A 115,097-nucleotide genomic window follows, 5' to 3' on the forward strand; every position below is an offset into this window, starting at 1 on the left:
TCCTGAAAAGCAGATGCCTATATGAGCCCTGAAGAGCTACCGTTTTAAATATTTTCAATAAAATCAAAAATACTTACCTACGTAGTAACAATAGTATAATTTGGTGCGACCTAAACTGTCTGATTTATCTAAGAACACACAATTTCCAGAAAAACGATCATTATTGTTACTATCTTCCGTGTTAAATAAAATATACTCCATTTGACTTGTTGCCCATTTTACCATTTGACATTTGGGAGATGACACTGAATTAGATGTCAGCAAATAAAAAGGTTTGATAACAGGCAGATTAATGGAGTTATACCAGTTTCCATTTGTTTGACAACAATAATGAATAATAGTGTCTTTATCATAGGTGCCAAAAGGTAACTGTCCTCCCAGGTCATTTCTATTGTTTCTATCTTCATCATCCAATCTTACAAATCCAGAACTAAGACCATCAGGACAAGTGTTGCTCGACTTATAGAGACAATACAAACCTTTAAAAAAATTTAAAATGTATGTGAATTGATTGATATCTGTATGACGGAATTATTATAATTAGGATAACTGTAATTTAAGATGTTATAGAATTGATGGCTATGGTGATAGGTTTGTAATTAAATATATTTTTTCTGAAGATAGCCATAATATTTAGAGAGAAAGGTAGAGCAAACCATGAACAATAAATTCTTTCTCAGTTTTTGACAAATTTTATCACAAACGATCAAATGAACGAACAATTTATTTTTGAATTATGTCATATGGGAATTTTCATGATATGAATGGTCGCCCGTTATAAACAAAATACATGTGAAGTCCAGCTTTGTCTTTTAAGAAGTATGACAATATGCTCAATATGCACTTGTTCTTGCTGTCTTCATCCCTTCATAGATCAGAGACGAAGGCAAAACTATAAAAAATGACAAAAACCTTTGGGCCTCACTAACCTTTAGGCCAAGGTCTTGTTTCTTTGTTCATTTGATTCAACATACAAAATGTTCGATTGATATCAAATCTTTCATTTCTAATTGGAAAGGTAACAGCCATGTGATTTTTAGGTGACGCGATTGAACGTACTTCCTCATCTTCCATATCTTGGAACCTCCATCCCTCACGCCATCCACTTTTTGCATCACCAGGACATCCTGTTATAGCCTTCGGTATACCAAAGTTGCCAGTTGGCCATTTATTTTCTGTGAAAGAAAACAATTAAGATGAACTACATTTTTATATCCAGTTCTTAGCTTTATTTACCGAACAATGCCAGCTAATTCAGAGTTTATATGAGAGTTTTCCTTTTCAGCCCGTTTGTAATTTTAATAACTTGCTGAAATTTCATCAATTTATTGCAAAATTTTAACTTGACTTGCTGCATATTAACGTACGTGAAAACAATATCAATATAATTTGCAGGAATTCTTTAAAATGACGCCAAGGACAAATAAAATGTCTCTTCTTGTATCATCACAGAGTAGCTTTTGGCTCTTTTTGTGTCTGAAAGAATTTTAATTGTACACTGACTGATATATGAAATGGGTCATAGACTAAATAAAACATAAACTTTCGAATGAGCAGCATGCTGGGAGCTCTCTTGGATTAATTTCCTGCTAAACCAATTGGTATAGCATATACATTGTTTTGTATAAAACAAACCTTTAAACAAATAATGAGCAAAATACTGTGCTTGAAATCTAAACACATTTCTTGAATAAGATTCATTGCTACCAGAGTTACCCACAATCAACAAATAGTTTGTTGAAGAACGTATTTCCATTCCTGCAGTTGCATTTTCTCCACAATATTTACCAAGTAAAGGAGAGGTATCATTTGGACCATTGTAAATAATGAGAAATGTATGGTTGCATTGTGGGATATTTAATATCAAAATTTCAATGAGATGACAAATGTTTTTGCTACAGTAATCAGCCATGAACAATATTGAAAGTTTAGATCAGTTTCGTTTTGGGTTGTATCGTGTGAAGATATTGAGCCACTTTGAGCAGTGTATGTGCGAGTACAGCCTAAAGTAAATAAAAAACTTTACTAGTAAAAAATATCGGAAAATCAGTAGAAGAAACGCACTACAAAAGTTAAATAACTGCATATTCAGCGATTTGTAGAGTTAAATTAAGTACGAAATAACAAAGTAATATGATTATCATCATATATATATTCTTGATTCATTTGTAATGGCCTCGCAAATATTTCACAGTCAATAAATGTTTTATAACAACAAACCTAAAAGCTGAGCTTTGTAATATGCTTGAAAGGCAAACAGCTTTTGGATGTGACCCATAGCTACCAGAGTTGCTCACGATAAACAAATGGTTTGATGAAGAACGTATTTCCATTCCTGCAGTTGCATTTTCACCACAATATTTGCCATGTAGAGGGGAGGTATCATTTGGGCCATTGTAAATATTGAGAAATGTATCGTTGCACTGTGGGATATTTAGTATTGAGAATTTCAGGGAAATGACAAATGTTTTTGCTGTAGTAATAAGCCACGAACAATATTGAGAGTGTGGATCCATATCGTTTTTTGCTGTCTGATGCGATGAAATTCGACCACTGAGACCAGTGGTAGAAACCCGACAGTCTAAAGGAAAGAAAAGTTTCGTTCTTTCCAGCATATAAAGAGGTATTCTTGTTGAAAGTTAGAAATAAAATATTCTTAGCTGTATACAACCGATATTATAGCTATTTCGTCATCTTATGATTTATCGTAAGGAATAGTTCTAAATATATAGAACTTTATATTCATGTTTTCCACATGGGATTAAAGAAAATAGCGGCCGTTACCTTTGTAGTAACAATAGTAGAACTTTTGCGACCAGAACTATCAGAAGTATCAACAAAACATGATTTCCAGAAAGATTATCCCTATTATTGTCATCCTCCGTATCAAATAAAATATACTCCATTTGACTTTTGCCCACTTTACCATTTGACATTTGGGAGATAACAATGAGTTGGATGTCAACAAGTAAAAAGGTTTCATAACTGGCAATTCAATGGAATCATACCAGTTTCCATTTGTTCGACAGCAATAATTAATAGTAGTATCTCTATCATAAGTGCCACCAGGTAACTGTCCTCCTCGATCATTAACTCTTCTTGGCCAATCATCTTCATCGTCCCATTTCACAGAACCAGAACTCATACCATTTGGACAAACATTACTTGACTTGTAAACACAATATACACCTTTCAAAATAAACGTAGATATGCAGATTTACATTACAAATTTTAGTTGTCAGGATTCAGTTTGTCGTACATGTGTGTGCAAAATGCGATGAACAAATCTATGATGAGCAGGGCCATCAGCTGTTTTCGACAATTAATGAAACCACACGATCAGACCGACTTCTCTTTGAGAAAAGATCAGTTTCTCTAATACACGTTATCTATATTTCGTTTCTAATTAAGCTATGGTTGTTTTACTTTTTGGGACTTTTTAGAGGTATTAGTTATCCAATTCAGACTACGATTATCGCTTGGTAAATCCATCATATATGTAAATAGAAAGTAGCAAAGCTCACAGCTTTATAATTGAACACATGAGAAATGTGAAATATTCTGGCGTGAAAAGATTTTGTTTAAATGTTATTTAAGGACTTCAAGAAATATGTAGAATATGAAAATTTTAATGGCATTCTAATGGATAATGTTCTAATGAATCTAACACACAAAACAATGAAATATCATAAAAGTAGTCATTTCATTACATCTATATCTCGTGAAACCAAACTATAAACGCAGTCAATATGGAAAATAAACCAATACTAGGCCTTACCCGTGGCCAAGACTTCGAATTGTTGCTTATTTGGTCCAGCATACAAAATTTTCGTTCAATATCCATTTTTGATAGTTTAAACGTAACACCAAAGTGGTTCTTCAATGATGCCTTTGAACGTAGGTTATGATTTTATCATCATTCTCCATATCCTGCAACCTCCATCCCTCACGCCAACCACTATTTAAGCCACCAGGACATCCAGAGTATGTACTTGGCAAGCCAAAACTGCTGTTAGGCCATTGATCACCTGTAAAACACAAGCTTTATGCCATAGATAATAATAATCTCGTAAAACATAATATCTTATTTTGTTTTAATTTACAGGAGCAAACAACAACAACAAGAATAATAATAATGGCAAACACAACAACCACAGATGGAAATTTTGAAATAACACCTGCAACTGTTGACTCATCAGATGGAAATTTTGGTGACGGTAATGGTTCTACAAAAATAACGAAGTGTTACATTATTATGTCTTTATCGCATGTTAACCATAATTACGCTTATTCATTCACCAAGAAGATTAAAAAATACAAATTTACTTTACACCAATTTTTTTAATACTTTACTACTGTTTACTACTTCACACTGCTTTAAGAAAAAACTTTGTTTTATTTCCAATTCTAATTGGAAAACATTAGCGTACTTTTTACAAAATGTGAGATTTAAAATAAATCCTATTACTTATACACACCTGTTGGTATTCGTTGACTCCTGTACTCCAGAACAAAACCTGATTCACTTAAATTTGAAAACTTTTCATATTGTAATAAAATATAAATATTGTTGGTCGATGACAGCATTGTAATGTTGTTATAGACGTTTTTGCTGTGACGAAAAAATCTTCCCAGGACATGCGCACTGGAGTTCATTCCATCGTAAATAGTGAGAACGTCATTCCCAATATTTAAAGTAGTAATATTCAAAGCAATTATGTCATCCACATCAACAGTTATTAACCAAGAACAATTATAGCGACGAGGATAACCAACAGGACTATCAACTGGCGATTTTATGGTTCCAGAACTGGCAATGACGTCACGATGGCAGTCTATTATCAAAAATCGCAAAATTCACAGTTGTTAATTCTGCTGTTTTCCTATTTTGTTCAACATTTGAAAGAGTTTTTCTGGTTTATATTGTTTGCAAAATACGTTTATAAAAGGATCATGAGCAATGTGTAAAACCATAAATTAAAAATACAATAAAACCATAACAAAACAAACCTTCAAACAAACGTTGAGCACTGTATTGTCCACGAAAGGCAAACACACTTTTTGGATGTGACCCATAGCTACCAGAATTACCCACAATTAATAAATGGTTTGATGAAGAACGTATTTCCATTCCTGCAGTTGCATTTTCACCACAATATTTACCAAGTAAAGGAGAGGTATCATTTGGGCCATTGTAAATGTAGAGAAATGTATCGTTGCATTGTGGCATATTTAATATCGAGAATTTCAGGAAATGACAAATGTTTCTGCTACAGTAATAAGCCATGAACAATATTGAGAGTGCGGATCCATGTCGTTTTGTGCAATGTTGTGGGAAGATATAGAACCATTGGGACCACTAACTGAATCACGACAATCTAAATTATGAAAAAGAATGCAAGTAGGAATATGAAACAGAAATATTGATTTGGACCATTCCAATAAAATAGGACAATAGTATTATTTAGGGACATACGTATTTTGAAAAATTTAAGAAAGAGTAAGACTCTGAATTGCGTGCAAAGTACTAATGCAAGAAATTGTTAAATACATCAAAACTATAACCAAAAAAACTTCTTTTAGTATGAAGCCTAAATGCATTTCACACATAATAATATTATAAAATTTGTAAATATAGTAACTAAACGGCCTCCTGAAAAACAAGTGCCTATACGAGCCCCGAAGAGCTACCATTCTTAAGTATTTTCAATAAAATCAAAAATACTTACCTACGTAGTAACAATAGTATAATTTGGTGCGACCTAAACTGTCTGATTTATCTAAGAACACACAATTTCCAGAAAAACGATCATTATTGTTACTATCTTCCGTGTTAAATAAAATATACTCCATTTGACTTGTTGCCCATTTTACCATTTGACATTTGGGAGACGACACTGAATTAGATGTCAGCAAATAAAAAGGTTTGATAACAGGCAGATTAATGGAGTTATACCAGTTTCCATTTGTTTGACAACAATAATGAATAATAGTGTCTTTATCATAGGTGCCAAAAGGTAACTGTCCTCCCAGGTCATTTCTATTGTTTCTATCTTCATCATCCAATCTTACAAATCCAGAACTAAGACCATCAGGACAAGTGTTGCTCGACTTATAGAGACAATACAAACCTTTAAAAAAATGTAAAATGTATGTGAATTGATTGATATCTGTATGACGGAATTATTATAATTAGGAAACTGTAATTTAAGATGTTATAGAATTGATGGCTATGGTGATAGGTTTGTAATTAAATATATTTTTTCTGAAGATAGCCATAATATTTAGAGAGAAAGGTAGAGCAAACCATGAACAATAAATTCTTTCTCAGTTTTTGACAAATTTTATCACAAACGATCAAATGAACGAACAATTTATTTTTGAATTATGTCATATGGGAATTTTCATGATATGAATGGTCGCCCGTTATAAACAAAATACATGTGAAGTCCAGCTTTGTCTTTTAAGAAGTATGACAATATGCTCAATATGCACTTGTTCTTGCTGTCTTCACACCTTCATAGATCAGAGACGAAGGCAAAGCTATAAAAATGACAAAAATTCACTAACCTTTAGGCCAAGGTCTTGTTTCTTTGTTCATTTGATTCAACATACAAAATGTTCGATTGATATCAAATCTTTCATTTCTAATTGGAAAGGTAACAGCCATGTGATTTTTAGGTGACGCGATTGAACGTACTTCCTCATCTTCCATATCCTGGAACCTCCATCCCTCACGCCATCCACTTTTTGCATCACCAGGACATCCTGTTATAGCCTTCGGTATACCAAAGTTGCCAGTTGGCCATTTATTTTCTGTGAAAGAAAACAATTAAGATGAACTAAAATTTTTACATCCAGTTCTTAGCTTTATTTACCGAACAATGCCAGCTAATTCAGAGTTTATATGTGAGTTTTCCCTTTTCAGCCCGATTGTTATTTTAATAACTTGCAATAAAATTTCATCAATTTATTGCAAAATCAGGCTGGTTAACAACATTGACTTGCTGCATATTAACGGCATAAGTATGTGAAAACAATATTAATATTGTTTGCAGGAATTCTTTTAAAATGACGCCAAGGACAAATAAAATGTCTCTTCTTGTATCATCGCAGAGTAGCTTTTGGCTCTTTTTTGTGTCTGGGGAGAATTGCAATTGTGCACACTGGCTGATATATGAAATGGGTCATAGACTAAATAAAACATAAACTTTCGAATGAGCAGCATGCTGGGAGCTCTCTTGGTTAAGTTTCCTGCTAAAACAATTGGTATAGCATATACATTCGTTTTGTATAAAACAAACCTTTAAACAAATAATGAGCAAAATACTGTGCTTGAAATCTAAACACATTTCTTGAATAAGATTCATTGCTACCAGAGTTACCCACAATCAACAAATAGTTTGTTGAAGAACGTATTTCCATTCCTGCAGTTGCGTTTTCTCCACAATATTTACCAAGTAAAGGAGAGGTATCATTTGGACCATTGTAAATAATGAGAAATGTATGGTCGCACTGTGGGATATTTAATATCAAGAATTTCAATGAGATGACAAATGTTTTTGCTACAGTAATCAGCCATGAACAATATTGAAAGTTTAGATCAGTTTCGTTTTGGGTTGTATCGTGTGAAGATATTGAGCCACTTTGAGCAGTGTATGTGCGAGTACAGCCTAAAGTAAATAAAAAACTTTACTAGTAAAAAATATCGGAAAATCAGTAGAAGAAACGCACTACAAAAGTTAAATAACTGCATATTCAGCGATTTGTAGAGTTAAATTAAGTACGAAATAGCAAAGTAATATGATTATCATCATATATATATTCTTGATTCATTTGTAATGGCCTCGCAAATATTTCACAGTCAATAAATGTTTTATAACAACAAACCTAAAAGCTGAGCTTTGTAATATGCTTGAAAGGCAAACACGCTTTTCGGATGTGACCCATAGCTACCAGAGTTGCTCACGATAAACAAATGGTTTGATGAAGAACGTATTTCCATTCCTGCAGTTGCATTTTCACCACAATATTTGCCATGTAGAGGGGGAGGTATCATTTGGGCCATTGTAAATATTGAGAAATGTATCGTTGCACTGTGGGATATTTAGTATTGAGAATTTCAGGGAAATGACAAATGTTTTTGCTGTAGTAATAAGCCACGAACAATATTGAGAGTGTGGATCCATATCGTTTTTTTGCTGTCTGATGCGATGAAATTCGACCACTGAGACCAGTGGTAGAAACCCGACAGTCTAAAGGAAAGAAAAGTTTCGTTCTTTCCAGCATATAAAGAGGTATTCTTGTTGAAAGTTAGAAATAAAATATTCTTAGCTGTATACAACCGATATTATAGCTATTTCGTCATCTTATGATTTATCGTAAGGAATAGTTCTAAATATATAGAACTTTATATTCATGTTTTTCCACATGGGATTAAAGAAAAATAGCGGCCGTTACCTTTGTAGTAACAATAGTAGAACTTTTTGCGACCAGAACTATCAGAAGTATCAACAAAACATGATTTCCAGAAAGATTATCCCTATTATTGTCATCCTCCGTATCAAATAAAATATACTCCATTTGACTTTTTGCCCACTTTACCATTTGACATTTGGGAGATAACAATGAGTTGGATGTCAACAAGTAAAAAGGTTTCATAACTGGCAATTCAATGGAATCATACCAGTTTCCATTTGTTCGACAGCAATAATTAATAGTAGTATCTCTATCATAAGTGCCACCAGGTAACTGTCCTCCTCGATCATTAACTCTTCTTGGCCAATCATCTTCATCGTCCCATTTCACAGAACCAGAACTCATACCATTTGGACAAACATTACTTGACTTGTAAACACAATATACACCTTTCAAAATAAACGTAGATATGCAGATTTACATTACAAATTTTTGTTGTCAGGATTCAGTTTGTCGTACATGTGTGTGCAAAATGCGATGAACAAATCTATGATGAGCAGGGCCATCAGCTGTTTTTCGACAATTAATGAAACCACACGATCAGACCGACTTCTCTTTGAGAAAAGATCAGTTTCTCTAATACACGTTATCTATATTTCGTTTCTAATTAAGCTATGGTTGTTTTACTTTTTGGGACTTTTTAGAGGTATTAGTTATCCAATTCAGACTACGATTATCGCTTGGTAAATCCATCATATATGTAAATAGAAAGTAGCAAAGCTCACAGCTTTATAATTGAACACATGAGAAATGTGAAATATTCTGGCGTGTGAAAAGATTTTGTTTAAATGTTATTTAAGGACTTCAAGAAATATGTAGAATATGAAAATTTTAATGGCATTCTAATGGATAATGTTCTAATGAATCTAACACACAAAACAATGAAATATCATAAAAGTAGTCATTTCATTACATCTATATCTCGTGAAACCAAACTATAAACGCAGTCAATATGGAAAATAAACCAATACTAGGCCTTACCCGTGGCCAAGACTTCGAATTGTTGCTTATTTGGTCCAGCATACAAAATTTTCGTTCAATATCCATTTTTGATAGTTTAAACGTAACACCAAAGTGGTTCTTCAATGATGCCTTTGAACGTAGGTTATGATTTTTATCATCATTCTCCATATCCTGCAACCTCCATCCCTCACGCCAACCACTATTTAAGCCACCAGGACATCCAGAGTATGTACTTGGCAAGCCAAAACTGCTGTTAGGCCATTGATCACCTGTAAAACACAAGCTTTATGCCATAGATAATAATAATCTCGTAAAACATAATATCTTATTTTGTTTTAATTTACAGGAGCAAACAACAACAACAAGAATAATAATAATGGCAAACACAACAACCACAGATGGAAATTTTGAAATAACACCTGCAACTGTTGACTCATCAGATGGAAATTTTGGTGACGGTAATGGTTCTACAAAAATAACGAAGTGTTACATTATTATGTCTTTATCGCATGTTAACCATAATTACGCTTATTCATTCACCAAGAAGATTAAAAAATACAAATTTACTTTACACCAATTTTTTTAATACTTTACTACTGTTTACTACTTCACACTGCTTTAAGAAAAAACTTTGTTTTATTTCCAATTCTAATTGGAAAACATTAGCGTACTTTTTACAAAATGTGAGATTTAAAATAAATCCTATTACTTATACACACCTGTTGGTATTCGTTGACTCCTGTACTCCAGAACAAAACCTGATTCACTTAAATTTGAAAACTTTTCATATTGTAATAAAATATAAATATTGTTGGTCGATGACAGCATTGTAATGTTGTTATAGACGTTTTTGCTGTGACGAAAAAATCTTCCCAGGACATGCGCACTGGAGTTCATTCCATCGTAAATAGTGAGAACGTCATTCCCAATATTTAAAGTAGTAATATTCAAAGCAATTGTGTCATCCACATCAACAGTTATTAACCAAGAACAATTATAGCGACGAGGATAACCAACAGGACTATCAACTGGCGATTTTATGGTTCCAGAACTGGCAATGACGTCACGATGGCAGTCTATTATCAAAAATCGCAAAATTCACAGTTGTTAATTCTGCTGTTTTCCTATTTTTGTTCAACATTTGAAAGAGTTTTTCTGGTTTATATTGTTTGCAAAATACGTTTATAAAAAGGATCATGAGCAATGTGTAAAAACCATAAATTAAAAATACAATAAAACCATAACAAAAACAAACCTTCAAACAAACGTTGAGCACTGTATTGTCCACGAAAGGCAAACACACTTTTTGGATGTGACCCATAGCTACCAGAATTACCCACAATTAATAAATGGTTTGATGAAGAACGTATTTCCATTCCTGCAGTTGCATTTTCACCACAATATTTACCAAGTAAAGGAGAGGTATCATTTGGGCCATTGTAAATGTAGAGAAATGTATCGTTGCATTGTGGCATATTTAATATCGAGAATTTCAGGGAAATGACAAATGTTTCTGCTACAGTAATAAGCCATGAACAATATTGAGAGTGCGGATCCATGTCGTTTTGTGCAATGTTGTGGGAAGATATAGAACCATTGGGACCACTAACTGAATCACGACAATCTAAATTATGAAAAAGAATGCAAGTAGGAATATGAAACAGAAATATTGATTTGGACCATTCCAATAAAATAGGACAATAGTATTATTTAGGGACATACGTATTTTGAAAAATTTAAGAAAGAGTAAGACTCTGAATTGCGTGCAAAGTACTAATGCAAGAAATTGTTAAATACATCAAAACTATAACCAAAAAAACTTCTTTTAGTATGAAGCCTAAATGCATTTCACACATAATAATATTATAAAATTTGTAAATATAGTAACTAAACGGCCTCCTGAAAACAGGTGCCTATACGAGCCCCGAAGAGCTACCATTCTTAAGTATTTTCAATAAAATCAAAAATACTTACCTACGTAGTAACAATAGTATAATTTGGTGCGACCTAAACTGTCTGATTTATCTAAGAACACACAATTTCCAGAAAAACGATCATTATTGTTACTATCTTCCGTGTTAAATAAAATATACTCCATTTGACTTGTTGCCCATTTTACCATTTGACATTTGGGAGACGACACTGAATTAGATGTCAGCAAATAAAAAGGTTTGATAACAGGCAGATTAATGGAGTTATACCAGTTTCCATTTGTTTGACAACAATAATGAATAATAGTGTCTTTATCATAGGTGCCAAAAGGTAACTGTCCTCCCAGGTCATTTCTATTGTTTCTATCTTCATCATCCAATCTTACAAATCCAGAACTAAGACCATCAGGACAAGTGTTGCTCGACTTATAGAGACAATACAAACCTTTAAAAATGTAAAATGTATGTGAATTGATTGATATCTGTATGACGGAATTATTATAATTAGGAAACTGTAATTTAAGATGTTATAGAATTGATGGCTATGGTGATAGGTTTGTAATTAAATATATTTTTTCTGAAGATAGCCATAATATTTAGAGAGAAAGGTAGAGCAAACCATGAACAATAAATTCTTTCTCAGTTTTTGACAAATTTTATCACAAACGATCAAATGAACGAACAATTTATTTTTGAATTATGTCATATGGGAATTTTCATGATATGAATGGTCGCCCGTTATAAACAAAATACATGTGAAGTCCAGCTTTGTCTTTTAAGAAGTATGACAATATGCTCAATATGCACTTGTTCTTGCTGTCTTCACACCTTCATAGATCAGAGACGAAGGCAAAGCTATAAAAATAACAAAAATTCACTAACCTTTAGGCCAAGGTCTTGTTTCTTTGTTCATTTGATTCAACATACAAAATGTTCGATTGATATCAAATCTTTCATTTCTAATTGGAAAGGTAACAGCCATGTGATTTTTAGGTGACGCGATTGAACGTACTTCCTCATCTTCCATATCTTGGAACCTCCATCCCTCACGCCATCCACTTTTTGCATCACCAGGACATCCTGTTATAGCCTTCGGTATACCAAAGTTGCCAGTTGGCCATTTATTTTCTGTGAAAGAAAACAATTAAGATGAACTAGAATTTTTACATCCAGTTCTTAGCTTTATTTACCGAACAATGCCAGCTAATTCAGAGTTTATATGAGAGTTTTCCCTTTTCAGCCCGATTGTTATTTTAATAACTTGCAATAAAATTTCATCAATTTATTGCAAAATCAGGCTGGTTAACAACATTGACTTGCTGCATATTAACGGCATAAGTACGTGAAAACAATATTAATATTGTTTGCAGGAATTCTTTTAAAATGACGCCAAGGACAAATAAAATGTCTCTTCTTGTATCATCGCAGAGTAGCTTTTGGCTCTTTTTTGTGTCTGGGGAGAATTGCAATTGTGCACACTGGCTGATATATGAAATGGGTCATAGACTAAATAAAACATAAACTTTCGAATGAGCAGCATGCTGGGAGCTCTCTTGGATTAAGTTTCCTGCTAAAGCAATTGGTATAGCATATACATTCGTTTTGTATAAAAACAAACCTTTAAACAAATAATGAGCAAAATACTGTGCTTGAAATCTAAACACATTTCTTGAATAAGATTCATTGCTACCAGAGTTACCCACAATCAACAAATAGTTTGTTGAAGAACGTATTTCCATTCCTGCAGTTGCGTTTTCTCCACAATATTTACCAAGTAAAGGAGAGGTATCATTTGGACCATTGTAAATAATGAGAAATGTATGGTCGCACTGTGGGATATTTAATATCAAGAATTTCAATGAGATGACAAATGTTTTTGCTACAGTAATCAGCCATGAACAATATTGAAAGTTTAGATCAGTTTCGTTTTGGGTTGTATCGTGTGAAGATATTGAGCCACTTTGAGCAGTGTATGTGCGAGTACAGCCTAAAGTAAATAAAAAACTTTACTAGTAAAAAATATCGGAAAATCAGTAGAAGAAACGCACTACAAAAGTTAAATAACTGCATATTCAGCGATTTGTAGAGTTAAATTAAGTACGAAATAGCAAAGTAATATGATTATCATCATATATATATTCTTGATTCATTTGTAATGGCCTCGCAAATATTTCACAGTCAATAAATGTTTTATAACAACAAACCTAAAAGCTGAGCTTTGTAATATGCTTGAAAGGCAAACACGCTTTTCGGATGTGACCCATAGCTACCAGAGTTGCTCACGATAAACAAATGGTTTGATGAAGAACGTATTTCCATTCCTGCAGTTGCATTTTCACCACAATATTTGCCATGTAGAGGGGGAGGTATCATTTGGGCCATTGTAAATATTGAGAAATGTATCGTTGCACTGTGGGATATTTAGTATTGAGAATTTCAGGGAAATGACAAATGTTTTTGCTGTAGTAATAAGCCACGAACAATATTGAGAGTGTGGATCCATATCGTTTTTTTGCTGTCTGATGCGATGAAATTCGACCACTGAGACCAGTGGTAGAAACCCGACAGTCTAAAGGAAAGAAAAGTTTCGTTCTTTCCAGCATATAAAGAGGTATTCTTGTTGAAAGTTAGAAATAAAATATTCTTAGCTGTATACAACCGATATTATAGCTATTTCGTCATCTTATGATTTATCGTAAGGAATAGTTCTAAATATATAGAACTTTATATTCATGTTTTTCCACATGGGATTAAAGAAAAATAGCGGCCGTTACCTTTGTAGTAACAATAGTAGAACTTTTTGCGACCAGAACTATCAGAAGTATCAACAAAACATGATTTCCAGAAAGATTATCCCTATTATTGTCATCCTCCGTATCAAATAAAATATACTCCATTTGACTTTTTGCCCACTTTACCATTTGACATTTGGGAGATAACAATGAGTTGGATGTCAACAAGTAAAAAGGTTTCATAACTGGCAATTCAATGGAATCATACCAGTTTCCATTTGTTCGACAGCAATAATTAATAGTAGTATCTCTATCATAAGTGCCACCAGGTAACTGTCCTCCTCGATCATTAACTCTTCTTGGCCAATCATCTTCATCGTCCCATTTCACAGAACCAGAACTCATACCATTTGGACAAACATTACTTGACTTGTAAACACAATATACACCTTTCAAAATAAACGTAGATATGCAGATTTACATTACAAATTTTTGTTGTCAGGATTCAGTTTGTCGTACATGTGTGTGCAAAATGCGATGAACAAATCTATGATGAGCAGGGCCATCAGCTGTTTTTCGACAATTAATGAAACCACACGATCAGACCGACTTCTCTTTGAGAAAAGATCAGTTTCTCTAATACACGTTATCTATATTTCGTTTCTAATTAAGCTATGGTTGTTTTACTTTTTGGGACTTTTTAGAGGTATTAGTTATCCAATTCAGACTACGATTATCGCTTGGTAAATCCATCATATATGTAAATAGAAAGTAGCAAAGCTCACAGCTTTATAATTGAACACATGAGAAATGTGAAATATTCTGGCGTGTGAAAAGATTTTGTTTAAATGTTATTTAAGGACTTCAAGAAATATGTAGAATATGAAAATTTTAATGGCATTCTAATGGATAATGTTCTAATGAATCTAACACACAAAACAATGAAATATCATAAAAGTAGTCATTTCATTACATCTATATCTCGTGAAACCAAACTATAAACGCAGTCAATATGGAAAATAAACCAATACTAGGCCTTACCCGTGGCCAAGACTTCGAATTGTTGCTTATTTGGTCCAGCATACAAAATTTTCGTTCAATATCCATTTTGATAGTTTAAACGTAACACCAAAGTGGTTCTTCAATGATGCCTTTGAACGTAGGTTATGATTTTATCATCATTCTCCATATCCTGCAACCTCCATCCCTCACGCCAACCACTATTTAAGCCACCAGGACATCCAGAGTATGTACTTGGCAAGCCAAAACTGCTGTTAGGCCATTGATCACCTGTAAAACACAAGCTTTATGCCATAGATAATAATAATCTCGTAAAACATAATATCTTATTTTGTTTTAATTTACAGGAGCAAACAACAACAACAAGAATAATAATAATGGCAAACACAACAACCACAGATGGAAATTTTGAAATAACACCTGCAACTGTTGACTCATCAGATGGAAATTTTGGTGACGGTAATGGTTCTACAAAAATAACGAAGTGTTACATTATTATGTCTTTATCGCATGTTAACCATAATTACGCTTATTCATTCACCAAGAAGATTAAAAAATACAAATTTACTTTACACCAATTTTTTTAATACTTTACTACTGTTTACTACTTCACACTGCTTTAAGAAAAAACTTTGTTTTATTTCCAATTCTAATTGGAAAACATTAGCGTACTTTTTACAAAATGTGAGATTTAAAATAAATCCTATTACTTATACACACCTGTTGGTATTCGTTGACTCCTGTACTCCAGAACAAAACCTGATTCACTTAAATTTGAAAACTTTTCATATTGTAATAAAATATAAATATTGTTGGTCGATGACAGCATTGTAATGTTGTTATAGACGTTTTTGCTGTGACGAAAAAATCTTCCCAGGACATGCGCACTGGAGTTCATTCCATCGTAAATAGTGAGAACGTCATTCCCAATATTTAAAGTAGTAATATTCAAAGCAATTGTGTCATCCACATCAACAGTTATTAACCAAGAACAATTATAGCGACGAGGATAACCAACAGGACTATCAACTGGCGATTTTATGGTTCCAGAACTGGCAATGACGTCACGATGGCAGTCTATTATCAAAAATCGCAAAATTCACAGTTGTTAATTCTGCTGTTTTCCTATTTTTGTTCAACATTTGAAAGAGTTTTTCTGGTTTATATTGTTTGCAAAATACGTTTATAAAAGGATCATGAGCAATGTGTAAAACCATAAATTAAAAATACAATAAAACCATAACAAAACAAACCTTCAAACAAACGTTGAGCACTGTATTGTCCACGAAAGGCAAACACACTTTTTGGATGTGACCCATAGCTACCAGAATTACCCACAATTAATAAATGGTTTGATGAAGAACGTATTTCCATTCCTGCAGTTGCATTTTCACCACAATATTTACCAAGTAAAGGAGAGGTATCATTTGGGCCATTGTAAATGTAGAGAAATGTATCGTTGCATTGTGGCATATTTAATATCGAGAATTTCAGGAAATGACAAATGTTTCTGCTACAGTAATAAGCCATGAACAATATTGAGAGTGCGGATCCATGTCGTTTTGTGCAATGTTGTGGGAAGATATAGAACCATTGGGACCACTAACTGAATCACGACAATCTAAATTATGAAAAAGAATGCAAGTAGGAATATGAAACAGAAATATTGATTTGGACCATTCCAATAAAATAGGACAATAGTATTATTTAGGGACATACGTATTTTGAAAAATTTAAGAAAGAGTAAGACTCTGAATTGCGTGCAAAGTACTAATGCAAGAAATTGTTAAATACATCAAAACTATAACCAAAAACTTCTTTTAGTATGAAGCCTAAATGCATTTCACACATAATAATATTATAAAATTTGTAAATATAGTAACTAAACGGCCTCCTGAAAACAGGTGCCTATACGAGCCCTGAAGAGCTACCATTCTTAAGTATTTTTCAATAAAATCAAAAAATACTTACCTACGTAGTAACAATAGTATAATTTGGTGCGACCTAAACTGTCTGATTTATCTAAGAACACACAATTTCCAGAAAAACGATCATTATTGTTACTATCTTCCGTGTTAAATAAAATATACTCCATTTGACTTGTTGCCCATTTTACCATTTGACATTTGGGAGACGACACTGAATTAGATGTCAGCAAATAAAAAGGTTTGATAACAGGCAGATTAATGGAGTTATACCAGTTTCCATTTGTTTGACAACAATAATGAATAATAGTGTCTTTATCATAGGTGCCAAAAGGTAACTGTCCTCCCAGGTCATTTCTATTGTTTCTATCTTCATCATCCAATCTTACAAATCCAGAACTAAGACCATCAGGACAAGTGTTGCTCGACTTATAGAGACAATACAAACCTTTAAAAAAATGTAAAATTTATGTGAATTGATTGATATCTGTATGACGGAATTATTATAATTAGGATAACTGTAATTTAAGATGTTATAGAATTGATGGCTATGGTGATAGGTTTGTAATTAAATATATTTTTTCTGAAGATAGCCATAATATTTAGAGAGAAAGGTAGAGCAAACCATGAACAATAAATTCTTTCTTAGTTTTTGACAAATTTTATCACAAACGATCAAATGAACGAACAATTTATTTTTGAATTATGTCATATGGGAATTTTCATGATATGAATGGTCGCCCGTTATAAACAAAATACATGTGAAGTCCAGCTTTGTCTTTTAAGAAGTATGACAATATGCTCAATATGCACTTGTTCTTGCTGTCTTCACACCTTCATAGATCAGAGACGAAGGCAAAGCTGTAAAAAATAACAAAAAATTCACTAACCTTTAGGCCAAGGTCTTGTTTCTTTGTTCATTTGATTCAACATACAAAATGTTCGATTGATATCAAATCTTTCATTTCTAATTGGAAAGGTAACAGCCATGTGATTTTTAGGTGACGCGATTGAACGTACTTCCTCATCTTCCATATCTTGGAACCTCCATCCCTCACGCCATCCACTTTTTTGCATCACCAGGACATCCTGTTATAGCCTTCGGTATACCAAAGTTGCCAGTTGGCCATTTATTTTCTGTGAAAGAAAACAATTAAGATGAACTAAAATTTTACATCCAGTTCTTAGCTTTATTTACCGAACAATGCCAGCTAATTCAGAGTTTATATGAGAGTTTTCCTTTTCAGCCCGATTGTTATTTTAATAACTTGCAATAAAATTTCATCAATTTATTGCAAAATCAGGCTGGTTAACAACATTGACTTGCTGCATATTAACGGCATAAGTATGTGAAAACAATATTAATATTGTTTGCAGGAATTCTTTAAAATGACGCCAAGGACAAATAAAATGTCTCTTCTTGTATCATCGCAGAGTAGCTTTTGGCTCTTTTTGTGTCTGGGAGAATTGCAATTGTGCACACTGGCTGATATATGAAATGGGTCATAGACTAAATAAAACATAAACTTTCGAATGAGCAGCATGCTGGGAGCTCTCTTGGTTAAGTTTCCTGCTAAAACAATTGGTATAGCATATACATTCGTTTTGTATAAAACAAACCTTTAAACAAATAATGAGCAAAATACTGTGCTTGAAATCTAAACACATTTCTTGAATAAGATTCATTGCTACCAGAGTTACCCACAATCAACAAATAGTTTGTTGAAGAACGTATTTCCATTCCTGCAGTTGCGTTTTCTCCACAATATTTACCAAGTAAAGGAGAGGTATCATTTGGACCATTGTAAATAATGAGAAATGTATGGTCGCACTGTGGGATATTTAATATCAAGAATTTCAATGAGATGACAAATGTTTTTGCTACAGTAATCAGCCATGAACAATATTGAAAGTTTAGATCAGTTTCGTTTTGGGTTGTATCGTGTGAAGATATTGAGCCACTTTGAGCAGTGTATGTGCGAGTACAGCCTAAAGTAAATAAAAAAACTTTGCTAGTAAAAAATATCGGAAAATCAGTAGAAGAAACGCACTACAAAAGTTAAATAACTGCATATTCAGCGATTTTTAGAGTTAAATTAAGTACGAAATAACAAAGTAATATGATTATCATCATATATATATTCTTGATTCATTTGTAATGGCCTCGCAAATATTTCACAGTCAATAAATGTTTTATAACAACAAACCTAAAAGCTGAGCTTTGTAATATGCTTGAAAGGCAAACACGCTTTTCGGATGTGACCCATAGCTACCAGAGTTGCTCACGATAAACAAATGGTTTGATGAAGAACGTATTTCCATTCCTGCAGTTGCATTTTCACCACAATATTTGCCATGTAGAGGGGAGGTATCATTTGGGCCATTGTAAATATTGAGAAATGTATCGTTGCACTGTGGGATATTTAGTATTGAGAATTTCAGGGAAATGACAAATGTTTTTGCTGTAGTAATAAGCCACGAACAATATTGAGAGTGTGGATCCATATCGTTTTTTGCTGTCTGATGCGATGAAATTCGACCACTGAGACCAGTGGTAGAAACCCGACAGTCTAAAGGAAAGAAAAGTTTCGTTCTTTCCAGCATATAAAGAGGTATTCTTGTTGAAAGTTAGAAATAAAATATTCTTAGCTGTATACAACCGATATTATAGCTATTTCGTCATCTTATGATTTATCGTAAGGAATAGTTCTAAATATATAGAACTTTATATTCATGTTTTTCCACATGGGATTAAAGAAAAATAGCGGCCGTTACCTTTGTAGTAACAATAGTAGAACTTTTTGCGACCAGAACTATCAGAAGTATCAACAAAAACATGATTTCCAGAAAGATTATCCCTATTATTGTCATCCTCCGTATCAAATAAAATATACTCCATTTGACTTTTTGCCCACTTTACCATTTGACATTTGGGAGATAACAATGAGTTGGATGTCAACAAGTAAAAAGGTTTCATAACTGGCAATTCAATGGAATCATACCAGTTTCCATTTGTTCGACAGCAATAATTAATAGTAGTATCTCTATCATAAGTGCCACCAGGTAACTGTCCTCCTCGATCATTAACTCTTCTTGGCCAATCATCTTCATCGTCCCATTTCACAGAACCAGAACTCATACCATTTGGACAAACATTACTTGACTTGTAAACACAATATACACCTTTCAAAATAAACGTAGATATGCAGATTTACATTACAAATTTTTGTTGTCAGGATTCAGTTTGTCGTACATGTGTGTGCAAAATGCGATGAACAAATCTATGATGAGCAGGGCCATCAGCTGTTTTTCGACAATTAATGAAACCACACGATCAGACCGACTTCTCTTTGAGAAAAGATCAGTTTCTCTAATACACGTTATCTATATTTCGTTTCTAATTAAGCTATGGTTGTTTTACTTTTTGGGACTTTTTAGAGGTATTAGTTATCCAATTCAGACTACGATTATCGCTTGGTAAATCCATCATATATGTAAATAGAAAGTAGCAAAGCTCACAGCTTTATAATTGAACACATGAGAAATGTGAAATATTCTGGCGTGTGAAAAGATTTTGTTTAAATGTTATTTAAGGACTTCAAGAAATATGTAGAATATGAAAATTTTAATGGCATTCTAATGGATAATGTTCTAATGAATCTAACACACAAAACAATGAAATATCATAAAAGTAGTCATTTCATTACATCTATATCTCGTGAAACCAAACTATAAACGCAGTCAATATGGAAAATAAACCAATACTAGGCCTTACCCGTGGCCAAGACTTCGAATTGTTGCTTATTTGGTCCAGCATACAAAATTTTCGTTCAATATCCATTTTGATAGTTTAAACGTAACACCAAAGTGGTTCTTCAATGATGCCTTTGAACGTAGGTTATGATTTTATCATCATTCTCCATATCCTGCAACCTCCATCCCTCACGCCAACCACTATTTAAGCCACCAGGACATCCAGAGTATGTACTTGGCAAGCCAAAACTGCTGTTAGGCCATTGATCACCTGTAAAACACAAGCTTTATGCCATAGATAATAATAATCTCGTAAAACATAATATCTTATTTTGTTTTAATTTACAGGAGCAAACAACAACAACAAGAATAATAATAATGGCAAACACAACAACCACAGATGGAAATTTTGAAATAACACCTGCAACTGTTGACTCATCAGATGGAAATTTTGGTGACGGTAATGGTTCTACAAAAAAATAACGAAGTGTTACATTATTATGTCTTTATCGCATGTTAACCATAATTACGCTTATTCATTCACCAAGAAGATTAAAAAATACAAATTTACTTTACACCAATTTTTTTAATACTTTACTACTGTTTACTACTTCACACTGCTTTAAGAAAAAACTTTGTTTTATTTCCAATTCTAATTGGAAAACATTAGCGTACTTTTTACAAAATGTGAGATTTAAAATAAATCCTATTACTTATACACACCTGTTGGTATTCGTTGACTCCTGTACTCCAGAACAAAACCTGATTCACTTAAATTTGAAAACTTTTCATATTGTAATAAAATATAAATATTGTTGGTCGATGACAGCATTGTAATGTTGTTATAGACGTTTTTGCTGTGACGAAAAAATCTTCCCAGGACATGCGCACTGGAGTTCATTCCATCGTAAATAGTGAGAACGTCATTCCCAATATTTAAAGTAGTAATATTCAAAGCAATTGTGTCATCCACATCAACAGTTATTAACCAAGAACAATTATAGCGACGAGGATAACCAACAGGACTATCAACTGGCGATTTTATGGTTCCAGAACTGGCAATGACGTCACGATGGCAGTCTATTATCAAAAATCGCAAAATTCACAGTTGTTAATTCTGCTGTTTTCCTATTTTTGTTCAACATTTGAAAGAGTTTTTCTGGTTTATATTGTTTGCAAAATACGTTTATAAAAAGGATCATGAGCAATGTGTAAAAACCATAAATTAAAAATACAATAAAACCATAACAAAACAAACCTTCAAACAAACGTTGAGCACTGTATTGTCCACGAAAGGCAAACACACTTTTTGGATGTGACCCATAGCTACCAGAATTACCCACAATTAATAAATGGTTTGATGAAGAACGTATTTCCATTCCTGCAGTTGCATTTTCACCACAATATTTACCAAGTAAAGGAGAGGTATCATTTGGGCCATTGTAAATGTAGAGAAATGTATCGTTGCATTGTGGCATATTTAATATCGAGAATTTCAGGAAATGACAAATGTTTCTGCTACAGTAATAAGCCATGAACAATATTGAGAGTGCGGATCCATGTCGTTTTGTGCAATGTTGTGGGAAGATATAGAACCATTGGGACCACTAACTGAATCACGACAATCTAAATTATGAAAAAGAATGCAAGTAGGAATATGAAACAGAAATATTGATTTGGACCATTCCAATAAAATAGGACAATAGTATTATTTAGGGACATACGTATTTTGAAAAATTTAAGAAAGAGTAAGACTCTGAATTGCGTGCCAAGTACTAATGCAAGAAATTGTTAAATACATCAAAACTATAACCAAAAAAACTTCTTTTAGTATGAAGCCTAAATGCATTTCACACATAATAATATATTAAAATTTGTAAATATAGTAACTAAACGGCCTCCTGAAAAACAGGTGCCTATACGAGCCCCGAAGAGCTACTATTCTTAAGTATTTTTCAAAAAAATCAAAAAAATACTTACCTACGTAGTAACAATAGTATAATTTGGTGCGACCTAAGCTGTCTGATTTATCTAAGAACACACAATTTCCAGAAAAACGATCATTATTGTTACTATCTTCCGTGTTAAATAAAATATACTCCATTTGACTTGTTGCCCATTTTACCATTTGACATTTGGGAGACGACACTGAATTAGATGTCAGCAAATAAAAAGGTTTGATAACAGGCAGATTAATGGAGTTATACCAGTTTCCATTTGTTTGACAACAATAATGAATAATAGTGTCTTTATCATAGGTGCCAAAAGGTAACTGTCCTCCCAGGTCATTTCTATTGTTTCTATCTTCATCATCCAATCTTACAAATCCAGAACTAAGACCATCAGGACAAGTGTTGCTCGACTTATAGAGACAATACAAACCTTTAAAAATGTAAAATGTATGTGAATTGATTGATATCTGTATGACGGAATTATTATAATTAGGATAACTGTAATTTAAGATGTTATAGAATTGATGGCTATGGTGATAGGTTTGTAATTAAATATATTTTTCTGAAGATAGCCATAATATTTAGAGAGAAAGGTAGAGCAAACCATGAACAATAAATTCTTTCTCAGTTTTTGACAAATTTTATCACAAACGATCAAATGAACGAACAATTTATTTTTGAATTATGTCATATGGGAATTTTCATGATATGAATGGTCGCCCGTTATAAACAAAATACATGTGAAGTCCAGCTTTGTCTTTTAAGAAGTATGACAATATGCTCAATATGCACTTGTTCTTGCTGTCTTCACCCCTTCATAGATCAGAGACGAAGGCAAAGCTATAAAAAAAATTACAAAAAAATCACTAACCTTTAGGCCAAGGTTTTGTTTCTTTGTTCATTTGATTCAACATACAAAATGTTCGATTGATATCAAATCTTTCATTTCTAATTGGAAAGGTAACAGCCATGTGATTTTTAGGTGACGCGATTGAACGTACTTCCTCATCTTCCATATCTTGGAACCTCCATCCCTCACGCCATCCACTTTTCGCATCACCAGGACATCCTGTTATAGCCTTCGGTATACCAAAGTTGCCAGTTGGCCATTGATTTTCTGTGAAAGAAAACAATTAAGATGAACTACATTTTTTATATCCAGTTCTTAGCTTCATTTACCGACCAACGATTAACAATAACAGCTAATTGAGAGTTTCCCCTTTTCAGCCCGTTTGTAATTTTAACAGCACAGAATATTTCATGAATTTATTGCAAGTTGAAACTGGTTAAAAACATAGACTTGCTGAATATAAATCACTTAAGCACGTAAAAATAATATCAATACAGTTTTCAGGAATTCTATTACAATGACGCCAGGGACAAATAAAATAATTCTCAGTTTTGTATCATCACAGAGTAGCTTTTGGCTCTTTTTTGTGTTTGAAAAGAATTGTACTCGTGCACTCTCACTGATATATGAAATGGGTCATAGACTAAATAAAACATAAACTTTCGAATGAGCAGCATGCTGGGAGCTCTCTTGATTAAGTTTCCTGCTAAAGCAATTGGTATAGCATATACATTCGTTTTATATAAAAACAAACCTTTAAACAAATAATGGGCAAAATACTGTGCTTGAAATCTAAACACATTTCTCGAATAAGATTCATTGCTACCAGAGTTACCCATGATCAGCAAATAGTTTGTTGAAGAATGTATTTCCATTCCTGCAGTTGCGTTTTCTCCACAATATTTACCAAGTAAAGGAGAGGTATCATTTGGACCATTGTAAATATTGAGAAATGTATCGTTGCATTGTGGGATATTTAATATGGAGAATTTCAGGAAATGACAAATGTTTTGCTACAGTAATAAGCCATGAACAATATTGAAAGTTTAGATCAGTTTCGTTTTGGGTTGTATCGTGTGAAGATATTGAGCCCCTGTGACCAGTGTATGTGCGGCTACACCCTAAAGTAAAGAATAAACCTTCCTAGGAAAAAATATCGGAAAGGAAAAAATGTTGAAATAACGCACTATAAAGGTTAAATAACTGCATATTCAGCGATCTTTGTACAGTTAAATTATGTACTAAATAACAAAGGAACAGGATTATCATCATATAAATATGCTTGCTTCATTTGTAATGGCCTCTCAAATGTTTTACAGTCAATAAATGTTTTATAACGACAAACCTAAAAGCAGAGCTTTGTAATATGCACGAAAGGCAAACAGATTTTTTGGATGTGAGCCATAGCTACCAGAGTTACCAACAATAAACAAATGGTTTGATGAAGAACGTATTTCCATTCCTGCAGTTGCATTTTCTCCACAATACTTGCCAAGTAGAGGAGAGGTATCATTTGGGCCATTGTAAATATTGAGAAATGTATCGTTGCATTGTGGGATGTCTAATATTGAGAATGTCAGTGAGACGACAAATGTTTTTGCTGTAGTAATAAGCCACGAACAAAATTGAGAGTGTGGATCCATATCATTTTTGGCTGTCTGATGCGATGAAATTCGACCACTGAGACCAGTGATAGAAACCCGACAGTCTAAAGAAAAAAGTTTCGTTCTTGCCAGTAGACAAAGAGGCATCCTTGTTGAAAGTTAGAAATAAAATATTTTTAGCTGTATACAACCGATACCATAGCTATATGGTCATTTCACGATTTATCGTGACGAATAACAAACATGATTATAGAACTTTAAATTCATGTTTTCTACATGGAATTAAAGAAAATAGAGACCGTTACCTTTGTAGTAACAATAGTAGAACTTTTTGCGACCAGAACTATCAGAAGTATCAACAAAAACATGATTTCCAGAAAGATTATCACTATTGTTGTCATCCTCCGTATCAAATAAAATATACTCCATTTGACTTGTTGCCCACTTCACCATTTGACATTTGGGAGATGACAATGAATTGGACGTCAACAAGTAAAAAGGTTTCATAACTGGCAATTCAATGGAATCATACCAGTTTCCATTTGTTCGACAGCAATAATTAATAGCAGTGTCTCTATCATAAGTGCCGTCAGGTAACTGTCCTCCTCGATCATTAACTCTTCTTGGCCAATCATCTTCATCGTCCCATTTCACAGAACCAGAACTCATACCATTTGGACAAGCATTATTTGACTTGTAAACACAATATGTACCTTTCAAAGTAAACGTAAATAGGTAAGCTTAACATTACAAATTTTAGTGGTCAGGATTCAGTTTTTCCTACATGTGTGTGCAAATTGCAATCGACAAGTCTATAATGAACTGTGGCAAAGGCCGACTTGAATGATGAATAAGATTCGTGCGATGAAATCTTTCAGCAAAATGTTATTCATTGCATTAAAAGCTTAATTCTATTTAATAAGTGTTTGCAGTAGTTTTATAATAATTAGCATAAATGAATAAAATAGGATCATGTGATAATTGAGTATATAAAACAAAGAAATTGAAAATAAAAAAAGGGAGTTGTCTAAATCAAGCGGGGTCATACTATTAATCTTCTATAGTGTTCACTTTTTTTTCAGTAAATGAGCAAAAAAGGTTTCAGAGACTGTACTAGTAATACTTTTCCAGGATAGTTACGTATAAAAAATGAATATTCATTGCGCGAAACCTTTGCAAGGAAAGCAAATTCTGTTTTGTTCAACTGTTGCAAATGCTAAAACAAATATATTTGTCGTAAATCGTTACATTTCATGTCAGCCAAATGTCGCCTTATCATTTGCTTAAATGGAACTGTTGCATGCGTGCAAAAAATCAATATTATTATTGTGCAGGTGAACACTTAAGCTTTGTACAAATAATTAAAGGGATATCCGCTCAAAATCCACTTCATCATTAAGGCATACGTGCAAAATTTTAGAATGATTCTGATTGTATGAATAATTTTCAACGCGTTTTGATTCGTTGAAACCAGTCGCATGGTCGCAGGTGAAATTGGTTTGCCTTGATATTCAACATTCCTGAACGTCTAACCATATTTCCATTTGATCAACGTGAAAAAATCAGCTGTTTTTCGACGATTAAAGATTCCATTTGATCAGACCGACGTGCGTCTCTTTGACGAAAGATCAGTTTTGCTAAAACATATTACCTATATTTCGTTTCTATATTCAGCTATGATTCTCGTTGGGCCTTTCGAGGTATTAGTTATCCATTTCAGACTACGACTATCGCTTGGTCAACCATCATATATATAAATGGAAAGTAGCAAAGCCCACAACTTTAACCTAATTGCACGCATAAAAAAATGTGAAAATATTCTGGAAATAATCATTTCATTACATCTAAAACTTGTGAAACCAAACTATAAGCGCATTTATTATGGAAAATAAACCAACACTAGGCCTTACCGCGTGGCCAAGACTTCGAATTGTTGCTTATTTGGTCCAGCATACAAAATTTTCGTTCAATATCCATTTTTGATAGTCTAAACGTAACACCAAAGTGGTTCTTCAATGATGCTTTTGAACGAAGGTCATGATTTTTATCATCATTCTCCATATCCTGCAACCTCCATCCCTCACGCCAACCACTTTTCAAGTCACCAGGACATCCAGAATATGTACTTGGCAAGCCAAAACTGCTGTTAGGCCATTGAATACCTGTAAAACGCAAGATTTATGTCATATATTATTGTTTTGCCTTACTATATTGTGCAGGGGTCATATAATAATCGAGTTTATAATTAAATTTGTAATTATTTACGACGGTGAAATGTTACGTAACGCAAAACCTTAACTCAGCTTGTTGCTTACGTCTGCTTAGCATTAGTGATGGGCGATAACGCTAGTATCGATTCGATACGATACCGATTACTTTTTCTTAAAAGTATTGAGGTATCGATTACTAAAGCGATTACTTTCTCCAATTTCGAAAATAAACGTCTGAGTCACTTGATAAAGTCACTTATATACTTAAGCTATACGACGAAATGTTTATGTTTCTTGTATTAAATTACAAACTGTCATAACGTTATTAGGAGTAACGATAAATTTTCAGAAGCTGTATAAATTCGAATTGAAAAAATTGGTTACATGTTATTATTCTGAAGGCGAGATCTCAAAGTGTATTGATTACTAAAAGTGAATAAAATATTAAAATAATAAAACAGAAAAAAAAACATGTTTGTCAAAACAATTAATGAAAAAGAAGACAGATTTACATAATAATGAAATTTTAAAAGTAATCGAAGTCCTTTTTCGATACCACGCAGTATCGACTACGTCCGAATTTGGCCCGGTATCGGTCGGTATCGATACCAAGTAATCGGTAATCGCCCATCACTACTTAGCATAACGACTGCGCAAAGAAGTACACAGCCGAAACGTATGTTTCAGCTAGGTATTTGCGTGAATCAGGTTAGAACCTATCCTGAAATGTTATGTTAAGCAAACCGAAACGTATGTTTCAGCTAGGTATTTGCTTGAATCAGGTTAGGTTCTTTATGGTGCATGACTGAGCCGTAGTCATTAATTCAAAGCGACTGAAAATATGTATACTTGTTAGTAGACCTCGTTACCAACAATTTGACGAAAATTTCATACCCATCTTTGTGTTGATTAAATTTGTGGGCATTATGTAAAAGCTCTATTTATTTGCGCAAATCTTCCCTTTGTTCCGTGCAATTATAACGCTTCCATTCAATCCGTAACTTACACTTATACTAACACGTCGAATTTATATTAACCATAGTTGACCGACACATGCGCTCGAAGTCATCTATATCTTTTTGCGTACATATAAAATGTGTTTGAAATATCGCTTTCCTATTTTGATAGCTTTCCTCTTGTCGGGTCATTTGGATGAAATAAAGTGAGTTTATGGTGTTTGAACACATTTTCAAAATATTCAAATTCTGCACTTGTTGTCTCAAGAACAATACTAACTTGACCGTTGGCCTTTTTTTGAACCAAATTTTTCCCTTTAGGATTGTGTTAAAATATTGTTGAATTGAGAGGGACTCGTAGTTTTCCTGATTGGATAATCAAACACAAAAAAAATCTTAGTTGAAATTGTCACTGCTACGAGATATCATTAGTGACTTCATGGTCGACTGGCGAAATGTTAATATGAAATTATTTTACTTTAAATATAGTCGAATTTTAATGGTGCTGGTTGTCAATAAAACACCTGTATTGTTGAATCAAAATCAGAAATTGAAACTCCGTGCATTTCAGACAATGCTCAGTAAGATGGTTATACCAAGTTGATGTCTATGTTTTGGTGTACCATTTTACAATAATTTGTATTTTGGGCATTCGATTAGAAGCCATAGAAAATATTAAACAAATGAAGGACTCACCTGTTGAAACTGTAATGCACCATCCGAGAATCAAATAGGTAACAAGTAAAATGAACGCATTTGCCATTAGGAGATATTGTTGTTCGCACTTATCATAATTTAGTTTGGTGACAATGACCTGCTTACTTTCCAATTGCCATTTTTGAATAATTAATTCAAAACTGTTGCCGAATCGAAATCCGTCTAAAAATTTTACAGCGATGCTTGTCGTACCCGATTATGCACATACATTTTTGTGACATATGAAAATCATAATCACAATGTTTACACCATTCAAAACATTGTCGTGATACAAAGACGAGCATTGGATCGGATAGACAAGGTTTTCAACTAAACAGTAATAATGCCATTCACTATTTTTTACGGCATTGTCCGACGCACATCTCTCATGACGTCAATAAAAATGCAAACAATATTAAGGGCATTGAGAGATGTTTTTATGTACTCACGTAACGGAGCAATTGCAGCTACGAGCCTACGAAACAAGCGCTGTGTTTCAGGAACATGTAAATATGATTCCAGATATCCCAAAATGTTTAGAAAAAATGTGCAAAAAAGCTACAGTCTGCTATATCATGAGTTATGCACGTGGTATAGCCCTATTGAATGTAGATTTCACAAAATAGTGACAAGGAAGTTGCCAACGACATAAACAATGAAGCAGAAATGACAAAAACCATTGCAAAATATGCGACAAAACAAGTGAACTGTAAATTTTCGACTTTATTTCAAAGTCATCCTCAGACAGAATGATTTTTAAAACCATACATACACAATGAACATTGAAAAACTCATCTTAGATTGCTGCTACAAAACTGCCTTTTCTTTTAATAACACCATTTATACCCAAAAAGATGACGTTTCTATGGGTTCCTCATAAGGACCTGTCCTTGCTAATATAATTTTAACTGAATTTGAAAAATTAATAGTTTCCGATCTCATTATTGAACCACAATAAAATTCTACAACCGTTACGTTAATGACACGCTTGTTTTGATCAAACCCTCCAATATTTCCGCTGTCTTATCGAAATTTAATAGTTTTGATGCCAATCTCACATTCACAGTTGATACATTTCACGATGGCATAATTCATTTTCTAGATATAAAAATTTCGGTTGATGGAACTGACATTTACCGAAAAGACACCCACACTGGTCAGTATTCACATTTCTCTAGATTCGAACCTTTTCATCGAAAAATTGCATGGGTAAAATCTCTTTACCACCGTGCCTTCAAAATTTGTAGCAATATAACACTTTTCAACAATCAAATTGAAATAATCAAATCTTACATGTCTTGGAACGGTTATCCTAACAGCGTTAAAAACTTTTTCTTTAAAAAACTAAAATCCAAATACAATGATTATATTCCCATTGACAACCGCTCCTCAATAGATGATAATCTACCTAAAATCTGGGTTCGGATTCCTTATCTTGGCATGCGTGGCAATTTCCTCTTAAAGTCCCGTTTTAAGAAAATACAAAGACATTTTTATGAAAGAATGTTATATGCAGAGCGGTGTTGAAATTAAATGAAAATATGATCTTCGCATTTTGCTGGACAATTTAAGCAATTGTCTCATGAACCTGAAAAATTCAGGTGTCATGAAAACCGCAGAGGTCATGGGTTCGAATCCCGTTGAGTCACCTGAATTTTTCAGGTTCATGAAACAATTTCTTAAATTGTCCAGCAAAGAGCGAAGATCATATCTTCATTTAAAGACATCTTTCTCATCCGGTGAAATTTGTTACTATTTATGACACTAAACAACTCCTATTTTGTCTCTAACAAGCACAAACTTCCTTCACTTTCTTGCAGTAATCTTGTGTACGAAGTAACTTGCCCCGGCTGTGAAAAACCTACATCGGCATGACACTAAGATGCCTGTCTGTACGGCTCAAAGAACATGCACCAGGCTCTCTTCTTGTGCAGTTGGCCAGCATTTCTCTGACTGCGAAAACGCTCAATTCCTGGCTACTCTACAAAACCAGTTCTCACAACTCAATGATCTTCCTCCACCTCCTAGAACTCCCTCTCCGATAGAAAACCATGTATTCAACAACTATAAAATACTTCACTCAATCAAATCTAACAACTACCACATTCTTGCTTTTCTTAAAGCACTTCTCATCAAACACAACAAATCTTTTCTTAACACGGGACTTAAGGCTAGCAAAGAATTACAACTCTTCTCTTAAATTACAATACACTCATTCTACCAGTCCGGTCTGTAGTTTCCATTCATCCAATTGAAATACTACACCTCTTCCAACTCTGATTTTGTAAATATCACACTGTTTAATTTCTATTGCTTACTTCCGTTTATTTAATTCATGCGTTGTAAATATATATGTGTATGTATGGTTATAAATATCATTCTGTCTGAGGATGACTTTGAAATAAAATCGAAAATTTACAGTTCACTTCTCGTCTTGTTTTGATGCATATTTGCAATTTCAAGATGTCTTGCTTTTTCAGAAATGACAAATGAGCTAAGAATTGTAATAACGAGTTTGGCGATTTTGAGGAGCGAAACATTTACTTTTGCCTCAATTATTGACGATGTAACAGTTGAACAAGAGGAAATTTTGACTTGGTAAGCTTGCTCTCGCAGTAGTTTCGTTTTAATCGACATGCCTATGGGCCTCGTTCTATTAACCGTTTTCATTTAAAAGAGTTGACAACGAATCAACTGTGGAAAAGTCAAGATGCAAACGGAACCACTTTTTATTGGCAACGAGAATAAAATATGGAAACAAGGCGTTCTTGTTTAATATTGACAAGGTGCATTTTCGTGTAAACGTCCCTAATGAGTACATTGATAAGGGATATTTTGTCTATCAAACATGTTTATTTTTTTACGTTCATTAATGTCTTTTGCAATCTTTGGTAAACATAAATATATATGTACATACACAAGGAACTATTTGTTTCATAGATTGTCAAATAAATAAAACCTTTGTCCCATGCCCAGCATGACGTAAGGTTCTGTCCTGTCCAGGCGTATCCTTAAAAAATACAACGATTTTTTCTTTCGTTTCAAAAAAATTTAGCGTCCCGGTATTTGACTCGTTTCCTCCCGTCCACAAGTAAAACTGTGTGAATATTTATTCTTGAATTGCAGAATTATCTTAACAGAATTATTTGACAATGTCGCTCAACCACAACTGCTGGTGCCCATAATAGCATTGATTAAATATTTTTTTATAATTGAACCACCAGCATGGTGGCCGTGACGTAACATACGAACCATCTATTATAATGTTCCACAGCTCAACAAAATAAAGCATGGTTAGCTTGTACGAGTGGAAATGGTTCAGTCAAACGCTATAGCAGATCAAAGGTTAAGCAAAATAATTGTAACCTCTAATTTTAAATTTAAAATACCTATTTTACAATGCCATAATTTTTTCATTGCTTGTCAAGTTCCAACAAGTAAAATTTAACCAATCATTGGGCTGTAAATTATTTTGCGTATTCTTGACTTGCAATTCAGCCATGTTGGTATAAAAGAATATTTTCTCTGTGTTATTGTTGGCACCAGCCGACGTGAGCGTGTAACATTGTTTTTTAAATATTATGTTTGTTAAATATATCATAAGAATGGGTGCAAGTCAAGAATAGCTGGATCATTGCATGCAAGGGAAAATGTAAATTTGAATTGTTTATTTGGAGTAAAATAGCCAAGCCCTTTTGATTTGCCATTCTAGAATAGTCATCATTTATTCGACCAATTCATTAAATTCAGATGAACCAGCAAACAATCTTTGCAGAATTCAAGTTCCTTTTTTATACACTTCAATGCAGGATGAAGATACAATCCTATTATACATTTTTTTATTATTTGCACACTTGCAGAACGGAGCAGCTCAATGCTGAAGCATTCTTGTAGCTGATAATCCATAACGTAATAATTACGAAACAAAAAAGTATTTGCAATTTTATTTATACAAAAAAATAAAAATTTTGCTGTTTTTACCATTTCGCTCGGGCATCTTTTGAGTTCAGTTACCCAAAAAACCCCAAAATAGATCGAAAATCAAATTTTGTTACACAGAAGAACCCGCATTTCGCCAGTCTAATGTTTATCGACCACCTGCCTTTTCCGAATTTTTTTTTTACAGGAATCACCGATAATTTTTTGAAGCCAAATTTCCCACCCACCCACGCGAGATTACACCCAGGCACGCGTGTGTAGTTCAATCAATTTACAATCAGCGAGAGAATCTCGAAACACTAAACACGCGTGTCTGGGTGTAAGACTTGGCTTCAATTATTTGTTTTAGATAGCGTTCTATGTATTTTAGTTCATAGGTGGAAATACAAGTAAGTAAATTATCTCAAGGGATCTGCAAGGGAAAAAAGACCGTTAAACTGTTGTGTTTTTAGTTTTTACTTCAAGAAGCACAGACAGATGTTCTCGTAAAATAGATTATAGCTCTTCAATTTTAAGTTCAAAGTACTTCCAGAAAAACACAATTGGTTTTAAATTTCAAAAGATTGATTTTACCAATGGATTTGCCTTCAAGGTGCTTAGAAATGTAAATATATGCAAAATTTTCTGCAGTAATTTATTTTGAGGTACCCTAGATTCGTCACCGAGTTCCTTCAATTTCAAAAATTCAAGCTCTGAGCAATATACTCTCATATTTTCAGCACAGAAATTCTCTTAAATTCTATTGATAATCAAACGTTGACATGTCTTCTAATTTTTGTGCATCCAGGCAAATGTTACTTTGCTGTTAAAACACTTTCCGTGTTGTTTTACAATTATAATTAGACAAGCAACTTTTCTCTGACTGGGAGCTTTATAAGTCACAATTTGAGACCTGGGATAAATGCGAAATGTTGGATACAAAACATAGTCACAGAATATATGACTGAGTTACGTCTTTTAAAAAATAGGTACGAGTGCGTACAAGTGGGTATTTTAGATTAAAACTATACTAAAAAAAATACAAACTTTATTGGTGATGCTTCTTGACTAACAGTACATCGAGTGAAAACAATTCTATAGTATATCGAACAAAAAACGATACTTTATCACGCAACGTTTAATAAAATTTAATACACTTCACAACAACCCAACCTCCAAGAATGAACCAATAGTAATCAAAATTATATCAATTTGAAATACTTAATAAATGTTTCGAATACTTTGTTCTCATTTCGATGCAGTCCTAATTCAACTCAATCACACTTTATATACAAAATATGGAGGATCTTATTTTAATGATAAAAAAATTCGCTAAGATTATAAAGCGTACGCTACTGCGTGTAATTTTGTGCAAAAGTATTCCAAAATAGGTGGCAGAAGTCTATTTTGGAATACATCGACTTTTTGTAGAACTTCTTTGCTAAATAAGAGAGCGAGGGAACTCTCTAATTTAGTTAGAATATTCCAAATACTCATTGATGTGCACATTTTTGTGTTAGTGTGTTTAGATGTGATTTTGCTACAGATGTTTAAGCTTTTGGTTTAGTCAAATCTTCAATTGATCATCTGCAAACACCGATCAAAGAATTAAAGTCTACGTACGTTTCTATGATAGCATAATGTCTAAAAACGAGTAAAAATATTTGGCTACACTTACCGTAAGAAACGTTGATTGACCATGATGGGCTTCTTCGTTCTAAAAGAGACACAAGCAACAAGATCGTTAGATATGATGAATGATAGAAACACTTACAGCCCTGACTTCCACTTCTTAGATCTTCTTGTCCTCTGCATCTGAAAAATACTAAACGGGGAGTAGCGGTATGTCAATACAAACAAACAGACAAACAAACTAACAAACAAAAAAACAAGCGCATACCACAGTTTTAATCCGCAACTGTTGCCATGTAAGAATAACTGAAAGATTAATAGAAAAACATAATCATGACAAACTGTCAAAGACTAGGTATTTTTTACAACCAGTGCTTGCAGAAGATCTGTTAAAATTTTGGTTGAAACTCGTACTTTAGGATGATTAGCTGAAGACAGCTGTAAACTGCAAACATTTGCAGGAAAGACTTACTTCGATGTCAAAGAAAATATTTGCGTTCACAATGTTTCAATTGCTATTTTGACACTGTTATAACATCCCTCAATGTTATAGCAATGCCAAATATAGGTACAATAAATTCCCTGAATATTTAACCTCGACAGCTTGTTTGTTTAACAGTAATCAATTCAAATTCAAATAGATCAAACAAAGTTTGCAATACTCTGCCAGCGTAATGCAATTTCTTTTTTTAACTTTTTAGATCAATTTTATATCAAATCCTATTTTAATGTGACATGCATGCAAGATCCGAACATTTCAACATTCCCAAGAAACTTCTCCATATACAAATAGACACTGAAGTATGAAATGAGAGCATTATTTCATAGAGATATGGAAGAGATTATCTTCTGGACACTCGGGAAATATTGATATCGATGGAGAGGAAGGATGTTTTGTATCGCATGATAATCTATTTCGTCCATTTGCAACACCTTGACGAAGACTTTACAATCTAGAAAAATATAATAAATAAATCATGGGAATATCATCGTGTTAATAACTAAATATGTCCGTTATGTAAGCATCAACTGTCTATATTTTCCACAGATATTCTTGGTACTGTAATATGGCATTTTATCAAATATTTTAGCATGTATGTTCAACATCATAGTTTTTGTTTCTTTCAAATGATATTTTAAGAGTTGTTATGACATCACTCATTTTGCTGTTATCTTTCCTCTTTATCTTCTGTGATTCTCAACCGTTCATATTGTGATATTCACGTTCTAAATTATTTAGTTTAAAACTGAATTTCTGAGCTGATGGTTGTGTTTGAAAGCATGGCACCAAGAGTATAATTTTGATGTCTGTAGTGCATTTTTTGTGCACTGCCAAAGTTACACAAGAAAGTGATGCCTTCATTTGACCCGTCTTACAAGCACTCACAGTAATACTAAAGTAAAATATTTAAGTTCACAAAATGGAATAAGCACCAGCAAAGTGACGATGATTGAAGGATTAGCTTTGACATACTCATGATTAAAGCAAGACTAACTATTGATGAACAAAAGAAAATTCCGGGTTTTTTGTAAAAAAATTAAGGTTTTCACTCATGCTTGATGACCCCCTCAAACCAGACGAGGAATTGATGACTCCAGTTAATAACTATCGACTATTAGACATTAATTGCTTTACAAATACCTACTTTCACTAAAATGATTTAAATTTTCCCATTCGACTGCAACGTAAACCTTACCACGACATCTTCAGAGTCGTAATTTAGATATTACCACCAAGTACTCATGCTTTAACAATAAGATCTTGCAAACGATCCATCAAGTGTCACTATCCACGTTCCTTTGGGATTGACAAATGACTTCTCTTCTCCTCAGCCAAATTAAAACCATGGAATTAGTCTAGATAGACTGTACCATTTTTCCTATTTTCACTACCAATAACTTTCCCAAGCCTTTCGTCAACACAGCAAAAATCTTGACTTCTACAGCTAGACATCCTCACCAGACAACTATCAATCAGAAAACTGCATGCAGGCAAGTTGTTCAAAAATATTTATCTCCATCCACCTACAACATCCGAATATATGACTGGTTTGAAAAGCAATGAAAAACAATACACTACAATACTAATAAATCTAAAGAGCGAGAGGTATTGTTTTATAAACCTAATGTGAAAACACATTCATTAGTTGGTTTGGAACCATTCCCCTGAGAGTGAGAGAACAATTGAATGCTCGCCATGTTGGATTACATTTACATTTAGGTTAACTGAAGGGCGCAGGCCACCATCAAAGAATATATTGTATGGTTTTAATATAATGGCTAGCATGCACAGCAGCTACCAATCAAAATCATTTGTTATCCCGGGATGTGATGATTTGAATGGCATCCCTCATAAGCACCTTGCAGACGAACAAATTTTCTATGAAAAATACGCGCCAGCCCGTGTGTACAGGCAACAAACTTTTTACGATAAATTTTTAAGTAGCGAATTTTCTTTGGCCATCTGGACGTATCAACATATCACATTTGGTTAATTTGTCATATTATCTTTGTAGACCCTACAAACAAACAAAATCAGTCATGTGGCAAATTTTGTATGACATGCTAGATTTTGAATGGTGAATTTGTCAAAGAAAACTTGGCTAAAAGTCTCAGACGGTCAAATGACATTTGCCACATAAAAATTTGTCCAAAAATTTGGTCGTCTGTAAGCGGCTATATTGTTGTCTGTGAACAAGAAGCAGAGTTACCGTGCCCTTCCCCATTTAGACCCCTTGCTATGTTTGCGTTTAGCTGGCAGGCAGATCAATCCTAAGCAGATGCGTAACTAGAACGTTGATTGTGTGAACGTTCGAAAGTAATCAATATGGCACAGCGAAATATATGAATATGCACCCCACCCCCAACTAACATTCTAGTTACGCCTCTGATCCTAAGAGAGGTTGCCGGTTTTTGCCAGTGTTGTCTAAGAGCACTCAAAAAAAATCTGCCTGCCAGCAAAACTTAAACAAAGCAAGGGATCCATTTGTGTTGTTTTCTACAATGATGAGGTACTTTGTATATATGGCGACCGAACCTATCCTTTGGCTTTAGGTCTTCACAATTAAACCCTTTACTTCCCAAGTTTTTTGTCCCTTTGAGTTTTGGATGGTTTCCTTGATGTTGTCATACGGCAACGCTGGGAGACAAAGAGTTAAAAGGCCAATTAAAACCCACATCATATCACATGTAACACACGTGACAAAGTGCTGTCGTGCTTGCTTTCCTTTAATGCTAAAATGATAAATAAGCAATCGCAAACGTCGTAAGAAAAAAGAGATATATACGTACAATGACATTTCAGCTATAGAAGTATATTATTTATGCAATGATTTATAAATAATGTTAGTAAGTTTTGAATTATTCATCGTCAATTATTGTACAATTAAAAAAGTTGAACTAGTAATTTATTGCACGACAAAAATCCAATTCAAGACGTTTAGTTGTTTAAAACCAAAAAATCGTCAAGCGTCAGTTAAAAAGGCCTGACCATATCATGTAAACCTATGTACGAAAGTATCCAAACATACGCCTGTATTCTAAAAGCTTACTCACACTCACAGTCATTGAGTGGGGCTTTAAAATCGCCTCATAACTTACTCCACAAATTACTTTTCCATAAATCTTGCCATCGATGGAGAAATAAGTTTGCGATTGATTTGTGAAAGAAAGATCTCTATATGTCGCACTCAGTGAGTGTGAGTGAGCAAAAACGAGCACGCTATTTTACGTAGAATGTTTTTCTATAAGTGACGTTCATTAAATGATACGATTATACAAGATTTCGATTAAGACCTCTGAACAACCTGTGCTCTACGTCAAATTTCATCTGTTTGATAGAATTTCTCTATTGGACATTCATACATCGGGCTCAGTGTAAACAACCTCTTGATTCTGAGATGTATCGGGTTCGGCATACTCGTTAGAGCCCCCGGGGGAAACTCCTGCAGCATACAGCGGATTTTTACTATCTGCAGCTCTGTATTCATTTACGTATATAGAATGATCATCTGTGGAGGAATACAAAGCTGTCGACTCCCCATCATCAGCAGGATGATAGATAGGATTTCTCCCTTCCTTACATATTTTTGAACCGGAATTCCATATTTTCTCTTGAGGGGATGATGGAACAGCGTATCTACAATAAAAATATGTAAAATACTATTTTTTGGTTAAAAGTTGTGGAAGAAAGTTACTTTGATATTTTGAAGTGTGGAGTGAAGTTGCTCATCTGACAAAGGCTTTATGACTTAAAGGAGATATTCCAAAGTTAAAATTCTTGAGATGCAAGTCTCACTTAATCCTTTCATACAATATACTTCTCTGTTTAAATGAAAATATTTTCTTACTCGGTGGATTCGTCATTTTTGCTCTTTGTTCTGGTTTCCTTCCTAAAAAATTTTAAAAAACTGGATTTGAAAATCGCATTGCCATTTTCATGGCAGCTAAATATCTTTGATGAAATTTTGATGAAAAGTATATGCACTAGTTTTCTTACCTAAAACTATAGGATAGATTCGTGGCAAAGAACGTCTTGTTTGTTCCGATCCTTTTCTTTCTATAATCAAGAAGACCATATTATATATTATAGAAATAAAAAAGTTTTATATGTAAATACAAATATGACTGTCGATAAAAGTAAGACATAAGAAATAACACAGCTAAAAGTACATATACTCTCATATAAACACTTAAAGGCGTTTAATGAGAATAAATTCACCAACCTTATTAAGAAGATGATTACAATAACAACAATCACCAACACAAGCCCTGCAATAACAACAGCAACAATTATGTACGTTGTTCGTTGATTCTCTCTACTTTTTGCCCTTTTTTCATGGTCTTGTGTAGTAGAAGCAAAGGTGAAACTGCTGGGTAACGTTGTCGTCTTTCCTTCTTCTACAATAATATGGATAAAAGTGAGTAAAAATGAACAACTATTTTCCATTGCTACAGAGCAGTACATATTCAAACCAGGTGTACTATTACATAAGCACTACAATATCTTTAATTGTAAAACATGATTTTTCTAAGTTCCACGTTTATCCAATTGTGGAAATATGTCTTACAAAATAAATCAATATTTAACTTTTGTTTTTAGCTGATGTTGTAGCTAAGCTAACTTTATTTTTAGCCGTTTTACCATGAAACTACATGTTTATTTATCAGTCCGCCAATTTTACGTTTATAAAAAGTTGGGAAGAGTTTAGCACTACTACCACACGGTTCCGTCGCCCTATGAAATAAGCGATTGAGAAATTGGATTTGAATGAATGAGAAAAAAAATTAGCACTTCTAGTTTGCAATAACTCTGGATTACGCATAGCCAAATCCATTTTTTTCTGTTACTCGCAAAAAACTCAAATATACAAGCATGTTCATAATTTATCCCTTTTTGTCTAATGATTGGCGTAGCCAGCCTCAAAACTTGGAGGGTGGGCATCATTCATATATTGGTATCTGTAATAACCATTGATTTCGAAAGAAAATATTAAAGCAGAACATTCGTATGTAAACACGATTGAATGTAAAAAAATGGAGTTTAACTATCGGCGATCAATATTGCTATATTGTCATAGAAAATTCTGTTGCACTAGGTATCAACCATGCATACTTAAAATATACATATATGGTCTATCACGTTTTCATCGTTTTGAACAAGTTTTTGATTAACCTGTTGGTCTTGGTTGATTGTTGTACTCCAAAACAAAATCCGTTCTTTTATAATTAACAAACTTCAGTAAAATGTAGATACTGTTGGTTGATGACACCAGCGATGTGTTGTACTTGGAGTTTTCAAAATATCTTCTCAGGAGAGGTGCACTGGAATTTATTCCATCGTAAATTGTGAGGTCGTCATCACCGACATTTAACATTGAAAAATTCAACATAATTATGTTATCCACATCAACAGTTATCAACCACGAACAATTTGAGCGACGAGGATAACCAACAGGCGTGTCAATTATTGGTGATTTTAAGGTGCCAGAATTTTCAATGACGTCGCGATGACAGACTAACGTTAACAAAAATTTGAATTTTAAGATAATTTTATCTAATCATCCTGTTGTTGATAATATAAAACTAAACAGGTCCTAAAATTGAGGACCTTTGCAGTATAAAGAACAATGAACAAATCCCAAATCATTCGCCTTTAAAATCATAAATAAAATTGTACGATAATAGTTTTTGGAACTCTACTGAAAGTTTTTTATTACACCAGTAGGAATCTCTTTTTCTTTTAGTTGATAAAAATAATTGTGTGCACGGATACTTTGAGTAAACACAATGCTTCCTATGTTTAATAAAAAGTTTGAGAAAACATAATAGGTAGGAGATCAGTGCACCCTTAAATCATTCCCATCTTAGCATAAGTACATCCATATATGATGAAATATTTTTTACTTTAAGACTCTGTAAAATCTATTCATCTCTAAGACAAAAAGTGGAAACTTGACAAAGTAGCCTTAAGAAAATGATTGATCTGTAAACTCTCCTAACGTAAAACTCTACCATGTACTCTACCATGTACTCTACCATGTACTCTATCATGTATTCTACCATGTATTGTACCATGTACACTACCATGTATTCTACCATGTACTCTAGCATGTACTTTACCATGTACTCTACCATGTACTCTACATTGTACTCTACCATGTACTTTACCAAGTATTCTACCATGTAATCTACCATGTACTCTACCATTTACTCTACCATGTACTCTACCATGTTTTCTACCATGTACTCTACCATGTTTTCTACCATGTACTGTACAATGTAGCTAGCTTACCATTTACTCTACCATGTACTCTACTATGCACTCAACCATGTACTGTACAATGTAGCTACCTTACCATTTACTCTACCATGTACTTTATTATGCCTTCTACCATGTACTCTACCATATACAGATGTACTCTACCACAATTACAAACACAACTTGTACTTTTTGATCAAGCAAAGCATTAAATATATATTATTTTTCAAATACACAACGACAGTAGCGGATCTAGGGGTAGTCACAGCGAGCAGAAACGAGCAAAATAAATTAAAGCTGCTTAATTTTAAATTCAAAGTACTTTCAGAAAAACACTATTGGTTTTGAATTTCTAAAGAATATAATTTCACCAATTATATAAGAATATAATACCATCCTTGTCTCTGAGAGGCTTAGAAATGTAAATATATTCCAAAATGTGCAGCAGTAATTTATTTTGACTAACCCTAGATCCACCACTGCACACCGCACATTATTGTTTGACAATGTATACCTCCGAGCAATTCTAATAAATTTTTAATTAGCGCAATTAACGGGCGTTTCCCTAGATATTTCTTTCCCTTTTCCTGCGCACCCTATACTTAGACAACGCATATCGGTATAGTTTCCTTTAAATATTTATGTGTGATGTTTAGCAGTCAACTCATATTTAACTCGTTTGACTTTTTGTGGAAACAAGCATACATCATACGCACGTAGAGCATTTACAAAATTGAAAAAGAAACTTAAGACAAAAAATGCGCGCATATGTAGCTATCAGCACACGAGAGGTCATGTTTTGATATATTATAACATAACAAAACAAATAAGAACAAACCTTCTGCATGCTCGGAATTATAATCAGCATGAAAGTCAAACACACTTTTCAGACGTGAGCCATAGCTACCAGAGTTACCCACGATAAACAAATAGTTTGTTGAAGAACGTATTTCCATTCCTGCAGTTGCATTTTGTCCACAATATTTACCAAGTAGAGGCGAGGTATTATTAGGACCATTGTATATAAAAAGAAATGCATCGTTGCATTGTGGGATATTTAATATCGAGAATTTCAGGGAGATGACAAATGTTTCTGCTACAGTAATTAGCCATGAACAATATTGAGAATGTGGATCCATTTCGTTTTGTGCAATGTTGTATGAAGATATTGAACCACTGGGCCCAATCAATGAATCACGGCAGTCTAAAGTAAAGAAACAATTTCCAATTGGATGAATCTACGTAACAGAGTTTCACTCAGTGATTGAATCATTTCTCTTTATAATTCTAACATTTAAAATTTTCATAATTACTTCAGAAAATACTGTTACCTTTGTAATAACAATAATACAGCTTTGTACGGCTGTTATATGTAGCAGAAGTGTCCTCGAACACGTGATTTCCAGAAAAATAGTCTCTATTGTTATTATGCTCCGTATTAAATAAAATATACTCCATCTGACTTGTTGCCCACATTACCATTTGACATTTGGGAGATAACAATGAACTGGATGTCAACAAATAAAAAGGTTTGATAACTGGCAATTCAATGGAATCATACCAGTTACCATTTGTTTGACAGCAGTAATAAATTCTAGTGTCTCTATTATAGATGCCGTCAGGTAAGTATCCTCCTTTTTTATTTATATTGTACTTGTTTTCATCGTCCCACTTCACAAAGCCATGACTCATACCATTAGGACAGATTGTATTTCGTGACTTGTAAATACAATACGTACCTTTTATAAAATAACACAAAAAGTATCAAAATATCAGACATTTATTCCAAAAGATTGCTAGAGTTAAGGTGAGTTAGGATTGTCACAAACAATAATGTATGTTGTTACAAGTATTGAAACCATGGTGTGACGCAAAACGCGTCAGAAATTGTCACATGTTCAGAAGATGGCAACAACAGCGCAAACTATCCCGTAATTCCAAAACTTTGGCAAGTTCCAGAACAAAAATGAGTTTTATAATTATATATTGTATTATGTTCTCCCTTTTCCCGACCGTTTAAAACAGTTTCAAAACCGAGGAAAATTGAGTTTGGGAACTTGGAAAAGTTGACCATGTTCGCTTATTAGATGTGACCGTGTCTCGAGTCCTTTTAAAAGCTTGTTTTGACTGCTGTTCTTCTGCTTTAAAATGGACTTTAAAAGCTGAGAAGCTGATATCCTGCAGCTGCATTAATGAAACGTTGAATATAAAATATAAATTAATTGCTAATTTTATATTTAATCATTTAAAACAAAAGAATGCGTTAAAATACAATTGTTTAAAATCATCTGACAGAAAACCAATTAATTTGTTTTAATAAAAAGTCCACGAAATAAAAAATTAATCATCAAATTGATTAAATTATTTGTTTGAATCGACCATATATATTATGGTTGTTTGACAAAAAAAATAACCAATAAAATTTGCTCATTACGATCAATTAAAGTTTTGGTCAAAACGACCATATTAAACGGGTTCTCTCAGATACATAGAAACAACCAATTTTTTTCGTCATTTTGACCATTTTTTTAACCAATAAAAATTGGTCGTTTCAACCAATTCCATTTCTTTGGTCAAAACGATCATTTCAAACTGGTTCTCTAAGATGCATCCAAACGACATATTTTATGATGGTCATTTTGACCAATCTGTTTTACAGTATATGTGGCACCTTTTGATGTTCCCTCAAACAAAACCTTTCTCGGAGCGAATTACAAAAATCTATAGCTTGAAAAACAGGTACAAATCTCCCTTAATTCTCCCTTTGGTCCGCTTCTTGCTTCCTAGACTTCATTATAGTTGATTAGTTCTCAAGGCATGAGCAAAAAAGATAGATAGTTGGGGGGGAAGAGCTCATGTTCATATATCCATGTTATGGTTACTCTGTAAAAGACATTGGATTTCAAAAGATATTTAATACGGAAGATCACTCTATATGAATATTGGCCAATCGATAGCTCAAAATATACTTACTACAACAATAGCAAAAAAGTAAAACAGACACTAACCCTTGGGCCAAGATCTTGTTTTCTTATTGATTTGGTTCAACATACAAAATGTTCGATTGATATTTATTCCTGAACGTCTGAATGGAAAGGTAACAGCCATATGATTTTCAACTGACGCTACTGAACTTGGATATCCATCCTCCATATCTTGGAACCTCCATCCCTCACGCCATCCACTTTTCCAATCACCAGGACATCCAGTTTTAGCTTTAGGTAAACCAAAGTTACCACTAGGCCATTGATTGTCTGAAAAACAAAAACTGCTCAAGGGACTTCTAATTTCTTTAAACTAAGGCACAAACGTAAGCACATCTGCTTTTTTACATAGATCTTTTAACAATTATCTCAGGATACAAAAATGTTTTTTGCTAATGGGGTCTGACTTTCCTAAAGAGATCCCTATGAATTAACGCATTTTTAAGTTGTATGTGGTTTTGCATCACTTCGTTTTCACACGCTACTGTAGCTACTTCGGAAGAGAGGATGTGGTCCTTTGCGTGCAAGCATGCATTTATATTAACAAAATTGTGCATCGTCCAAATTCCAACACCGTAGGAGAATGCGCGTGCACGAATGTTTTTTAGTGTATTGACGTTTTTTTAGTAGATTTTACTCCTGAATCTCAACTTTAATGCAACAAGAAAAACTGATGAACGAACTTCGCTTAGACACCATCAAATACCGTCACAGCCCCTACAAATACAAACTACCAATTCTCTCAAAAGCGCGAGTTTACAAACGAAATTAGCGCAAACCACTGATATGTATGCGCAAACACACACAAACACCAAATTTCGGGGATGAAATTTGAAAGCTAATTGCCGCTTACTTTAGCAATGCGGCACAATAATCAAGTATGGCAATATAAATAACATTACAATATAGCCTATTATGCAAGTTGCTCTGTTCGTCATTCATGTTGGCAGACAAAGTGTCCGTCCGGATAAACCTAAAACTTAGCTAGTTTAATTTTAATTTTTATCAGAGCTAATAGCCTAATAGTTTGTCCTAATTTGTCTTTTATAGCCCGATTAACGAACAAAATAACAAAATTTCTCCCAGTCAGTCCAGACGATGTATCGGTGTAGTTAGTACATAAACAGTAAACACAGCCAAAGACTTGCCATACGCGCACGTTCAATTAAATTTATGAAGACCATGAGAGTTGTATTTTTTATAAAACTAAGCAAGAAGTTGAACAGCTTCAGTTTAGAATAAAAAGGAAAGAAACATCGTGATGGGAGACGCTACTACCACCATCCGCTGTAGTTATTGAGAACAATACATATATGCAATGCATATCTACAATATATTTTTACACATTCAGTGTTTAATTTGATGTTTTTAATGAAATGAAAGATATAACAGACGACCATCTTGCATCGCATCAAAAATGTTAAGCAACAACCCAGCACAATCGTTAGTAATAAGTATGTTTCATATTGAAACACTTCTCGGTTAACATGATGCCAGTGAAAGGTTGACAGCACACAGTAGAAATGTAAAATGATACGTTACCATCGTTAGCAAAATTTCCAGAGTCACACCATGATGTTATAAGCACCAGGATAAAATATCGACGATAAAACATCACAAATCGTCCTCCAACAATTAAATTATTTCGGCTGCAAGAGACACATTACGCTTTGTCTTTGTTTACGACGTATGGTAATTCAATCACAATTCACAAATCACAAATGACAACAGGTCAATATAACAAGTGGTAGCCTGCTGCGTCAGTATCAACGGTTGAAGGATAGAAAATTAAGGAGAGTGAGGGATAATAGATAAAGAATAATCGACTGCAAAAAAGTGTATTTGTTTAGGGAAGAAAAATATCACGATATTAGAGGTGAAATTGAATTCGAAGTGCGCGTCGTATTTCATTTTTATTTAATCAATTAATATCCATACTCAATTTTCATATCAAATGGGAGGTGGGAGCAATACAATGGTGATTGTAGGGAGTATTCTGTGACCATGACTTTTTCATAAGTTTTAGTACATAGAGTTGCAAATTGAAATCAGTTGCAATACAGAATTGCTCATTTTGGAGATGAGGGAGAAATCTGACAAAAGTATGTGTAGAAAAATGCTATTTGTTGCACAATACTATTTTTTGTAATATAAAAGCTCAGTGATACTGGCTAATTTTGCCGCCTATCCTTGTTCCTGTCGGAACTACGTCACTGGCTTTGGTTAACTGCGGAACTAATAGTTACAAAAGGCTTTTATCTTGGATTTACAAACAGAACTTTTGATAGATGGAAATTAAGCCTATGAGAGTAACTATGACGCAATTTCCTCAGTTATCTTCATTAAAACTTGGCTCCAAAACTCGGCAACACCCGAAATTTTAGCACACAGTTACATTAGATTGACTGGTCAGTGTAAGCTTTAGGCGACAGATAACAGATCTAGCCAAACTAAGCAAACGCAAATGCAAACTCAATAGCTCTAGACCTTTTATTCATTTCCTTTCAAAGTTTTTATGCTTTCAAAACACGGAATCGTGGTTTGCTAACTTCAGCACCGTCACACTCGTGAATAATGATTCTTACAGTGAATGAATGTACAATTGACGAGTGCCAATAATAAGCAAATTTAATGTCTCTCATCTCACTACGTTGCTCATTGGCGTCAATCCTGTCTTAATTGAGGGGGGGGGGACCATATTCATATATTCTGCTATGCCTGGCTAATTTCTTTTCAAAACAATTTCATTTTCAAAAGAAATCAGCCTGGCATAACAGAATATGTGAATATGGTCCCCCCCCCAATTATCGCAGGATTGACCCCCTCAACAACTGAGTTGTTTCGACATCGATCATGGGAGAAAATGTTTTCAATTGAATCAACGAATACCCTTGAACTCTAGATTGTTTTGAGAAACCTTAAAGAAGATCGAACCCTAGATTGCTGCAACTGGACTCCAACATTTTCAATATCCCGTTGAGTTAATTGAAATTGGTTTGAACTTCGACGAAATATAGCCAGTTTTATCACACTCAGCCTTCTTCTAAAAGCTCGCTCGCACTCACACTCGCACTAACCGAGTCGGCCTCCAAATAAACTTACAGCTATTCAAAGACTATATTGTTACGATGTTATCCAACTTATTGTTTAATACAGGCCGTAAGGAATGAGGAAATAAGGAATCGCCCAATACAATATTGCCTCGCCTATTGTTTAGTCTCAGACCGCTAACATAAAAACAAGAAATGCAGGCGCGTACGATAAAAAGGATCGCTGATGAGAGCAATCTAGTTAATGTCGTCATTGTCATGTTACCTCGATCTATTACATTTCCTATACTTAATTCATCAGTTTGTGGTGTCGTTCAAACTTCAATGAGGTAATCGTCAGTGCCTCGCAGTCTAAAAAAAAATTTCGAACTATAGTTACTGTAATCTAAGTTCTCTCGACAAATAACAATTTCAACACATTTAGCTTATATTTAATTTAAGAGAGTGACGACAGTGCAACTGATGAATTCGTGTTACTGATTGATTGATGTATGAACTTTATATAACCTCGGAAACTCAGACCTCTTTTATTTAACCCCTGCCACGAAGCCGACGTCCAGTGTATCGCGTGAACCCTAAACGGGATGCTGGAAAAAAACAATGAGAAATAAACGCACCACATTACAAATTGCACATGGTATGAGCATGAGCCCTAATGTCAATGTATTTGTGATATGAAAAGTTCGATGTTTGAAATGAACCTAATTTAAGTGGCGACTCGTGTAGATATATATAACCTCAATGCGTATATAGCTCATGCACTTTCATAATCGGTTGGGTTTGTCAATTATCATTACGTAAGTAACTAAGCTGTGATGCACAAATCAAAGCCTTATGGCAGTTTTTGATGAATTTCAAATTTCTCTTTTGCCTTATCTTATCATTACCATGTTAATCACTTTCAACCATTGTCTAAATATATAGGTGTAAATCATGCTGTTGATTAATGCTGATTGACCTTTAACTGGATTGAAATTGAGCATGATATGACTGTTTCCAGCACGTGTTGGAAAAATTTCTAAAAACAAGTAATCTACATTATCAAGCAGTTTACGTCTATAACACGAAACATAAAAAATCTCAACTAGTTTCTTTAAGTTCACTTGTTCTTGTTACAGTATAGGAATAAAATAATTATCAAATTACTTGTGTACACGTGAAACTAAATGAGAAATCGGGCGTGATAGTCAGTAAAATTTATGTTTACATTAGAGGTCACATGACCAGCTGGTTTATTATCATTTGTGACTATTAATGACATATCGCATTTTTCGTGGCTTCAATTGACCACAGTCAGTCGATGCCAGTCATTGCTATCGACCGAAACGTAAGAAAAGTGTGAAGACATTGGAAAAAGGAATTTGTGCTCTTTTTTAAAGGTAAAGTATAATACCGTGGCTGTGAAGGTTTTAAGTAATGAAAGCTTAATTCTTAAGTGCTTGTTCACCAATAGATGAACACTTGTTGATCAAGACAAATTCTGATGTTTAGTTTTTTCATGATTGTGCTGTTGTACGTAGTTCTTAAGTATTTTTACGAAGTTACATAAACAATCATATTCACAGACAGACGGTATAGTCCATTGTCCGTAATACATATTAGAAGCGTTTAATTTAATAAAGTAATTCTGATCTTGGTTGGACGTAATACAATGAGACAAACACTGGTATGAAGCGATTTCCACACTGTGACACCCTGTTAAACAATGCACTATGACATCTCCCTTGCTGACGTTGCATATCAAAAAAATTGATTTTTTTCTTCGAATTGCCATTCAGGTCATACATTCTCACTTATATCATTGCTCAGGCAAATTTCATGTCAAGACAAGTATTTCATTTCCGCACGCGTCGTTTGTCATTTAGTGACTTGTGATAATAAGCGAAGATATTTTGCACAATTGTCCCATCTATGTTCATTCCCAATTGTCCCATGTTCATCGCATGATTGGTTTTACTGCTCATGTTTGCTGTTAGCGGTGTGCTTGTAGCTATTGTGGAACCATGTAAAGGCAGAAATGTGCTGAAAAAACAAAATAAATATTCGGTCGTTAAAAACCATTTACATTTCCGTAAATCTTACTTTAATATTATCAAATTACTTGTATCTATTCCCTTCATTAATAGAAACTATATATTTTTAATTAATCGATCATATATAATTTTTACGGAAAACCAGTCATTTTTCCAAGGCTATGTGACAGCAGATGGCGAAATAAAATATATCGATCCCTGTATAGTTGTGCAGTTGGTAACCATAGATTATTTATGGTGCTCAAGTTTCAGAGCCCATCGATAAAATCTTCAGTGTGTTAGCTACGCGATATATAAATAAAATAAATCACAAAACGTTTCTCAGTGGAATGTATTCCGCACCTAGACAGTACTGTATTTCTAAACTATTCTCACGGGATAGCATAATTGGCTTGAAAAAACACTCAACACAGGAAAAGAATGTGTTGTGCAGATATGCCATGTTGACCCCTGGGTAATACATATTGATCATGTGTAGACCGGTTCTTGTTCATGCTGTGTTAGATAACCTCTCCTGAGGAGTTAATTCTTGCCCTCGGAGAGCATTAATGGAAGGAAATGTTTATTTCGTAGATTGTACTTCTTTCATAATAGAAATGCTGACTAGCATGCAGTGTATCGTACTGCGTGCATGAGCTAATTGGGCAATAATATGTATATGGTATTCATAAATCATCCACCTATTACATTCTTAACTCGCGTGATACGTTGCCACGATTGAGTAAAATCAGAGTATGTGCAATGATTAAACTTGCGATCGGAATAAGCCCACCAAACGTCTATTAAGCAGAAAAAGACACTTTGAATAAAATAACCGGTTGTTGATAATTTACTTAACATAGCAATACAGAAATCGAGTTAAGAAAATTTCTTTACAACCAAGCATGAAATGGTCAGTGACTCACTGGACCATTTCTGTATCTTTGCAACTTCCTAAATTCAGAACTTTCGACTTTAACTTTAATAAACTAAAATACAGCAAGCCAAAGTAAACCAACAGCCTCATTGTTTTGATAAGAAGGTTTTGATGTAGTTTTGCAACTAATTCTGAAATTTCAGAAACCCTCGCTGATTCAAAATGGCAGACTCGCAGAAGTTGGAGAAGTACCTTGAATTAGATCAAGGAGGGAATGTTCAGGTTATGTACGTATGGATTGATGGGACTGGTGAAAACCTTCGTTGCAAAACGAAAACAATGAATTTTGAGCCTAAGAGACCAGAAGATTGCCCGATATGGAACTTTGATGGATCAAGGTAAATATAGCAGTACGTCACTAAGTACAATGAAAAGAAACGTTGGCAGTCCTCGTTCCTCTACCTTCGCACTCGACTGCACGCACTTCAATTTGTTAACAATCTTTCTTACTTCAATTTTGTAATGTAGCACTGGCCAGGCAAGTGGAAAAAATAGCGACGTCTATCTACACCCTGTTGCATTGTTTGCAGACCCTTTCCGACGCGGTCCTAACAAACTGTTGTTGTGTGAGACGTATGATTTTGATAAGAAACCGACAGAAAGTAACTGCAGAAAAAGTTGTAAAGAAGTAATGGAAAAAGTTAAGGTAATCAAATAAATCACAAAACATCACGTTGCGTATGTATACGTATAGCGAGAAACGTTTCTTGGAGAGGATTAGGAAATGAATTATTGGATTAGAATTATTGTTTTCTGGACTATATTTTTCTTAAATTTCAGTGTTTTGCTTTTGATAAAGACATCATGTAAATAATCTACACGTTTATAACGATTTCTTGCATCTTACGTTGATGGTCACGCAACAGTAATCATTTAGTATTGAAATGTGATGTAATCGAGAAGGGTGTAGTGATGACGGAAACAGTAACTGCTGTGAATGTTCGAAGTCTCATTTATCGTGAACATAATCCTCTTGATTTTTGTGTTGCGTTTAGAAATACGAATTCATATGGCCATGTATAACCGCTAAAAAACATAATTCCTCACATAACACATAATTTGACAATTCATTGCAAAATATTATGCGATTAAAACACTTCAACACTATAGACATATTCGGGTCATTATTTACAGGACGCTCATCCGTGGTTCGGCATTGAGCAAGAATATACGTTACTTGACACAAGCAATCACCCGTACGGCTGGCCCGAGAGTGGCTATCCTGCTCCACAAGGTCCTTATTATTGTGGGGTTGGTGCTGGTAAAGTGATGGGAAGAAATATTGTCGAAGCTCATTACAGAGCTTGCATGTATGCTGGAATAAAAATCGCTGGCTCAAATGCTGAAGTCATGCCCTCTCAGGTTCTTTAATTCAAACAAGTCCTAATACACATATCATAAAACACTGATTTTACGTATTTCCACAAGCTATGCAAAATATAGCATTGCTATACGTCATTTAGCCAGCTTGCAGTTCCAGACTCGCTAAGTCGGGAAAATTTGAACTGTTCAAAGGCTATACTTAATCAGATATTCCCACTCGTGTCTTGAATGAAATCTCACAGTGTGCATTTAACTGTTTACAGTGGGAGTATCAAGTTGGTCCGTGTGAAGGGATAGAAATGGGGGATCATTTATGGATGTCAAGGTACATTCTGCTTCGCGTAGCTGAAGAATTTGGTATTTGCGTCACCTTCGACCCGAAACCGATACCTGGTGACTGGAATGGTGCAGGAGCACATACTAATTTCAGGTAAACTATTTCAAGATTAATCAATTGTATTAATGATTACGGCGTGGAAGTAAACTCCCTTCATAAACCTGCATAAACCAATCTTACCATATATTTAGTACCATTTCCATGAGAGAGAAAGGTGGTCTGACGCACATTTACAAAGCGATTGAAAAGCTGTCCAAAATGCACGACCTCCATATAAAGTCATACGATCCCAAAGACGGATTGGACAACAAGCGACGACTGACAGGTCGTCACGAGACTGCGGATATTAATACCTTCTCCAGTGGAGTTGCAAATCGCGGAGCTAGCGTACGCATACCTAGGCAGTGCGCTGAGGATGGTCATGGTTATCTAGAAGACCGTAGACCGGCTGCAAATGCTGACCCGTACAAAGTGACAGAGAGAGTTGCTAGAACCGTTTGCGATGTTTCTAATTAAAACTGAATGAAATTTATAAACTTTTTACGGCAGGTTGAATTAGGATAGATAAGGTTTGATTTTACTTAGATATATTTCTTAGATATATATGCGGATTTTCCTTTATTATGTTTTATAGAAACTAACTATGGTAATGCTGGAATTCAATTAACACTACAATCCATATAGCAAAATTTACGTTCGGCGCTCATATACTAGGTTAACAACTCCATGTCTTTAATTGGTGTGATTAGAATTCTCATTGATACTAAATCTGGTATAATTAGCAAGCAGAATCAATAAAAATCTGGTTGACTTAAATGCATGTCATTAAAGGGTGTTTCCATTTTATTACGGGACAGGTCATAAAAAAATTTCAACCATATGTTCATTAAGAACATCTGGGCTATAGCTATCGGCGAGTGTATAAACTGTCTTATTAATCTGATAACTGAAATGCATGCCACCTTTCTTCGTGTACGTTCAATAAAAACATCTGGAATTTATTTACCGATGTTTTTTCCACAAATTACTAAGTCAATCATTGCAAAATTATACGAATTGCTTTATTTAATGAGAATTTTACGAATATTATCTGTCAACATCAACACCTTGTCCCCACTCTAGCTGGCATATTGCATGTTTAGAAGGGCGAGGAGAAATTTCAAAAATAGGTACAATGTGCGTACATGTGATGTTGGTAAACTCTACAAAGTAAAACTTACCATGAAATATTCAAAATCGTAATTTAAGTATTTTGCCCAAGTATCCATGCTCCGACACCATGGTCTTTCGAGACTATCCATCAAATATCTTTGTCCACCATCTTTAGGGATTGACACATAACTCCTCTAAATGTTAAAACCATAGAATAGTCTATAGCTGATCTTTTCAACGTCACTACAAAGAACTTTTCATCATGACATCAACACGGGGAAAATCTTAACTTCCACAACTAGACATCCCTCACTAGACAATTATCAATCAGAAAACAGCATGCAGGCAAGCTGTTCAAAAATATTTGATCTCTATCTACCTGCATGATCAGAGAATATGATTAGTTTGAAGAGAGATATTGGTTCATTAACCCAATTTTAAAAGACATTCATATAGGTGGTGTGCAACCCTTTCCCTGGAAGTGAGAGAACAATGGAATTTTTGCCATGTTGGTTGACATTTGCATCGTAAATAAGGAAAATGCTTTGTTAAAATAATCCAACATGGCGGCCATGACGTAACTTTCATACCAAAAGCGGTAAATCTAGAGCTATTTACTGAGAAATGATCATGAGAACTATAAGTGCAAATGAAATATCTTCGATTATTTCGAAAATTACAGTACATTGTTTATGCTACATCCAATCCAGAAAGATCAATCGATCACATCACATCTGCCATAAACTTGGCGTCAATCGAACGTTAATTGAAACTTGAAGGTGGCAGGGGAACCATATAACTACATTCTTGTATGGCAGGCTGAATACTTTTGAAAGTGACATTATAAAGAAATTGTATTGTAGCAAATTTTTGCCATTTTAATTTTTTGACATTTTTAAGTGTTAATTACAGTTTTCTAATATTGACTACTTTAAAAAAACAGTTGTAAACCGTATTTTCGTGGTCGAAACAATACTTCACCTCAAATTTTGTAGCAACATTAGGCCTTGGACGCCTAATCTTAGTTAAATTATCTCTAATGTGTGAGTACAAAAGAAAGAAGAAAGTTATAGGACACATACCTGCATAAGCTTTTTAATGGAAGACGCTGAATTTTAACCCAATAAATTTCTTGTTATTGGAAAAAGTGGGGACATGCCAGCCCTTCCCCTGCCATAATGCTGTCCATGCACTTGCATTTGTATTTCATTCCCACAGCTGCACAGCAGCTACGTTTATTTAAATTCGTCTGCCAACTCACCTGAAATGATCGTGATGAAGTCTGAAGTCTGAAACAGATCCTGTGACGATAAACTAAATGCGCATGCGTCACAGCACCAACTGGTCAAGTCGACAAAATATGTCCTCCGAGTTCCGACTTCTTGAGATGTCTGATGATATTATAATAGTCCTTCTCTTGTAATTACGTGTTTGTCGGTGAATCAGCCATGGTTTATTTTGAGGATAATTTTTGGGTATGTGATAAAATAGCTCTATTTTCTTTCTTCATAAAAGTTTTGAAAGTTGATTGGATTGTTTCGTTGTCAGTGTGTCACCACCGAAATAAAGACGATCGGTATCGATATACTCTAGGGAGTCATACTTGAAGTAGTCTATAACATAGTTTGTATACATTTTTAGGGCGAGAAAAACAATGGCTATGATGTTCTGTATCATGCAATGAAACATAGCATCCATGCCAGTCGAGAATTGGCAGACTTCGTTCGTGAGCGGTGAGGCAAACAGTTCAGCATATTTTCTCGTTATGTTATTATGATCAGGTTTATCATGATTACAGGCTATAGAAAATGTTTGTTTACTTTCTCATCTCGGTATCCGAAATGTTTCATATAAACAGACATGAAATATTCAGCATCTCCTCGACTTACGCTGACATAATTTTTGATTTTATTACAATTTTTCGTTGATTTTACGTACAATGCTTCTTTAGGGCCACGGTCGAAGAAAACTATGCAAAATCCTTAAATAAAATGATCAAACCAAACCATAACGGAATGTCGCTGGGGTGAGAATCGGAATTACTGATTTTTTTGTGTTTCAGAAAAATTGTGTGTTTACATTTTCATATAATTGAGCGTTATTAAATACAAATATTGCCGTTGATTGCTTTGTATTATCGTTATATTGATTACAAAACAATTTACTCTAAACGGCTGCAAGCATAGTTTCGGATTTTGAAACTGCTCAAATTTTTAATTGACTTTATGTTTTATGTATAAATGTACTTTTGTCCTCATTTTACAATGCAAATACGTGAATTCCAAATTCCGGTGATGTTTATTATTGTGCAATAGGTGTTTGGAGAAATTGCTGTTGCTATGGTCACACTCCTAGGTTTCTATTAGTTCTTACTTAGATTACGCAGCTTTTTGTTATCACTTTGAATTCCCCGATTCCTGTCAATAGTCATTTCAGCACATTTGTGTCATAATTTACCATGTATATAGTAACAGCCAACTGAAGGATTGAAAATGAGTGGCTCTGCCAACATTGCAAGATCACATTGTGATTTGTACAACTAAAAACAACATTTACTTTTCTTTTTGGCCACTTTATTATGTGAGAGATGGGAATGTTTTGTGAATATACTGTCACCTGAAAGCTTCCTTTATGCAAATAAAAAAAAATTAAAATTGCTTTTATTGTGATATTCTGTTGTCAATATTTATTTTTAGCACATTTGAACCCTGCTGGAAAACCATCAAAACTTCCAATGAAATGTTTGCCAATTCATTTTCTCATGCTGTTCAAGAGCTTCATGATCTTGTTAAAAAGATCAGGGAATATGGAGAGCAACAGAAGGAAACTCAGAAAGCGGTAAGTTTATGATGATGAACATTATTAAGTAGAAAGTTGATTATGCATCTCATAAAATTAATGGTACATTGCTACTCATTTTTAAGTGTTTTTACAATTTGCAAAGTAGTTTATCAAAGTTTTTAAAAAGTTTCAATAATTGACTCATTCAGTTCTTTTTCAGTGTTTGTTTGAAATTGGTGCACAAAATTATTATTAAATTATCAAATATGATCAATATCAATTCATTAGCGTTGTCAACATGATTAAGTTAACTAGTTAAAAAGGTTTGGTTTTTTTCAGTTAAATTATAGACTGAAACCAAATTTTATTCACTGGTATTCAAAAAACAGTTACCAACTAAATGATTATGTTACTTTCTGCTTGCTTTCATCATAAGAACCAGGGCTTACCCTATAGCAGTTTGGGCAGCGAAGAATTTTTTGAACTTCGAGATATGTCCTGCAATTGTTGTAGAGATTGTCTTGTTTAATACTATGCACAGGACATAGTATGTAAACTGAAGTTCATCAACAAAGTCACTGCTCTAATTATATAAGTTGAAGATAGGAATTGATGGATTCAAAGCTAACAATCAGTTTGGAATATTGTGGAATAGTGTTGGGATTATGTGAGCTGCAGCTAAAGCCGCTTGGTAAAGCTAACCAACAAATAATCAGAATAATTCAATAAACAGCATGTGCGATAGGTCTAATGCTATGATAAAATGTAGAGAGGACCAACTAATTACGTATTTTTTGCTGCTTGTTTTTTGGTCATGTAGCAACAGATAGTTCATTTCACTCAAATTTCCTGATTGATGATAAAATAGCCAAGAGGATTGATTATTTTTAATGTGTTTCATTAGTTAAAGGATGAATTAGCTGCAACAGCTGATGTTGTTGCTGCCATTCGAACAAAAACTGATGCTGTCATGAAGGTATGTTCTTGACACTTTTTGCTTTGTTCACCCGAAAATTGAAATCAGAGTTAAGCAAAACAAATAATAGTTTCTAATGTCTGAATACTTTTATAACATTACAATTGATTGTGAATTTACAAAGAAAAAAATTCAACCATTTAATAGGCTGTTGAAATTTAACCTATAGCTGGATCTGCCCAGCTATTGTACATAATTGAATTTTTGTACAACTTTGTAGGCAAAAGATTCTTACTATGCAAAGTGTAATGAATTTGAAAGAGTGAAGAAAGAGACAACTAATGCGAAAGACATTGAAAAAGTAAATGACATTTGATTATTGAGTTGTAAAATTTATAGCAAGATGTTTAGTTACACACTACAACATACAAATTATGTTTGTTGTTTTCAATGTAATTTCCATGTGTATACATACTCTTTGATTCATTGCATCTGGCGTCAGTGGTGAAATCAACAGAGACATTAAATTTGCCAGGCTTTTTTTCTAAATCTCAGTTGCTTTGGTTTTCTCCAATAGGGCATGTTAACAGTTAGTGTAAGTGTTTTGGTGTCATATCCATTAAGATATGGGGATGTTTATTTCATAACAAGATCAGATCTTACATAACTGCTTTTGGGTGACAATTTAATTTGTTTTTTTAGGCTGAACAGAAGAAATTCAGAGCAGGTACTCGATTTGTAAAATACGTAAACATTTGCCTTTGCACTTTAGGTAAATGTAAAATTCTTGTGATGTGATATGATTTAAAGAATGAAATACAGTAGGTTTACCTGAATGCTTTCGTATAATTTTATCATTGCGTGATTTCAGTTTGGGTTACTAAAACTGTGCCAAACTGCAAATTTGTGTTTTTACTTCGTCGTTTTACCTCGGTGGAAGAATGTTGTATGAATGTTGTGTTGTTATTTAAGGAGAAGAGTATAAATCTTTGATTGATAAACGTGAAGAAGCGAGGAAATCATTTCATGCAAGAATGATTGAAACAGCTAAGGTTTGACACATCGATGCACTTCATTATGCACAAATGTTTGACACTTAAAATGTGTATCTACGTATATGTCATAGATGCCATGCTAAATATCATGTTTTAGCACTGCATTCTTTTCAGTCAAGTTTTATTAGCTAATTGTCTATACAAAATTGTTTTATGCATCGCTGTCTGCATGAAGTATCTTATGTGAGATCTTTCGTTTTACCTTGAAATGTCACTTGTAGACTGTTGCAGGTGAAACTATTTTATGTTTAGAAATTTGAAGAACTTGAAAGTAATCATTTGAAGATCATGTCTGAACATTTACTGTCTTTTATTGGAACTCTTGAAAGTGGCCAAGAAGCTGTGCAAAAGGTTTGTGAAGAAGCAGCTGTAACAGTTGGCTATAGCACACAAACCTCTTATTGACATTTTTATGACATTTGTACCAGGTGATTACCCATTTCAGAACACAGGTGAAAGAATTAACAACAAACAAGTTATTGGAACAATTTGTGAAAGAAAAAACAACTGGGAGAAATGTTCCAAGTTAGTACTTCAACCTCAATCAACTGAAATTACTACAAAAAAGACATCACTATAATTTGATAATTGAGCCATTTTCAACGCTATGATTTTTCCTACCGATGTTGTGAACGTGATGATTTTACGTTGTACTGATGACACTAGGGCATACTACTAATTTTCTTTCTTATATGCTTATTCCATTTGCCGAAGAGCGTCACTATTCTGGCGATTGCTGCTATGCTTGTAATTTATAGTTGAATTAAGTGAACTTCCATACAAGTTAAAACAAAATAAATAAGCATGTTAAATTAGCTTATGTACGTATTGTGGTGGCAATTTTTAGACGTATCGAAAAATTGTTATGGTCGGATTACCAGCTTTACGGATAAATGTAGTAAATGATGTTTGGAAGTTTTGCTAAATTAGACGCATGGCGAGTTGTGTATAACAAAATCCATAGTGTTTATTGTATGTACGTGTATACGTAGATGTTACGTAGATATATATGTACGCTTTCATGGATAACTTTAGTAAGGTGGCCGTAACGGAGGGTGAAAGCTTTTTTATTAAAGCAGAATTTTTTGTACTTTGCATTCTCATTTTACGTACATTTTTATGTGCAATTGGTTGTTTTGTGATTGTCATGCTGTTATCTGTATATATAGGATACAAAAATCAGTATAATACGTAATTATAATAATTGTGATCGTTTTTTTAGTTGAAATATTCTTTGAGGAGTATGCAGCGACTGGATCACTTGTTGACGTTGCTGTAGAAGAGTCGCCAAACATTAAAATTCGTAAGAAGAAGAAAGAAAAAGATAAAGATAAAGAAAAGGATAAAGAAAAGGAATCTAAAGATAAGAGGGAACGAAAGACGAAAAAGAAGAAGGAAAAGGAGAAAACACAAGTTCCGAACGGTGCCATGTAAGGCAAAATCAAATTTTGAAATCTATATATCTTGTGTCTCTGTACGCTTTGAATGAACGATTCAAAAAACTTAATTCATTTTCTGAGATTTAATTTGAGCCCGTGTGTTTTTGTTTTTTTTTTTGTAGTGAAACGAGTCCTGATGCTAACAAAGTTTCATCTCTACCTGGGGTATGCTCATTTTATGATAAAAAGTTTTGCAATATGAAAGTTTTGATTGGATGTCTTAGAAAAGGACTTGTTTTTGTCACCGCTAATGTTGTTCACGAACGAGTGATAAAACTCAATTGAACCTTTTAAAAGGAGTAGTATAAATATTACCGAAACTGTTGAATTATTTCCTTCAGAACTGGTTTATCTCTGTTATTTTTTTTCTAATTGTTTCTTTGCTCAATTTTAGAATCAAGATGGCGTTGAAGTAGACGAAGAAGGATACAGTATTATTCCAAAAGATACTGAAAATATCCTTTTAAGTCTTTTGACATTAATGTCCTTGAAGTACCTCGTTTTTTTTCCTCTCTATTGCTAAATTATATTTATTTAGAACAAGCTTAATATAACCAAAACCAAATACCAACGATAAACGAGAATACATAATATCGTGATTTCTGCAAAACACGGCATTAACACTGACACATTAGTTTGCTTTACACTGACACATTAGTTTGTTTAACACTCACACATTAGTTTGCTTTACACTGACACATTAGTTTGTTTAACACTCACACATTAGTTTGTTTAACACTCACACATTAGTTTGTTTAACACTCACACATTAGTTTGTTTAACACTCACACATTAGTTTGTTTAACACTCACACATTAGTTTGGACATTACTGAATCATTTATTGTAAAACTCTATTCGACCACTTTGATTTGTCACTTTCTCTCCTTATGACACAGTTATAATCCTTAACGTATATACGTCATAAATCGGCGGAGAGTACGGACTCGGACTCAGATGATGGTAAGAACTTTTCCTTGTTACGTACATCTTTCATTACAGTACAGAATGCCACATGATGTCTTTTGATGATTCACGACAATCAACAAATCAATATACGGACAATGCATATTTTTTTAAAAACATTTGTGTTATTGCAACACGTTATTTATCATTGTTTACCTACAGACGACCAAACCAAGAAAATCAAGATCACAATCAAGCCTGCGACTGAGATAACCACTGCTAGCCTTGATGAGTTTCGATCCATTCAGCTTTCTCTACCTGTTCCTCCGGTATTGATAACATCATACTTGTTGTATATTTGTTAGAGCTTTTAAGTTTAAAGCTCACACATAAGTTTTTCAAGTCGCCAAATTTTTCCGCCTTTTTTACTTTATTGGCAGCCTATAACACACTTGCACAGAACAAATCATTTGCTAGAATACCTCACACATACAACATATCACTGTGTGATGCATACTACTCCTCAGGTGGAGAATATCCGATATCTATAATGGCGTTTGGATATAATGTATATTTCTAGCTTTGTACATCATTTTTTCGTTTCATTTAGCACAAGAAAAACGAGTCTACGTCTTCTGGTAAGTGCGAGTTTTTAAATATTTCATTTTTGATAGTAGAAACCGAAGGACGAATGGTTGCGTTATGTGCTTCTTACAATTTCGTTAATTTTAAATGATGACAAATTCTCTGTGTAGAAAATGAAGCTTCAAAAACGACATTAAATGGTTCTGGTGGCCAGTCATCTGTCAAATTGTAAGTTCAATAGCTGTGATAGTGTTTCTAATATTTGTAAGTTCAATAGCTGTGATAGTGTTTCTAATATTTGTAAGTTCAATAATTGTGATAGTGTTTCTAATATTTGTAAGTTCAATAGCTGTGATAGTGTTTCTAATATTTGTAAGTTCAATAGCTGTGATAGTGTTTCTAATATTTGTAAGTTCAATAGCTGTGATAGTGTTTCTAATATTTGTAAGTTCAATAGCTGTGATAGTGTTTCTAATATTTCTAAGTTCTATAATTGTGATAGTGTTTCTAATATTTGTAAGTTCTATAATTGTGATAGTGTTTCTAATATTTGTAAGTTCTATAATTGTGATAGTGTTTCTTATATTTGTAAGTTCAATAGCTGTGATAGTGTTTCTAATATTTGTAAGTTCAATAGCTGTGATAGTGTTTCTAATATTTGTAAGTTCTATAATTGTGATAGTGTTTCTAATATTTGTAAGTTCAATAGCTGTGATAGTGTTTCTAATATTTGTAAGTTCAATAGCTGTGATAGTGTTTCTTATATTTGTAAGTTCTATAATTGTGATAGTGTTTCTAATATTTGTAAGTTCAATAGTTGTGATAGTGTTTCTAATATTTGTAAGTTCAATAGTTGTGATAGTGTTTCTAATATTACTTGTGTTAAAACAGTCATTTTACTTCTTTTATAGATCAAAATCTCAAGAAGATCTTCTTTCCATCGACTTCAGTCAGGCATCAGTCTTCAACACAAATAAGGAGACGCTATTAAGTCCCGTGGCTTCAAACTTCGGACTTGGTAAGTATTCAGTACTTGTATTGAAGATTATATGGATGCTCACAAACGGCTACAATTTCTCGTGGTGTTGTGGTGGATACCTCCACCTTCTTCAAGCAATTTTGGTTTTTTCCTTACCATCTGCTTAGCTGCCACATACATTTCTCGTGATGTTGTGGTGGATACCTCCACCTTCTTTAAACAATTTTGGTTTTTTCCTTACCATCTGCTTAGCTGCCACATACATTTCTCGTGGTGTTGTGGTGGATACCTCCACCTTCTTTAAGCAATTTTGGTTTTTTCCTTACCATCTGCTTAGCTGCCACATGCATTTTGTTGCTTAAAGTCGCAAGCATCGCTATCTTGGAATTTAATGTTCATATTTGATGTTTTATATGTGTTTGGGAAATGTTTAGGATTTGACACTGAGAAGGAAAATAACGAAGACCAACCACCAGACCTTGCTCCGAAGAAAAAATTGACGATGAATGATCGCAGTTATTCTCATGAGTTATCATCTTCTCTGCCTCCTAAGAAATCATCTTCAACAGTGTTTGGTAGTGTGGGATCTTTGACTGAATTATCCCCTTCCGGAAAAGGTTCATTGATCATGTCAATATTTTACTTATAACTTAATTGGATGATCTTGCGTTTATATATATATATATATCAATGCAAACTTCTAAGAAGTAGTTTTCTTTGTCTACCATAGTTGTGGACTTACTTTCTTATTTTTTTCAGATAAAGAAGTGGAATCCAAGCTGTCTCCACCCGAATCAATCACATTTCTTGCCCCACCTTCTGAAATTCCAAGATCAACATCAGCCAATAATATGGGTCGTACTGGTTCACGGCCAAGACCCAAGGTATTTATGCCCTATACGTATTTAATGTTGCATCTTTTGTTGTATGATCAATTAAACATGTATCCTTGTTGTTATTAGCCTCGTCTCAGTGCTACCTCTGCAGATATATCTTCAGCTTCTCTCTCACTGAAGACAAGTACAGACCCAATTCGTACCCATGCTTCTCCGACACCAACTGTCACGACAACCGAGACTACTACATCATCAAATTTGTCAGTTGATCCCAATAAACGCATCAAGAGTACTGGTTCAGATGATGGTGTTGGATCATCAAAGACAATATGGGATAGAATTAATAGTCCTAGTAGTCAGCGTGCTGCTCGTGGAAGTGGATCTCCTCATCTCGACACGTAACACTGGTATTCTTCAGCCCACTGTGGTAAGAGAGTGTGTATGCATGGTACATGATTTCACAATATCGGAATTTTGTAAAACAAAGCTACTCGTGCTACTGACTTTTTGTACGGCAATTGACTTTTTGCTAGATGAGTACGGTTGCTGGTCAAGCTATGAAGAAGAGTGAGGAGATAATACCAGTTGCTGTTGCCCTGGTTGAAACAGTGAATGCACAGTTCAAAGGAAACGATATGTTTAGGTGAGTTAGTTTTGTCAATCCTCGTACAGGAATTTGACTTACGTTATTATCTATTGATAAATGGCCTAAATGTACGGAACTTCGTAATCAATTTTCGAGGCCGTGAAAGTGAAATGCCAAACTATTTATTATCGTCACATTCTCAACCAAACTTTTACAAACAATAAGTTACAAATGCTCCATCAAACTCATGCAACCCATTGCAAAAATAATGTAAAAGAAAGCAGAGTGACATCTTATCATTCTTTTTCGTCGATACTCTCGTCGTAATTCAATAAAATCTTGTCTTAATTTAACACGTGTATCGTATTAACTCATAGTAGGTGTAATTACGTATTTCTGCGCTTGCGCATCTCAATTTTTTGTCACTTTATCATTTTAGGCACAATATAACTGGTGATGTGACAGTATCTTTTCCTGCCAGTGCTGTTCATTATCTTTCGTCAAGTGAAGATCCACCGATGCTCACATTTGCTCTTACATGCTCTAATTTGTTAGGCAACATCTTTCCGAATAAAGGACTTATAGAGAGGTTTGTTGTTAGTGCGTTCTGTTTCTCTGTCTTGCAATCTAGTGCTGGTTGTTGATGCAAAGCTGCGTGACAACTTTGCAGTATTGTTGTGTGAAGAGCAATTATTATGAGAACTATACATGTATATATATATGTACATTGACGTTTTCAGGATCGGGTGTCAGACACTTTCGTATATCTGTGAAATTGTGTTTTTCATGCTTGCGTGATTCCATCTGCCTGTATGTCTGTTTTTACAGTGATGAACCACCAGCAGACAGAAATGCAAAATATTTCAAGTTTAAAATGGAAGCTTTGATCGCACATTTGAAGAAACAATCTGAACAAGGATCAGCTCCCTACTATAACATTGACATCCTTAAATATCAAGTATGTGCTGTTTGGTTCTGTTAAAAATCTATGTGAAGGGCTTCAGTAGGTTTCGATCAATGAAAGTTTGTTATATATTGCATGATATAACAGTCTACATCGGGTCCGTTTGATATTTGTATTTGATAGTTTATTAAAGTTGTCGGTATTTGGGAGGTTCAATGAAGTCAAGTTAATTTTCAAGTAATTGAAATTATTCTGTTCTGTCATACCCTCAACATATAATTACAATACATAGCTATATATATTGAATGACCTAGCATTTTTTGTCTAGTTTCTATTCTTTCTAATTAGGTCCAACAAGATAACGCTTTAACCCCTTTGGCATTAAGTTGTTTTTGGAAATGCGAAGAAAGGACGACTGATATTAAAATTGATTACCAATACTCGCCATCATGTTTGTCTGTGGCCTCGCCTCTGAATAATGTTTCATTCATCGTACCTGTGAATGGTGGGGTAGAAATTATGCAGTCAAAACCTGTAGCGAAATGGTAAATTTCCTATGACGTTTCGTATCTAACCAGTAGCGGATCAATGCAGGCTTAGGAAATATAAATTTGAGTCGCTAATTTTAAATTTGAAATATATAGAACAATGCAAGCTATTGGTTATGAATTTCCGAAAAGAATAAAATTCAACCAATCTATGATAATTTATTTTGGCTATAGCTGGACCCCCCTGCCTGCCAAACACAAAATATACATAATAATAAAATCACACTTATGATTTTTTTGAGTGCTGATTGAACAAAGCAAGTTATTCTTGCACTATCTTGAATATCGTGAAAGGAGAAAAAGTTGAATTTTTTTTTATCTCGCATGCTTTGAATTTGCTTTTAAGTAATCAACCCTTGACCCATTTACCTGATCCTGCGCCTATGTTTGTGCTGTCATCTCATGGCTTTTTGCCCTCACTCACTATCGTTATCGTTTTGAGTCAGTGGATCTTTCATTGTGTAGTCTGTTTTCATTTGTCTTTCATACTCCTGTCTTTGCACAATCTTTGCATTGCTTGAAGATGAAAGACTTTTTTTGTTTAGGTCTAAAGACCACAATAAAGCTCTTTGGCAAATACAGGAGTTGTCAAACAGTTCTGATGGCAATGGTAAGCGATCATTTTATTCATCAGTCATTTTTCAGATGTCATTTCAGATTCAGTGAATCGTGATAATACCCCCAATAAATTCTACTCGTTTTTTTGAAGGTTCGGGTTCTCTGAGAGCTCGTTTCGATCTTTTGGAAGGACCGAGTGTACCACAAACTATTGCCGTACAGTTTCACTGTAATGGATCAACACTGTCTAAATTAGATTTTCAATTGAGTAGTGATATGTATAAATTGTCTTTGGTGAAGAGGAAAATTGTTACAGGTTGGTAAACATTGTTCATCTCTCATCATTATTTGAGGTTATTACGTAGTAATTTGGAGCTGGCAATACTTATTGAAGCAGTCTATTCATGTTATTACTAGTATATGCAGGCATCCCCCTACTAACTTTATCGTGCAATGTATACGGTAATACATCATATTACTAATTTTTCATTATTTATTTTAGGAAAATATACAGCAGATCCAAGGTAGTGTATAATTTTATAATTTAGTTGATAGTATAATAGCAGATATATTGTAAGATTGACTTATGCAGCTGTCGTTATGGCAAAGGCATTGGACAAAGCTGTCACTTCTGTTCCTAACGTCTTTGTTGATGTTTGCTTCCATATTCATGTCTTGAACACGTGACTTGTTTGACGCCAATGCCTGTTAACTTTAAAGTTGCAGTCTTCAATAGAGTGCATTGTCTATCGCAAATTTATTACATAGAGTTTCGTGCCACCAGCTGGTAACCTATCAAACACCGCATATACGAGAGATTTAGTTATGTATGGTTTCCACTTGAACCATAATTTAACAGTTTGTATTTTCTCTCACAAGTTGATTCTAAAGTATATGCAAAAAATAAGGAAAATTTCACTTTACTGTTAAAGGTATGATTTTGAATTGCAACTCTAATGGCTCCCGGTTATGAGAAAAAATGTTAAAATCAAACCATTGGATTACGAACAATGAGCAAATTCACCTGTATTTACATTCACAAGAATTCAAATGTTGAAGAAGCAATGATTTACCATTATATGGAAACTCTGGAACATGGAAGGAGAGATGCAAACTGACGCAAAAGAAAGATATCTAAATTGCTGCATGTGTATGGGTTGTTAATATTGTTTCAATTCACCGTTATATAAAAGGCGTCTTGTGTTGCATTATGGTAGAAAAAATTATATGTAAATTCAACTTGTCATTTCCACCACAATGCAACGCAAGCGCAATCATTTTTATGACAGTAAAACATCGCATCACAAAGTGAGTCACACGTTTCGTGAAGTGCTCTAAGTTTTTAACTCGCGAAACGTTTGCCCTGTTTCTGATGTTTACCAACGCAGGTAAACATGGACAGTATGGGAAACCTGTTCTAGGTTTTCGTACAGTCATAAGGAAACCAGTTTCACAGTGCATGCTGGCTTTAACATCCGATCTTGTCTATCAATCTACACTGAATACTTTAATGCCCTGATAATTCTGTAAACTTAAATTAAGCAACTTGCAGTTTTCATTTGCGTCCACTATTATACTCATTTGAAGAATTCACAAGTCTTTTCTACGTAAAATCTTTGAGCAATATTATCACCTTTATGTGTATTTGAAAATTTAAAATTGAAAAACGAAATCCTATGCTTTAAATACCCCAGGCATGTCGGTATTAAAAATTCTTACCACGAGGCAACTGATCAGAAGTCATTGTACTAGCTATAGGTATTCAAAAGTCTCCAGTGAATTTTTCACCCTTTATGATGTTTATATCCAATCGAAAAATAGATTTTCTTGAAAGACTAAGAGTAAAAATGACGAATTGCTACAACATTTTGCAACAAGTGTGTATTTTGAACCTTGCTTTATCTCATGATGTATTTGTAGAACTGTTTTAAATATGAAAGTGAAAACGGAATTAATGATTTTATCATTACATCTTTTAGTTCACTCGTTTCCTTTGTGAAACCAAAATGATTTCTTTAAACAAAGGCGTAAAACTCCTTTCCAATCCAAAAACTAAGAGTGAAGATAACTCATCGGAAGACCATAGAAGGACATCGGTCTTTAAACGTCACATTACCTCATCTTTTATAAATAAACACAGACTCGTGTGGTTTTTGGCAACACTCAGCAGAACTCTGTAAAATGAATTTTAAAAAATTTGGTTGAGTAGCGATTGGTGAGCAAAATCTCCTCTCGACGTCCTGGTAACCCACAAATCTCGATACTTTACAGACCTACTTTATCGTGACTATCAACTACTCAGTTGGCCAAACGTTTTCACAACTTAATTTTTCAGGAAAAGGTACCTTGCACTCTACAATCTAAGGCTCCTTAACTTGCAGATTAAATACTCATCATAACGATATTGCAGTTATGCGCAAGCACTTGTTACAACATTGTGTCATTACTTGTCACCGTATTAATGAACAAAATTAATAAAACTGTCAATAGATCACATTTTCCTAAGTTTTAATGTTCTGCTGTAAGTGTAAAGATATAGAAATTGGACAATGTAAAACAATTACACTGGCAGAAGTGAGTAGTTTTTAGGGGAACTTTGTGACAAATTTCAAGTCACACCCCTCCTACAGCACTACTAACCCAGGTGAGATCATCATGCACAGTGCAGAAATACTATTGACAATACAAACACCAAAACTGTTAACTGCAAACATGTTTTATTTGTCTGTATTTACATCTAAATCTAACTGAGTTGAGAGTTAACTTTGAAACAAAAGCAAGTAACAATTGTATAAATTTCAGGGAATTAATTTTTCTAACATTCAATGATCATAAGCTGCTGCATTATTGATTTCTTTACATAAATCAGTATAGGTACGTAGTAAAAGCAACATTGCAGACATGCAATTCAAGATATTATGTGATAACAGTAAGTGACCAGGCCATTAGGCATTTAATCCAAAGCATTTTTATGTACAAGGCATTCTGTTGTATCAGTCATCTATTAATGTCATTTTCTATGCCAATGTTGATAAAAAGTAAAAAAATTGAATAGAAATATCTAAAAATCATCTAAACGTTTCTGTTACTATGTTAATGGATAAAAAAATGTTATTATGTACGTACTACTTGTGATTAAGAAACAGGTGCATCTCATATATATTCCACGTGCTCATGTGGGAAAAGATTTAGTGATGTATGTATGTTTGGCATTGTATTAGCAGCGAGTTCAGCTAATTCAACAAGTGCCAAAGCTCCAATCCATCGTTCTTTTTGCTCGACCATTCTCTTTCTTGCTTCCTTCCTTGCCATACGTTTTTCTGAAATACTTAGCTGATTTCTCTCGTGAACGCGCTCCATTTCACGCTTCGACTCCTTCCTGCTCAGTTTAGAGGAGCCAGGACTTTTGTTTTGCCGTTCGCGTTCGTACTTGTTTAGCCATAAGAGCACATCCTTTGTGTGCTCGTTCGGTTCTTTATTTTGAATTTCGCTCAATAAGGTCTTCTTTAAAGGAATATCATCAGAATCCTGCGGACCAAACCGGCTTTTGGATGTATTGGACAATGACGATTGGCGTGCGTAAATCGTGACTGGCAGCCTTCAATAGTGCAGACGAAGGGCTTTTCTCCCGTATGTAATCTTTGATGTGTCTTCAATTGGCCACTTTGAACAAAAGCTTTCTTGCAGTTAGGGAAATCGCACATGTATGGTCGATCGCCACTGTGCGTTCGCTTGTGAGCTTGCAGCGACTTCTCGCGCGGGAAAACACGACTACAAATATCACATCGTATAGGAGAGCAAGATTGCGTTCCTTCCTCGATTAAATGGTTGATCATCTCTGCTTTTGGTCGACCTCTTGGTGGTGTAATCTTTGAATCTTTTAAGTCAGCATCGGAAGCACAACTCGGGCTGAACGATGGTAAACGTGGGAGAGGACATTTATTCGGCGGGGTATTTGGTGGAGACCAAACACTCACTGTATCGACGAAGTTATAACTGTAAATATCCATTGTATATTCCTCCTTGTTTCGGTTTGTTTTCAGATGAACTTCTTTGGATTTCAAAGGTAAACTGTGCAGGTTTACGAGCTGATTTAGTGTATTTGTACCGCTTTCAATGTTGAGAGCATCCGCCATTTTTAAAGCCACATGCCAAGGGATTTAACCTTTTAACCAACTTTGGCGCCTAAACATCTCATTGGCTAATCATTACTGTCGTCTGAAACCGGAAATATAGATTAGTGAAACATCACGTTGAGAGAGCTTCGAAACTTTGTTTTAATGTCTAAAAGTCCCCGCATTAAAAATAAGCTATTTTTGAATGATATCAGATTGTGAATGTATTGTTGACTGACAATACGGTATAAAAATAGATTTACCATAAAGGAAATAGTCGTAATAAGGGATTTTTTTGGTACGTCCATTGGCAATTGATCCAACCTGCAACGTCTTCAGAAGAGTGTCAAGTATCAATTACGAATAAAATAAACATAGTTATTGGTCATTACTTCGCAAGTCATCTGATATCAGTGGAACCGAAGGCAGCCAAAATTTTAAGTTTTTCTTCATTTATAAGTCTTACAATGGCGAAGGAAAGAGTTTTTGTTGCTGGTGTAGGAATGACGAAGGTACCAACTTGATGCAGTAGTTCATTCCATAATTTTAGCTTTGCAAATTAGCTATTAGGTTTATTCATTTTAAGCTCCGGCATACTTTAATAATTTATGGTGTGCCGTCGTTCATCAAAAGAAGTTCTTTGCACTTTTCATGCAATTTCACATAAGTGTCAGGGATACAACAAATTTGGGAAAACGAAATTTAGATCATGTCAATTTTAAAAACCTTGCCATTTATGGGGACGAATAAATCCTTTATTGTTAGTTGAGTATTGAATAATTAATAAAAATTATATTTTGCCAGTTTGAAAAACCTGGTTCTAGTGGCAAAGATTATCCAGATTTTGCCAAAGAAGCAGGTATCTCATTTTCAGTTACATTTTACATATTCACAAATCACAATATTCACAATGTAGTACAAATACAATGATCTTTTTCTGTACTGGAAGAAGAAATTACTGGCTCACTCAACAAGTATCATAAAACAATTCTGTCTAGATTATTACCACATTTTAAACTTGCAGATTTGAAATTTTTGCAAAATTACATGCTTTTACTTATAAGTAACATACAGTCATCTTTTTAAAGCTCTCATTGCCTTAAAAGATGCGTCAATATCTTACAATGAAGTTGAACAAGTTGTATGTGGATATGTTTATGGTATGAATGGTATTGCAATTTCATATATTTTCTTATATATCAGTTTGTGGGAGTTCTTATGGTATTGTCTGCCTATCAACTCCTAAATATCAACACTCACCCTTGCTATTGGTCAAAGAATTCACGAAGTCTGATTTCATTAACTGATATGAGGCTACAGTCTTTCCAAAAAATGTTTTCTTGTAAAATGAAAAGCTTCAAGTATTGATCATTCAATATAATAGTTCTTTTCTCTGTGTCTTCTCCCAAACTTCATCATGGTTTGCTTGCATGGAAAATATCTCGCATTTTTTGATTAAGTATATATAAGAACATACCAAAATGTTTCTTTTATTGTTTTCATAATTTTATGATTTCCTATTCTAATCATTTGTATGTTAGGTGACTCGACATGTGGCCAAAGAGCAGTTTATGAAGTAGGACTAACTGGAGTACCCATTTATAATGTAAGCACATTAATTTGTGTTCATGATAAAGGAAGACAAGTTTGTACTAATATATTTGTTTTTAAAGTAAATGGTTTGAAACCGGGAGTATCATCTGTTTGTAAATGTTGATCGTCCAGGTTGGTATAGTCCTGAGAAGGACTGTTTTTGTTGTTGTTGACTGATGTATCGACAACCTTAGCGGTGGTCATCTTCAGAGTCAAAAATGACTCTGAAAATGACTCTGAAGATGACTTCAGAGTCAAAAATGACATGACTACCAGTAAGATGACTACCGCTAAGGTTGTCAAAACGTCAGTCAACAACAACAAAAACAGTCCTTCTCAGGACTATACCAACCTGGACGATCAACATTTACAAACATATTTGTTTTTGCTATAATGTCCTTTGATTACGAATATTGATCAAAGAAAAAGTCTGATCCAAAGAATTGTGCTGTTTTCATAAATTTTTATATGAATTTTTTAATTTCAATAAAGGTAAACAATGCCTGTGCAACTGGATCTTCAGCTCTATTTCTTGCCAAGCAACTTGTAGAAGGAGGTAAATAAATAAATATCAAACAATTACCAATGGCAAAGACCCTCAGGAGAAACACTACTGAGAAAGGACCTCCAAGAAAAACCCCCAGCAAAAAGACCCTTTAAAAAGACCATCAATATTGTATTAGATATAGAATGCATGCATGCTCCAATGTATTTTTAACTTATCATAATATAAGCACTTCATCATCATATTCAAACCCTGATCTTGACATTCAAGTTCTTTGATCTAACCATATTTTCAATTAGTAACCTTTCCCATTATCCATGTAACTTAGAGTAAATTACGATTGCATTGCATATGAATTTTTTTAGGAGTTGCTCAATGTGTATTAGCTCTTGGTTTTGAAAAAATGGAGATAGGATCTCTTCAAGGCAAGGTATAAAATTTTAGGCCATTCTTCGTGTCTCTACCAATGCTCCAACCTTTAACTTAAATGCAATGTTTATATATGCAATAATTATCAATAATATAATGTTTGCCAGTATGCTGATCGGGCACTTCCTGTTGAAAAACATTTGGCTGTGATGGTAGAGTCACATGGCATTGCACCAGCACCAGTTACACCGCAAATGTTTGGAAATGCCGGTAGAGAGCACATGGCTAAATATGGTGAGTGTTTTTATATTTGAGCCTCTCATGTATCATACATAGCAATCTACATACAAAATATTGCTCTTGGAATCTTCATTTTCCCTTACGATTAACGTTAGCTATGATATTCTTCGATTAACATTTACTAAGTTTATATACTGTTATCAATATATTGGTGATATGTTGGTCTTATAAAAAACAGAGAAAATTTTCACACTTGACGAGTATTTCATCACAATGTTATGTTTTACTTTACCATGTTAATACATTAGGTATGCATATGTCTCAATTTCAGATAAAAACCTGGTTTTCCGGATTTTTCAGTTTTTTCAAAGAACTGCTCCAGCAAAGAGTGTCGTTTTTTTGATCTTCAAAAACTACTTGTTTGTCTTGACTTCACATTTGCACATTTTTATAATGGCTATCAAATCCCTATTTTTTATAGGAACGACGTCTGACCATTTTGCTAAAATTGCATACAAGAATCACAAACATTCCGTAAATAATCCGTAAGTGTTATCGTATTCCATGATGAACTTCATACGATATTTAGGGGAGGCATCCTGATTGTTTGTTTTAATTTTTTAAGCCTATCGCAATTTCAAAAAGAATACTCCATGGAGGAAATCAAGCAGTCCCGTATGGTGTACGAACCACTAACCAAGCTTCAATGTTGGTATGTTTTCAATGTGACGCTTTTCCTTTGAAATCTAATTCACTGAATATATTGGGAAATTTCTATTGAGGTGTTTTGTTCAAACCTTTTCGACTATTCATTAACGTAGTATGAGCTCAGACATTGTGCACAATTCTTAAAAGAGAAATATTTCTCAAAGTCATAAAAACCCATCAATCTTCTGTCTCTGAGAACCTCTTTAATATTTCTCCATATTGTACTTCAAGCTCAAGCCAGGATCTATAGCATCTGCTGATACGTATACTGTCCAAAAAACTAGCATGAAATTCCAAATCGTTTACCTTCATATAAGTGTGACTTTTGATTGATCTGGCGATGTATTTACGTATGTCGCAGAGCTGATTAACCAATGACTTTTTACTTGGGCATTCTTTAATTAGAAAATTGTCCATCTGAGTAAATGTTGATTCGTTTAAACATTAAACTGTAAATGGATGTAAAAATAGATCACTTGACTTCATAAGCTCATCTTGACATGTTTTAACTTAAAGTCCAACAAGTGATGGTGCTGCGGCTGCGATCCTTTGCAGTAAAGAGTTTATTGCACGTCATCCATCTTTACGCTCACGATGTGTGGAAATACTCGGAATGGAAATGGCGACAGATTTCTCCAGCACATTTGAGGAAAAAAGTTGCATTAAAATGGTATGCTTACGCTTTGGAAATGTTGAAAATGGCGTTGATCAAAGTTCATACGTGTAACAAAAATTTTTTAGGTCGGGTATGATATGACTAAGACAGCTGCAAAAAAATTGTATGAAAAAACGGGTAAAGACTATTTCCGACGTCTTCAATTGATTTTCGTTTGATTTTTTGTTTTTATTCTATGCTTATGCATGTGTTCTGTGTTTATATGTTTCTCAAAATAAGAAATTTCGCCGTCATCTATTCAAGTTGTTGAACTTCATGATTGTTTTTCTACGAATGAGTTGATATCATACGAGGCGTTAGGACTTTGCCCTGAAGGTACTATTTTCCTCCATCGTAATGAAGTTATGTGAAACATTCATTTCTGATGCAATATAAACACTGCGTTTTATTTAATTCTCTACTGGTTTTAATGTGTAGTTACCATCAATATAACACTCAATACAGTGTAGAGTCATTTTTTATTGTTGCTACCAATCCGTGTTTTGCTCGACCAGGTCACAATTATGCAGAAAGGTCACTCAGGTTCGCAACGCGGCCTCACGTTGGTCATATTTCCAGCCATTTGATTGGATTTGTCACTTGTTTTCAAGGGCGATACTAGAATGCTAATTGAGGGGGGGGTGTAAATATTCATATATTCAGCTCTGCCCTGCTAACTTCTTTGGAAATTAACATCGCAAACAAAAGAAATCAGCAGGGCAGAGCTGAATATATGGATATATACCCCCCAATTAACGTTCTAGTTTCGCCCAACCTTGTTTTCAACCATTAAAGTTACGTGACGTCATTTCTAAATAATGAATTCGAGAATATGTCGATTTAAGAAATACAAGTAAAAAATCCTTATCAAACGACTGAAATAATGGAGACCGATTTGCGCAGCACAACATGCCCTAGGACACAAGCATCAAAGGCTCCGACACGAGTCACCTTTCTGTATAATCATTATTTTGTGACCATGTTCTTCGTCATACTGTATTAGATCCTCACTGTTAATTTTCTTTTCTTATTTATTTGACATTAAATGTGCTTGTAAAATTGTATTTCAGGTAAAGGTGGAGAACTTGTTGACAGTGGCAATAATACATATGGAGGAAAATATGTTATTAACCCAAGCGGTGGTTTGATATCTAAGGGCCATCCCTTGGGCGCCACAGGTAAATTATAATGACTCCAAACTTTTGAGTTAGTCGAATATTGTTGTATTTGTTACTAATATTCGTGTGCGACAGAGGTAGCAATCTTCTCTTGCTTTCAGTCACCTCTGTTGTATGAGTGATTATATTTACGTAACAAGTTGTATTTTTGTTTATTCGTTCTAAGGTCTGGCACAGTGTGCTGAATTATGTGCTCAACTGCGAGGTGAATGTGGTAAACGCCAAGTACCAGGTGCTATTGTTGCTCTACAGCATAACTTGGGAATTGGTGGAGCAGTGGTTGTCGCTTTATATAAAATGGCCTTTTCGAAGTATGTACGCTGTTTTTAAGAAAATGTTCTTCTTTTTTGTTTACCAGTCATGCCTAGCTAACATTTTTCAAGTTGAAGCATGTCTACATCTTTGGCAGTATCGTTTACGAACTGTTGACGATCGCACATTTTTCGGATAGCGTGACCAGATTTGGTAAACGTTTTACTTTTGAAAATTTTGGCAGAGTTTTGGTAATTAAAAATTTTGATGAAATATTTGGGAAAACCGGAGTAAGGTCTTTCTTGTTAAATGGCTATTGCTTGAAGAATACAGCAACAGCCTCAGATTCTAGGCAACCAAATCTTATCTGAAATAATTACGATTCGAATTTAAATTACGAATTTGAATATTAATAATTATTTGACTGTATCGTTATTCTTTGCTATGAAATATGCCATGAAGTGTGTGTCATGCGTGTTTGAATTAATTCTGTTACAATTGTTAATTTATTTGGTAATACTTACTGGCGCAACTGACTGTTGACTATTTTGCATTGAAGAGCTATATTCTTGGATTTAATTCAAATGGGTATCACATTTTTGATTTTTTAATTCGTATATATGTAGAAATGGTACGGTCATCAAATCAAGTGCTGGAGTCAGCACTTTCAAGTCATTGCCTGTTTTTAAATATATGGAAGAAGTACTAGAAAAGGTATAATACAGTAGCAAATAATGTAAAGATGGAGCAGTTAGCTTTCCACGTTCCAATGTTCATGTTGATTCGTTGTCTAAGATGAAGATAAATTTCTCTTAAGTTTTTGCAGATCGAAAATGTCAATTATGTCATGGTGAAAGAAATGAAATGGTTGTCTTAAAACATTAACTGTGAAATAATTTTTTCTTAGGAAGGAGCAAAATTTGTAAAGCAAGTGAAAGCGCTTTTCTTATTTGAACTGACGAACGGTCCCAACGGAGAGACCAAAAAATGGACTATTGATCTTAAAAACGGAAATGGCTCAATTCATCTCGGGGGCAATAAGTCAGGTGAGAGAATCTCAACCAAAATCGTTTGCTTGCGAGAGCGCATTTAGCTACTTATTTACCATAATTTTTCATAAATTTGCTGTACACACTATATTTACTTTGAATTTATGTTCTAGATGGCTTTGGAATGTAGAATAAAAAATGAAATTTATGAACAACTTACTGATCATAGTTATTGTCTTTTGTACGTAACTTCAATGTATAGATGTTGACTGCACTGTAACAATAAAGGATGAAGACTTCTATAAAATGGCGAGTGGCTCATTGAATCCACAAACAGTGAGTAACAGTTTTTGTCAGCTGCATGATCGGGTCAATAAAAAACGATTCGAATCTTGAAATCATTGCTTGCATGAGTTCACAGTGCAGGTGAGATACTGATTGTACAAATTGTGTCCTTAAAAAGCTCGCGTTCTTGCTTAATTGCCATATGTTTATATCTGCCTATTCAATTAAGTGCTCCTAAGCAATAATGTGTGCTACTTTTTATGTTCTCGAAGGTGGTTTATTTGTTTTAGTGTGCGAATTTGTCATTTCTTGGCATTTACAAACACTTGACAAGCTACTTTTTGGTAAAAACATTGATACAGTAGATAATTTAACTACTTCGTTGACATTTGAAATTGATCCTTAATGCTATTCTGTATATGAACGTTATTACATTTGTAAGATGAAGTCCAAGTGCGACAAAAGTATAGTTCAGTATAACCTTTAATTTTTTACATTTGCAGGCATATTTTCAAGGCAAACTAAAGGCGTCTGGAAATATTGTGTTAATTGCAAAACTTGGAAAACTTTTGCCTCGTGGAACTTTATCTAAACTTTAATTTATTAGGCCAAGTTCGTAAGGTCAGACATAATATAAATTCTTTATTTACTTATCAGTTACAACCTTCTTTTAAAGTGTACGTGTAGCCCCTATACTGCTATATTACGTATATTCGCAAGTCCAGATACCGGTAGAAAAGGCAATGCCAAGTTTTCCTTTAACAAAATTTTTGGTAAACATACTTTTGACGTCATTTATATCACATATGTGAGGTATTATTGGATAGTAACCTCAGTCCAATGCCTCTGTCTTTGATATATTTTTAAGTAATTTTGTCTTTTTTAACATTATCGACCGTATTCTAAAAGCTCATTCACACTTACACTCTGATTGAGGCTTTAAAATCACCTCATAACTATTCGAGGATGGTGTTTTCGCTCCACTGATTGCTTGATTTGAAATATATTAGCAAATATCTAGCCATCGCTGAAAAATGACTTTGCCATTGAGTAGAAAGAGCATGCATGATTTTTATGTGCACTCAGAGGCATGAGTGCTCCTTATAAGACGTCACGATTTCTATTAGTTATTTTTAATATCAGAGCACATCACGAATAGTTACAAATTAAATGAAACGAAACAACATTTTATTTCTAATACAGGTGTACATTAAATATATCGAATTGTTGCACGTATACTTTAAATTGAAGGAAGCAGTATGTTAATGTTTAGATCAAATTGTTATACTTACGCAGACATTTATATTATCATATCGACAAAGTTGAATGAAGAGAAGGGAACTTAATAAAACTTACTTACGGGTATAATCGATTCTTTAAATCATTTCCATTATTTAATCTATAAAATCAGTGCTGCGCTCAGAGAAGATTCTGTACTAAAGATTCATGTCAGAGTCTCAAGCAAAAGCACTAAAGCGAATTTTATTGTAGTTTTACTGCAATACTGAGAATGCCAAATTGCTTTCTAGTAGAAGGAAAGTCATGACCGAGATCTCAGACATATACATACAGTAGATACCCTCAAATAACTCCAAAATCTTAAGGGAGACACGCAAAAATATGTTTGAGAATGGAGAGGTTAGAGTTAGCGAAAGTGTTGTTCAATTTTGTATGGTGAATACGAAGCTAGCAGTTTTACTATTTATTTACAATTCTGAGCTACAAAATAGCAACCTAAAGACAGTTCAAGTGTGATCAAATACTTTCAAAGATCAGCAGTGGCGTAGCTAGCAGAAAACATTTGGTCGGGCTCACGAGGCGCCACCATGGTTGGCGCCGAGCGATAACCGAGCGAGTCGGAAACGGCTATCTTAGAAAGAAAATGCGTGATATTCATGCAGGAAATAGAACCATTTTGGTTAATTTAAATTGCCGAAGGATCTTATAGTAAAGCAGAGAAACAATTCAAAAATAGTTGCAGATATGAGATTTATTTTCTCAACACTACATACATAAATAGATACCTATGTACATCTTGTAAAGAAACTTTGACAAAAGAACCGAAAAAGGCTCAGATTTGTCATCAACAACTATCAAAAGATGTGATGAAATTGTCGTGCTGAAATGACAATCATCATTGACTGCATTAAAAAGTTCCCGGAAAAATTCTCACATGCCATGGACGTAAGACATCATCAGCTTGCTATCAGCCATATATGTATACCTATTTGTATAAGAAAGCAAGTCTTCGTGGTTTTCAATGAACTTCTTTACAACCTCATGATGCAATGTGTTGGCGTCTTCTTTCTCTGACAGTATGTCTTTGTGAATGGAAATCCTGCAAAGAGAACTAAAACGTCCTTGGCTCATAGTATTTCTAAGATAATTTTTTACCCTCTTCAAACAATAAAATGACCTCTCAACTGAAGCACTTGTAATTGACAAAACCCCATTTATCTTTAACAGTTTTACAATTTCTGGAATACTACATTGATAATGGAACTGAAAGATATATTTCAATAATTCATCGCATGAATCACAGTGAAAGTCTTTATCTCTGTAAATAAAACAAAGTTGGCTAACTAGCATTGGTATGTCAAACATATCACCATAAACCTCCTTTAGAAGATTAATCTTTTCTGAGGGCACTTCACCTTTCCAATCTTAAACACCCTAGGGTAAACAAGGTCAAAATCTAAAACGCTCCATATCCTGAAATCGCTCAGTAAGCATAGTCACAATTGTGTCAAGAATTAAAAAATACATTTGTTTGTAATTATGCCGTTGGTCATACCTGGTTACTGGTGGTCCCATTTATTCAACAGTGTCCTTGTCTTGCAAGATAGAATAAAGTATGGATGACTGCTCAAGAATTCTCTGGAAAACATGTACCAAGAAACAAAACAAGAAGCCATTAAGGTAGCCAAGTAAACCAGTAACCTTACTTAACGTTTCATCATCCCAACCTATTGGATTATCAGTAAGATTTTCAAATATGTCTATCAGTTTCTCATAGTTAGAATGCAAGACATTGATGACATGAGCCCTATAATACCATCTTGTGTCACCAGGACTAGGAAACTCAAGCCTATGGGATGATAGTAAAGCTTTTCTTTTGGGAATTGCTAGTAAAGGTGCAGAAAGCACTAATATTAACAAAGAAAATCTTAACAGGTGAGATGGAGGATGCAGCTTGACATAATACTAGATTTAGTCTATGGGCAGCACAGTGAACAAATTGAGCATAAGGATAATCCTGCTGAACTTGAGCTTGAACACTATTGAGATGACCAGACATAACAGATGCACCATCATAAGTCTGTCCAATAAATTTCTCTTTCACATTATTGTATTGACTTAACTTACCTTAACTACTGATGATATAGCAGTTGCAGTCCTATCACAACTAACATCAACAAACCCAAGCTGTCTTTCAATGACACTTTCCCCTTTGTCCATTCGAACAATTACACTGAATAGTTCTTTGGTAGAAACATCAGTTGCCTCATCAACCTGTAGAGTTATGAAAGTGCAGCAATATATTTCCTTTAAAATCTCATCCTTTATTATCTTATCAAGACAATCAATCAAATCATTCTGAATATCAGGAGAGACTCCAGTAAACCGCCCTTCCCCAGCAAGGTGGGTTTCAGCAAGCCTTCCATGTAATCGCCTTTCAAAAACAGAATCCATCTTGGCAAAACTTTCAAGGCGCCCATGTGCGATTTTGCCTTCTCATGCTTCTTACAATCGGATAGGAAATTCTTCATGTTTTTGAATCCCGTCTAAGTCCATGAAGATGACGATCCAGGGCAAAATAAAAGACAAGGCCAACAGAACAATGCATTCTTTTCTGAGCTACCACAAAACCAATCTTTCTTCGAGTACCAACTTTCCTGAAAGCTTCAAATGCCTGCAGTCGCTTGTAAATTTGGAATTGGCCGCTGCTTTACGAGTATATTTTGCTCGCCTGATTGTCGAACAGAAAAGGGTTTCTTTTGTAGTTCACTTGTTATATCGATTTCATTAGCCGAAGCCATTGTAATGTAAGTTATCACGATTTCCGAACGTATATTTCGAAAGATCAAAATTCAAGTCACGCTTTTGAAAATGAGATGTTGTTAAACGTTTGAGTGTGTTCACAGCTACTCTCAACCAATCAGATTACAGATATTCCCACTATAGATTTTACTATTTGGTCGGGCTGAATTTTCAGAGCCCGACTAGATGTTGCGAAACAGCGGCATTTGAGTTTGCTCCGTTGCTGTCAACCAATCAGATTGCAGATAATCCCACTATAGATTTTACTGTTTGGTCGGGCTGAATTTTCAGAGCCCGACTAAACTGCGTAATGCCTGGCACTAGAAATGCACTAGTCATTGTTGCTAAGTAACGTTTAAAAATATGATAATTTTGCTAATAACGACGCAATTTGACAAATATTACACTAATAGACTGTGGATTATTCTAAAAAGAGTCGCAGAATTTAAAATTTTCGCAAATCCAATTTTAAAGAAAACAAATTTTTCATTTTTGGGAAAATATTTGGTCGGGCTGGGCCCGACCAGCCAGACCGCTAGCTACGCCACTGAAGATCAGTAGTTTTATATAATTCATAATCTAGGTCATTACTATCAAATTTAATAGGCAGTTAAGGCAAATTGTTCACTATGAACTTTTGAAACTATATTGCATGTATAATTTAATAATTTAATGTAGTTTAAATAAATTTACACTTTTGACTTTCAAATTTTAACCCTTAAAAGTTTACACTTTGGCGTTTCCAGATCGTGAAATGGACTAAATGTGCCATCAAAGACACGAGATTTTCAATTTAATTCGAGTGAGCGGTGACTTCAATTTGATGAAGTTCGAGTTATTGGAGTTCTACTGTATTAATTCGTGATTTTTAAAATCACAGTGACTCTACATGTGTACATGCACAAACACACAAGTAAAATTGAATTAAAGAAATGTCACAAAGCCACTAGGCACAAAACAAAACTAATTACTGAAATAGCTAAACATAATTCATGCGAGTTAATGGAAGCTAAATTTTCTGGACCCAGATCAACGATGGTACAATTTCCAGAACCACTACATTCTTGAGTGCAGTTTTTAGTTTGACCCAGATTAACGATGGTACAATTTCCAGAACCACTACATTCTTGAGTGCAATTTTTAGTTTGACCCCGATTAACGATGGTACAATTTCCAGAACCACTACATTCTTGAGTGCAGTTTTTAGTTTGACCTGGATTAACGATGGTGCGATTTCCAGAACCACTAGGTTCTTCACTGCAGTTTTTAGTCTTATTACGATTGACGAAGATACAATTTCCAGAACCACTACATTCTTGAATGCAGTTTTTAGCTTGACAGTCTAGAACACAGCGCGTTTTAGTTGTACACTTTTGAGAACAGAAACTGACCGAGTCAGTGCAGTTCATAGTACAACTACCACTGTCACAATTCTGGTCACATTTATCTGCTTCACATAGCATTTTCTTAGAGTCTCCTTCACTATATTGTTTGCATAATCGTGTCGCGGAAGAACACTTCATTTCTTTTGCACCATTCTCGATTGCGTTTTGTTCACAATACTTGTTAGCATGACAGGTCATGAAGCATAGTCCCGTTTCACAGTTTTGTGTGCAATTTTCTTTCGCCACACAGGTCATGTTAACATTTTCAAAACAATTTACTGGCTCACACAACTGCGAGCATGACTGATACGGTGCTGTTGCATTACATACGCAATCAAAATCAATATCGCATTCTTTATGAAGCTGTATTTTTCCAATGTTTCCTGCATAACACATGACAATTATGCTCAAAATCAAGAAAACTTGGTTAATCTTCATTTCTAAAATGGAGAAAACGCTGTCAAATTATTTTGCTTGCCCTTGTTCTACAATGGCGTAGCCAGCACATAGTTTTAATCCCGCTAAGTAAATGTCAGGACATTACCGTTCTTTTCTTAGAAGATCAATTGATTTTGCAGTGAATGAACTGAAATAAATTCGCATGCGCTAGTCACTCTTCTTGGAACACATTCCCAATTTATAGGAAGAATTTTGCGTTAGCCTAAGCAAACGGAAATGTGTCACAAAGGGGGTGTCCCTATAAAATGTTCGACTTTGCAAGTGTCGCGAAATAAAGTCAAAATTTATAGTGACCACTTATGTTTTGTTTTCACGCGATGTAAGTCAATGTTTATTTGAATGAACTAAATGTCTCTGGAAAGTGAAATCATTTACTTTGACATCGCTTCCCCTTCGTGTCAATATTATAGAGAAAATGCTGTTTTCTATAATGCATACACAAAGCGTGTGACTATAGAAAGTACAGTAAGAAAAATCCCTAAGAGAGTTGGGTATTTATTCATGTGATGTTTGCCAAATTTTTTGTTTACGCAGCTGAATTTGACTCATTACCTTTTACATTACCGGTACAACCGGTTCTGTTTTCAGGTCGCTGCATTTCAAAATACTTAACATATTGCTTCAAACATTTTTATTAAGCTCTCATTTTCAGCCCTAAGGTTAAGTTTCATTTATGAATTAGCTGAATAATGGTGATGAGTGTAGCACATCCTAGGTTGCCACACCAATCAGACCAACAGAATAATTCGCTGAAGAACCTTTATGTTACGTTACTAATTAATATCTTATATTTTAGAACACAGTTCTCCTGCATCATGGAGCATTTCATCCTTAACATTTGTTTGTAAAAGTTCCTCTTCCCCAACGATAGTCCATATCACAAAATCTTCAACTTAAATTATACAGTTTGTTTCCGTATAAAAGAAAACAGTTTATGAGTATATTACATATAAATATAAGAAAAGAATCAGCAAGAAAAATACTTTTGTAAAACTAACGTATAAGTGGACTCGTCGTTACCACAAGCTTTGATATTATGCCGCTCTACAAGCGAGGCATTGCCCACTAAACATTAACTGCGATGATATGGTGATTGCGCGCTACTCATGCAATGCGCCTTGACTCTACTCTGGTGTTCATTTCAACTGGCTTACCTAAAATTTCTTGATGACCATCTTTGGATAGTTTCTTCTCGACAACTTTTCGTTATTTGAGGGCTTTCAGCAATGAGCACGCTTTGAATTCGTCTGCAACGGAAAGAGTTTGATTGGCTGTTTAGTTTTCGCAGAGCTTAATGAAATACAATATGACCGTCTCGTGATCTAAATACAAATACGCCTAGTTCCTTACATCATGATTTGAATTCGTAGCATTCCAGTTCAAACGGGGACTACCCTGTGTGTATGTGTTTTTTTTCCATTTATAATTATGGCTAAATTCTTCTAAATGAAAAATGTTCCCTTTTCTAAATCCTTAGCTGAAAATGAAGTGACTAAACATAAAACAAACGTGGTAGAGTACAGATAAATACATCCGATTCTTTCAATTTCCGTGCAGGATATAGTATACACATTATCGGAAACATGCAAATATATATTCCAAGAAAACATCAAAAAGGGAACTATCAAGTTGTGAGAATTTATATGAAGTAGACAATTCAGTGCCATACTTAAACATGGCAGTTTATATTAAATGTATTGGCAATAGTGCTTTTACGAAATTATAGAATTTGATTAGCTCGTCAACTTGTGAGTATAATAAATTTGAAAATTTACATATTTACGCATTTCAAAATAATTCACATATTGCCTTAAATAAGTCTATCTTATAAAAAACTGCAAAATTATTAACAGCACTAAAATATAAAACTTGCGGTTATGTGTATGTCTTTCATTCAAATGACAAAAATTGATTTATAGTATGACGCATTGGTCAATATTGGGGAATTCCCTGAACTGGATAATGATGTGTTTTGCCATACAGATAAATCTCAAATGTTTTCATTAAGCTCTCATTTTCAGCCCTAAGGATAAGTTTCATTCATGAATTAGCTGAATAATGGTGATGAGTATAGCACATCCTAGGTTGCCACATCAATCAGACCAACAGAAAAATTCGCTGAAGAGCCTTTATGTTACGTTACTAATTAATATCTTATATTTTAGAACACAGTTCTCCTGCATCATGGAGTATTTCATCCTTAACATTTGTTTGTAAAATTTCCTCTTCCCCAACGATAGCCCATATCACAAAATCTTCTACTTAAACTTATACAGTCTGTTCGTATAAAATAAAATAGTTTATTGATAAATTACAAACAAATATATATTAAAAAAATCAGCAAGAAAAATACTTTTCCAAAGCTGACCTATAAGGACACATCTTCACTACAAATGTACTTTAAAAATAATATTATGCTACTCTACAAGCGACCGTTGCCCATAAAACAATTGTGTGCTATTACTCGTTTTGCCTTGACTCTGATCTAGTGTAAAATATACAAATGGTATACCTAAAATTCCTTAATGACCATCTTTGGATGGTTTTTCCCCTAATAATGTTTCGTCAGTTTCGTTATTGACAGTTTGAACGGCTTGACAGTCCTTGAGAAATGAACACGCTTTTAATTTGACTACAATTGAGAAAAATTTGGCCTGTCTTGCTTTTGTAGAGATTAAATGTAATTCTATATGTGACTTTCGGATAGAAATTTGATTGGCTCTCTTCCTTTCGTTGAGATTAATGAAATACTGTGTGACCGTCTCGTGATCTATGTACAAACATACTATCCTTACATCATGATGTAATTTGGTAATTTCCCAGTTCCTACGGGGACTATACCACAGTTTAGGGAATATAAAGTAGAACCACTTTCTATGTAACTTGCTTGTGTATATTTAATTAGACTACTGGCTACTGTTAGCCATTTCATCATTCCTATTCGCCAGAAAATGAAATTGACTGACTGGAACTATGATAATCACATGCGCAATGAGATGTATGAGTGGCACAAAAGAATTCAATGGAGTGACCCTACTTTATGTCTCCTATGCTCTGACTATACTGACTATACTCAGTGTCCCTTCCTTACTTTTTCATACATGATTATGGCGTGATTCTTCTATGTTAAAAATCTTTCTTTTTCTAAATTTCTTTGCTGAAAATGAAGTGACCATTTCTAACAGACAAATACATCCGTACAATAAACAAAACCAACGCGTATGACAGTCAAAACAGTTTGCAAGATTTTACTTGACAACATAGCAAAAACTATGAAAGACAGCAAGCAGGAGTAAAAGATTGTGATAATTACCACCTAAAGGCAAAGTACGTACCCTTTAGGAGCTCATATCGTTGAAGTACGCAACATTCATATAAGGGGGTCAAACTTATGGAGAGACCAAATACTTTTAACAGCCTGGCGCGTCATTGATGTTACCAGTAACTTGTTAACGAAATTGAAATCAATCATCTTTATAGATCAAGTTGGTATATTTATGCAGACATTTAAATATGTTATCATATCTACAAAGTTAAATGAAGAGAAATAAACTAAACATAACTTACTAACGGTTATCATCGATTCTAAAAAAATACTGTCCATTATTTAATCTGTGAGATCAGTGCTATGCTCAGACGATTCTGTGCTAAAGATTCATGTCAGAGTCTCGAGCAAAAGCACCAAAGCAAATTTTATTGTAGTTTTACTTCAATACTGAGAATGCCAAATTGCTTTCTAGTAGAAGGAAAGTCATGACCGAGATCTCATACATATACATACAGTAGATACCCTCAAATAACTCCAAACTCTTAAGGAGACACGCAAAATATGTTTGAGAATGGAGAGGTTAAATTAGTGAAAGTGCTGTTCAATTTTGTATAGTGAATACAAAGTTAGCAGTTTTACTATTTATTTACAATTCTGAGCTACAAAATAGCAACCTAAAGACAGTTCAAGTGTGATAAAATACTTTCAAAGATCAGTAATTTTATATAACTCATAATCTAGGTCATTAAAGAGGTCTCTTAATCTAGGTCTCTTATAATCTAGGTCTCATAATCTAGGTCTCTTATGTGCCATCAAAGACACGAGATTTTCAATTCAATTCAAGTGAGCGGTGACTTCAATTTGAGGAAGTTCGAGTTATTGGAGTTCTACTGTATTAATTCATGATTTTTCAAAATCACAGTGACTCGACATGTGTACATTCACAAACACACAAGTAAAATTGAATTAAAGAAATGTCAGAAAGCCACTAGGCACAAAACAAAACTAATTACTGAAATAGCTAAACATAATTCATATGAGTTAATGGAAGCTAAATTTTCTGGACACAGATCAACGATGGTGCAATTTCCAGAACCACTACATTCTTGAGTGCAGTTTTTAGCTTGACCCCGATTAACGATGGTACAATTTCCAGAACCACTACATCCTTGAGTGCAGTTGTTAGTTTGACCTGGATTAACGATGGTGCGATTTCCAGAACCACTAGACTCTTCACTGAAGTTTTTAGTCTTATTACGATTGACGATGATACAATTTCCAGAACCACTACATTCTTGAATGCAGTTTTAGCTTGACAGTCTAGAACACAACGCGTCTTAGTTGTACACTTTTGAGAACAGAAACTGACCGAGTCAGTGCAGTTCATAGTACAACTACCACTGTCACAATTCTGGTCACATTTATCTGCTTCACATAGCATTTTCTTAGAGTCTCCTTCACTATATTGTTTGCATAATCGTGTCGCGGAAGAACACTTCATTTCTTTTGCACCATTCTCGATTGCGTTTTGTTCACAATACCTGTTAGCATGACAGGTCATGAAGCATAGTCCTGTTTCACAGTTTTGTGTGCAATTTTCTTTCGCCACACAGGTCATGTTAACATTTTCAAAACAATATACTGGATCACACAACTGCGAGCATGACTGATACGGTGCTGTTGCATTACATACGCAATCAAAATCAATATCGCATTCTTTATGCAGCTGTATTTTTCCAATGTTTCTTGCATAACATATGACAATTATGCTCAAAATCAAGCAAACTTGGTTAATCTTCATTTCTAAAATGGAGAAAACGCTGTCAAATTATTTTGCTTGCCCTTGTTCTACAATGGCGTAGCCAGCACATAGTTTTAATCCCGCTAAGTAAATGTCAGGACATTACCGTTCTTTTCTTAGAAGATCAATTGATTTTGCAGTGAATGAACTGAAATAAATTCGCATGCGCAAGTCACTCTTCTTGGAACACATTCCCAATTTATAGGAAGAATTTTGCGTAAGCATAAGCAATAGTTATACCATACGGAAATGTGTCACAAAGGGGATGTCCCTAAAAATTCCGACTTTGCAAGTGTCGCGAAATAAAGTCAAAATTTATAGTGACCACTTATGTTTTGTTTTAACGCAATGTAAGTCAATGTTTATTTGAATGAACGAAATGTCTCTGGAAAGTGAAATCATTTACTTTGACATCGCTTCCCCTTCGGCATGTCAATATTATAGAGAAAAATGCTGTTTTCTATAATGCATACACAAAGCGTGTGACTATAGAAAGTACAGTAAGAAAAATCCCTAAGATAGTTGGGTATTTATTCATGTGATGTTTGCCAAATTTTTTGTTTACGCAGCTGAATTTGACTCATTACTCGTTACATTACCGGTACAACCGGTTCTGTTTTCAGGTCACTGCATTTCAAAATACTTAACATATTGCTTCAAATATTTTATTAAACTCTCATTTTCAGCCCTAAGGCTAAGTTTCATTTATGAATTAGCTGAATAATGGTGATGAGTGTAGCACATCCTAGGTTGCCACACCCATCAGACCAACAGAATAATTCGCTGAAGAACCTTTATGTTACGTTACTAATTAATATCTTATATTTTAGAACACAGTTCTCCTGCATCATGGAGCATTTCATCCTTAACATTTGTTTGTTGTAGTTCCTCTTCCCCAACGATAGTCCATATCACAAAATCTTCAACTTAAATTATACAGTTTGTTTCCGTATAAAAGAAAACAGTTTATGAGTATATTACATATAAATATAAGAAAAGAATCAGCAAGAAAAATACCTTTGCAAAACTAACGTATACGTGGACTCGTCGTTACCACAAGCTTTGATATTATGCCGCTCTACAAGCGAGGCACTGCCCACAAAACATTAACTGCGATGATATGGTAACTGCGCGCTACTCATGCAATGCGCCTTGACTCTACTCTGGTATTCATTTCAACTGGCTTACCTAAAATTTCTTGATGACCGCCTTTGGATAATTTCTTCTCGACAATTTTTCGTTATTTGAGGGCTTTCAGCAATGAGCACGCTTTGAATTCGTCTGCAACGGAAAGAATTTGATTGGCCGTTTAGTTTTCGCAGAGCTTAATGAAATACTATATGACCGTCTCGTGATCTAAATACAAATACGCCTAGTTCCTTACATCATGATTTGAATTTGTAGCATTCCAGTTCAAACGGGGAGTACCCAGTGTGTGTGTGTTTTTTTTCCATTTATAATTATGGCTAAATTCTTCTAAATGAAAATGTTCCTTTTCTAAATCCTTAGCTGAAAATGAAGTGACTAAACATAAAACGAACGTGGTAGAGTACAAACAAATACATCCGATTCTTTCAATTTCCGTGCAGGATATAGTATACACATTATCGGAAACATGCAAATATATATTCCAAGAAAACATCAAAAGGAACTATCAAGTTGTGAGAATTTATATGAAGTAGACAATTCAGTGCCATACTTAACATCATGAGTTGCATGAGAATTTGATTAGCTCGTCAACTCGTAAGTATAATAAATTTGAAAATTTACATATTTCGCATTTCAAAATAATTCACATATTGCCTTAAGTAAGTCTATCTCATGAAAAACTGCAAAATTATTAACAGCATCAAAATATGAAACTTGTGGTTATGTGTATGTCTTTCATTCAAATGACAAAAATTGATTTATAGTATGACGCATTGGTCAATATTGGAGAATTCCCTGAACCGGATAATGATGTGTTTTGCCATACAGATAAATGTCAAATATTTTCATTAAGCTCTCATTTTGAGCCCTAAGAATAAGTTTCATTTATGAATTAGCTGAATAATGGTGATGAGTGTAGCACATCCTAGTTTGCCATACCCATCAGACCAACAGAAAAATTCGCTGAAGAACCTTTATATTACGTTACAAATTAATATCTTATATTTTAGAACACAGTTCTCCTGCATCATGGAGTATTTCATCCTTAACATTTGTAAAAGTTCCTCTTCCCTAACGATAGCTCATATCACAAAATCTTCAACTTGAATTTATACAGTTTGTTTCCGAATAAAAGAAAACAGTTTATGAGTGTATTACATATAAATATAAGAAAAGAATCAGCAAGAAAAATACCTCTACAAAACTAACGTATAAGTGGACTCGTCCTTACTACAAGCTTTGATATTATGCCGCTCTAGTAGCGAGGCATTGCCCACAAAACATTAACTGCGATGATATGGTAACTGCGCGCTACTCATGCAATGCGCCTTGACTCTACTCTGATGTTCATTTCAAATGGCTTACCTAAAATTTCTTGATGACCGTCTTTGGATAGTTTCTTCTCGACAACTTTTCGTTATTTGAAGGCTTTCAGCAATGAGCACGCTTTGAATTCGTCTGCAACGGAAAGAATTTGATTGGCCGATTAGTTTTCGCAGGGCTCAATGAAATACCATATGACCATCTCGTGATTTAAATTTGTAACATTCCAGTTCCAACGGGAAATACCCTGTGTCTTAGTGTTTTTTCCATTCATAACTATGGCGAAATTCTTTTAAATTAAAAATGTATCCTTTTCTAAATCCTTAGCTGAAATTGAAGTGACTAAACATAAAACGAACGTGGTAGAGTACAGACAAATACATCCGATTCTTTCAATTTCCGTACAGGATATAGTATACACATTATCGGAAACATGCAAATATATATTCCAAGAAAACATCAAAAAGGAACTATCAAGTTCTGAGAATTTATATGAAAAAGACAATTCAGTGCCATACTTAACATCATGAGTTGCATGAGAATTTGATTAGCTCGTCAACTCGTAAGTATATAATAAATTTGAAAATTTACATATTTACGCATTTCAAAATAATTCACATATTGCCTTAAGTAAGTCTATCTCATGAAAAACTGCAAAATTATTAACAGCATCAAAATATAAAACTTGCGGTTATGTGTATGTCTTTCATTCAAATGACAAAAATTGATTTATAGTATGACGCATTGGTCAATATTGGAGAATTCCCTGAACCGGATAATGATGTGTTTTGCCATACAGATAAATGTCAAATATTTTCATTAAGCTCTCATTTTGAGCCCTAAGAATAAGTTTCATTCATGAATTAGCTGAATAATGGTGATGAGTATAGCACATCCTAGTTTGCCACATCAATCAGACCAACAGAAAAATTCGCTGAAGAACCTTTATATTACGTTACAAATTAATATCTTATATTTTAGAACACAGTAGTTCTCCTGCATCATGGAGCATTTCATCCTTAACATTTGTTTGTAAAAGTTCCTCTTCCCCAACGATAGCTCATATCACAAAATCTTCAACTTAAGTTTATACAGTTTGTTTCCGTATAAAAGAAAACAGTTTATGAGTGCATTACATATAAATATAAGAAAAGAATCAGCAAGAAAAATACCTTTACAAAACTAACGTATAAGTGGCTCGTCGTTACTACAAGCTTTGATATTTTGCCGCTCTAGTAGCGAGGCATTGCCCACTAAACATTAACTTCGATGATATGGTGATTGCGCGCTACTCATGCAATGCGCCTTGACTCTACTCTGATGTTCATTTCAAATGGCTTACCTAAAATTTCTTGATGACCGTCTTTGGATAGTTTCTTCTCGACAACCTTTCGTTATTTGAAGGCTTTCAGCAATGAGCACGCTTTGAATTCGTCTGCAACGGAAAGAATTTGATTGGCCGTTTAGTTTTCGCAGAGCTTAATGAAATACTATATGGCCGTCTCGTGATCTAAATACAAATACGCCTAGTTCCTTACATCATGATTTAAATTTGTAACATTTCAGTTCCAACGACGACTATCCTGTGTGTCAGTGTTTTTTCCATTCATATTTATGGCTAAATTCTTTTAAATTAAAATGTTTCATTTTCTAAATCCTTAGTTAAAATAAAATGACTAAACAAAGGTGGTAGAGTACAGACAAATACATCCGATTCTTTCAATTTCCGTGCAGGATATAGTATACACATTATCGTAAACATGCAAGTATATATTCCAAGAAAACATCAAAAGGGAACTATCAAGTTGTGAGAATTTATATGAAGTAGACAATTCAGTGCCATACTTAACATCATGAATTGCATGAAAATTTGATTAGTTCGTCAACTCGTGAGTCGTGAGTACGTCATAAATTTGCTTTAGAGAATCTTCCGTACATTTGCTAAGAACATGGCAGTATCAATAAACAAAAATGTACAACGCGCATAGCAGTCAAAAAAGCTTTGCAAGATTGTACTTGACAGCAAAGCAGAAACTGTAAAAGATTGTAATAATTACCGCCAAAAGGCAAAAGTACGCTCTAGGTAAATTCATGTTCCTGACTTTAGCTTAAACAATTCAGCCATTGTTAAGGACAGCTAGTCGTAACTATATTCCAGAAGCCCCACCTCTGTTTTGTGGGCCATAGCACATTTCCAAGCATACCCCCCCTTTGCGAATTTGCCTAATTTGAAAAGTTTTTGTGTGGTCAACTCCTTTAGGCAATTACGTCACCAGCAAGTGAGACATTATTCATATATTCATGTTTTGATCCCTGAGAAACAATTGATTTTGAAGGAACTTAAAAAACATGCATATATGAATAAAATCCTCCTTATTTATCGTGCTGGCGAAGCCACTGCTTTCAGGTTGTTTCTTCAAAGTTTGTACCACTTAGGAGCTCATATATCTTTGAAGTACCCAACATGTATATAAGGGGGCCAAACTTATGAAGAAGCGGTTAGGAGCCAAATATCTTAAGAGCCTGGCGCGTCATTGACCTTACATGTAACGAACGAAATTGAAATCACGTGTACTGAGTGTTTTACTCAAAGCAACAACAAATATCTAAAAAAATGAATAATTTATTTTTCTTAATTTTACATAGCAGGGCTAAAGCTTGCGGGCCAACTGCTGTACGGCATGTGATATTATTGAAATCAGCGAAATCAGTAAATATGAAAGTAGAATTTAAAAAAGCCACATTTATTTGACAGTATCTTATTCATATACAACAATAGTTTATTGAAGAGTGGATAATCTTTAGCTAACCATGACAACAATATTGGATTATTGTAATTGAGCATTTGATTGATGAATTCGTTTGTTTTCAAATATATGTTGTTTAGCAGACGGACGGAGTCCATCATTCGTCATCTGTGGTGACGCAGCGGGCAAAGGTTCAATGTTTTCCTAACATTTTGCTTTTATTTTGTGGTCATCTTATTTCCTTATCGCATTTAGCAAGCTGAAGGAAATGGCGTCGTTCGTAAAATATCTTCGCGCTGTTGGATCGTGCGTGAAAAAAGATTTGTTGTTATTCTTTATTGTCCTTGGAGTTCTATTGGGGTTCTTGATCGGTGCTTTGGTAAACGATCCCGTGCAGAAGAGCTCCAATTCCAAAGAGATCATCATGTATATTTCATTTCCTGGGGAAATTCTCATGCGCATGTTGAAAATGATTATTCTTCCGTTAATCGTTTCGAGTTTGATCGTCGCCCTCGCCGTTCTCGAAGCGAAGGCTGCGGGAAAGCTTGGACGACGAGCTCTGCTTTATTATCTTACGACAACGATACTTGCAGTCATTTTGGGTATTATTTTAGTCGTCAGCATTAAACCAGGGGAAGGTAAAGGCGAGAAAAAAGGAACAGAGTCGAAACACGTACAACCGGTCGATTCGTTGCTTGACCTCATAAGGTAAGCTCGTACGCGTCAGCCTTATATCTCTTGTTGATATTTGTTTACGCCAGCCGTAAATTGATAACCTTAAACTTTGTCGTTCGTTTTCAGGATCAAATTGTTTGTCAGGCACAACTACTTTTTCATGCAACTGCGCAAATCTATGGCATTGTATGTACGTGGCTTAAAGACGTTCTTAAAAGTAGTTATTAGATACTGGGTTGTTGTAACATTGTTTATTGTTTAACGGCAATCCAACTGGAAATATTAACGGAACCTCGGATAACACGGCATTCACGTTTGTCATTTTTACTTATGCGCAATTCACTTGTTTATATTCTTATTTACTTTACGTGCAACACAAATTTAAAAAAATGGTTTTTATTTGCAATGCGCAAGTTTAATATAACGCAGGTTTTTTATATTTTTACACTTATAAGAGTTCATTCGATGGAAAACAACAAATAAAATAAGAGAAATGATAATTTTGTCGAAATATTTGCATAGCAGAAGACAAATAAAGCCCGCTTATTTCAAATTAAAATACGTTCATAACAATGCCATTGGTTAGGAATTTTCAAAGGAATAATTAAACTCTTTTCATCGATGGTCGTAGTAAAGCAGAAAGCTGCACGAATACAGCTTACGTTGAAAGCAAAACCAGCAGTCCTTTTCAAATAAATGCTCTAATTCTATGGCAGTTGTAATTTATATGCTAAATATGTAAATTTTATCTAATACAAAGCACAAATTGATTCTCTTAGGTGGAAAGCCAAAAGGAATTGTTTATGCACAAGGAATTATGCGCAGACAAAACAAAATCATGTGCAGCATGGATACCAAAAATCACTTTTATTTTTTCCTTTAAAACATCGTTATGTAAATGGTGTCACAGAAAACCTAATGGATGATCTCTTAATTACATAATTCGTATTACATTTGCACAGAGTCAATTTAGAGTAATTTGATCGTCTCGGTTAGCAACTAAAATTTTACTACTAAAACACTGTAAATTGCAAAGCTTATCTTTAGCAATTTGATTTTAATTCAACGTGATCTTTCATTCTTTCATACTTCTTTTATTTAACACGATGAATATTGATGTGTGTAATCTTCAGCTACATTTACAGTGTCAAAACTACACGCTTGAATGCGTTTCCTGAGTAATCTTGTTAATTTACACACAAGAAATAAAATGAAAATAACCCAGGAAACCAAACATGTGTTTCTACTCCATCAGCAATTTTCACTTTTAAAACGCAATAAAATCAACTAAATTATTGATGATGTGCTATTTTTGGTCAATGATATTTTTGCGGGTGGTCTTCCAGCTTTAGGTCACTGTGGCCTTACCAACATGTTCAACTATTCTAGGAACGGCGAGGCAGGGGGGTTATTGCTGCTATAAGCCTATAAGGCTATAACCTCCCTAATAATTTTGCATCCATTTGAGTTTTCCAACAAGCCACTCAATTGCACTCAAACCCTTTATTTGCATGGTTGGTAATACCTCCCGGAATGCAAAAATGCTCTGCTATCCATGTTGCTTCACTTACTAAACCCATCAATCAAGGATATAGCTGTAAATATGCGTTCACAATAGCCATGCATATCCTAAAACTATCCAAGTGTTCGTATGTTTCCCTCTTGCCCATATTCTTCATTCAAATATACATCACAGTACAAACAGAACTATGTTAATATTTCAGAAACTGCTTTCCCGACAACCTGGTTGCAGCAGCATCAGTCTCTGTAAGTGAATAATATTAAAATAGTAAATTGTCGTAGCAGATGAAGAGTCTATCTTCTCCGTATTGTGAAACATTTACTGGTGCTGATGGAGAAAATGAACTTGATTCATTTATCAGCAGCCTGACACACTCATTTGTTATGAAAAGTAATATAACCATGTTTATATATAGCAATTGCTGCTCTTGTGATTTACGTATTATGGTTGCCTAATAGGTACTGAGAATGAGTTTTCTACTTCGAGATGCACTTGAGCTAAACATGTTGTTACACTCACTGTGCACTATGTCAAACGTTCTTAGCCATTTTAAATCTCTTGGTTGTAAAGATAATCTTTGCCATTTCAATTCTCTGCGGTTTTAAAGATAAACTTTGCTGTCTCATAGGTTGAAACAAAATACAAAGAAGTTGACGAAAGAATTTATTTTGTAAACCAGTCAGTAAAGGACATCATGATGGATCCAAAAAACATGTCTGTTTTTCTTTCCAAAAACACAATAAACCCTTGGAGTGTGCATACGATGGAGAAATTCAAGGAAGTAAAGATCATCAAGAAAAAGACGAAGTTTGTTTACGATGGCCAACGATTGTCTTCAAAAATGAACATTCTTGGTATAGTTTGCTTTTCCGTGGCATTTGGCGCCGTACTTAGCCACATGGGTGAATCAGGAAGACCAATGACGGTTTTTTTCACCATTCTACTTGAAATTGTCATGAAACTGGTGACGTTGATTATTTGGTGCGGGAAAGTGGATTGCTTTGAGCATCATTGGATCTGTCATATTTCCCTATACCTATATTTACAGTAAGTCCACTTTTTCTTAGGTATTCTCCTATCGGGATTTGCAGTTTGATTGCTGGAAAGGTAGCCTCAATGGAAAGCATCGGCGACATTCTTGCAAAGCTTGGTCTTTACATGGCAACAGTTATATCAGGTCTATTGATACATGCTCTTATTGTGTTGCCGTTGGGATATTTCATCTTCACGCGTAAAAATCCTTTCAAGTTCATTTATGGACTCCGAGCTGCTCTTTTGACTGCCTTTGGAACAAGTTCGAGGTATGAAAAGTTGCGAACAAAAATTCAATATGTTTTATGTCAAAAAGATTGTGGAAGATTTGGCTAAAGATGTTCACTAGTTGCTGACTTTTCATCAATTATGTCAGGCACATACACAAATATAATAACCGTCGTTCGTGTATGTTTATGTCGATACTTAACTGCACTCATATATGAATGTATATTAAGAATTAATGTGCATATTTCCATCAACATATGAAATAGTAAAATTATCTCGGTTAAGGTTTTTTTGGAATGTATGAATTTATTTTTGTCTATTAGCTCGGCGACATTGCCAGTAACGATCAAATGTCTTGAAGAAAACAACCATATCGACCAACGTGTTTCGAGATTCGTTCTTCCTATTGGTGCAACAGTCAATATGGATGGAACTGCATTATACGAAGCCGTGGCTGCTATATTCATTGCACAGTTAAATGATATTGATCTATCATTTGGAGAGATAATTATTACATGGTAAGCTTTGAGGTCAATTTGTCACTCAAATGATATGCATGCATACATCGCCAAACGATGGTATATACATTTACCATGCTACCTACAAACATATCATCTCCTTACTATGATACATGCATACGCACCATCCCTTACGATGGCCAAGTCCATTAAAGCCAACCAAATACAACATTCAAAGAAGCTGTATTTATAGCTTATGTTTTATTATCGACTTTTCTAGCATTACAGCCACAGCAGCATCCGTTGGTGCAGCGGGAGTGCCTCAAGCAGGCCTTGTTACTATGCTTATTGTCCTTCAAGCTGTTGGTTTACCTGTAAGGGATGTCAGTCTCATCGTTGCAGTTGATTGGTTCCTGTAAGTTAGCATCCAATGTAACTTTATCATATTTTACCTTAATAAATTTGTCTTCCAATGACATCAAAGCTTGCACTGACCATTTTTTACATGGCAAGAGTCAATGCTTCATTGAAAAACACATTGATCAAGTAGTACCTTGAATGTAATAATTTCATCCTGTTCAGTTACATCCTGCACCCTTTGAGCAGTGAGCAGCTTGAGTGCAGTACTTTTATCCTGTTCAAATATTACGTGTATGTATAATAAGTAATGGTCATACTTCCGAGTTTTTCATCTTTTTTGAACCTTATCTGTAGTGATCGAATTCGAACGACTGTCAATGTGCTTGGAGACTCATTTGGCGCAGGAATTGTCGAGCATCTTTCCCGGCACGAAATGAAATCAGTTCCTTACAATCCAGAAGATAACTTATCTGCTGGCTATGTTGCTAACGTGAATGGTGTTACCCCCCTTGATTCAGAAGCGTTTGGTATCACTTCGATCGGAAAAATTGATCCAAAAACTGATACACAATTTTAATACATATCTTGTAATACGTAAGTTATACGATAGTAAATCCTACACAAATACTGTTATGATTGATCATGTTTTTATTTGTTCTGTGTTTTAAGTAATATAGTTTTTAATTCACTTGTATTTAGAGATGTAGTCGATGGTATCATTAAGTCCATTTCTTGATATTGATATGACCATGATCTTGATATTACCAAACAATGATGCACGCCCACGTCGGTTGATGCTCACCATAATACTGATAAAATGTTCTTTTGTATCAGATACCAACATAGCTAAATTGCAAGCCAAGAACAGTGCTGTGTACAGTTGAACGAAAGTCAATTTTACTACTTTCAATTTGCTCGATAGCGACTCCGTAATTTAGATCTTCTTTGTAGAAATGCAACATTTATGTCATAAATAGTACTAAGTTTTCTGTTCACCTCTATTTACCATTTTGAATTTTCACCGCACTGTAAAATTTATGTCCTTTAAATAGGGTTGCTTTAGTTGTAATTAAAGTTTAATTACAACTAAAGCAACCTATTAAAGGCATAAATAATAATAATAATAATAATAATAATAATAATAATAATAATAATAATAATAATAATAATAATAATAATAATAATAATAATAATAATAATAATAATAATAATAATAATAATAATGAAAACAATAGATGTTTTTAATTCAATGAATTTTCATTGACAACGTGCAATCTGGAGAGTGCTGCTTATATTTTGCTCATCATTATTAGCTATTTCTCGTTATAATTATTATATCATTAGTTTAATTAGTTTAATAATTATAGCGAGAAATAGCTAATAATGATGAGCAAAATATAAGCAACCTCTCGAGATTGCACGTGTCAATGAAAATTCATTGATTAAAACATCTATTGTTTTCTATTATTATATTGGCTATGCATGGCTAGGTTCTCAACGAGGCAGCCACAAAACAACTCTCGATCCGTAAGCGTTTCTCTATCAAGAAAATATGGCGCTAAAGTTGCTTGCTCATGGTTTCGTCAAAATTTACTACTTTTTATCGTTATCGGTGTAGCAGCTGGCTTTATCATAGGCTTAACCGTGAACGACGCCGTGCAACACTCAAAAGACCCTTCACCAAAGGAATTAACAATGTACATAGCGTTTGCTGGTGAAATATTTCTTCGAATGTTGATGATGATAATTTTACCACTGATAACGTCCAGTATAATAGTCGCAGTTGCCGTCTTAGACAGCAAGTCAACTGGAAAACTGGGAAAGCGTGCTCTTATTTATTACTTGTCCACGACACTGCTCGCTGTTGTCGTTGGTATTATTTTGGTTTCATCCATCAAACCTGGCGAAAAGGCATCTACTAGGAAACCTAAAGAACAAGCGCACGCTGAAGCTGTTCATTCCATCCTTGATTTAGTAAGGTATAACATGAAAATTCTTCCAAAGTCTTTCTATTAAGTCTCTTGTTCAGATTGTTGTGTATTAGCTAATGATTGTGCGCGTATTGTTTAAGTTTACAAATTATTATTTAAGTGCGAAAATTTGTTGTATGCAGCTTTTATGATCAAACCAAATATGATCAAACTAAATGAAAATGTGCCTAAGGAATAATTTTTCAAGGTTATGGGTTTATATGGGCCATATGGCGGTATTTATCAAAAAACGTTTCAGTACAAACTGTTACTGATTCCCACTATTAATTATATATGCATGCAGTCACACATAATGTTCGTTGAAACTCATCTTACTTTTACATCTTCATCACAATAATATGCAGCATATTAATACGAATGAAAAATTGTAATGCTTTCTTTATATTATATGTGCTCACTGTCAGCTATAAAACTATATATACATAGTTTGTCTAGTGATAAATACACGAATGAATAACCAATAACCCAACTTTCTCTCAATGGGTTGTGGCTGCGGTTTTGCACTTGACTGCTATACTTATTGGAGCTTATAGTAAGTCGACACTTCGTCATCAAAATGGCACAAGATAGCTTATACTGTGATTTTGGGCTGTATATTAAGCTTTCTTTACGCATGTCAGTCTATCAACTATTTTTGGGATATGGTAATTTTTTTCAAATTGTAATTATGTCCATGACGCAGGCGCCACAAGCGCTCAACACAAGCACAAAAAGATCTGCTGCCATATGGGTAGTCAGAGTCACTGTAAAGAAAGCTTGTAATGGTCTATGTTGATAACACAAAAACCAATAATTATCATGCATAAATAGCTAGCATGGTCTTTACCAGGTTGACTCTTGCTCAAAAACATTGATATACATGCACACCTCAAAAAGTGAAACAATACCTGTTTTCAATTTATAATTTTATCGCTTAACGCATTAATAAAGTAAATTGTTTTAACCCAAGAATAAAAATACATGTTTGTAAGTGAAGATTGTCCTGTTTGTAGAGACTGTTGGTTTCTGAGAAGAAATGTTCGTAATGGTAATGACTGATGTTGCAACAACTTTAGAGGTAGTCATCTTTGACTTTGAAAATGACTGCTCCTATAAGACTGTTGAAAAATGAAACGTCAGACAACACCAACACGAACATTCCTTCTCAAACTCTAATACCCTGAGTGGGCGATCTATATCTACAAACATATCGCATTAAACTGTAAAATTACAGTGTTGACAATTTTCTGTTACTCTACATAGAAACTGCTTTCCGGACAATATTGTTGGTGCTGCATTTCAATCTGTGAGTACACCAATAAACCTATATAAATAATTGAAATATACCTATAGTTATGCTTTATAAATAAAATATATCATGATTGTATATGGATTTATGCAATTATTTCTTTACCAGACATCTACAAAATTTATAAAGAAACATAAAGGATTTGAATTTGTGAATAAAACATCAGACAACTATAAAAACTCGTTGAAAAATCTTACTGAACTGTTGAAAGATGAATTTGTAAACCCATGGAGTGTTTCAAACGAAAAAAGCGAATTTCAAGTCATTAAAAAATCAGGTTCATATTACGAATATGATGGTCTCGAAAAGAAAGATCGATTGAATATACTTGGAGTTTTAGTATTTTCTATTATGTTCGGTGTCGTCCTTAGTAAGATGGGCGAGCAAGGGAAACTGATGACCGAATGGTTCACTGTTTTGCTAGAAGTGACAATGAAGTTAGTGGAGATCATTATGTGGTATGACATCGTCGTATAATTATAGCCTGATCACTTTTATTCATAGATGGAACAACATATACTCTTTTATTGAGTGTTACATGTTTAGGAAAGTATTCCTTCATTATGATTTCAGGTTTTCTCCAATTGGTATCTGCAGTCTCATAGCAGGAAAACTGGCAGGAATGGAGAACATAAAAGATAATCTTGAAGGTCTTGGAATGTACATGATGACGGTTATCGTTGGACTTTTCATACATGCTTTTATCACATTACCCATAATATACATCGTTGTTGTGAGAAAAAATCCAATTCCTGTATTTTTCGGAATGTCAAATGCCTTCCTTACAGCGTTTGGAACATCTTCAAGGTTAGTAACTTTCTCTATATGTAACACTAATGGATGACATCATCTGATAAAGTAAATTTTTTGCTTCCGGTGTTTAAACGCTGATAAGTTTTCATAGCAACATTTTAATTTTGTAAAAAAAATTTAAACGTAAAAAATGAAATGCTCATTTTTAGGAAAATATATCGTCTTTACCCAATTATAACTATAGCTACTTATTCTTTTTTATTTTAAATGCCCATTTTAAGTGCAATAATCATCTTTCCCTTAACTGTACATACTGTTGTGTTTATATCAACTGCTCATTTTAAAAGCTTGAAATAATCGCTTCTCCCTATGCTATTTATACTTATTGTGATGTTTGTGTATGTCAACTACTTATTTTGAGAGAAATTACTGTCTTTATCCTCTAATTATACTATTTCTTATCATTTTAAAATAGATAATTTTCTTTCCCCTAACCATATTTTTTCTTATGTTTATGTCAACTACTTGTTTTAAGAGAAAGATTAATGTCTTCCTCATTGCCAACTATATATATACTTATTATTGCTAGCGCTGCAACAATGCCTGTGACAATTAAATGTCTCGAAAAAAACAACAACGTTGACCCTCGGATTGTACGATTTGTTATTCCTATCGGAACGACTGTTAACATGGATGGAACCGCCTTGTACGAGGCTGTTGCTCCGATTTTTCTTGCTCAACGCTATTATGGTGGATCTGTTGACTTGGGAAAAACATTTCTTGTGTGGTAATTTTACACAAATTATTGCTTTGAAGCTTTGCTGTGCTTTCATGTATATTCTGTCTTTAGTATAACTGCAACAGCTGCATCAATAGGCGCGGCTGCCATACCATCTGCAGGTCTGGTCACAATGATATTTGTATTGCAAGCGATTGGTCTTCCACCCGATGAGATTGCTTTGATCGTGGCAGTTGATTGGTTCCTGTATGTTTTAAAAATAATATTTTATACTGGGAAATTTACTTCAGTTTTTAAATTTGGGTGTGCAAAAATAAAAGGAGGAATACTGGTTGATTTTATTTCTTAATTGGTCTTTTTAAACATATCAAATTTACAAATCCTCTCGTTTCTAACTTTTTGCGCAGTCATATTTTTTCAATTTCTTGAATTATTGCCTAATACTGCTATTTTGCCCACTGCTGTGTTTTGTATAGTGTTGCTGAAGACAATCGACCAATCAAATCGACTCAATAAATGCTTAATATGGCTAACATGATGTTAACAATATGATGTTTGACAAATTTCAGAATTATATCAGTTCTATTCTCGATTCTAAAAAATAACTTGGGCATAATAGTTAGCAACGTAACAAAATATATATCAACAACATTGAATGTATAATCATGCTTTTTCACGATTTGTATTATTTAGTCTTATTTAGCTATATAAACTCCTAATATGGGTTGAAACAATTTCAATTCATTTTGACATACGAAAGCTTATTTTTTATTGAATAAAAAGTGAGAAACTTTGAAAGCTAGGCTATTACTCTCCACTACTTACTCAAACTGAAGGGATGCATGTTTCAATACTCAACTTTTCGATCCATGCCCAGTATAAATTTTCATCATCATTTTTTTAAGGAAGCATATTTCCTAATTTCTCTTTACAATTGTGATTAACAGAGATCGTGTTCGTACGACAGTGAATGTTTGGGGCGATTCCTTGGGAGCTGCAATAATTGAGCATATTTCAAAGAAAGATCTACTTGCTGCGGATTACAATAAAGAGCTTTCTAATCGTCAAACTCGTGCGAAGGATGAATTAACACTCCTCGATAATACAACGGATGAAATTACATACATGTGACAGTTATTTGAGTTATAATTAAGATGATGGCCCTGAGGCTTTGAATGTGTTTCTTGAATCGTGTTTGTCTTGTGTTGCAAGTTGTGGTTTGTCGAGAGAGCTTCGTTATGAAACGGAGTGAAAGCTTTCTTTTTGTTTTTCAATTAAAGAAAAGCTGTTGAACGGATACTCAAAGTCATAATACTTTTTTTGATGCAGTTTTATATTTCCTTATTTCGAAAGAAATTCGTTTGTGTCTTATGATTTGTCATTGGTAAGTCTTTTGATTTGACATTTCTGCATGCATGTTGCGGACGTGTGCAACCTCAGAATGATTTGATTCACTCTTAGTAGCTGAAGGTGATCATTTTTACGTTGAAACAAACATTGAAAATCATCCAATCATTTCTGCATTCCAGTCACTGATTCCAATACGAGAATTTTTTCTTAGCTTGGAAATGGCGTAGTATGGCCGAGCTCGTTAATCCGGAAATGATGTCAAAGTGCTCTTTTTCGCCATATATGAGAGTATGACTCAGTAGACGTCTTTGGTTGCGCAGTATGTTTTATCTATTGTGAAATCAACACCTTGCTCAGACAACAATTTTCCCGGTCAAAACATTAGCTCGTTAATTGCAGCAAACAAGTATTTTGATATATTCATGCTACATTCTTTACACAATTTATCATTTTCCACTATCTTTGAAGAAAATGTCTCTGAAAACCATTATGGAACGCCTTATGGCAAATTTACGCCTGTTGATGATTCTTGTTGGTGTAGCGGTTGGTTTTCTTGTGGGAATATTGGTAAACGACGCCGTGCAGCACTCGGACGATCCTACACCGAAGGAATTAACAATGTATATATCGTTTCCCGGCGAAATATTTCTTCGCATGTTATCGATGATAATTTTACCTCTGATAACGTCCAGTGTCATAGTCGCTGTGGCCGTCTTAGACAGCAAGTTAATCGGAAAATTAGGAATACGGGCTTTTATTTACTACATTTCTACAACACTCCTCGCTGTGATCGTAGGTATCATTTTGGTTTCATCCATCAAACCTGGCGTATCAGATTTTGACGGAAAATCTAAAGAGCAAGTGCATGCTGAAGCTGTTCATTCTATGCTTGATTTAATAAGGTATAAGAAAAAATTCCTTCCTGTTTTACTTAGAGCCCGTCGTTTTTGTATCGTAAAAGTTTTAGCAACAGCTCTGCAATAGGCTAGCGCCTGTGCTACTGGATGGCCATAGTACAATATAAACTTTTTTTATGGTGACCGACGAAACACTCGGTTTGATGCAAATATTATGACACGTCAAAGATCAAAGGTGGAAAACATTTCATTAATGCAAGGCCTTGACTATCATTCATCCATCATGCGCTCAACTTGTTTTACAATTTCACCTATTGACGTAATATTGCAACTGTTGAAGTAATTGAACTATTTCAGGTAAAAGCTATAAGCGCAAAATCTTGTTGCATTCATTGCATTTTGAAGTCAGTAATAACATGTTTCAGCTGGAAAAATTGAACAAACTGCCTACGAGTTAGTTAGGTAGACATGCCTAAATTATATAAAAACGAACTAACTCCGCTGTATTGCTTTGAATAGAAACGGTTTTCCGGATAATATTGTTGCTGCAACATTTCAATCAGTAAGTACTGCTGACCCTAATTTTGAAATATGTTCTGTGTTGATGAATATTTGCTTCACTATTTGCATTCCTATGCATAATGATCTTGAGCTTATATGTCTCTTAAAATTAACCAGACATCCACAAAGTTCAAACAGAAATCTCGAGGGTTCAAATTCACGAATATATCATCAAATGATTTCAAAAACTCTGCAAGAAATCTAAGCAAATTATTAAAAGATCGATTCATCAACCCGTGGAGCGTCTTGGACAAGCAAAATGTTTTTCAAGTCATCGAAGAGTCGGGTTCATATTACGAATATGATGGTCTTAAAAAGAACAGTCGATTTAATTTAATTGGAATTTTGGTATTTTCTGTGGCATTTGGCGTCGTCCTTAGTAAGATGGGCGAGCAAGGAAGACTAATGACGCAATGGTTCACTATTTTGCTAGAAGTGACAATGAAAATGGTGAACATTGTTATATGGTAAGAAAAATAGTATCCTAGTGTATTGTGTTGATCTGTCTTCTAAACTTCGTGTGAAAATAAACTTAAGTTGCTTTAAGGTTTTCTCCTATTGGAGTTTGCAGTCTCATAGCAGGAAAACTGGCAGGAATGGAGAACATAAAAGATAATCTTGAAGGTCTTGGAATGTACATATTGACTGTTATGGTTGGACTATTCATTCATGCTTTTATTACATTACCCATAATATACATTGTCATTTTAAGAAAAAATCCAATTCCTATGTTTTTTGGAATGTCAAGTGCCTTGCTTACGGCGTTTGGAACATCTTCAAGGTGAGTATTTCTATAACTGCATGAAAGCAGATACATAGGGTGAACAAAAAGGTGTCACCAAGAATTATACACGGTTACCTAAAGACATCAACAAATCACTTGATGGTGAAGAAACTATATTTTAGGTTAATTTACGCATTTTGGAAATGAAAGCTTATGAAATGTATTTGACTGTTTGTGCGTACTCCAACATGAAAATGACCCCAAACATAATGCTTGAATCTGTTTAAAATATCTTGAAAATGAAAAGGTTTGTGTGATGCAGTGACCAATCCTAGTTTACCGATTTAAACTTAATCGAAAACTTGTAGGTAGACCGAAATCATTTGACAAGAAACTGAAAACCAATAAGTGACGATGAGCTATTTTAAATGCTGAAAAATTTATAGAATGAATAACCAAAGAAGTTTGCTAAGCCATAATGCGTTGCTGTATTCCTTGCAGATTCATGACTGCATCATTATATTCCTGCTGTTTCTTAACACTTGTTTTTCTTAATTACTTAAGATCAGTGAAGATTTTTTACCTCATTTCTGCATATTTTCTAAATTCGACAAGTAGCAACCCTTAATGTTAATTTCCATTGCGGTTAATATTTTTCCACCTCGTGCATGTAAGTTGTTGTCTTGCAGAGATACTGTAAGTTAAAAATTATTCTTGTTGGTATAAAATTGCACTTGTTTATAGATATTTCATATGATTTTTACATTAACATGATTTACTGAATAAAAGTATGGCTGGTTATATAGTACAACAAAAATTAAAGTTTTGTTAAATTATGTTGATGTCAATGTCACCGTTTAACTATGAATTTCAAGGTTCTCTTTTAAATTAAAGCGCTGCAACAATGCCAGTCACGATAAAATACCTCGAAGAAAACATTAAAATTGATTCGCGGATTGTACGATTTGTTATCCCAGTTGGGACAACTGTCAACATGGATGGATGCGCTCTGTATGACGCTGTTACGCCTATATTTCTTGCTCAACGCCATTTTGGTCGTTCTGTTGACTTGGGAAGACCTTTCTTGTGTGGTATTTGTGCAATATTTGACAATTTTACTTTGAGCTATAAAGATTGCAGAAACGAGGCCCCCTTTCAGTTTCTCAATGGCTTTTTGTATTCAATTTCAGTATAACTGCAACACTTGGATCGCTTGGCACAGCTGGAATACCATATGCACGTTTGGTTACAATGATCGTCATACTGCAAACTTTTGGTCTCCCTAGTGATGATATTGCTTTGATCGTGGCCATTGATTGGTTTCTGTATGTTGTGCAACTATTCATGTCATTTTTCCACTTTTCATAATACTTGTCGCATATATATATATATGTAGTGATGTTGAAAAAAAGCACGAAAACTACAGATTCATCCCGACAAGCCTGTTTCGTGATTGCTCACTCTTTAGGGACTAACATATATAACCAATAATCCACCCGCTAATCCAATTAGACGCTCTAAGCGTTTACAAGCTAAAAGCAACTGTAAATAGATAAGTTCCTCATTCTGGTGAAGGCTCGAAGCACCGAGTTGAAAGCTTAACAGAATCATTTTATACAATCCGGAGAAACTTTTATTTTCATACACACACACACATATATATATATAACACTGTAAAACTGATTGGTTAAAATAACCATATGATTGGTTAAAGCAACCATAAAATTGGTTAAAGTGGTTAAATGCATCGGAGGTAACCAATTTTTATGGTTATTTTAACCAATCAGTTTTTACAGTGAACTGACAATTTTAATAATTAAATGCTACCACGCATGTTCCATTTACTACTGCAGGCCAGTTATGTTATTATTAACATATCTAACATCGCAAAGTAAAACAGTCCACAACAGAATTTCAAAGTATCATTTGATCATTTGACGTCAATTTATATAGAGACCGTTTTCGTACTGCAGTGAATGTTTTGAGTGATTGCGTGGGAACGTCTGTTGTAGAATATTTATCAAGTGAAGATCTCAAAGCTATGGATCGCGGTGAAATTGATCCTCCTTGCATTGATGAAACAAACCGGGTGTCACCACAAGATGATGCTAAAGATGCACATTCATGCATGTACTGACCGTATATCACGGGTTTGAAACTTTTTTGTAAATGCAACATTGTCATGCAGGTTATGAAATATATATCCTCGTTATGTATACCATAATTTTTTCGATAAAATTTAGCATGTTTTTTATGGTATGCAAATTATTAAAGGAAATATTGTGTTTATGTGAGTGTCTTTAGAGCTATACTTATCCGCAACAACCTTGCCGTCTGACTGAAGGTAACGGCATATACCACTGGGCTCACATCTAGTGAAGTGCAGTGTTTAAGAATGCGAGTTGACAAAAAATCGTAGCAAAATATCTTTCAATTAATTCCAGTAGGCAATTTTCTCGATCACAACCTTTTGTTATTGTCTACTTCATTTTGCTGCATTTTCATTTATACTGTCATTATGCATGTATTAAATTTCTTGTCAGTATGAGTTGTCGAAAAGAATGCGTGATTTAACCAGAAATCTTCTTTTCTTTTGAACAATATTAACTTGGGCTCTCTATATTATTGTTCTCTAATGAACATGACTTGTTCAAAACAGTTTACACATGAATTTAGCAATACCATTAATTACCAAATTTTGTATTCGAAAACAAATGCTTACATTATGCATCTGTAACGTCAGCTGTATAACCTTTCTCTTTATGCATATACGAGCAGATGAATAATTGGAGTCGGTGCTGGCATGTAAATTTTTTTGTGACTGGTAAAATGCCTCACGTAAAGCTTAGAAAAAACCCACAGCCTGATTAGTTTGTTTTAAAACAGGGGTTTGAAAGTTTAACATCTCGACAAACACCGATGGTGGTATATTGTTCCTTTATTTGGATATAATTTCTGTGTTTGTAGTGCAGCAAGCTCAGTTGCAGATTTGGGGTAAGCGAATGTAAATTACAAAAGCTCAGTTTTAAATATTTTTAGTTTTGAAAGTACTTAAAAAAAACATTTCTATTTGCCCTAAACGAACCTCTGCCGCTTGGTAGAACATCGAAGATTCCCAGAGAAAGTATTGATCACTTTCTATAATGCAATTCATGCAATATTAAAATACTAATGATCTACAATGTATAATAATGGGGACATATAATATCAAATAATTTCTGATACACCGAAACATAATATTAAAAGCATCAAATGTTCAAGTGCGTGTATTAGGAAACTATATGCATACGTGGAAATGGACTGTTAGGTTAAACATTTCCTTAAGTTAACTTCTTTATAGACACGTGAACATTTTATGGAACTTTTACTGCATGCTATTATATGTCAGTCAGTCGAGTCAGTCAGTCGAGTCGAGCACATGTAACGCTATGGTGAACTTATAATAAAATTGAACTGTATTAGCTTAATAGTGTGATTTATTCGTTACCACCATCATGACCTCAACATGGACCATCAGATATCTAACTGTTGTTGATATATATAAGAATATAACACATACCACTCTGCAAGATGCAATAATACTAAATTGTATTATATGAATTTCATAATTAGCTATCATGGTAGCTAAGTTAGTGATGTAAATGCTTTGTGGGGGAATAACAGCAAAGTAAATTAAGCAGAGGGAGCAATAAAAATTGAAAATTCCAATACGAGCTTGTTTTTTTAACACGAAACACAAATTTTAGCGGCTTTTGATGACGGCTTTGCATAAACTGGTTCAATTAGAAATCATTTGATGGACATGTGAAAGGCGTACGTGCATGCATACTAAAGATAAACAAATCACATTCAATGCATGCCTTTGATTGTGGAATTTCAATATTTTTGAAAACGTTATAACATCCTATCATCACTATCTTCATTTTCATAAAATGAAACTATGGTTCTGTTTTCAGGTTATCAAATATGTTACTTCCAAATACAATTTCCGTTTTTATTCATCCTATTATGTGTTAATAAATGCATTGATTTTGATTAAAAAAAGTTGTCAAATTGTTCTTGAATTTGTAGAACGGTTGAAAGAACAGGAATAAAAAACGAAAACTTATTAAAATGCGGGTTTTATCTTATTACTGATTTCGATGCAAGAATGCAGGACAAAACACTCGGCGAATTATGTAAAATCGATTGCGTAATTTTGACAACTCTTATCTTTAACACACTTTGATATAACCGGCTTATTGACAAAATGGAAATCACTTGATGGATTGATAAAAATCATTAGATACAAAGAGATAAGACCAATAATGTTCTTTATCTTTTTTATTGTTACATTGGACAATAATTATTGATCAACACTATCTTCATTCCTAAACTATGAAATTAATGAAACTATACAGCGATTGCCTTCGTTTGTAAATCTTAACACATTTTTACATGCAAGATACGGGACTCGCTGTCGAAAGATATTTCATTATCGAGATTAATAACGTTTTGTAGGAAAAGTTTTAATCAGGAGCGTAGGCAGGATTTAAAATAAACGGGGAGGAGTCACTTAAAACGTGCTGTAAAAAGTAAACCATATGGCTATCAATATAAAATGTCACAAAAAAATACTGGGGAAATTGTTCTCGATGCCCACCCCTGACTACGCCACTGCTAATATATATAATGCATGATTAATCTGCTTGATATCAAAGGGAACATTGCCGTATCGAAGCTTGAAATGAGCAATTCCTTCAACACATCTTTTTGCTTTGAAAACATATAGTTAAAATTACACTATATATGGAAATCGGTTAAATTATTCAATCTGTTATTGAAGCACATAATCTTTCTTGGCATATCGTCGTTCACTTTTTCTCATTTAGCTGGCAAAGTTTGCGATTAATGCTTCACTCAGGTTTCTCAGTTTCAACTTCACAGTTTCCTGCCATATCATCACCTGATGTGACTGTATTTACGCATGCGCTGTCTCCTTCATCTTCAATGGTGATTGCAACAGAATTTTCATAATCCTCGGTAACGGTTTTGTTTGTTGAATTTTTACTGCAGAGTTCACCTTCCTCGGTTATATTAACAACTGCTGTGCCGTGTTTTTCCTCGTTCTCCGAGACCTCCTCCACTGGCTCTAAGTTGAACTTGACACTTCCTTGCGATGTCTTTCTTCTTCTTTTAAACGAGGAACTTTCTTGTTTGTTTACAAATTGTTCCAAATGGTTAGCAAGCTCGACTTGTGAAAAACCCGCACAGACTTCATTAACACTACTTGCGCTAACTCTACCACTGACGATATTTCTGCTACAAACGCTATTTCTGCTACAAGCACTAATTCTACTGTTCTTTCTTGACGTCTTATTGAAAGCGATTATTTGAAGTTCGTCTTTTGAGAAATTTTCGATAACGATGCAACCAATGACATTCAACCAAATATTTATCGGGGTCGCAATGCGATCTCTGTAATTAATACAAACATTAAAAAATGCATCACACATCACTTTTTGTACAAATTGTGCCATATACATATAGGAAATGAAAAAACAATTGACAATGCATTTCTGTTAAATGAAGTAGTTAGAGGATAGCACTTCTGTAAGATAGATCATATTTTTACAGCCTAATTAAATACACGGATAAAAATTCGTAAATTGCACTTACATCAACCAGTCTGTTGCCACAATAATTCCAATATCAGCTGAAGGAATTCCGATGATCGTTAAGACTACACTTTGAACTGCAATAGGTGTCGAAGCAGGTATAGGCGGAGCAGCTAGGGTTGCAATCGTCGAAGATAAACTGTCAATAAAAATATACAAGCGTTTAAAAAGTTATGTATACACACAGCACATATAATTGTTGTATATTTACAGTGATTTATGAAATGTTTATAAAAGACACAAGTTGTTTACTTACCATATGAGGATACAAGATGTAATTGTCATAAGGTTGCTATGAGTAGTCTGGATGATGAAAATAGCTGCTAAAGCGATATAGATTGCAGTGGTTGGCACGTAAGTTATTGTACCAACGGGAAGTAGAAACCGTGCGAAATTTTTCTCTACCAAATTGTTTTTCTGAAAGCTGTCCAAAGTGACTGGAATTGTTACTGAGCTATACATACATAAAGAACAAAAATAAGTTAATTGCTTGATTAAGAATAGATCGATCGATGCACTTATACTTTTTAACATGATTATATGCACTTTATTCGCTGAATTGTTTGAGTTTACATTTATATGATTTAAGTGGTAAATGGTAAGTGGTAAATTATAATGATCCTGTCTTCTAACAACACTTGTTAAGAAAGTTGAAATCGCTTTTCCCCACAAAAATCTTTCGTTCATTTAAAGAGTCTTTACTGACCTTGAAGCCGTTCCTAAACCCATAAGTAATGCTTGGGATATTACACGAAAAAGTTGGAAAGGATTTTTTCTTTTTATGATTGCATAAATAATCGGAAGGACAACAAATCCATGAAGCACAAAAGTGATAAGCAAAGCACCCAGGTACATTCCAAGCCTCTCTGTCGTTCCTGTTATATCTTCCATTCCAGCCAAATTGCTTGCGATAATGCTTCCAACGCCAATAGGTGACAACCTTAAAGTGTTTTGAAATCAATTATGAAATATGCCTTTCTATTGAGCACATTATAGTCAGGGCAAAAGATATGTCTTTCAGAATCTTTATTTTGAATGCAGACGGTTTACCGTACTTAATTCATGCATGTATCCAATGTCCATTATTGGCCTCTCTATCACTTACCATACAAGAACATCAACCAGTCTCGTAGTTACTTTAAGTAAACATTGAAAGAAATCTGCTATAGGATTTCCTTTCATTTGAAGACCACTGAGAGCTATGCCGAACGCAATGGAAAGAAACACGATGCCCATTAGATTAGGAGAAGGATATTTCACTTGGCCGGCATATTCTGTCATGACATTTCCATCTTTGATAATCACGATAGACTCTGGCGATACACTCAATGGATTTATCGTTTCAGCATTGAGAAAATTTGACATATTTTCAGGTGATTTCCTGATCCAGTTTGTGGAGACATTTAAGAACTTGTGGCTCGTGACTTTTGTAGCGAATTTTGTTCCAGTCTATAAGTGCATAATTTACACGCATTAATTGTTTAATTTTATAATGAGTCGAAGGTCAATATCAATGAATGATATGATATATGCTGGTGGCTCGTGCTGGTTAATGTTCATTATACATAGAGTACTTACGGATGCAAAACTTGCTTGTAAAATGTTGTCCGGGACCATATTTCTAAAATGAACATTACACTTACTTTAAAGATTATAACGTGATAACTTTTTGAGCTGTATAATTGAAACATAAACAATTGAAACATGTCCAACATCCTAATATAAAAGTTTACTGGTTATGAGAATATGCAAACAAGTACAAAAATTAGTGAGTTTCTTTTCTAACCTTAGCATGTCTAGAATAGCGTAAACGGGACTTGAACCAGCTGTCGATGAGGAAATATCTTCATCTATTTCTTCTGATTCACCAGCCTTAGATTTGATCATGATTCTTCCAATAGTAACCGCCATACCTGTACCAATGGCTGTGGTTAGCCAGAAGTACATTGCTGCTCGTTTTCCAATAGATGCTGCAGCCCGTTTATCAATTGTGGTCACAGACGTAATGACACTGGATGCTATGAATGGTACTACAACCAGCATCAACATTCGAAGAAATATTTCCCCAGGAAAACCGATAAACATCGCACAGTCTTTTGGAGTGAATTTCGTTGATTGCTTTACTACGGGGTTGAGAGATATTCCAATTATGATTCCTAATATAACTCCAAGTAGCAGTAAGAGAAAGAGAATGTTTTTAAGAACAAATTTTGAAAAAGACCTGATCATCTTAAAGGCTTGCTTCATTTTGTAAAAATTTTCTTCGTAATAATGCTTTTTGATTTTTGAACTATACGTGCGTTCCACGACGAGTTTTGAACACTCCTAATATATGGCGTGCCGCTCTTCCTTTTATTGCATGATCTTCCAATCAATTAAAAATCAAGCTGAGCAAAAGAACAATGCGGTTTATCTAATTGACATAAATAATTGTAGTAAATTACCAATTCTAAACATAAAGATACAACAAAATGAGTAAATATGAGTAAATATTTTTAAAATCTATTCTATCTAAAATTTGAAGATGCTTTGCCGTTTTTCATCTAGCGCAGCAGAATAGAATGCAGTATATTTCTAATTTCTTCATACGTTTATCAAACGGTTATCCTTCTATAGTCTTTTGTGGATACATACTGTGTTTAACATAAACACAGTTGCTTTGAAGCTTGAAATGAAATAATTAGAGACTAACTTTGCACATACAGGAACTTCAAGACATTCTATATGTACAGCTATACTTGTATTTATTACCTCTAATATACAACAATATACACTAACTATATGTTTTCTATATATATATTATTTATTTAAAGAATTAGCACGTAATTCATTGTCACGTCTTCATGACAATGATACTAAATTCTCCAAACAATGCAATTCCCGGTATTAGAGAAAGAAGGTTGTATTAAACAATAATATATTTTATGCCTATAACTTAAGTAACAGAAATCCGGGCGTGCATTAGAATACCTGTGGATAGGAATACGATGTGATCACATATTGTGTGGACGAAGATGTTTTCAATGAAAGTTGCAGACTCAAAAGTATCCGGATACGCAAAGGACGAGACGAATTCAAAAAAAAACCTTCGGTAATTCGGTTATCAGAAATTTGCAATGTTTATTTGTTATGACATCACGGAACGGTCAGAACCCGCTGTCGATGCATGAGGATATAGAAGTCAATTGCAAGGTTCTCGCATTGAAAGACAACTGCCACTCACAATTTAATGCAATGATTATGGCATGATTTTTAATTGAAACATTGAAACTATCATATTTATTAACACCCAGCTCAAGGTACATTAATAAAATAGATATTTGCAACTTGGAAGACGTGATTCCTCGAGCTTAGATCGCAAAGGTAAATTGCAATTAAAATTTAAATCATGGTTACCATAGTGATGGCTTAAGTAATCCTTTTTTTAATTTATCCATAATACGTGCAGATAAAAAATTTTGGTCTGTGCTCACACGTACAGTTTTCTAGACGTCACAGTCTCATTTGTTTTTGTCCTGCGCAGAGCCATGACAGGCTTGTAAGCCTCTCTATAGTTAGATATCATATTCTCTAAGATGGCATTACTATAGCCGCTGAACACGTCTTATGTAAAAAATGTTTAAAATACTATCTAAAATTGCAAAATTCTTTGTCGCTTTTTCTTCTAATGTAGTACAATAGCAATATTTATCTATAGCTACATCTCAATTGTGTACAACTATCCTAGTGTTTTCCATCGACACCTACAGTGTTTGTTGTTTAGCTCTACAGAGTTAATCGTTGCAAAATTATCTTTTAACTTTTTAATGAGATAAACATTTCCTCTTTAGCTGTGACATGCCAGTACGTCGTTGAATGTTGTCCATCTGATTTTCAGAGCATTATCATTATTCATTTCTTTAAAAAATTTTAGTTTTCCCAGTGGGTGCGCTGCACATAGCAAAATGTGCACAGCAGGACTACATAAGCCGACTGTCTATGTTAATGTAGAATACTTTCTATAGCTACATTAAGAGCTGAAATACCGCATATAAACTCCAGACAATAAAGGATTTTTTGTTTTTTCGAGACGTGACCACTGGACGTGACTAGGAAAATGGCTTTGCGAATGTTGGGTGACAACCATCATGAGGTCGCTTGCATTTTGGAATATCAAATTTGTGTTTCCAAATTTTTGCATTTATCTTTAAGTGGAGATTTTTAAATAGCCAATTTATATTTCTGTTTGTTAATATATTAAATTTGTGTTTAGTGTTTTTGTCAAGCGTGACGAGATGATTTAACTGTTTTACCATAACAGCAATAAAGTAAATGGTTTGAACCCGGGAGTATCGTTACATGTAAGTAAATGTAGATCGTCCAGGTTGGTATAGTCCTGAAAAGGACTGTTTTTGTTGTTGTTGACTTAGTCAGGACGATACCAACCTGGACGATCTACATTTACAAACACATAACAGCAATTATATCATCTTCGCCGCGGTCTCCTCCACAATCATGGCTTTAGTATATTACTTTTCTTTTTATGCGTGCAAAATGAGCAATTTGGATCTGTGTTTGCATGTAAATTTTTTGGT

At 34.2% G+C, this 115,097-nt stretch overlaps 14 protein-coding genes and 4 long non-coding RNA genes across 29 annotated transcripts; 7 read left to right on the top strand and 11 right to left on the bottom strand.

Moving 5' to 3' along the window:
- Positions 1-1,843: 1,843 nt before the first annotated feature.
- LOC124435023 lies at positions 1,844-2,258 on the bottom strand. The gene is made up of 2 exons (XR_006944973.1): positions 2,221-2,258; positions 1,844-2,003 (listed from the first exon to the last, which is right to left on the bottom strand). It is a non-coding gene; the product is annotated as an uncharacterized LOC124435023 (long non-coding RNA).
- Positions 2,259-3,924: 1,666 nt separating this feature from the next.
- On the bottom strand, positions 3,925-4,709 carry LOC124435016. Its single transcript, XR_006944971.1, has 3 exons — positions 4,479-4,709; positions 4,179-4,226; positions 3,925-4,028 (listed from the first exon to the last, which is right to left on the bottom strand). It is a non-coding gene; the product is annotated as an uncharacterized LOC124435016 (long non-coding RNA).
- A 3,312-nt stretch (positions 4,710-8,021) lies between these two features.
- LOC124438361 (cubilin-like) lies at positions 8,022-13,754 on the bottom strand. Its single transcript, XM_046988472.1, has 10 exons — positions 13,577-13,754; positions 12,991-13,359; positions 12,255-12,500; positions 11,416-11,817; positions 10,697-11,065; positions 10,161-10,517; positions 9,861-9,908; positions 9,460-9,710; positions 8,461-8,868; positions 8,022-8,255 (listed from the first exon to the last, which is right to left on the bottom strand). Exons 1-10 carry the CDS (start codon positions 13,752-13,754, stop codon positions 8,022-8,024), a joined length of 2,862 nt encoding a protein of 953 aa, XP_046844428.1.
- Positions 13,755-16,614: 2,860 nt separating this feature from the next.
- Positions 16,615-29,388, bottom strand: LOC124438364. The gene is given in 9 exon segments (XM_046988486.1): positions 16,615-16,745; positions 17,096-17,497; positions 17,940-18,129; positions 18,131-18,186; positions 18,670-19,038; positions 19,257-19,619; positions 19,825-20,232; positions 27,119-27,370; positions 29,071-29,388. Coding segments are annotated over 9 exon segments (2,238 nt in total). The 5' UTR covers positions 29,138-29,388.
- LOC124455524 (cubilin-like) lies at positions 21,081-22,296 on the bottom strand. The gene is made up of 3 exons (XM_047006193.1): positions 22,061-22,296; positions 21,526-21,882; positions 21,081-21,271 (listed from the first exon to the last, which is right to left on the bottom strand). The coding sequence occupies exons 1-3, from the start codon at positions 22,278-22,280 to the stop codon at positions 21,090-21,092; spliced, it is 759 nt and encodes a 252-aa protein (XP_046862149.1). The 5' UTR covers positions 22,281-22,296; the 3' UTR covers positions 21,081-21,089.
- An 8,442-nt stretch (positions 29,389-37,830) lies between the features above and the next one.
- Positions 37,831-46,061, bottom strand: LOC124455068. Of its 5 annotated transcripts, XR_006951746.1 has the most exons (10): positions 45,907-46,061; positions 44,389-44,634; positions 42,712-43,119; positions 42,219-42,584; positions 40,295-40,636; positions 39,345-39,519; positions 39,119-39,178; positions 38,970-39,011; positions 38,371-38,758; positions 37,831-38,337 (listed from the first exon to the last, which is right to left on the bottom strand). XR_006951746.1 is itself a non-coding variant. In XM_047005968.1 (9 exons), exons 1-9 carry the CDS (start codon positions 45,977-45,979, stop codon positions 38,479-38,481), a joined length of 1,989 nt encoding a protein of 662 aa, XP_046861924.1. In that variant the 5' UTR covers positions 45,980-46,061; the 3' UTR covers positions 37,831-38,478. The 5 variants fall into 5 exon arrangements, 4 of the variants coding, with proteins under 4 accessions (XP_046861924.1, XP_046861860.1, XP_046861795.1 ...); XM_047005968.1 differs by having other exon boundaries at positions 37,831-38,758; positions 40,295-40,638; positions 42,224-42,584; XM_047005904.1 differs by having other exon boundaries at positions 37,831-38,758; positions 39,345-39,516.
- Positions 46,062-47,646: 1,585 nt separating this feature from the next.
- On the bottom strand, positions 47,647-48,147 carry LOC124455604. The gene is made up of 2 exons (XR_006951954.1): positions 47,937-48,147; positions 47,647-47,765 (listed from the first exon to the last, which is right to left on the bottom strand). It is a non-coding gene; the product is annotated as an uncharacterized LOC124455604 (long non-coding RNA).
- Positions 48,148-48,654: 507 nt separating this feature from the next.
- On the top strand, positions 48,655-52,853 carry LOC124455424 (glutamine synthetase-like). Its single transcript, XM_047006095.1, has 6 exons — positions 48,655-48,793; positions 50,507-50,701; positions 50,832-51,009; positions 51,498-51,725; positions 51,950-52,116; positions 52,215-52,853. Exons 2-6 carry the CDS (start codon positions 50,526-50,528, stop codon positions 52,537-52,539), a joined length of 1,074 nt encoding a protein of 357 aa, XP_046862051.1. The 5' UTR covers positions 48,655-48,793; positions 50,507-50,525; the 3' UTR covers positions 52,540-52,853.
- Positions 52,854-54,514: 1,661 nt separating this feature from the next.
- LOC124436943 (F-BAR domain only protein 2-like) lies at positions 54,515-67,217 on the top strand. Its single transcript, XM_046986934.1, is given in 30 exon segments — positions 54,515-54,650; positions 54,817-54,908; positions 55,127-55,201; positions 55,872-56,013; positions 56,861-56,932; positions 57,153-57,233; positions 57,575-57,599; positions 57,845-57,924; positions 58,180-58,278; positions 58,356-58,452; positions 59,150-59,357; positions 59,489-59,531; positions 59,761-59,821; positions 60,286-60,327; positions 60,493-60,599; positions 60,881-60,908; positions 61,026-61,083; positions 61,767-61,873; positions 62,269-62,451; positions 62,594-62,718; positions 62,797-63,001; positions 63,003-63,097; positions 63,204-63,313; positions 63,696-63,845; positions 64,085-64,214; positions 64,509-64,705; positions 65,254-65,318; positions 65,418-65,582; positions 65,769-65,790; positions 66,199-67,217. Coding segments are annotated over 30 exon segments (2,916 nt in total). The 5' UTR covers positions 54,515-54,623; the 3' UTR covers positions 66,224-67,217.
- Positions 67,218-67,966: 749 nt separating this feature from the next.
- Positions 67,967-69,414, bottom strand: LOC124436174 (zinc finger protein 367-like). Its single transcript, XM_046986108.1, is given in 2 exon segments — positions 67,967-68,794; positions 68,797-69,414. Coding segments are annotated over 2 exon segments (981 nt in total). The 5' UTR covers positions 69,403-69,414; the 3' UTR covers positions 67,967-68,419.
- A 90-nt stretch (positions 69,415-69,504) lies between these two features.
- Positions 69,505-77,523, top strand: LOC124437194 (sterol carrier protein 2-like). Its single transcript, XM_046987206.1, has 18 exons — positions 69,505-69,893; positions 70,186-70,240; positions 70,470-70,541; positions 70,923-70,987; positions 71,467-71,530; positions 71,845-71,909; positions 72,016-72,142; positions 72,570-72,633; positions 72,714-72,800; positions 73,313-73,466; positions 73,538-73,589; positions 73,692-73,787; positions 74,522-74,629; positions 74,796-74,940; positions 75,508-75,595; positions 75,789-75,927; positions 76,133-76,206; positions 76,659-77,523. The coding sequence occupies exons 1-18, from the start codon at positions 69,849-69,851 to the stop codon at positions 76,752-76,754; spliced, it is 1,596 nt and encodes a 531-aa protein (XP_046843162.1). The 5' UTR covers positions 69,505-69,848; the 3' UTR covers positions 76,755-77,523.
- Positions 77,524-78,739: 1,216 nt separating this feature from the next.
- On the top strand, positions 78,740-97,598 carry LOC124437287. Its single transcript, XR_006945634.1, has 4 exons — positions 78,740-78,750; positions 79,794-79,797; positions 85,363-85,371; positions 97,305-97,598. It is a non-coding gene; the product is annotated as an uncharacterized LOC124437287 (long non-coding RNA).
- On the bottom strand, positions 78,860-80,344 carry LOC124437268. The gene is made up of 2 exons (XM_046987264.1): positions 79,522-80,344; positions 78,860-79,121 (listed from the first exon to the last, which is right to left on the bottom strand). The coding sequence occupies exons 1-2, from the start codon at positions 79,846-79,848 to the stop codon at positions 79,101-79,103; spliced, it is 348 nt and encodes a 115-aa protein (XP_046843220.1). The 5' UTR covers positions 79,849-80,344; the 3' UTR covers positions 78,860-79,100.
- On the bottom strand, positions 80,832-91,071 carry LOC124437230 (tenascin-like). 5 transcript variants are annotated; one of them, XM_046987226.1, is made up of 5 exons: positions 90,924-91,053; positions 89,624-89,716; positions 88,298-88,390; positions 83,195-83,287; positions 80,832-82,021 (listed from the first exon to the last, which is right to left on the bottom strand). In XM_046987226.1, exon 5 carries the CDS (start codon positions 82,017-82,019, stop codon positions 81,132-81,134), a length of 888 nt encoding a protein of 295 aa, XP_046843182.1. In that variant the 5' UTR covers positions 82,020-82,021; positions 83,195-83,287; positions 88,298-88,390; positions 89,624-89,716; positions 90,924-91,053; the 3' UTR covers positions 80,832-81,131. The 5 variants fall into 5 exon arrangements, with proteins under 5 accessions (XP_046843182.1, XP_046843196.1, XP_046843189.1 ...); XM_046987240.1 differs by lacking the exon at positions 88,298-88,390; XM_046987233.1 differs by lacking the exons at positions 83,195-83,287; positions 88,298-88,390 and having other exon boundaries at positions 90,924-91,049.
- LOC124437184 (excitatory amino acid transporter-like) lies at positions 92,332-97,345 on the top strand. The gene is made up of 8 exons (XM_046987196.1): positions 92,332-92,519; positions 92,584-93,036; positions 94,728-94,770; positions 95,154-95,506; positions 95,593-95,826; positions 96,109-96,303; positions 96,524-96,658; positions 96,958-97,345. Exons 2-8 carry the CDS (start codon positions 92,597-92,599, stop codon positions 97,178-97,180), a joined length of 1,623 nt encoding a protein of 540 aa, XP_046843152.1. The 5' UTR covers positions 92,332-92,519; positions 92,584-92,596; the 3' UTR covers positions 97,181-97,345.
- A 445-nt stretch (positions 97,599-98,043) lies between the features above and the next one.
- LOC124437169 (excitatory amino acid transporter-like) lies at positions 98,044-102,673 on the top strand. 2 transcript variants are annotated; one of them, XM_046987180.1, is made up of 7 exons: positions 98,060-98,582; positions 99,837-99,879; positions 99,991-100,340; positions 100,456-100,689; positions 101,225-101,422; positions 101,486-101,620; positions 102,322-102,673. In XM_046987180.1, exons 1-7 carry the CDS (start codon positions 98,086-98,088, stop codon positions 102,503-102,505), a joined length of 1,641 nt encoding a protein of 546 aa, XP_046843136.1. In that variant the 5' UTR covers positions 98,060-98,085; the 3' UTR covers positions 102,506-102,673. The 2 variants fall into 2 exon arrangements, with proteins under 2 accessions (XP_046843140.1, XP_046843136.1); XM_046987184.1 differs by lacking the exon at positions 101,486-101,620 and having other exon boundaries at positions 98,044-98,582; positions 102,322-102,407.
- A 257-nt stretch (positions 102,674-102,930) lies between these two features.
- On the top strand, positions 102,931-107,155 carry LOC124437205 (excitatory amino acid transporter 2-like). 3 transcript variants are annotated; one of them, XM_046987222.1, is made up of 8 exons: positions 102,931-103,626; positions 104,101-104,143; positions 104,260-104,609; positions 104,690-104,766; positions 104,855-104,923; positions 105,761-105,957; positions 106,057-106,191; positions 106,820-107,155. In XM_046987222.1, the coding sequence occupies exons 1-6, from the start codon at positions 103,196-103,198 to the stop codon at positions 105,784-105,786; spliced, it is 996 nt and encodes a 331-aa protein (XP_046843178.1). In that variant the 5' UTR covers positions 102,931-103,195; the 3' UTR covers positions 105,787-105,957; positions 106,057-106,191; positions 106,820-107,155. The 3 variants fall into 3 exon arrangements, with proteins under 3 accessions (XP_046843178.1, XP_046843174.1, XP_046843177.1); XM_046987218.1 differs by having other exon boundaries at positions 102,937-103,626; positions 104,690-104,923; XM_046987221.1 differs by having other exon boundaries at positions 102,937-103,626; positions 104,690-104,923; positions 106,879-107,155.
- Positions 107,156-109,615: 2,460 nt separating this feature from the next.
- Positions 109,616-112,785, bottom strand: LOC124437158 (excitatory amino acid transporter-like). Its single transcript, XM_046987169.1, has 7 exons — positions 112,310-112,785; positions 112,102-112,144; positions 111,629-111,972; positions 111,230-111,463; positions 110,780-110,977; positions 110,525-110,662; positions 109,616-110,323 (listed from the first exon to the last, which is right to left on the bottom strand). The coding sequence occupies exons 1-7, from the start codon at positions 112,768-112,770 to the stop codon at positions 109,762-109,764; spliced, it is 1,980 nt and encodes a 659-aa protein (XP_046843125.1). The 5' UTR covers positions 112,771-112,785; the 3' UTR covers positions 109,616-109,761.
- Between the last annotated feature and the right edge of the window lie 2,312 nt (positions 112,786-115,097).

This window comes from Xenia sp. Carnegie-2017, unplaced genomic scaffold (genome assembly GCF_021976095.1).
Source record: "Xenia sp. Carnegie-2017 unplaced genomic scaffold, XeniaSp_v1 HiC_scaffold_1, whole genome shotgun sequence".
NCBI classification, from domain to species: domain Eukaryota; kingdom Metazoa; phylum Cnidaria; class Anthozoa; order Malacalcyonacea; family Xeniidae; genus Xenia; species Xenia sp. Carnegie-2017.

Coding starts and splice junctions, on each gene's coding strand:
- LOC124438361 (XM_046988472.1), bottom strand. CDS start 13,754: ATGGCCCAAATGATACCTCCCCCTCTACATGGCAAATATTGTGGTGAA. Junction 13,360..13,576: donor TTACAAAGCTCAGCTTTTAG/GTTTGTTGTTAT, acceptor TATTTACTTTAG/GCTGTACTCGCACATACACT. Junction 9,909..10,160: donor GAGTCAACGAATACCAACAG/GTGTGTATAAGT, acceptor TTATTTTTGTAG/AACCATTACCGTCACCAAAA.
- LOC124455524 (XM_047006193.1), bottom strand. CDS start 22,280: ATGCCACAATGCAACGATACATTTCTCTACATTTACAATGGCCCAAAT. Junction 21,883..22,060: donor TGCTCAACGTTTGTTTGAAG/GTTTGTTTTGTT, acceptor TTTTGATAATAG/ACTGCCATCGTGACGTCATT. Junction 21,272..21,525: donor GAGTCAACGAATACCAACAG/GTGTGTATAAGT, acceptor ATTTTTTTGTAG/AACCATTACCGTCACCAAAA.
- LOC124455068 (XM_047005839.1), bottom strand. CDS start 45,979: ATGTTTTATCGTCGATATTTTATCCTGGTGCTTATAACATCATGGTGT. Junction 40,637..42,218: donor TAATTCCGAGCATGCAGAAG/GTTTGTTCTTAT, acceptor TGTTAACGTTAG/TCTGTCATCGCGACGTCATT. Junction 39,520..40,294: donor CAATCAACCAAGACCAACAG/GTTAATCAAAAA, acceptor ATATTATTGTAG/AAGAAGGAAAGACGACAACG.
- LOC124455424 (XM_047006095.1), top strand. CDS start 50,526: ATGGCAGACTCGCAGAAGTTGGAGAAGTACCTTGAATTAGATCAAGGA. Junction 51,726..51,949: donor CTGAAGTCATGCCCTCTCAG/GTTCTTTAATTC, acceptor AACTGTTTACAG/TGGGAGTATCAAGTTGGTCC. Junction 52,117..52,214: donor GGAGCACATACTAATTTCAG/GTAAACTATTTC, acceptor CCATATATTTAG/TACCATTTCCATGAGAGAGA.
- LOC124437194 (XM_046987206.1), top strand. CDS start 69,849: ATGGCGAAGGAAAGAGTTTTTGTTGCTGGTGTAGGAATGACGAAG. Junction 71,910..72,015: donor TAGGATCTCTTCAAGGCAAG/GTATAAAATTTT, acceptor AATGTTTGCCAG/TATGCTGATCGGGCACTTCC. Junction 76,207..76,658: donor GCTCATTGAATCCACAAACA/GTGAGTAACAGT, acceptor TTACATTTGCAG/GCATATTTTCAAGGCAAACT.
- LOC124437268 (XM_046987264.1), bottom strand. CDS start 79,848: ATGGATTCTGTTTTTGAAAGGCGATTACATGGAAGGCTTGCTGAAACC. Junction 79,122..79,521: donor CTATATCATCAGTAGTTAAG/GTAAGTTAAGTC, acceptor ATAATCCAATAG/GTTGGGATGATGAAACGTTA.
- LOC124437230 (XM_046987253.1), bottom strand. CDS start 82,019: ATGAAGATTAACCAAGTTTTCTTGATTTTGAGCATAATTGTCATGTGT.
- LOC124437184 (XM_046987196.1), top strand. CDS start 92,597: ATGGCGTCGTTCGTAAAATATCTTCGCGCTGTTGGATCGTGCGTGAAA. Junction 95,827..96,108: donor GCCTTTGGAACAAGTTCGAG/GTATGAAAAGTT, acceptor TTTGTCTATTAG/CTCGGCGACATTGCCAGTAA. Junction 96,659..96,957: donor GTTGCAGTTGATTGGTTCCT/GTAAGTTAGCAT, acceptor CCTTATCTGTAG/TGATCGAATTCGAACGACTG.
- LOC124437169 (XM_046987180.1), top strand. CDS start 98,086: ATGGCTAGGTTCTCAACGAGGCAGCCACAAAACAACTCTCGATCCGTA. Junction 99,880..99,990: donor TTGGTGCTGCATTTCAATCT/GTGAGTACACCA, acceptor TTTCTTTACCAG/ACATCTACAAAATTTATAAA. Junction 101,423..101,485: donor GGAAAAACATTTCTTGTGTG/GTAATTTTACAC, acceptor TTCTGTCTTTAG/TATAACTGCAACAGCTGCAT.
- LOC124437205 (XM_046987218.1), top strand. CDS start 103,196: ATGTCTCTGAAAACCATTATGGAACGCCTTATGGCAAATTTACGCCTG. Junction 103,627..104,100: donor TCTATGCTTGATTTAATAAG/GTATAAGAAAAA, acceptor TGCTTTGAATAG/AAACGGTTTTCCGGATAATA. Junction 104,610..104,689: donor ATGGTGAACATTGTTATATG/GTAAGAAAAATA, acceptor AGTTGCTTTAAG/GTTTTCTCCTATTGGAGTTT.
- LOC124437158 (XM_046987169.1), bottom strand. CDS start 112,770: ATGAAGCAAGCCTTTAAGATGATCAGGTCTTTTTCAAAATTTGTTCTT. Junction 110,663..110,779: donor ACATCTTGTATCCTCATATG/GTAAGTAAACAA, acceptor TTTTATTGACAG/TTTATCTTCGACGATTGCAA. Junction 110,324..110,524: donor GTGGCAACAGACTGGTTGAT/GTAAGTGCAATT, acceptor TATTAATTACAG/AGATCGCATTGCGACCCCGA.